General features: G+C 42.4%; 1 protein-coding gene across 4 annotated transcripts; it reads left to right on the top strand.

The window, feature by feature from the left end:
* Positions 1-1,949: 1,949 nt before the first annotated feature.
* SMARCA1 (SNF2 related chromatin remodeling ATPase 1) lies at positions 1,950-78,087 on the top strand. 4 transcript variants are annotated; one of them, XR_012160976.1, is made up of 25 exons: positions 2,733-2,946; positions 12,488-12,574; positions 17,525-17,691; positions 18,427-18,527; positions 18,642-18,742; positions 20,159-20,338; positions 25,658-25,813; positions 26,099-26,230; positions 30,270-30,338; positions 37,450-37,559; positions 38,541-38,767; positions 40,079-40,200; positions 44,635-44,787; positions 46,741-46,873; positions 47,435-47,583; positions 48,429-48,548; positions 54,915-55,025; positions 55,178-55,291; positions 60,012-60,134; positions 63,492-63,624; positions 65,422-65,540; positions 65,901-66,113; positions 67,545-67,674; positions 75,302-75,384; positions 76,480-76,537. XR_012160976.1 is itself a non-coding variant. In XM_073361261.1 (24 exons), exons 2-24 carry the CDS (start codon positions 12,572-12,574, stop codon positions 77,457-77,459), a joined length of 2,919 nt encoding a protein of 972 aa, XP_073217362.1. In that variant the 5' UTR covers positions 1,950-2,071; positions 12,488-12,571; the 3' UTR covers positions 77,460-78,087. The 4 variants fall into 4 exon arrangements, 2 of the variants coding, with proteins under 2 accessions (XP_073217362.1, XP_073217363.1); XM_073361261.1 differs by lacking the exons at positions 2,733-2,946; positions 67,545-67,674; positions 75,302-75,384 and adding exons at positions 1,950-2,071; positions 77,388-78,087 and having other exon boundaries at positions 76,480-76,590; XR_012160975.1 differs by lacking the exon at positions 75,302-75,384.
* Positions 78,088-144,179: the final 66,092 nt, after the last annotated feature.

Raw genomic sequence — 144,179 nt, forward strand, 5'->3', positions numbered from 1 at the left:
CTGTTAGAAGGTATCTGAAATGGTAAAATTTCAATAATAGGACAAAAGTGTTCTATAAATATTTCTGTTCTTTTTGGGGAAAAAGCCAGAAGATGTATTTATATCTGATGAAGTAACTTCCATTACAAGAGTCACTCAGGGGGATGTTAAACATCAGCTATTAAAGGGAGATATTTTAAAATTAGCAGGAAAGGATAACTTGTATTCAAGAATTTTAAAAGAGCTCTCTGGACCATTAATGCTTATTATCAGTAAGTCTTAGAACACTGTGGAAGTTCCAGAGGACTGGAAGAAAATTAATGTTGTGTGACTATTTAAAAAAGAAAAGGAGGACTTGTGGCACCTTAGAGACTAACCAATTTATTTGAGCATAAGCTTTCGTGAGCTACAGCACACTTCATCGGATGAAGCTGTAGCTCACGAAAGCTTATGCTTATGCTCAAATTGGTTAGTCTCTAAGGTGCCACAAGTACTCCTTTTCTTTATGCCTTATCAAGAGAGACTCAGGATTTGTTTATCAAAGGGAAGGGATGACTTGATCACAGTCCAGAAATACCTACATGGGGAAATTTGGTAATAGACGGCTCTTCAGTATTGCTGTTAAAGGTGTAACAAGATATACTCTATTTCAGACAAGAATCAATTTAGGTAAGTCCAATGGCTTATGTTACACAGTTGGTGATCACAATGGTCCTATCTGGCCCTTTAATTTACAAATAAGGCCAAAATTATCAAAAGTGTCTACTAATTTGGGGGGCCCAACTTCAGACATGTATGGCACAATTTTTTAGAATACTTAGCATTTTTATTGCATTTTCTATATTAAAAATACAGCTCCAATCAATTTCAGTTGTGGCTGTAAGCACTCAGCACTTCCACATATCTGGCTCCAGGTGTCTTCCACTGGGCACCCAGAAAGTGAGCACAGGTAACTGCTGACCAACTGTGAACATTCTGGTTTAGGTAACTTCCCCAGCATCACATACTCTGTGGCAGAGACAAGATGAGAATGCAGGGTCTCATCCAACTGCCTCAACCATAATACCATCCTTTTTCCTTCCAGAAACCCTTGTGTTATTCACTACAACCTTCCAGCTTCTGTAACAGGTAAGGTAGGAGTCTTACAGATAACAGGTTTCAGTGGTAGCCATTTAGTCTGTATCAGCAAAAAAAAAAAAAAAAAGTCCTTGTGGCACCTTAGAGACTGACACATTTATGCTCAAATAAATTTGTTAGTCTCTAAGGTGCCACAAGGACTCTTTTTTTTTTTTTAAACAGATAGCCTCTTTCACTATAGAGCCGCAGTTAATTCCTTGAGCACTATTTATTCTGTGCGCTTAAGAAGGCTGGGATCCTATGGAAAAATAGGTTTCAGAGTAACAGCCGTGTTAGTCTGTATTCGCAAAAAGAAAAGGAGTACTTGTGGCACCTTAGAGACTAACCCATTTATTTGAGCATAAGCTAAGTGAGCTGTAGCTCACGAAAGGTTATGCTCAAATAAATTGGTTAGTCTCTAAGGTGCCACAAGTACTCCTTTTCTTTATGGAAAAATAATATGTGATCATTTAATAACGAAAGGCTGTATCCTAATGCATATCCAAAAGAGCTGTATTAAGGTTGCATAGGCAACCTTAAATCTAGCAGTTCCTAACTTCTCAGTGCTTAACTTTGCAGCCTTAACATTCCTTTAGTGTAGGTTTTTTAATGTTATTTCCAAAATAAATGATATACTGAAATTCTAGGGTGTGGAACAAACACTCAACGTGGGTTAGCAACAGGGTTCAGTTCTTCAGATCTCTCCCACTTGAGCTAACGGAGTAACGGGGAACAGATCAGGCCCTACAAGGGGAGGAGAGATCCACTTTGCCAGATCTATGCTAATTAGGGTGACCAGAGGAAACGGACAAAAGAGCGGGACGCCAGGGGGAAGCAAAGAAAGGAAAAGCGGCCAAAGCCGCAGCATGGGGGCAAAGCGCGTCCTGACCGTGCATCGCCCGGGAGGCGGGACAAAGAACTGAAAAGCGGGACAGTCCTGATTTGACCGAGACGCCTGGTCACCCTCACGCGCCTGGCAAGTGAAGGGAGAGACAGAGGCGCCCCGCTTCTCTTTCAGGTTCGGCAGGGCAACGTGCTCGGAGGGCTACAGGCCCTTCGGCCCCGACGCCGGCCCCGCCCCGCTTCCCGCAGCAGGCGGCTCCGCGGGCGCGCTGCCAGGCGGGAGCCGGCTCGGGTCACGCGGCGGGGACGGGCGGCCCGCACGCCACGCCCAGCTGAGGTGAGAGGGGAGGGCGCATGCGCGGGGCGAGGTCGCGGCGGAGCGTTACCGCTGGCCCCACACTGGGTGACTCACCAGGAGGCGGCCCACCCCAGACCGCCCCCCCGCGCCCGGTCTGAAAGGCCGCCCCGGCTCGAGCGTGTCGTCAAAGCTGGGGCGAAGTTGTTCTTTGGCTGGGACCCAACAGCTCCCCCCCGCCCGCTCCTTTCCAGAAAGGCCAGGGCGGGCGAGCGGGACCTGCTCCTCCCGCTGCCCAGGCCCGGGCTCGGTTCTGCCCCGTTCTCCGCCGGCTTTTGCCCCTCGTGCTCCTCCCGCCTTCGCTGTATTTCGACCCTTCTGCTCCCGTTCGCTCCCCGCCGCAGGTGAGGGCAGCGGGTTGAGAGAGCGTCACGATGCCCGCTGAGCGCGGCCGCGCATGCGCAGTAGGAGCCGATTAGCCGGATTCCCTTTCCCGGGCTCTGCGCCGCTCTCGCGGAGCCGCTACCTCGGAAATCTCGCGAGCTCGGCTGGGAGCGGGAGAAGGGGGCGGGGCCGTGCGGTGTTTTGGGGGTGGCGGGCCCCCCCCCACCCCGAGCCGGTTCCGACGCAAGATGGACCCCGGCCCCGCCAGCTCGGACGGCGAGGAGCCCTCCACCTCCGCTGCCTCCTCGCGGGAGCCGGGCGCCGAGGAGGTACCGCCGGGGGCGCGGGCGTCAGAGTCCTCGGGGAGGGGGCGCCGGAGCCGGAGCCCTGCTCCGCTGCCAGCCCCACCCCATGCCGGTACCCGGCCCGGCTGCTACAGCCCCCTGTCCCGCCCGGCTACAGTCCCCAGCCCTGTCTGCGCCCGGCCCCTCTCTCCCCCCACCCGCCCGGCGACAGACCCCTTGGGCCCCCTCTGCCCACCCCAGCCTCCCTGTAACCCGAGTCCATCTCCAGATCTAGCTGCCTTCCCCCGCCCGTGCCCGGCGCCGGCCGTGCCCAAGCCCATCCGCATCCCTCAGCCCCATCCAGAGATCCCCTACCCGTCTGCACACCTCCTTCCCGGTACTGCCTGTCCCCAGCCCATCTACACACCTGCCTGTCCATACCCCAGCCCATTTACATCCCTCAGCCCCATCCAGAGGTCCCCCACCCGTCTGCACTCCTCCTTCCCTGTACTGCCTGTCCCAGCCCCTCTACACACCAGCCTGTCCGTACCCCCCTGTGCCTCCAGCCCTGGCCATGCCTCAGCCCATCTGCATCCCTCAGCCCCATCCAGAGATCCCCCACTCGTCTGCACTCCTCCTTCCCGGTACTGCCTGTCCCAGCCCCTCTACACACCAGCCTGTCCGTACCCCCCTGTGCCTCCAGCCCTGGCCGTGCTCCAGCCCATCTGCATCCCTCAGCCCCATCCAGAGATCCCCCATCCGTCTGCACTCCTCCTTCCCTGTACTGCCTGTCCCAGCCCCTCTACACACCAGCCTGTCCGTACCCCCCTGTGCCTCCAGCCCTGGCCATGCCCCAGCCCATCTGCATCCCTCAGCCCCATCCAGAGATCCCCTACCCGTCTGCACACCTCCTTCCCGGTACTGCCTGTCCCCAGCCCATCTACACACCTGCCTGTCCATACCCCAGCCCATTTACATCCCTCAGCCCCATCCAGAGGTCCCCCACCCGTCTGCACTCCTCCTTCCCAGTACTGCCTGTCCCAGCCCATCTACACACCGGCCTGTCCGTACCCCCAGCCCTGGCCGTGCTCCAGCCCATCTGCATCCCTCAGCCCCATCCAGAGATCCCCCACCCATCTGCACTCCTCCTTCCCGGTACTGCCTGTCCCAGCCCATCTACACACCAGCCTGTCCGTACCCCCCTGTGCCTCCAGCCCTGGCCATGCCCCAGCCCATCTGCATCCCTCAGCCCCATCCAGAGATCCCCCACCCGTCTGCACTCCTCCTTCCCGGTACTGCCTGTCCCAGCCCATCTACACACCAGCCTGTCCGTACCCCCCTGTGCCTCCAGCCCTGGCCGTGCTCCAGCCCATCTGCATCCCTCAGCCCCATCCAGAGATCCCCCACCTGTCTGCACTCCTCCTTCCCAGTACTGTCTGTCTCCAGCTCATCTACACACCGGCCTGTCCGTACCCTCAGCCCTGTCCGTACCCCAGCCCATCTGCATCCCTCAGCCCCATCCAGAGATCCCCCACCTGTCTGCACTCCTCCTTCCCAGTACTGCCTGTCCCAGCCCATCTACACACCAGCCTGTCCATACCCCCCTGTGCCCCCAGCCCCGCCCCAGCCCATCTGCATCCCTCAGCCCCATCCAAATATACCCCACCCGTCTGCACTCCTTCTCCCCGGTATTGCCTGTCTCCAGCCCATCTACCACCTGGCAGCCCCATCTACACACCAATCTGTCCGTTCCCCCCCACCCTCTCTGCCAGCAGCCCTGGCTGTGCCCCCAGCGTGTCTCCATCCTCAGCTCCATCCAGATATCCCCACCACCCATCTACCCACCTCCCCAATACTGCCAGCCCTATCGACTCCCTGTTCACAGCCCATCTATAACCTGGCAGCTGCATCTACACCCCAGCCTGTCTATACTCCACTGTACTACCAGCCCTGGTTGTACCCCTAGTCTATCTGCACCCACTGTACCTTCAGCCCTATCCATAACCCACGCCCTACAGCCCACCCATACTTCCAGCCTATTTGCTCACTCTGCCACCCACCTCTGTACCCTCCTACCCAACCCATCTGTTACCCCTGCACACAGCCCGTCAGTCCCTTCTGTCTCCCCCTGTGCACAGTCCGTCCATGCACCCTTACAGCCCCTCTCTGTCAGCCTTCCCCTTGGGTACTACCAGTCCCTGGGGTACTACCCTCCCTGCTTTAAAGCCAGGCGAAGAGCTGCAGTTGGGGAGGGGGCCTGTTTGGCATAACCAAAAGCTGGACATTTGGAGAGTGGGTGGGTTGTGGTTGGGAGAGTGAACTGCACCTTTGGGTTTAATTGGAGGTGCTCAATGATAGTGATACACCAAGGTGTGAGGGAGAAAGGACCTAGCTGGCCCCACCTGGTGGGGAGCAGGTTACCTGTATGCAGAGCCATTTAGCTAAGCTTGTGTAAGCAATTGGTGCTAGGGATGAGGGGAGATTTGAGCTGTTGGGATACGCTTCCCACTCCCCTTCAAAAGTGTATGATACTTCAATCCACTCTCGCTAACTGCTTAATGTATCTGGCTAGGCATAGGGGGTGGATTGCCAATGGCTAAATGCTGTTTGGAGGGGTGATAATAACAATATCTGACTGGTGGGAGTTTGTTTGCTGGTGTCATGGTACTTTCAGGTTTTTCAGTTATTTCTTCCACTCAGAGCTGCTCTCTTCTGCATGTGCAGTTTAAATTGTTTCCATGATCCAAAGCAAGATGCTCCAGAGAGCATGTGTGGCTGTCTCTCTCCTCTTCCCTTCAGTTTTCTGAAGAGATACTAAGCCAGGACTCTTGAGAGATCGTTAGGAATGTCAAAAGTGACATCTTCAGGTGTCACTGGAAAACAAGGTTTAGTCATAAGTAGGAATCCCTTCAAAAGTCTTTTAGGATTACCCCTGAAGGGCCAAATCTCTGTTCCACTGAATGGTAGCTGTTTTGATTTCATTGTGACCAGAATTTAGATCCAAATGATGAAATTTCACCTCTGGATATATTGGGTGAAAGAATTAGGCTGATGGAGAGAAGTGAAAAAACATGATGTTGTAGTATTTAGTTGTTTGTGAACTGTGCAATGTGTAGTAACATTAAGACTAAGGAACAGTAAAGGAGTTAGAAATGTGAGCAAGAATTACCTACAGGGTACAATTTGTGCTATAAGGTTTTCCATCTGTCAACTGGCAAAAAAAACCTGACATAATGTCTAGACAGAACAGGATAAGTTGACATATGCCAGTAAGTGGATTAAATATTGTATTAGCATTGTATATATGTCAGAAGGTCACACGTTTCTAACAAAAGGAAAGCTGGTTGCTGCTATTTAATAGTACTAGTTCAGCTGAAATCATGAATAGCTGAGAAATTCAAAGCTACATCTCATAGATTTCACTTTAGCAACGTGCCCCCCAGGGTCGAATTGCAATTCAGATGCACAAGCGGTATTATACAATGCACAGGTACATGTTAGTGTCTGGAAATCCCAGGTAATCCTAGATAATGATAAACTGTGTTTTTGTAGTTTGTCATTATGCTGTTTACACCTTGTGTTACTTTAATGCTTTGTTGTAAACAGCCAGTTAAATGCTTGTATTAATTTGATACAATTTTCATTAGTTACTTGGAATAGATTTTTTTTTTCTTTACCTAGATGGATGCTCTTTACATACGTACATACAAAAGCTCAACATAGGAAAGACTAAGTAAAAAACAAAAAAAGCAGCAGTGCTTCTTACTCCCACCCATTGCGTGGCCAGACATGTGAGTGATTCAGTTTAGGATGCACCGTTGCACTTTCCCATTAGCTGGAATGCCTTCCCATAGCCTAAAGTTAGCATCTTCGCTTAATTAGTGAGCAGAGATTGTCAGAGAAAATGTTTTGGATCCCTGGGGTTACTCAAGCTATACTGTTAAAATTATTATATACTTTGATAGTCCTTCATGTTATGGGATGCTTAAACTATACAGGCTTTGACTATATTCTCTAAGGCAGTGTTTCTTAACCTGTTTACCATTGTAGCCTGCATATGCAGCTCTCTGTGTATTATGTGGGCCGCATGCACACAATATATATACTACTTGAATGGTCCCTGAGGATGGCACATGGGCCGCAGCTGTGTGCTGATTGGTTGAGAACCACTGCTCTAAGGCTAGTCTACAAGACAAAGTTTACTGCTATGCTATACAGCAAACCCTCTGTGTAGAAGGTGCTTGTATTGGGATTCTTTTTCTGCTGTAGCTTATACCAGTTCCCTGAATGAACAGCACTTGTTTGCTGATATAATTGTGTCTACATTAGGACTTCTGCTGGTATAGAACTGTTTGTGGGTTTTTTTTTAAATAAATCAAAGCTGTAATCTACATTACTGTCGCAACAAAAGTTTCTGTGAAGACCTGTAAGAATACATTCTATACTTAAGAATATAAGCTTATGTGTTTAAGTGACTGATTAGGGTATGTGCTTTTGCTTGGTGGTATAAGAGGAAGTATTTTTACTTGTATTCCAGTAAAATAGCAAAATATAAACTTGTATAACTCTTAATGTTACCCAGAGGTAAGTACAAACGTGATTCTCACCTCCACTCTCCATTGGCCTCCACAAACAAGGAGCAACGTCCTTATGAGAGGTACAGCACTCTCTGTCCCCTTTTAAGCTTCCAGGGAGGGAAAGGGTGTTGGAATGTTAGCAGGTACTTGTCCCATGAGTCTGCTTGGGTTCTCTATCTTCCATATCCGCTTCTAGAAGGCATAATGTGCTGTGCACTTGTTTCCCAAATTACACTCCTTATATGTTCTCCCCATTATTTCTTGTCTGTCACATTTGCAACAATTTGCTCTTGTTTTGAAGCCTACTTTCGCTGTTGCTCATAAGGATCCAAAGGGACAATGAAATGAGTTTGGCAAATTTCACTCTCCTAGTGGAAAAGTTATGAGAAGCAGCAGAGGCAGGTACTGGAGCCATCTGTCTTCAGATTTGGGAAGGCAATATTGCGTTAGTTTTCATTTGTGCGGTTCTCTTTTATAGCCATAAAGGCTACAAGCTATTTCGAACAAAGATCTTGAGTTCTTCAGAATTCTTCCCTTTCCAGGAGAAGTGTCCTACTCACTGCAGGTAGATAGACAAGTCACTTGTATTTCCCATTTCATGTGTTCCTAGAAGAATTGCAGGAAGCATCTGACATTTGATGCTGTCATTTTCACTTTTGTCTGTTAGAAGGAGTACTCGTCTTCTGTAACAAGAAGATTGTGTCCAATATTAGTGTTGACAGTGGTCTTCTCACCAAAGTAGAGTTGAGTAATGTTGTATTTACACTTTGTGTTTTAATAATAATAATTTCTATTTTAATTTCCTTTTCCTTAAGTGAGCTGTTACGATGTTCAACTGAGTTATCTACTGAGTTATCTTTTTCTTTCTGAGGCCCCCCCACAACATGCTATAAAAACTCCATGGGCCACCTGTGCCACAAAAACTGGTTTTCTGCATATAAAAGCCAGGGCCCACGTTTGGGGGAAGCAAGCACAGCAGTTGCTTGAGGCCCCATGCCACATGGGCTCCTGCAAAGCCACATTGCTCAGGCTGCACCTTCACCCCTGCATGGCGGGGCTCAGGGCCCTGGGCTTCCACCCCTTGTGGTGGGGCTTGGGCTTTCTACCCTGGGCCCCAGCGAATCCAGTGCTGGCCCTGCTTGGCGGCCCTCCTGAAAACATTAGGTCTTTTATGGTAGATAAGTATTTAAGGCTACTTCTCTGTAACACGTTTATCTGGGCCCTGCAGCGCAGAAGTCAAGTGTTAGTAGTTTATGAAGCAGCATTTAAACTCTTCCTTAGCCACACTCTACACATACTTATGGCATTCTGCATTCATGGGATTTTTTGTAAATTTAGTAAAACAATAATATACCCTCCTAAGTACTGTAGCTGAGATACTGAACTCAAGTATAATGAAGCAAGACAGAGCAGTCAGTCCTACGTTCATGCCCAAACTGAAAAAGACATCCTCTAGCATAAATATTATGATTCTCGGATTTGTGTCCCTAAAAACAGGTGGGCATGTTTAGCTGGCTAAGCTTTTTCAAGAGCTGAATAAATTACCAAGCTACCTCAAAAGCAAGTGAAAATGGCTCATTGAGTTCAATGTTTCATCTCTCAGATTTCAGTATTAAATTGGTTCCATTTACAAGTTTTAGGTTTTTTTAAAATGTTGGCATAGTTTTGTCTAGTTTTAGTACCTGAACCTATAAGAATGGCTATACAAGATCTGACCAGTGGTCCATCTAGCCCAGTAACCTGTCTTCCGACAGTGGCCAATGACAGGTGCTTCAGAGAAAATGAACCATCCCCTGTTGTCCACTCCCAGCTTCTGGCAAACGGAGGCTAGGGACACTAAGAGCATGGGGTTGCATCCCTGCCCATCCTGGCTAATAGCAATGGACCTATCCTCCATGAACTTATCTAGTTCTTTTTTGAGCCCTGTTACAGTTTTGGCCTTCATAACATCTCCTGGCAAAGAGTTCCACAGATTGACTGTGTGTTGTGTGAAGAAGTAGTTCCTTTTGTTTGTTTTAAAGCTGCTACCTGTTAATTTAATTGGGTGACTCCTAGTTCCTGTGTTATGTGAAGGAGTAAATAACATTTCCTTATTCACTTTCTCCACACCAGTCATGACTTTTATAGACCTCTATCATATATCCCCCTCAGTCATCACTTTTCCAAGCTGAAAAGTCCCAGTCTTTTAAATCTCTCTTCATACAGAAGCTGTTCTATACTCCGAATCATTTTTGTTGCCCTTCTCTGTACCTTTCCCAATTCCAGTACATCATCTTTTGAGATAAGGCAACCAGATATGCATTCAGTATTCAAGATGTGGGTTTACCATGGATTTATATAGAGCAGGGGTGGGCAAACTTTGTGGCCTGAGGGCCACATCTGGGTATGGAAATTGTATGGTGGGCCATGAATGCTCATGAAATTGTGGGTTAGGGTGTGGGAGGGGGCTCCGTGCTGGTAAGGGGGGGAGGCGGAGGAGGGCTCTGGCTGAGGGTGCAGGCTCTGGGGTGGGGTTGGGGATGAGGGGTTTGGGGTGCAGGAGGGTGCTCTGGGATAGGATCGAGGGGTTTGGAGGGTGAGAGTGGGATCAGGGCTGGGGCAGGGGGTTGGGATGTGGGAGGAGGTCAGGGGTGCAGGCTTTAGGTGGTGCTTACCTCAAGCAGCTTCTGGAAGCAGTGGCATGTCCCCCCTCTAGCTCCTACGTGGAGGTGTGGCCAGGCGGTTCTGCATGCTACCCCATCTGCCACCACTGCAGCTCCCATTGGCCGCGGTTCCCAGCCAATGGGAGCTGTGGGGTCAGGGCCTGGGGCGGGGGCAGCGTGCTAAGCCCCCCTCACACCCCGGCTGCCCCTATGCCTAGGAGCCGGAGCCAAGGGGAGACGTGCCACTCTTCTGGGAGCTGCACGGAAAGCCCTCGACCCTGCTCCCAGTCTGGAGCGCCGGGGGGGCAAGCCTATGGTCCTGCTCCCCCACGGGAGCTTGAGAGCTGGATTAAAAGGCCTGGTGGGCCGGAAGTGGCCCGTGGGCCGTAGTTTGCCCACCCCGATATAGAGGCATTATGATATTGTCTGTCTATTACCGATCCCTTTCCTAATGGTTTCTAACATTCTGTTAGCTTTTTTGACTGCTGCTGCACATTGAGTGGATGTTTTTCAGAGAATTGTTCACAATGAGTCCAAGATCTTTCTTGAGTGGAACAGCTAATTTAGAGCCCATCATATTGTTTGTATAGTTGGGATTATGTTTTCAAATATTCGTTACTCTGCATTTATCAACATTGAATTTCATTTGCCATTTTGTTGCCTAGTCACCCCGGTTTTGTGAGATCCCTTTGTAACTCTTTGCAGACAGCTTTGGACTTAACTATAGTGATTAGTTTTGTATCCTCTAGAAATTTTGCCCCCTCACTGTTTATCCCTTTTTCCAGATCATTTAAGAATAAGTTGAACAGCACTGGTCCCAGTACAGTTTCTTGGAGGACATCATTGTTTACCTTTTTCCTTTCTGAAAACTGACCATTTAGTCCTATCCTTTGTTTCCTATGTTTTAACCAGTTACCAATCCATGAAAGGACCTTTCCTCTTACCCCTTGACAGCTTACTTTGCTTAAGAGCCTTTGGTAAGGGACCTTGTCTAAGGCTTTCTGAAAGTCCAAGCCACTGAATCACGCTTGTCCACGTGTTTTTGACCCCCCTCAAAAGCTCTAATAGATTGGTGAGGCATGATTTCCTTTTACAAAAGCTGTGTTGACTCTTCCCCAACAAATCGTGTTCATCCATGCATCTGATAATTCTGTCCTTTAGTATTTTTTCAACCAATTTGTCAGGTACTGAAGTTAGGCTTACTGGTCTGTAATTGCCGGGATCACCTTGGCAGCCTTTTTAAAAAAAAACAATAAACCTTCAGATATATTGTTTTAACATTTATATTGCAATAGTGCTTTAAGGCCAATCAGGTCAGGACTCCATTGTGCTAAGAGCTGTACAACATATGGGAAATGGGATCACTGTGTGTGGAGGACATATAGCATCAAGTATGAATATCTTAGATAACTTTTGTAAAAGCCTTTTTAAAGCAATTATTTGAAATGATGCACGCCCTTTCAAAAGCACCTTTTCTAATTTTAAGATATCAAAAAGGCTAGTACTTAAACTTTTTTTTGCAGGTGAGCCTTATGTTTCAGGAGCAAAAGACATATTTTTAAAACAATTACATTCAATTGGAAAAAACCTTCCAGATAAGAATTCTTGTATCTTTCTGAATAATAGGTTGAAAGTCCATACTAGTTTCTAAACCTGCAGTCTTTACTCAGGCAAAACTCTCATTGAAGTTAGTAGAGGTTTTGTGTATGTAAAGATTGTCCAGTATTTTTGTGAATATCTACAAATTGTGTAAAGCATGAAAATGAGCTGTTGCGATCACCATGTCTTAAACAATTTGCCCTGAATTACAGACTTTTTTCCCTTATATGGCTGAGTGTGTCCCCTGGAGGGGGATCTATGAAATTTAATCTGTTTCTTGATGTGTGTGGTGGAGAGAAGTTAAGCCTTTATCTCAGACCTTGCATTGTTCTTTTGGGTGGGTAGGGGAGGAGATCAGGATCCAGCTGCCAAAAATGTAAATAGTTAGGAATTTTATATTTAGGAACAGGCTGACAATTTTGTAAGCCATGGCCTTTCCTATGGGTAAACAAACCTCCCACTCCCAGGATGAACTGAGGGATGATTTGTGAGGCGATACATAGGAAGTGATAAGGCTAATCTGAGGTTTTTATTTGGTCATGTTTGCCCTTCATTGGCTATTTCTTCATGGATTTCAGCTCCGATTAGGGTGAGATGGTACCTTTTCTTTCAGTGCTTATTTTCCATTTTGTTTGGTATGTGGGTGATCTGATTTTTTTTTTTAACAAAGAATTCTGATACTGTTTTTGAAGTTTGCATGCTTTTTTCAATTTGGCTTCAGTAGCTCACTGTATTGATATTAATAAATATTTAAAATTTGAATTTCAGAAAAATGATCCTCCATTTCAACTCAAACTTCCTCCCAAGGCATCTAGACCTGAAAAAGAAATTGATCCAGAATATGAAGAGAAGATGGTAAGTGTGGTTTCATAGCACAACAGATGGCTAACTTTTTGTTTTACTGAGCTAGGTAGAGACAATGGGAGGAAACAAGAAATTGCAGACAGGATGTCAGTGGGAGGGAAGGAAAATGGAATCAGAATAACAATATTAATTAAATACAATTCTTGATCTGGAAGTACATCTCTATGTGCAGGGGAATTTTCAAAGCTGAGAGATAGTGAATCATGAAACTGACTTGTTTGCCGAGGGTTGAGGTATACACTTTGAAAGCCTAAGTGGATGGGGTTTAACTTTCCACAAATCTATCCAAGATATTGCCCTCTCTGTATACTTTGTTTACCCCTATGTACGTGGACATGTATTCAGCCCTTAGGGTTTTTTGAAAGAAAGCTGGGATACATGAGATTGCAGCCAGTGTGTGTTGTGACCTAGGGAGACACATGGGCATAGTCACCCACAAGGATATGAACATCCAGAATCTAACAAGGGCAGGTGGAGGATGGACAGGACAAATGAAATGCTTGGCACACTTTTAAACTAGGTCCAGAATCTAAAATGCACATGACAAAGGGGAATTAGGTTTGGGGGAGAGAGAAAAGATATTAGTAGCATATATAATTTTTTTTTTTTGGTGTGGCCTGAGTCCATGCAAGAATTTTGTACAGATTTCAGAATGCAAAGGAAATAACTTCATAGCTCTGCATTCTTTATACACAAATTGAGAGTTTTCACTTCTTAAATGGGAGAAAAACAAGAAGCTGGTGTTTGTACACTACGTCTCTGAAAACACCACAGAATCCTAAATCTGGGCACCCTCCACAACATAACACTGCAAACTGTGATCCATCAGGTCAGGCTTAAGGAACAGAGAATGCTGGACAGGAAAGTAGAGCTAATCAGGACATTAAGGGAGAAACCCATAGCAGAACACACAAGGCCCACTCTTGAATGTCACTCACAGGGTCAGATTTTGGTGGATGCCAGTGACCAATGGCCTGCTACATTTTCATTAATGCTCTTCTAGAGAGTGGTGGAATTTGACGGAAATGCCAGATTAGATAGGAACAGGGACAGAGATCCGCTGCCAGAGAGGCTTAAGGAAATGATTGCTTGGCTGAGTGAATACTTCATTTTAAGTGCTAAGCACAGGTCAATGGTTAGAAAGAAAGTCAATGCGCTATGGTAATACAAATAACTGATCCCAAAAAGTAGCACCTGTGTTTTGCAAGGATATGTATTTTGGATCCAGTCTTCCGTAAATAGTACCCTTCTGCTGCTTGGAAGCAGAGAGGGTATATGCATCAAATAGCCTGTATTTTCAGCAGTCAGGCAATAAAGCAGTGTGATATTATTTTCCAGGGTTCACCCCTTAATATCCTCTAACCTGTAAAATTGTTGGCTATAAATCAGGTATGGCTGGCTTTGTTCCCAGTCAGCATCATCATCTGTCAGTCTGATTTAGACCTCCTGATCTTGGATTGCTTTATTTCCCTCTATTCTGTCGGTGGTGTTATCTGAGTTCGTTGGCGGTTCATTTGGCCCCTCAGACAAGGGTACTCCACTGGAGGTTGTAGTATGGTGCAGCTTACTTCCCTCTGCCTGTCTGACCAGCTCTTCTGGTTAGTGTTAGGCTGAACATGCATAGCCATGGCCCTGTCTCATTTCCTGTTGTGTCGCCCCCCACCCCCCTTTTGGGGCACCATGTTACAGCTCCCCCAAAGACAATAGGGAGGAAGCAGTCTCAGATCCCTGAACCCAGGCAGGCATTCTGATCAGCTTTTATGTAGGCTGCACGAGCTGGAGAGGAGTATCCTTGTGTCGTCCTCCCCTGTGTAGGAGGCAGGCAGAATCTAGCCCTTAGTAATATATTTTTCTCATCTCTACTTAGGCAACGTTTTCAGGTATGTTAGAAGTTTATACCTCTATTTACTCACAGGACAGGCATGGGCAACAATAATACAAGTTTATCCACATCATCCTCACAGACTCCCCCAACCCTGTTCTGGAGAGACCACCTCTAGAGGTTGAGATGGTAATATAATCTCTGTACAGTTTTTAGCTTGCTCCGGTTGCCAAGTATGTAGTTTCCCAGCCCAGTTGGGCTTTTTCTAACTGACAGTTTCAGGTTATTTTTGCAGCTGTGGGTTGCGGTATTTTGGGCTATTTTGCTGCCCTGCTGCTGCTGGCCACGCCTGCTGTCAGTGTCTCACTTGCACTGTGAGTGCTGTCAGTGTCTCACTTGCACTGTCTCATTGGCAGCATGCACAGAAGATGCTGTTGCCCTTAGTCCCTCAGCCCCGCTGCCCTGCTCCACTCTTCTGCCATCTGCTCTGCAGTTGTGTTGTGCTGCCCTGTTCTCTGAGACTGTCAACAAGGAGGCCAAGAGTTGTTACAGTTATAAAGGCAGCTGATCCCTTTTGTTACCAGCTGTCATAAATATAAAGGGAAGGGTAACCATCTTTCTGTATACAGAACTATAAAGTCCTCCTGACCAGAGGCAAAACCCTTTCACCTGTAAAGGGTTAAAAAGCTAAGATAACCTCGCTGGCACCTGACCAAAATGACCAATGAGGAGAGAAGTTGCTTTCAAAGCTGGAGGGGGGCGGGAACAAAGGGTTTGGCTGTCTGTATGATGCGTTTTGCTGGGAACAGATCAGGAATGCTCTTCAGAACTCCTGTAAAAAGTTAGTAAGCAATCTAGCTAGAAATGTGTTAGATTTCCTCTTGTTTAAATGGCTGATAAATAAGCTGTGCTGAATGGAATGTATATTCCTGTTTTTGTCTCTTTTTGTAAGTTAAGGTTTTGCCTAGAGGGATTCTCTGTTTTGAATCTGATTACCCTGTAAGGTATTTATCATCCTGATTTTACAGAGGTGATTCTCTTACCTTTTTCTTTAATTAAAATTCTTCTTTTAAGAACCTGATTGCTTTTTCATTGTTCTTAAGATCCAAGGGTTTGGGTCTGTGTTCACCTATGCAAATTGGTGAGGATTTTTATCAAGCTTTCCCCAGGAAAGGGGGTGTAGGGCTTGGGGGGATATTTTGGAGGGCAGACGTTTCCAAGTGGGTGCTTCCCCTGTTCTTTGTGTAACATTTTGGTGGTGGCAGCTTTTAACCTAAGCTGGTAAGAATAAGCTTAGGGGGTCTTTCATGCAGGTCCCCACATCTGTACCCTAGAGTTCAGAGTGGGGAAGGAACCGTGACACCAGCTCATTTTTCCAAAGCCACCAAGGGTATGTCCACGCAGCCAACAGTAGCAAGCCTCCCTGCCTGGATCCATTGGGTTAGTGGGGCTCTTGCTATTGGTCTAAAAACAGCTGGAGATGAGGGTGAACCACTTTGACTGCACGTTGAAGTTGTGGCTTGGGCCCTGAAGCCTAGGCAGGGTTTCGGTCTTGAAGGCTGAGCTTCACCCCAAGCCACGACTTCACTAACTGCACGGCTATTTTTAGAGCGCTCTTGTGAGCCCAACAAACCCAAGTCTGTTGACCCTTGCTGGGAGGCTTGTTGCCCCAGGCTGTGTAGGCATATCCCAAATGTCCAAGCTAATATCACTGCTGACCTGTGCTGGATTTGAAGCAGCAAATACTCTGTATCCCATTTCTCATCCATTGAGTTATCCAGCCTCCCACAAATGTGACATTTCATTGAACTGGGGAGAGGAGAATGGAAGCATACATTTGGGGTCAGTACATTTATATGCCTTTTGTGTGTCATGTACTGTTTATGGAACATACCTCTTTAGAAAGAAATCATAAAGTGAGTGAGAGAAACTGTAGGAACAAACATCTAAAAACCTGAATTTGATTATTTTATTTGTTGGGAACGAATACTTGTGGATAACTATAAAGTGGCGTTCTAGCTACTTGCACATTGTTCATGCAGTGCAGAATAATATTGTATGTGTTTTTATATATAACCTCTTTTAAAAAAAAAAATAAATGGAGTAAACCATATGTATATGAAAACTGCTAAAATTGTGTAGGCCGGCAATAATGAAGACCTTTATACAAAAACAATTCAGTAGCTATAAATTCAAGGGGGAATAATAACTGACTATAGTGGTATCTGTATTGAGTTTTTTAGAAAGACTTGTTCTTATGTGATTGTTAAACTGTGCTTGCCATCAAGATTTGAAGAGTTTGTGTGAAACTTATATTGCCCTCCTGTGGCAAAAAGGATGTATCAGCATCTTTTCAGCTTCATTTGTGAATATTGCTATCTTGCCACCGATAGACTGCTGCTGTTTGCATCTAACAGCTACCCAGCTCTTCTTTAGAGGAATCTTCTGTAGTTTACATATTGCTTAAGAAAGTTATGATACTAATTTATGTTTTTACTTTAGTATTTGAAACAAACACATATTGAGAGGTTAAAGGATTTCACAACGAAACTGTTTTAAGTTACATAATGCATAAGATTTTGTAAACACTGTTTAAGAACTGACAGGAAAATAGCATGGTGTTAGTTGCTGTCTTCTTTAAAAACTGTTATAGCTGTTATTTATAGTCTATTAAATACAGTGTAGCAGGTGTGACTCATGGACTTAAGAAACATTTGGAGCCTGAGCCTGCTCCAACTGAAGTCCAACAGAAAAATTAATTCACTTCAGTGGGAGCAGGATTGTGTATTAGTTGCTTTAGTTTTTGAAACAGCAACATATTACTAGTCAATGCAAACACTTCTCAGGTGGAATCTTGACCACAATAACTTAAATGAGGAGTTTTGCCATTGACTTGAGGGGGAGCCAGGATTTCATCCCTGGGTGTAAATAAAAAAAAAAAGTAATTTTTTGTCACTCATGTATGTAACATTTGTATGGAGTTCTCCTGCAAAGTTCACTTGCTCAGATTGCTCTGCAAGATCAGTACTGAGGTATGTAAGTTGCTTGTTTTAACAAAAATAAAATTATTGTTGGTGGGGAAAAGATGCACATTTCTTCTTTTTTGTTTTGTAACTTAGAAAACAGATCGGGCAAAAAGATTTGAATTTCTCCTGAAGCAGACGGAACTTTTTGCACATTTTATTCAGCCTGCAGCACAGAAATCTCCAACATCACCATTGAAAGTCAAATTGGGACGACCACGGATAAAGAAAGATGAAAAACAGAGTTTACTTTCAGCTGGGGAGTATGTTTTCGTATCTCTATTCTTATGTCAAAGTTCAAAGTTATTTTTTTCAAACAAATTATATATTTTTATTATCTATCTTTTAAATTGCAGTTGAAAAATTATGGCTTAAGTATGCCAGAACTCCTTGAAAAAGTAAAGTTGTAGTACTAAACAGGTGAAAGTGTGTGTGTGAGAGAGAGACTTTTCCCCCTGATTTGGGTGTTTTTTTATATGAGGCACTTAAATATTATTTTTGAAAGTTGCTTTTTTTAAAATTGGAATAATTTTTAGAAGTCATCCAAGCAAATATTTATGGAATTGAACATTCAACTGAAACTTTTCACTTATCCTTCCGAATGGTATACTGATCAATGGTCTATTGAATGGTATACCGATCAAGTGGCAGATTGTGTGGCCATAGTCCGTGTGTACCTTATGCCCCTCTGCCCCACTCCCTGCACAGCCACCTGCAGAATTTTTGCTTCCTTCTTGCACAGTACAACCATGGCTGAGGAGGAAAGGGCTGGATTTTAGCCTAAATAATTCAGAGCTGGAATGGATATCTGGGAATAATTACTTAATGATAAACTGGTTCTGTGGAAGAGCAGGTGATAGAATATAGATTTGCTGGATCAACAGTGATTTCTATCCTAATTTACTGTTTTCTCAAAAATGTAGTCAGGGTATATTCCATTAGCTCTGTTGAAAAGCTTTAGAATCCAAACTCACGTACAAACTTTCTTCCTTCTTCAGTTATCGTCACAGACGCACGGAGCAAGAGGAAGATGAAGAGCTGCTATCTGAGAGTCGAAAAACATCTAATGTGTGTGTTCGATTTGAGGAGTCACCCTCATGTGAGTATCCATGTTGGAAGTTTTCTGTTTGTTTTGATTGATTTAAGTAAGATCTCATAAGTAGATCACAATAAAATTAAAAAATTTCTAGTTAGAGGAATCTTACATTTGCAGATGTGAAAGGAGGAACGCTAAGAGATTACCAGGTTAGAGGGTTGAACTGGATGATCTCCTTGTATGAGAATGGCGTTAATGGAATTCTGGCAGATGAAATGGTAAGCAGCAAGATTTTGGAATTTATGTAGAGTAATCATTCTGTTTTGATCTTTTTTGTGTACATATGTGACCTTCATCAGCCCAAGGACTTTCTTCATGGGTTTAAATTGCATGCTCTGTGCACAATTTCCTCTAACAGGAAGAAATACATAGAATAATAAACTTATTGAAGCAGGATATCGCTTTGTACCCTTTTGACTAGTTATTGCACACATAGTTATATGCTCATGCCTATTTTGGAGCATAACACATGCATAGTTGTCACTGGTTCTTATTCTATATACAGTTAATATGTCTTAAAAAATGAAAATGTGAATTATTCTCTCATGCTTTCCAGAAAGAAAATGCCATACAGAATTTGTTAGCTAACTTAGGATTCTGCTGTTGCTGCTAAATAAATAAATAAATCTTTTTTTCCCCTCTGCATTTGACATTTCTGATGCTCTATAATTGTTGTGCTTGATATATTTTATTTTGTGAAATGGAATTAACTTTTTTATACTATATCTTTAAAAAAACAAGTCCTCATTGAAGTTGTCAATTTCTAGGAAAACGTTTAATACCGCAAAAGTCTATGTATTATATAGGGCCAAATCCAGCTCACTTTAATCACATGAATGTCTCTATTAACTGAGTTTCTCCTGTGATTAGGGCAAACAGGATCTGGGCCATAATATGCCTGTTTTGGTTCTTGCTTCATTTTGGATATTGACTACAGAGGCAAACATTTTTCCTGGATAGGTCCTCTTGGAGTTTGCCATCTATCCCAGTGATCTGCTTTCCCATTAACAAGTGCATAAGTTCCTAAAGTTAGCATTACACATGTGGATAGAAGAAAGAATAGATTTCTCTGGTGCTGATCTGACTCCCATTAAAGTCTTTCTATTGACTTAAATGGCAATTGTATTGGGCTGTAGGAGAGAGGATATGTTATGTTCTAGCTTCAGCAAAAGGGTCATTTTTTACTCTTTCCATCCTTTATGTGGTTAATGTACCCTTTTTGTGTAAGTAAAAAGATCATAATAGATGCAGTTTCATTAACGGTGAAATAAGTTTTTTGTGTAATTCAAACAAGAGATGCATAATATTATAGGGACTTTAATTTTTTATTAAACTTTGCTCTGAGCCATCTTGTAATTTAACATTGAAGTCCCTATAATTCATTTATATACAGTGGAACTCTTATAGTAAAACTATTTTGTTCTGTGCACAAAATGGCTGTATTCAGAATTGTAATTTGGATATTGTAATACATTGAAGCAACATGGGTTTTAATTCATCTCAAGAATAGACTTGCACTGTATGCATTTCACTGTAAGCAGTTTCAGCAGCAGCATTAAATAGCTGGAAAATAGTTTTGATGTCCTTAATGTTATGATGACACTTCATTTTAATTTTTTTCTTTGCTAATGTAGGGTCTTGGTAAAACTTTGCAAACAATAGCATTGCTAGGCTATCTGAAGCATTACCGAAACATTCCTGGACCACACATGGTCCTGGTTCCAAAATCAACTTTACACAATTGGATGAATGAATTTAAACGCTGGGTTCCATCTTTACGTGCGGTTTGTCTTATTGGAGACAAGGATGCCAGAGTAAGTGAACAACTGAAACGTATTATGCTTCGCATGTCAGAAAGTGGTGTTCCAGGAAATACAATTGTTTGAAGTAGTTTCTTTGGCTTGTGAAAAAATACTGTAGCTTTTAACCATCTAATTGTGGGGAGGTGTTTAGACGCTATGCCAATAGGTGTTATAGGAAATGCTAAAGTAGAATAACAGACAGGGATTTAACTGTAAAGAAATTGATGAACAATGTATCCCACTTGCCAAACTCCTTCCTCTGTTGATTTCACCTTTTTCTGGTGACTACTGAACTTCTGTACTCCCTTTTTCCCTTCAGCTGATTATATTCTTTACTTCTCAGCCTTGTTGTCACCTTCCCTTTGTCTCCTTTCTCTAGTGGTTGCTCTCCCCACCTTTTCTGGGCTTCCATTATTCCTTGGTCCTAATTGTAATGGGATGATGACAAGAGGAAAACTTTGGCTAATAAAGATGGAAAGATGTCTTATTTCTGTTTGACTGGTACCCAACACATGGTGATGGGCACAGTAGAAACATTTAGATTGTAGAATCTCTGAAGGGAACTGGTGGAAGAGCCATTATTTGTGTAATTTAAAACTATACTGGACAGAGTGAATTGGGTGAATTATAACAGCAGCAGCTCTGCTGTAGTTAAGATTAAGAGTTTGCTTACCGTTTAAAAGACAAGTGCTCTAAAATCCATGTGCTGACTTAGTTTGTCTTGAAATTCACTGTGCTTCATGGGGCGTGGCTTAGTTAATGCTCCAAATTTGGGGACATTTGAGCAAGGGGTTCCCAAGATAGAATCACTCTTAAAAACTACTATTTTTAAAAATTGTCTGGTTCTTCTAATTTGTGCACAGACAGATACCTGGGGCTCAAGCTATGGGTTTCCAGGCAGTCTGTCACCACAGTGACTACAGGTATGTCTGCACTTCATTGTAACCCTGTGCTGGAGCCGGGCTGAAGCCTAACTCCCCTTGTGTCTACACTGCAATTGCACTAACCCAGGGCTTTGACCCAGGATCCCAGGAACCCGAAGGGCTAGAGGTCTGGGCTTGAGTTAAGCAGGGACCCAGGGTTTGACCCTCTGTTGCTTTGTATATAGGCACAGCCCTGCTTGGTTCAGGTCCTGAGTCATCTGGAAGTATCTCACAATTCCATGTGACCACTTTTAGTCCTCTCTGTCCGAACAATCTTCAGTCCACTTTGTTGAAAAGGGAAGTCTGTTTCCCCCCGACCCCCCTTGGCAAACTGCAGCAGCTCGGGTCAGCCCATTCTCTTTTGAGCTCTGATCTGCGAGCACACTCTCAGAGAGCCTCCTGGGTTTGTAATGGAGAGCGAACCAAGAAATATCATGAAATCATAAAAAAGATAATATTGTCTGTTTGGTCACTCTCTTGAATTTTGAACTCCCTCTGTCCATCCTCAGGATGTGGGCAAGTGACAGTTGGTGTTGCCCACTCGCCCACATGTACTGGAAAAGGGCAATATTTTAAAGTGCTCTAAAATCTACACACAGACTCTGATTTTACTTTAGAAGTATTTTCAAAGAAACTAACATTAGTTAACCAGAGTGAAAATGAAAGATGGGGAAGTAATTGGGATAATGTAATCATTCTGAGCGAGATCCAAGAAAAACAAGTTGCTTGCAGTGTTGTAGCTGTACTGGTCCCAGGGTATGAGACACACAAGGTGGGTGAGATAATAGCTTTTAATGGATCAGTTTCTGCTGGTGGAAAAGCTCTGTGCATCTCGAAACTTCTTTTCCATCAACAGAGGTGGGTCTATTAAAAGCTATTACCTCACCCACCTTGTCTCTCAGAGTAAAGTAAGTCCTGGGTCACTTGTTCCAGAGACATCCTGATACACAGCCCCCTAACGAGCTGTTCATAATACTTCCGTAGTCTTGTAAGTTTTTTTTTCGTTCAGAGCCTGAGGAATATGGGGAGTTGAAGCTGTGGAGGTGCTGTTGAAGTGGTGCAGGGGATGTGGAGTTTGGCAGTCTACAGAGTGGAGGCTTTACATCATTGCCGACCCTTGGTCCTTCGGGTTGTGCTCTGGCACAGCTACTGAGGATCCAGGACATCACCAGACAATGACCCTTCACAACCATTGTGCTTATGTCAGAGCTTTGATAAAGAATCGGATTTCTAAAAAAGGAGATTTTGTGTGTGTGGTTTTTTTTAAGGTCCCTCGATAAATAGAGGATTGTCCTCAAAAAAGGACCCTTGATCTCTGAAAGCTCAGAAGCAGTGACAAAGTAGATCCATAACTGGGGAACTTAAGCACTTTCTCCTATAGTGACATACTTAAGGGGAAGGGAAGTGGAGCCACCTGGTCCCTCCCCCACAGTTCCTCCTCTATGGCTCCCCTTTCCTCCACTGCATCCCGACTGGCAAATTAACCCAGAAATCATCATTTTCTTTATGCTGCGTCCAGCAGTGGAGAAGGGGCATCAGCTTCACCCTTCCCCCGATGCCATTGTCTGTGGAGAAAAAGGAGAGGCCAGAGCTGTGCAGAAAAGAGAAGAGTTTATATCTGGGTATGGGGTATCTCCCAACCCTTCACACATTCATATCACCTATTTCTGTCCCCCACTTCAAAATGTGACCCACAGTGATTAGACTGGAATGGGGAGCTGAGAATAAGCATGTTGAGTGCATGGCATGTGATCAGTACTGAGGTGGAATGGGGGGCTGAGAACAGGCATGCTTGAACATGCTCCAAGCACACACTGCTAAGACCAGAGTCAGGGCTTGGGAGCTGAGAACAGGCAAACTTGGTGCAGGGCAGAGGCCCACAAGTGCTGAAACTGTGGGAAAGGGGATGAGAATACCCACTCGTGAATTGGAGCAATTCATACCTCTAAAACTATTGTTGCAGGTTGTATTCACTTCTATGAGAAGTTCTTATTCGGCTGAGAATGTTTCACTGACTGGAAGGACTGTTTCATATATGTCTCTGCCTCCTGTGCTGCAAATGCATGTGGACAGCCCCTTCCCCATACATTAGGCCCAGATTTGGGGTAGGGACTCTGCATCTTCACCTTTGGGCTCCTTCCTGCCTCCATCTGCTGCAGGCACTCTTCACAGCCTCACTATCATGCCACCTCCCCATCACCCCTCCAAGCTTGCCAGGGACCTAGAATGATGATTAGGTGTGGGGGGTCTTGGAATAGGGGTGCTCAGATCAGCAGGAGGTGTGGGGATGGTCAGAGTAATGGATACGATGGAGGAGATGGAGCAGCATCCGAGTAGTGCTAGGAGAATCTGAGAAGTTGGGGGGACGTGGAGAGTCGTAGTACAGCGTGTGTGATGGTTGGGGGAGTGTTGTAGCAGCACAAGGTAGAGCGGGGTGGGAAGGAGGGGGTCTGAGTTGATCAGTGATGGGGGGGGGGGGCGGCTGCATCTGTGCCCTCCCGTAGCTATCCCTCCTTTCAAAAAAAAAGTCCCATGGATTCATGCTAGTGTCCCTGCACTGTACCTGCATCCTTTCCCTAGCTCTTTAACCAGCAGATCCCATGTGGAAATCTGACTCTGAGGGGAAGAGGGCTGAGAGGGAAGAACTGAGCTATGCTGGAGAGGTAGAAAGATTAGATGATGCAGGGGCAGTGAAGGAGCTATCATGCAGCCAGTGCATTCTGTGGCAGGATTAATGGTGGCCAAGGAGCTGAAGACCGTGGGGGGCGGGAGGGGGGAGAATTATGGGTGGGCAGGGGCTGCTGAGAAATTAAATGTTCCAAAGTTTCACTAGTGCAGTGTTAAGGCTGCCCAGTGGTGCCTGGTGCCCCTCCAGAATACGGAGTGTGACTGAACTTAATTCTCTGAAAGCCTGGAAATACAAAGATAAGGTACATGCCTTCCCTGCAGTGCAACCTCTTTGTGCAGTGCCCCAACATGCCACTAACACACATGCTAGCACTCCTACCTTTACAAATGTCATGGAAAACCTTGGGCATAGAGCACATGAGCACTGCAGGACTAAGTTTGCTATGCTTGACATTAGACAGAAGCTGCCTGTACTCCAGTACTGAGCCTACCCCACACAAACTACTCCATGCTTGTACAATATTACTACCATTTTGCTCTTGTCCTGCAGATTGCTTTTGAGACGGTATATTCATTTTGCCTTGCCTTCACTTAACTCTGGCTAAGCCCTGGCTAAGCCCTGGAGTACGCTACCAGACTGCTGGCAGTCCCCATGACAAGAAGACCCTGTGTACCTCTGCAGATATAACCTCCAAAATTCAATGGGGCATGCTTGGTGTCTTAAGGTACACATGCGCCTCTTGTCATGAACCAGTCACAGCTTTGCATACTAGCTCCAACCAATCGCTCCACCACTAAATGCAGCTACAGCGAATGCAGGTGGAGTGTGTGCAGACAGTGTCGTAATTCAGATCTCTAGAACATAACACAAACACAGCACATGTTTAGCCCTTCCTAATGTCTGTGTATTACAGATTTTAAGGATACAGGGGACCATTAGGTCTTCTAGTCTGACCTTATTAACACAGGCCATAGAATTTCATCCAGCTCTTTCTGTATTGAGTCTAATAACTTGTTTGATTAAAGCAGATCTTCCAGAAAGGCATCCAGTCTTAATCTGAAGATTGTGAGAGAGAGAATCTCCATTTCCCTTGGCAATTTGTTAATCTTTGCACCTCTATAATGGAACCGTGGCTATTGCCAGCCCTCAAGTGTGTGTATGGGGGCAGGGGGTACAGTTAAAGCTGCAGGTAGCTAAAGTTGCATTGCAGGATGTCATGTATCTTAACGGTGTGTCCTGGTTTACATTTGTGTTGCTTTACCTCTTTTTATTTCCTGGTCTTCAGGGGTTTAAGTTTAGCATCCACATTCTAGAAATGCACAAGACATTACTGGGCAACCTTAGCTCTACATTAACCCAATATTTGGGCATTTAATATACAACATGGTTGAAAACACTCCTTCACGTGTCTCTGAAGGGGATGTCTTAGTTAACTATTTCACTGCTGATCACTTAACAGGAAATATTTATTTTAAAAATACATAGTTATGCTTAAGAATAAACACCCACTGAGGTGAATGGGGACGATTTATGCCTTTCGTCTTAACTCCAGCTGCTGATCAGTTTATGCCCTGAAACATAGATTGGAAGCCTTTGTTGTTTGACTTGAATTAGTGTAACTCTAGGTATTCTTTTTCATATGTGGTTAATCTTTTATTTTTTTTACTCGTTAACCTTTTGTTTCAATAATATTGGCAGACATAAGGGGCAGAGAGCTCCAGATAAGTTATGCTCGCTGTTGTTACTTAATATCTATTAATTAATATTATTTTACATTAGGCTGCTTTTATCCGTGATGTTATGATGCCTGGAGAGTGGGATGTTTGCGTTACCTCATATGAAATGGTAATTAAGGAGAAATCTGTTTTCAAAAAGTTTAACTGGAGATACTTGGTGATAGATGAAGCCCACAGAATAAAGAATGAAAAATCTAAGGTAAACTTCAATTTCAGTATTTTCGTAACCTTTGCTTGAGCATTTTGTAGCAAAATATTTTTAGATTTTAAATGTTAGATTATATTCTAGTCCTATTCAAATCCTTCCTGAAGGTCGTTTTTTGAAAATAATAGTTTGATCTTCTGGGGCTTGAATTTCAGAGGTACTGAGCACATGGCGCTCTCAAAGACTTCAGTTGAAGTGATGGGTGCTCAGGATTTTTGAAAATCTGTCCCTTATGTGTTTAAGCCACAGATAACAAATGCTGTTTGTTATTTTTCCTAGCTCTCTGAGATTGTACGTGAGTTCAAGACAACAAATAGGTTGCTGCTGACAGGAACTCCTTTACAGAACAACCTCCATGAACTGTGGGCATTACTCAACTTTCTTTTACCTGATGTCTTCAATTCTGCAGATGTAAGCTGGGGCCTGATATATATTTTCGCTAGCATAATTCTGATGATATATCCTGCAGAGAGGATGAATTACCCAGTGGTTAGAGTGGCCTTGGACTTGAGATATGCAGATTCAATCCCTTCATTTTATCACAGGCTTCCTGTGTAACCATGGGCAAATCTTAGGGCTTGTCTACACTACCTGCTGGATCGGCGGGCAGCGATCGATCCAGTGGGGGGTCAATTTATCACGTCTAGTATAGATGCAATAAATTGATCACTGAGCGCTCTCCTGTCGAGTCTGGTACTCCACCAGCATGAGAAGCGCAAGTGGAGTTGACGGGAGAGTGTCTGCTGTCAACTTACCGCAGTGAAATCACTGTGGTAAGTAGATTTAAGTACATGGACTTCAGCTATGCTATTCACATAGCTGAAGTTGCGTATCTTAGATCAACCCTGCGCAGTAGTGTAGAGAAGCCCTCAGTCTTTTTGTGCCTCAGTTCCCTAATTCCCAGTGGTGTTGAGAAGATAAATACATTAAAGGTTACGAGGTGCTCAGACACTATGGTAGTGGGTGCCATATAAATATGAGATAAATATTTTTAAAAATCATGGATACAGTGTGTCTCTACTACCTATCATTTTAATTCTGGGTAGAGCCAGTTGAAATTCTTCCTTGCAGAAAGGTTTCATATGGTAAAATACAGTTCTCTCTTTATTCTTAGAGCGAACAGACTGAATTTTTCATGCCAGTTTAATACTGTCAAAATCCACATTTTGGTAGTTTATTTGCAAACTGAGGGCCCAGTTCTGCAAATGCTCAGCTTTTGGCTAGACTAGGATTTAAAGGTGTGATGTTGGTTAACACATGTGAACCAGCACATTTTAAAACTGTCTTGTCTACACTAGACTTTTAAGACATTTCAGGTAGCATGTGTTAGCTAACACCTTTAAATCCTAGTCTGGACAAGGCTTTAGGGCCTGTTTTCCTAAGATTTTGCTTCTTGTGCTACACTTACACCATGCAAAGTGGGTGTAAAATGCTGCTAAATTAAAGTGGATAAACTTAAACTGATTTAATCCTTACTTATATCACTGTTACTTATAAATGTGAGTTAAACCAAGTTGTGAGTCTATGCTGAACATATAATTTGCACAGTAAACTTTATGCTTTTTCACTTAGAATTTACACGTTTTCCTTTCACTACCTCTTCCCTTTGCTTTTTTTCTGTCACTCTACTCATCTTGTTGCTTTGATTCAGTTACTTCCATTCTTCTTGCTTCATGTCTCTATCTGATCTCACTTTTTATGGTCCAATTTCCTTGTCTCTTCCCCTGCTTTTCATTATGCAACCTGACTTGATGCACTATGATAGGCACTCAGATGTTACAGTGGTAGGCCTGGTATAAAATCCAGGAGGGAAAAGAGTAGGCACTTCTGTTAAAAAGAGGTTCTATGTTTTACCAGTGAAGTTATTCAATTGGCTTTAAAGTTTATGGATGCTGTTAAACTTGCCGAGAGCAATGGCCTGTGTCTTCTCTCACTGGTGTAACTCCATTGACTTCATTTTTACATGACAGCGAGAGAATGTCAACAATAATGTAATGAGATTTAACACCCTTGTAGGGGAAAAATGCTAAAGGGAACACCCCCCTCCCTCGCCCCTCCCCGTAGAACTTCAAAAAGGGGAAGCTGGTTAAACAGAAATTTAAAAGACCGTCACAAGGGCGATATGTCTGCAAACTGTGAGGAGACTATTTAAGAACACTATAATAAAGGCTCAAATTTAAACATATACCCCAAATAAAAACCAGTAAGAGGACCCAAAAAATGCCATCATGGCTAAACAGCAGAGTAAAACAGGTGATGAGCGGCAAAAATGCATTTTTAAAAATTGGAAGTCAAATCCTAATGCGGAAAATAGAAAGGAGCATAAACTCTGGAAAGCAAGTGTAAAAGTAGAATCATAGAATATCAGGGTTGGAAGGGACCTCAGGAGGTCATCTAGTCCAACCCCCTGCTCAAAAGCAGGACCCATCCCAATTAATTAGGCAGGCCAAAACAGAATTGGAAGAGCAACTAGCAAAAGACACAAACTAACAGCAAATTTCGTTTTAAGTACATTATCAGCAGGAAGCTTGCCAAACAGTCAGTGGGGCCACTGGACGATTGAGATGTTAAAGGAGCACTCAAGAAAGACAAGGCTGTTACGGAGAAGCTAAATGAATTCTTGCATCAGTCTTTGCTGCGAAGGATGTGAGGGAGATCCCCACACCTGTGCCATTCTTTTAAGGTTACAAATCTGAGGAACTGTCCCAGATTCAGGTGTCAATAGAGGCAGTCTTGAAACAAATTGATAAATGTAACAGTGATATGTCACCAGTACTGGATGATATCCACCCAAAAGTTCTGAAGGAACTCAAATATGAAATTGCAGAACTACTAACTGTGTTATTTAATCTACTACTTAAATCTGCCTCTGTAACATATAACTGGAGGGTAGCTAGTGTTATGCCAATTTAAAAAAAGTCTCCAGAGGTGATCCTGACAATTACAGGCCAGTAAGCCTAACTTCAGTACCTGACAAACTGGTTGAAACAATACTAAAGAACTGAATTTTCGGACACGTAGATGAACATGATATATTGGGGAAGAGTCAACACAGCTTTTGTAAAGGAAAATCATACCTTATCAATGTATTAGAATTCTTTGAAGTAGTCAACAAGCATGTAGACAAAGACGATCCAGTGAATGTAGTTTACTTGGACTTCCAGAAAGCCTTTGACAAGGTCCCTCACCAAAAGATCTTAATTGAAGTAAGTAGACATGGAATAAGAGGGAAAGTTCTGTCATAGATTTGTAATTGGTTAAAAGGTGGGGGGGCAAGGGATAGGACTAAACGGTCAGCTTTCACAAGGGAAAGAGGTAAATAGCAAGGTCTCCCAGGGATCTGTAGTAGGACCAGTGCTGTTCAATATATTCATAAAATGATCTGGAAAAAGGGGTGAACTGTGATGTGGCCAAACTTGTGGATGATATAAAATTACTCGGGATAGTTAAGTCCAAAGCTGACTAAGAAGAGTTACAAAGGGATATTACAAAACTGGGTGACTGGTCAAGAAAATGGCAGACGATATTCAATATTGATAAATGCAAAGTAATGCACATTGGAAAACCATATTCCCGACTATATGTACAAAATGATGAAGCCCAATTAGCTGTTACCACTCAAGACAGATCTTGGAGTCTTCATGGATACTTCCCTGAAAATATCTGTTCAATGTATAGCCGCAGTCAAAAAAGCTAACAATGTTAGGAACCTTTGAGAAAGGGATAGATAATAAAACAGAAAATATAATACCACTATATAAATTCATGGTATGTCCACACCTTGAATACTGCATGCAGTTCTAATGGACTTATCTCATAAAAGGTGCAGAGAAGGGCAACAAAAGTTATTAGGGGCATGGAACAGCTTCCATGTAAGGAGATTTGCTTGAAAAGAGACTGGGGGGAGGGTATAGTAGAGGTCTATAAAATCATGAATGACATGGAGAAAATGAATAGGGAAGTGTGTTGTTTGGCCCTTCATGTAACTCAAGAACCAGGTGTCACCCAATGACATTAATAGGCAGCAGGTTTAAAGTGAACATAAGGAAGTACTACTTCACACAACACATAGTCAATCTGTGGAACTTGTGGCCATGGGATGTTGTGAAAGCCAAAAACCTAACTGGGTTACAAAAAGAATTGGATAAGTTCATGGATGATAGGTCCATCAATGACTATTAACTAAGCTGGTCAGGGACGCGACCCCAGACTCTGGGTATCCCAAAACCTTCAAGTGCTAGGAGCTAGGACTAGACGACTGGAGATGGATTGCTGAAATTGTCCTTATTCTGCTCAGTCTCAAGCATCTTGCCACTGTCAGAGAGAGGATACTGGTCTATATGGACTATTGGTCTGACCGAGTATGGCTGTTCTTATGTTCGCATGTGTGTCTGTTATTGAAAGTAAAGATGAAACTGTACATGCTAACAATAATTTGTTTTTCCTGCAGGACTTTGACTCATGGTTTGATACTAAAAATTGTCTTGGTGATCAAAAACTTGTAGAAAGACTTCATGCAGTAAGTAATAGCAGCGATGGTAATATATTATTGCTACAAAATAACTTTAAAACAAAAGTCTAATTCTTGTCTCTTATTTCTCCTCAAATTATGATAAAATGCATTGTGGTAAATGTATATAAATATTTGTATTCTCATTAATTTTAGAATTAGCATATATTTATATTGTTTTTACAGTAGTATCTGCCATAATTTCTATGTCAAATATCTATCAGCATTTCTGTTAGTTTTTCCAAATTTTTATCTTTTATAACATTACTGTTTGCAATAGAAACATCACAGCTTATTAATCCATAAATAAACTAAGAATTGCAAGGAGTTTTGAAACTATTAATCATGTTGAATTACTGACGTGCTGCATTGACACTAGGGTGAAATCAAGACAGAATTTCAGTTTTATCTGTGAATATTGTGGTTCGTTTAGAATCAAGATTTTAATAATTTTCTTTAGTGTATTAATAGAGGATATTAAAAAAAAAAAAAAAAGGAAGAGTTCACAACCGGGACTTTGGAGCGGAGCCCGGAGCTGGAGTGCGGAGCACAGCTCCAAAGCCCTGTTCACAACACTTCTATTGTTGAAATTCTATCGTAAGAAATCTTGCTGTTCAGCTCTAATACAGTTACAATGGTATTTTTATTTGATTAGATCTGAGTAACTAGATGTTTAAAAACCCATGGCTCAGATAATTGAAAGAAGGGTCATCCGCTCAAAGGTCTTATGCTTCTTCACTGGCTCAGGGCCTTGGTGCCCCTCCCTCTTCTCCCCACTCTGATGTTGGAGCTGAGTTACCAAAGACTCACCCTGATTGCAGTTGACACAAATGTCTGTAGGGGAGGCTCTGGAGGAGGGGGAAATAATATAACCTGAGGGCTCTCTTGGGAGCCAAAATGAGGAGGACCGTGTTCATCTTCCCTCAACTCTGTCCTTGTCCTCATCCTACCCGCTCTTCTCCCTGACCTGTCCAGTTCCCACTCTGTCTCTAAATGTAGACCTTGAATCCAGAGAGAGGCAGCATCTGCAGTGTTGATCTGAGGGGATGATCTGAACTGATACGTTAGGAAGCATAAGTTCCAGTGTAATGCCTGGGCTGTAGTAACTTATGTATTTCTGATTTAGAATAGTGTATTTTTGGATGTGCCTATTTAGTTGAAAAGAGAAGCCCCTCGTTACATTTTATTCACTCCTTAGATACATAATTCTGAATAAAGTAGAGCCTCACCAGTGAGCACTAGTGAAGGGAACCAGCAGAATAAATTAGTCACATCAGCATGTCTGTGAATGTTGGAGTGATCATTGTGGGGCAGTCCACCCTTGGCCCTGTCCCTCTCGTTGACTAAGCCATGAGAAAAGGCTACTTAAATTGCTGCTATTCTTTCTCCTGCCTGTGGCTACATGGATGGATGTGGGGCCAGATTCCGTCTGTGGCTGTGGGAGTAAAGAGGAACTATCTCACTGAGGCCATATCTACACTACGAAAGTACTCAGATTTTATGGAAGTCGATTTTTGGGAACAGATTTTATGAAGTCGAGTGCATGCGTCCATACGAAGCACATTAATTCGGCGGTGTGCATCCACAGTACCGTGGCAAGCGTCAACATTTTGAGCGGTGCACTGTAGGTAGCTATCCCACAGTTCCCGCAGTCCCCACTGCCCATTGGAATTCTAGGCTGAGCTCCCAGTGTCTGATGGGGCCAAAAATTTGTCACGGGTGGTTATGGGTAAATGTCGTCAGTCAACCCTCCCTCCCTCCATGAAAGCAACAGCAGACAATCATTTTGCGCCCTTTTCCCTGGACTGCCCAAGCAGACGCCATAGCACAGCAAGCATGGAGCCCGTTCAGCTCACTGCAGCAGTTATGACCATTGTAAACCCCTCACGCATTATCGTGCAGTTTATGCAGAACGAGCACTTGAAAAACCAGGCAAGGAGGCGACAGAAGCGCGGTGATGAGGACACGAACACAGATTTCTCTAAAACTGCAGTCCCCAGCAATTTGGAGATCATGGTGTTACTGGGGCAGGCTCATGCCGTGGGATGCCGATTGTGGGCCTGGGAAACAAGCACAGAGTGGTGGGACCACATAGTGTTGCAGGTTTGGGATGATTCCCAGTGGCTCCGAAACTTTCGCATGCGTAAAGGCACTTTTTTGGAACTTTGACTTGCTTTTCCCTGCCCTGAAGCGCAAGAATACCAGGATGAGAGCAGCCCTCACAGTTCACAAGCGAGCGGCAATAGCCCTGTGGAAGCTTGCAACGCCAGACAGCTACCGGTCAGTCGGTAATCAATTTGGAATGGACAAATCTACTGTGGGGGTTGCTGTGATGCAAGTAGCCAACGCAATCATTGAGCTGCTGCTAGCAAAGGTAGTGACTCTGGGAAATGTGCCGGTCATACTAGATGGCTTTGCTGCAATGGGATTCCCTAACTGTGGTGGGGCTATAGACAGAACGCATATCCCTATCTTGGGACCGGACCACCAGGGCAGCCAGTACATAAATTGCAAGGGGTACTTTTCAATGGTGCTGCAAGCACTGGTGGATCACAAGGAACGTTTCACCAACATCAACGTGGGATGGCCGGGAAAGGTTCATGACGCTCGTGTCTTCAGGAACTCTGGTCTGTTTAAATGGCTGCAGGAAGGGATTTACTTCCCAGACCAGAAAATAACTGTTGGGGAAGTTGAAAATGCCTATAGTTTTCCTTGGGGACCCAGCCTACCCCTTAATGCCCTGGCTCGTGAAGCTGTACACAGGCTCTGTGGACAGTAGTAAGGGGCTGTTCAACTACAGGCTGAGCAAGTGCAGAATGGTGGTAGAGTGTGCATTTGGACGTTTAAAGGGTCGCTGGCACAGTTTACTGAGTCGCTCAGACCTCAGTGAAACCAATATTCCCATTGTTATTGCTGCTTGCTCTGTGCTCCACAATCTCTGTGAGAATAAAGGGGAGACGTTTATGGCGGGGTGGGAGGTTGATGCAAATCGCCTGGCCACTGATTACACGCAGCCAGACACCACGGCAGTTAGAAGAGCACAGCAGGAAGTGCTGCACATCAGAGAAGCTTTGAAAACCTGTTTCATGACTGGCCAGGGTACTGTGTGACAGTTCTGTTTGTTTCTCCTTGATGAAAACCTGCCCCCTTGGTTGCCTCTAAATTCCCTGTAAGCCACCTGTCCTCCCCCCTTAGATCACAGCTTGCTTGCAAAGGAAATAAAGTCACTATCTTTTAAAAAAGTGTATTCTTTATTAATTGATTATAAAAATAGGGAGATAACTCACAAGGTAGCCCAGGTGGGGTGTGGGAGGAGGGTAGGAGGGAAGGAAAAGGCCACTTCAAAACTTCTTGAATGACAGCCTTCTGTTGCTTGGGCTGTCCACTAGGGTGGAGTGGTTGGTGCCCAGAGCCTCCCTCCCTGCGTTCTTGGGCGTCTGATGAGGACGCTATGGAACTTGGGGAGGAGGGAGGGCAGTTAAACAGGGGCTGCAGCGGCAGTCTGTGATCCTGCTGCTGTTCATGAACCTCCACCAGACGCTGGAGCATGTCCATTTGATCCCACAATAGCCCCAGCGTTGCCTCATGCCTCCTCTGATCTTCCTGCCGCCACCTCTCCTCCTGTTCATCGGCCACTTTCCTGTACTCTGCCATTGTGTCCCTCCACGCATTCTGCTGAGCTCTGTCAGTGCTGGGCAACTGCATGAGCTCAGAGAACATTTCATTGCGCGTGCGGTTTTTTTGCTGCCTTATCTGAGATAGCCTTTGGGATGGAGGCTTGAAACATTTGCAGCTGCTGGAGGAAAAAAAGGGAGTGAAGTATTTAAAAAGATATGTTTTACAGAACAATGGCTATACTCCTTCATGGTGAACAGCACTATTCACATTACATAGCACGTGTGATTTTGTTACAAGGTCGCATTTTGCATCTTACATTAAATGCCTGTGGCTTTGGTGTTAGAGATCACACACGCAGTGCCGGGCAACAGAATTCGGCTTGCAGGCAGCCATGATAAGCCATAGTCTTTCGGCTTCTGCAACCTTCATAACAGGAGTGCCCTCCTCTCCCATACTAAGCAAAGCACGTTGAGTTGGCCATTCAGTGCTGCGGGTTTCCTGTTAACGTGCAGCAGCAGAAACCAAAGTAACCCCCCCAATTCTCTGGGATGATCGCTTTACCCCTCCCCGCTATCCCCGCTAGCCAAACACAAACAGCTCAGTGCCATTCCCCCCCCGCCCCGTGGTTAACTGCGGGGAGGATTTCTTTTCAGCCACAGGCAAACAGCCCAGTAGGAATGGCCACCTCTGAATCTCTCCTTAATTAAATTCCCCTATTTCAATCAGGTTACCATGAACGATATCACTCTCCTGAAGAGAACAGAGAGAGATAAAGAATGGGTGTTGCTTGAGTGCCAGCAAACACCAGCACCGTACGCTGCCAGGCTTTGTCATGCAATGATACCAGATTACTTGCTACTAGCATGGTGTGGTAAAGTGTCCTACCATGGAGGACGGAATAAGGCTGCTCTTCCCAGAAACCTTCTGCAAAGGCTTTTAGAGTACCTCCAGAAGAGCTTCATGGAGATGTCCCTAGAGGATTTCTGCTCCATTCCCATGTCTAGTTGGCAGCCGGTATCAAGTGGAGTGCCCCAAGGGTCGGTCCTGGGGCCGATTTTGTTCAATATCTTCATAAACGATCTGGAGGATGGTGTGGATTGCACCCTCAGCGAGTTTGCAGATGACACTAAACTGGGAGGAGAGGTAGATCCGCTGGAGGGTAGGGATAGGATACAGAGGGACTTAGACAAATTGGAGGATTGGGCCAAAAGAAATCTGATGAGGTTCAACAAGGACAAGTGCAGAGTCCTGCACTTAGGACGGAAGAATCCCATGCACCGCTACAGACTAGGGACTGAATGGCTCGGCAGCAGTTCTGCAGAAAAGGACCTAGGGGTTACAGTGGACGAGAAGTTGCATATGAGTCAACAGTGTGCCCTTGTTGCCAAGAAGGCCAATGGCATTTTGGGATGTATAAGTAGGGGCATTGCCAGCAGATCGAGGGACGTGATCGTTCCCCTCTATTTGACACTGGTGAGGCCTCATCTGGAGTACTGTGTCCAGTTTTGGGCCCCACACTACAAGAAGGATGTGGAAAAATTGGAAAGAGTCCAGCGGAGGGCAACAAAAATGATTAGGGGACTGGAACACATGAGTTATGAGGAGAGGCTGAGGGAACTGGGATTATTTAGTCTGCGGAAGAGAAGAATGAGGGGGGATTTTGATAGCTGCTTTCACCTACCTGAAAGGGGGTTCCAAAGAGGATGGCTCTTGACTGTTCTCAGTGGTAGCAGATGACAGAACAAGGAGTAATGGTCTCAAGTTTGCAGTGGGGGAGGTTTAGGTTGGATATTAGGAAAAACTTTTTCACTAGGAGGGTGGTGAAACACTGGAATGCGTTACCTAGGGAGGTGGTGGAATCTCCTTCCTTAGAAGTTTTTAAGGTCAGGCTTGACAAAGCCCTGGCTGGGATGATTTAGTTGGGGATTGGCCCTGCTTTGAGCAGGGGGTTGGACTAGATGATTTCCTGAGGTCCCTTCCAACCCTGATATTCTATGACACGTTAAGACTTTTCCAGTATCTGTACTGGCCACGAATGCATCCCAAGTCCTCAGGGCTACTTAATAATTAAAAAACGCTTGCTTTTATAACATGTATTATATTTAAAAAGGTACACTCACCAGAGGTCCCTTTTCCGGCTTCGTTGGGTTGCGAGGGTATTTCAGTCAGGGTGATAAAAACATCCTGGCTGTCGGGGAGAAAGGTGTGCTGTGTGCTTTCCTCAAGCTTGTCCTCCTCCTCATCTTTCCTGTCCACAAAATCTTCAGGCATGGTGGAGAGTACCCCATCATCGGAGTCCACAGACAGGGGTGGGGTAGTGGTGGCGGCCCCCCATAGGATTGCATGCAGCTCAGCGTAGAAGCAGCATGTCTGGGGCTCTGTCCCGGAGCGTCCGTTTGATTCTTTGGTTTTCTGGTACGCTTTTCTGGGCTCCTTAAGTTTCACGTGGCACTGTGTTGCGCCCCTGCTGTAGTCTCTGTACCTCATGGCCTTGGAGATTTTTTTTGAAATGTTTTGGCATTTCGTCTTTTGGAATGTAGTTCTGATAGCACGGATTCCTCTCCCCATACAGCGATCAGATCCAATACCTCCCGTTCGGTCCATGCTGGAGCTCTTTTTGATTCTGGGACTGCATGGTCACCTGTGCTGATGAGCTCGCCTGGCCAAACAGGAAATGAGATTCAAAAGTTCCTGGGGCTTTTCCTGTACACCTGGCCAGTGCATCCGAGTTCAGAGTGCTGTCCAGAGCGGTCACGTGCACTGTGGGATAGCTCCTGGAGGCCAATACCTTCGAATTGCATCCACATTAACCCTAATTTGAAAAGGCGATGTCGATTTCAGCGCGAATCCCCTCGTTGGGGAGGGGTACCGAAATGGGTTTTAAGAGTCTTTTATGTTGAAAAAAATGGCTTCGTTGTGTGGACGGGTGCAGGGTTAATTTGATTTAACGCTGCTCAATCAGACATAAACTCGTAGTGTAGACCAGGCCTAACAACTTGATCCAGAGAGGCCTATAGAAATGACTTTGATGTAGCTCTCTCTTCTGCTCAACAGCATTTCTTAAGACAGTTAGCACCTGTGCTTCTATACTTTGTGTGGTGATTAAGTTATCTCTGAAGATATAGGAGGGGTGGTTCCCACTTTGCTGCTCTGTGGAGAGATAGGACAGTCATCTGCCCTACATCAGCTGGCCTAAATGTCATAGGGAGCATGTAGGTGGCAGTTTTCTGAATAAGTACCTCTGGGAAAATCTACAGCACCCTTTCTAAAGTCCTTCCCACTCCCTGCATGAACTTAGCTAGCTGTTGGAACCCAGTGGACAGCTTAATTTTTTTACTCAGATGGAGGCTGCATCAGAGCCGGTCTGATGGGGTCACTGTGGGAGCAATATGAGTTGCTCAGAATTTGAGCTGAGCAAATGCTGCAGGATCAAGCCAATTAATCTCCCATTTGAAGCAGTCTTGTATTTATAAATAGTTTGCACAGACATCTTATTTTGTAGGTTTTGAAGCCTTTTTTGTTACGTCGTATAAAAGCTGAAGTAGAAAAGAGCTTGCCTCCGAAAAAGGAAGTAAAGATTTACCTTGGGCTCAGTAAAATGCAGAGAGAATGGTGAGTTATTTACGTTAATGTAAAATTGCTCTAAATTATAACTAATAATAGAGTACTTTATATCAGATTCAGTATATTTTTCTTTTATTTTTTATAGCCATGTCTCTACCACAGGTATGGTCAGCATATAAAGGGACTTGGTTAATTAGAAAAGCACATTTCCACCAGAAATATTTGTATCTGCTAGTTAAAAAAAACCCCACAATATTACTGAAACTAAAAGGAACTAGAGAAAAAAAATTTTTTTTCTCTGTTTTTGTCAAGGCTTTTTTAAAAAAAAAAAAAACTTGTGCATTTAATAAAGTGTGTCTAGTCAGTTTCACTCTTTTGTTGATGCAGGGTGGGCTTATCTTAATTATGTGCTAACATGCTGACTTGATTCTCCTGCCCTTCTTTTAGGGGGCAGCTTACATTAATGTTTTTCCCCAGTACCTGCCAAAAGTGTATTTACAGTAACAGGAGTAGAACTAGATCTAAAATAGAAACATGATGCAATTGTGCAGAGGTGTGAAATGGAGAAAGGGTTTTGGTTATTTTTGTTTTTTTTTTTTTAAAAAGAACTTTTTCATCCATTTCTTTTTATGTAGCTTTCAAACATAGTGATGGGAAAACAGGAATTTCTCAAGATCAGACCCAGTTGTCCATCTAATCCAAAAGCTGACAGACAGTGGCCTTAACTGGATGCCTCAGAAGAAATGCAAGAAACCTCATGGCTAATAATTATGGAATAACCTGTTTGTATGGGGAACTTTTTTTAGTCAGATGTTGACTTACATACTGGAGCATAAGAATTTATGTCCCTTCTAATTTTTGTCAAATCCTACATAATGTAACAGTGGATGTTGTCATTATCCAGCTTAAAAAAAACCAACCAAACAAAAAAGCGTAGCAACCCCAGGACGTTTTAGAGATTTACTTGTGTTTTAAATGTGCACAAACTAGAGGCTGTAAACTTCTTATTTATTGCCTGTAAAACTTCAGGTATACAAGGATCCTGATGAAAGATATTGACATTCTAAATTCCGCTGGGAAAATGGATAAGATGCGGCTGTTGAATATTTTGATGCAGTTGCGAAAGTGCTGCAACCATCCATACCTATTTGATGGTGCTGAACCTGGACCTCCTTATACTACTGACATGCATCTTGTCAATAACAGTGGTAAAATGGTAGCTCTGGATAAACTGCTGGCAAAACTCAAAGAACAGGGTGAGTGGAAGCTATAGGACAATAGCTGTATGAATAGTATTAATAACAAATAAAATGGCTCAGTTTAAAAATCATTCCCACTTACAAAGTCGTATTTGTTACAAACTAAAAGGGTTTTGTGGACTTTCTAAGTGGCAGGCAAGGCATAGAGGAAGGGAGAACTTCACAGTTAGGAAATGATGAAGAGGGGTAAGATGGGAGGGAAAGAAATGAAAATAGTTAAGAAAATTAAGAGTGGAATAGGAAGCCATGAAGAGCCGGGCAGTTTGGGAGATGAGAAGGGGATATGTCGGGAGAGACCAGACTTTCTGACCACCTGTCAGGTTAATGTTTGATATGGCTTGTAGGCCAATAGGCTTCCATGGGAGTTGACAAGAATTGGAGAGCCAGGTCCTGTTCAGAGTGCTGGTTTTTGTGGTTGCATAGACTGGCTGGAGTCATAGTAGGCTTGAATAAACTTTTGTATATTAGATTTTGTTCAAGCTCCAAACATAATGGGTCTCTTCCACCACTGCTTTTACATATATTGACAATGGAATTTTGTGTGCTGTTGTGCTGTATGTTTTTGCTGCCTGATATTTTTCTGATTAAAAAACATCACTTAACTGATGGAATGTCGGTACAATATGTGGGGCAGAGAATGCAGAATTTAATGGATTTTAAGTTTTTGGTAGAAGCCCTATTTAAAAAAACCCAAACAAACCGTAAATTCACCACAGTGCATACATGGGAGGGGGACTAGTAATCTCCATCTTTTTTTGAAAAATGGTTCTTGTATGGAGGATCTAGTGTTTCTGTTACAGTCTTTAAGAATAAAGAAAAGGAGTACTTGTGGCACCTTAGAGACTAACCAATTTATTTGAGCATGAGCTTTCATGAGCTACAGCTCACTTCATTGAGCTGTAGCTCATGAAAGCTCATGCTCAAATAAATTGGTTAGTCTCTAAGGTGCCACAAGTACTCCTTTTCTTTTTGCGAATACAGACTAACACGGCTGTTACTCTGAAACCAGTCTTTAAGAATGTTCTTTCATTTCTTCAGTTGCTATCTGGATACTGTTGTATAAATGTAAAAATGACCCTTATTGAAAAAATTGCATAATAGGAGTTTAAAATCAATTATTGAACAATAAACTTACCAAAAAAAAAAATAGAACCGTTTGAATAAACTGATCATCAGTTAGGGAGGAATATTATGTAAACCTGGTACTGTATTTCACATTAATTCTTTCTGTGCACTTAACCTATTCCTGTTTGGTTCTGTGATAAGATTTATATTAAAATTACTTTGTTTTCTGTACCAATCTGTCAGGCTCCAGAGTTCTCATTTTTAGCCAGATGACCCGCTTACTGGATATTTTGGAGGATTATTGCATGTGGCGTGGTTATGAGTACTGCCGACTAGATGGACAGACGCCTCATGAAGAAAGAGAGGTGAGATGTGTTAGCAAGGACTGCTTCATTATTTAAGCTAGTTATTTAGAGTTGGGCAAACCCTGTCATTGGATACCTGCATGCAATTTGAAAGTAAAGTCTCTAGATTTGCCTAAGGACAAACGTAAGGTCTGCTACAGTACTATTAACTCTTTTTTTTTTTTTTTTTGGAAAATCTGAGGAAATATTAATATACTCTGAATATGTTTAACTTTTAGAAAAATAGAAAAGTGGGCTGAAAATGAATAGGTAACCTGATGTACATACTTACAATAATTGGTTGGGAATGTAGGAATTGGTAAGGGAATCGTCAAAAAGAAAAGGAGTACTTGTGGCACCTTAGAGACTAACCAATTTATTTGAGCATGAGCTTTCGTGAGCTACAGCTCACTTCATCGGATGCATACCGTGGAAACTGCAGCAGACATTATATACACACAGAGATCATGAAACAATACCTCCTCCCACCCCACTCTCCTGCTGGTAATAGCTTATCTAAAGTGATCATCAAGTTGGGCCATTTCTAGCACAAATCCAGGTTTTCTCACCCTCCACCGCCCCACACATAAACTCACTCTCCTGCTGGTAATAGCCCATCCAAAGTGACAACTCTCTTCACAATGTGCATGATAATCAAGGTGGGCCATTTCCTGCATAAATCCAGGTTCTCTCATCCCCTCACCCCCCTCCAAAAACCACACACACAAACTCACTCTCCTGCTGGTAATAGCTCATCCAAAGTGACCACTCTCCTTACAATGTGTATGATAATCAAGGTGGGCCATTTCCAGCACAAATCCAGGTTTTCTCACCCCCCCACCCCCATATACACACAAACTCACTCTCCTGCTGGCAATAGCTCATCCAAACTGACCACTCTCCAAGTTTAAATCCAAGTTAAACCAGAACGTCTGGGGGGGGGGGGGTAGGAAAAAACAAGGGGAAATAGGCTACCTTGCATAATGACTTAGCCACTCCCAGTCTCTATTTAAGCCTAAATTAATAGTATCCAATTTGCAAATGAATTCCAATTCAGCAGTTTCTCGCTGGAGTCTGGATTTGAAGTTTTTTTGTTGTAAGATAGCGACCTTTACTTCTGTGATTGCGTGACCAGAGAGATTGAAGTGTTCTCCGACTGGTTTATGAATGTTCTAATTCTTGACATCTGATTTGTGTCCATTTATTCTTTTACGTAGAGACTGTCCAGTTTGACCAATGTACATGGCAGAGGGGCATTGCTGGCACATGATGGCATATATCACATTGGTGGATGTGCAGGTGAACGAGCATCTGATAGTGTGGCTGATGTTATTAGGCCCTGTGATGGTGTCCCCTGAATAGATATGTGGGCACAGTTGGCAACGGGCTTTGTTGCAAGGATAAGTTCCTGGGTTAGTGGTTCTGTTGTGTGGTATGTGGTTGTTGGTGAGTATTTGCTTCAGGTTGCGGGGCTGTCTGTTGGCAAGGACTGGCCTGTCTCCCAAGATTTGTGAGAGTGTTGGGTCATCCTTTAGGATAGGTTGTAGAACCTTAATAATGCGTTGGAGGGGTTTTAGTTGGGCTGAAGGTGACGGCTAGTGGCGTTCTGTTATTTTCTTTGTTAGGCCTGTCCTGTAGTAGGTGACTTCTGGGAACTCTTCTGGCTCTATCAATCTGTTTCTTCACTTCCGCAGGTGGGTATTGTAGTTGTAAGAAAGCTTGACAGAGATCTTGTAGGTGTTTGTCTCTGTCTGAGGGGTTGGAGCAAATGCGGTTGTATCGCAGAGCTTGGCTGTAGACGATGGATCGTGTGGTGTGGTCAGGGTGAAAGCTGGAGGCATGTAGGTAGGAATAGCGGTCAGTAGGTTTCCGGTATAGGGTCGTGTTTATGTGACCATTGTTTATTAGCACTGTAGTGTCCAGGAAGTGGATCTCTTGTGTGGACTGGACCAGGCTGAGGTTGATGGTGGGATGGAAATTGTTGAAATCATGGTGGAATTCCTCAAGGGCTTCTTTTTCATGGGTCCAGATGATGAAGATGTCATCAATATAGCGCAAGTAGAGTAGGGGCTTTAGGGGATGAGAGCTGAGGAAGCGTTGTTCTAAATCAGCCATAAAAATGTTGGCATACTGTGGGGCCATGCGGGTACCCGTAGCAGTGCCGCTGATCTGAAGGTATACATTGTTCCCAAATGTAAGATAGTTATGGGTAAGGACAAAGTCACAAAGTTCAGCCACCAGGTTAGCCGTAACATTATCGGGGATAGTGTTCTTGACGGCTTGTAGTCCATCTTTGTGTGGAATGTTGGTGTAGAGGGCTTCTACATCCATAGTGGCCAGGATGGTGTTATCAGGAAGATCGCTGATGGATTGAAGTTTCCTCAGGAAGTCAGTGGTGTCTCAAAGGTAGCTGGGAGTGCTGGTAGCGTAGGGCCTGAGGAGGGAGTCTACATAGCCAGACAATCCTGCTGTCAGTGTGCCAATGCCTGAGATGATGGGGCGCCCAGGATTTCCAGGTTTATGGATCTTGGGTAGTAGATAGAATATCCCAGGTCGGGGTTCCAGGGGTGTGTCTCCAGACTCCAGCGAGAAACTGCTGAATTGGAATTCATTTGCAAATTGGATACTATTAATTTAGGCTTAAATAGAGACTGGGAGTGGCTAAGTCATTATGCAAGGTAGCCTATTTCCCCTTGTTTTTTCCTACCCCCCCCCCCAGACGTTCTGGTTTAACTTGGATTTAAACTTGGAGAGTGGTCAGTTTGGATGAGCTATTGCCAGCAGGAGAGTGAGTTTGTGTGTGTGTGTGTGTGTCCCGGGAAAAAAAAAGGGGGGGGTTGGGGGGGGTGAGAGAGCCTGGATTTGTGCTGGAAATGGCCCACCTTGATTACCATGCACATTGTAGGGAGAGTGGTCATTTTGGATGAGCTATTACCAACAGGAGAGTGAGTTTGTGTGTGTGGTTTTTGGAGGGGGGTGAGGGGGTGAGAGAACCTGGATTTATGCAGGAAATGGCCCACCTTGATTATCATAAAAAGAAAAGGAGTACTTGTGGCACCTTAGAGACTAACCAATTTATTTGAGCATGAGCTTTCGTGAGCTACAGCTCACTTCATCAGATGTTTACCGTGGAAACTGCAGCAGACTTTATATACACACAGAAATCATGAAACAATACCTCCTCCCACCCCACTGTCCTGCTGGTAATAGCTTATCTAAAGTGATCAACAGGTGGGCCATTTCCAGCACAAATCCAGGTTTTCTCACCCTCCACCCCCCCACACAAATTCACTCTCCTGCTGGTGCTAGCCCATCCAAAGTGACAACTCTTTACATAATCAAGTCGGGCTATTTCCTGCATAGATCAAGGTGGGGGGGATGTGAGAAAACCTTGATCTATGCAGGAAATAGCCCGACTTGATTATGTAAAGAGTTGTCACTTTGGATGGGCTAGCACCAGCAGGAGAGTGAATTTGTGTGGGGGGGTGGAGGGTGAGAAAACCTGGATTTGTGCTGGAAATGTCCCACCTGTTGATCACTTTAGATAAGCTATTACCAGCAGGACAGTGGGGTGGGAGGAGGTATTGTTTCATGATTTCTGTGTGTATATAAAGTCTGCTGCAGTTTCCACGGTAAACATCTGATTAAGTGAGCTGTAGCTCACGAAAGCTCATGCTCAAATAAATTGGTTAGTCTCTAAGGTGCCACAAGTACTCCTTTTCTTTTTGCGAATACAGACTAACACGGCTGTTCCTCTGAAACCTTGATTATCATGCACATTGTGAAGAGAGTTGTCACTTTGGATGGGCTATTACCAGCAGGAGAGTGAGTTTATGTGTGGGGCGGTGGAGGGTGAGAAAACCTGGATTTGTGCTGGAAATGGCCCAACTTGATGATCACTTTAGATAAGCTATTACCAGCAGGAGAGTGGGGTGGGAGGAGGTATTGTTTCATGATCTCTGTGTGTATATAATGTCTGCTGCAGTTTCCACGGTATGCATCCGATGAAGTGAGCTGTAGCTCACGAAAGCTCATGCTCAAATAAATTGGTTAGTCTCTAAGGTGCCACAAGTACTCCTTTTCTTTTTGCGAATACAGACTAACACGGCTGTTACTCTGAAACCTGTCATAAAGGGAATCTTATAATTTTACAGTATGCAGTAGGCTATTGTGGCTGTGCAGAGCCCTGCTGACTTTTCAGGCTCCATCTGTGTGTAGTGGTGTGCTTGTCTATTGTAAATTGCAAGGTCAGGGCCACAGTGTAGGACTTGTGGGGCTTTACTTTTTTATGATGATGAAACATTTCATTATATTGACTGAGAAATTATTTGGCTTGGCTATGCAAACCTGGCCTTTTAAAGTTGTTGGTATAGTATATAGACACCAAAGAAAGTCACTAATAAAATCATTTATTTGAGGATTCTGCTATCTTAATGAGTTTCTATTTTCTTTTAGGAAGCAATAGACACCTTTAATGCTCCCAACAGTAGCAAATTCATTTTTATGCTCAGTACCAGGGCAGGAGGTCTGGGGATTAATCTGGCAACTGCTGATGTGGTTATTCTCTATGATTCAGACTGGAATCCACAAGTGGATCTGCAGGCTATGGTGAGTAATCTTTTAATGCATCCCAAGGTCCCTGTCCCCGTTCCCCCGCCCAGTTATCCATATAAAATAATACATATGATAGAACTCAAAGGCTTATGAAGGAATATAGTGGTAGTACTTTTCCAGCGTTACAGATTTGTTAAAGTGGATTAAAGGGGGGGTTGGGGGGGAAGAAAAGCAAGTTCCATGTTGAGTCATGCCATTTTCAAGTATCTGTTAACAAAAGGGAGGGGGAACCCTTAAATCCTCATTCTGGTTCGAAAGTGTAGTTTTGGAAAAATAATCTTCTCCTGTAAAAATGGCTATTTGCAGAGTTTTCCGCTTTAGTATTTATAGATAATTCCAAAAAGTGTGCAGTTTGATGAAAATGTTGTTGAAACCTGAATTATGGAAGAAATGGCAAATTCCTTGCCCCCCAAAAATACCCATCTAAGAAAAAATACTGAAATTGTATCTCGTAAATTACTTTCCTCACCATAGTACAGCAGTATTATTTTGCCACACAAACACTGACAATAGTCATTCCAGTAAATGCAAAATTCGATGACTGTAAAAACACTTCTCCATAAAGGATGAAAGGCATATACAATTTTAGGGGCAGATTGTCTTTGAGCCACATCAGAAGAGGCTTAGCCAGAATTCTGACTTGTGTTCCAGGAAAATCACGTGCTGGACCAACATCTCCGCCACCTTTTTACAGGGTGCAGTGAAGCATTTACCTCTGTTCTAGGACAGCACGGCCTCTTTTTGCCCTTCCTGGGAACGTAGTACTATAGGTGCACTAGGCTAGGGTAGTTCCGCTATTACCCAGTTGGGTTGTGCCCCACCCCTGTATAGGGACACAAAGATATCCAGGAATAATCTTATCAGTGGAAAAAAGATCAAGCCTGATCTTAAAAAAAAGTTATCCTCTTTTGGGTGATATATTACAACCAAGGCCTCTAGTTTGTTTCACATGGAAGTTAAAGATCAAATAGCGCTGTCTATATGATTTTGTTTTGGTGTTCTTAATGAAAATATCTTTTTCACCATGTTGTTGTGAAGCATGTTGACTACTACATTGTGCTGCAGATGTAGGCTAAATTTCTGTGGTGCAACGTGTGCATCGTTTGTGAGGTATTCTGAGATTTTTTTTTTTAGGAAGAAGGCTGCTATATTAGTATTATGCAGGACAGCATAAGAGCTGGAGATGGAGGCATTAAAAGGAATCAAATGTAAAATATTACAGTGGAACAAAGAATTATTATGTTAGTCTATCGTAGGTATTTGTAAGTTCTCTAATCACTCTACTATTTAACCACAAGAAGAAAAACCATGTCTAAATCTCTCTGGCGTTGGGAGTTGGGATTTGCCATTTTTCTATTGTATTGTATGATGCTCTAATTTATTATTTATTACAACCCTTTTCTGCATTTGGGGAAAAAATAAAAAAATATTGAACAGCTCCCAGTATCAGGGATTTAGTGTAACACAATCCAGAATTCTTGTACCAATGACTTATGGACCATTAGAAAGCAGATTTTTTTAAAATCGAACAGAAGAACAAATTCCTTCATATTTGTTTTCTTGTCGTATTTGTTTGTGGTGTGTAAATTTTCTCTATTGAATCACCACAATATTTGCTAGATTAGATACAATACAATACTCAGTTACGCTGATTGAAATCAGAATTACTCTGGATTTACGTTCATTTGCTCTAGATTTACACTGGTGTATCTGAGATCAGTCAGAATCTTTCCCAGTATGTAGAAATATTACAGTAATAGTGCTTTTAAAAAAAAATCAGTTGTGTAAACATAATACTTATTCAATAGTAAGTAGGAAGCCAAGAAAATAATCTAGAATAATTTGAAGTTAGACAGTTTCTTCTGGTGCTTGTGCTAAGATATTTCAGCCAAATTGCTGCTATGTTCCTGTTACCTAAGAGGTTTTTTATTTTATTTTTTTGTTTAGGATCGTGCGCACCGTATTGGTCAAAAGAAGCCAGTTCGTGTATTCCGACTTATCACTGACAATACTGTTGAAGACAGGATTGTAGAAAGAGCTGAGATAAAACTGAGACTGGACTCTATAGTTATTCAGCAAGGTATCAAATACTGTATACACATCTGAGGACAGAATTTGGTTCTTTCACTTTGCACAGAGTTCACCATACAAAATGCAAGGCATTGAAGAATCAGGCCCGATGTCTGTAATAGTGGAATATTAATTGAACGTAAAATAGCAAGCATTCATTTAAAGTCCTGATTCTTCACTTCTTACTCAGATGGAGCTTTCTTTGACATTAATGGGAGTTTTGCCTGAGTAAAGAGTGCAGGACAGAGCACCTACTCCTAAGAAACTGAATTAGTAAAAGCAAAGTAGCTATTGAATGGTGCTTCTCTGAATATGCATGCTATAAAAAAAGATGTGTTCCATGACAGTTACAGTCAGTAGGTACTGTATTTATTTACATTTCTGTAATATATTGAACTGTAAAATTGCATTGCAATTTCAGTTGAAGCTCAGTGTGCGACTCCCCTGTCCTTCCTGTGTTGCTAAATGGGAAGCTGATCCTCACTAGATGGAAAGGGTGTTTCAGGTTGGGCTTGGCATGGGAAGGGTTAACCTTTTTGGTTTAAAGCATTCAATGTATTTCTGATGCTAGGAAGACTCATAGATCAGCAGTCTAACAAACTAGCAAAAGATGAAATGCTGCAGATGATCCGGCATGGAGCCACACATGTTTTTGCTTCCAAGGACAGTGAACTGACAGAGGAAGATATTTCCACTATTTTGGAAAGAGGTGAAAAGAAGGTGAGAGCATAGTTTCATTTGGAATTTGAAACATAATTGTAAGAGAAAAGTGTTAGGAATCACCAAACCTGTTCAAAATTGTAAATTTTGTTTTGTTGCTCATCCACAAAAAAAAAAAAAAATCTGATAAAATTTGAATTTATTGAACTAGCAGCTATCTGCCGCTTCTCCTATATAATAGGAAACATCTTGGAAGGGAAAAAGCGATAGGTCTGTTTAGTTGTGCTCTCATTTCCTGCTTCTCAGTAAGTTACCTAAATATGTTACAATCTAATATTTCATAAGTTTTTATTTTTAAGGTCTCCCAAAAGCAGCAGTTATTTTTTTCAAGTCCAAATAAATTAATGTTAGTTTTAGCGCTGTTGTTTCATTAAATAAGCTTTTAGAAGTGAGTATTGTTAAACTTTTGGTCAGAAATCTTATGACAGTTTTTTAATAGATGTAAGAGCTTTTTGAAACTATATATGGCAGTAGGTAGCTTAGTGGGCTAATGAACAACCTTTTCAGCTCAGAAGAGTTGTACATAAATTTTGTTGAAATTATTTGGTACCAGCATAAAGTATAGGAGATGTTGGGGCACATCATAACAGCATACTAAACTTAGCTTAATAGGAAGTCTCAGTGCACGAGAGCAAAGGACTGGAATAAAATGTGTGCTTCAGATCCTAATGAAGGAGATGGTTACTTCTACTCATGAAAGATGAGTACTAATATGCATGAAAGTAAAAAAGAAGGGAGAAAACTTAACTGAGTGATGCTGATTTTTTTTTTAGAAACTTAACACAGAATTTAGAGTATCTCAGATGTGTTGATAAAGGTAACTTTATCTCTGTGCCTTATTTTAGACAGCTGAAATGAATGAACGTTTGCAAAAAATGGGAGAGAGCTCTTTAAGGAACTTCACTATGGACACAGAGATGAGTTTATACAACTTTGAAGGTGAAGATTATAGAGAAAAACAAAAGGTGACTTTGTGTTCTTGTACATGTAGCAATGTGTTTACTTTAATTACAATTGTGATGAGTGAATCAGATTTTCACAAGCATAAAAACATTTCATTGGGAGTCCCATAGCTGTAAATAAGAGGCTAGGAATTCACTTAAAAATTTTTACTTTGCTCTTCTAAAATTTTGCTTTATCTATGGTACTATTAAAAGTAAAAAAAATTGATCAGTTTCATCTATCAAAAAACTTACTCTTTACAAACATCCATTGCAGAAGATGAAAGCTGCTATTGCCCAAATCTTGTAGATCTGACTAAGGCACAACTTCTATTATGCCTCATTCCTCTTGGAAGTCTTTGGAGTTACATTGGTTTTATTCCTGTGTAACTGAGATAAAAATTACACCCATTGACTTCAAAAGAACATGGGCCAGATTCTCCCGGGCATTAGGGTGGTTTTGCACCACTCCAGTGGTGTATAGGTTTCCGGCAACTGTTTAGCAGGCTACAAGAGGATCACCCCAGGATAAGGGTATTGTCCAGTGGTGTGTGCAGCTGCCACTTCCCTCCTTGTGGCTGGTGACCAAATTTTCCCTGCACCTCCACAAATCCCATCTGTTGTTAACAGCCTCTTAGGCATCCGGTGCAGGTTGGGTATGAGACTGAGGTGGCTTTGTGCCACCTTTGTGCCCCCTTACCGAATTTTGTTGAGTGCTCCTTAGCAGGAACCAAAAATAAGGGCCCTTGACTTATTTAAATTATGCTCCAAAGGAAATATATTTTTATAGCAAGGCAGTTTCTTCCCATGGTTGAATAATGTCATATATTTATTCTCACCTTTAAGCTTCCTTGCTTACCTTCAAATCCAAACAGTGGGGGTGGGGGAAACCATTTTGGAAATCTTTTCAGCATTATATTTTACTCCTGATAGTATCTTCTATTCTGAATTGGAACAAGGCAGCTCAACCAGTACCAATTGTGGTATTGATCTTGTAGAACCTGTTTGTATGATTACGGTTAATTCACCATTGTCAAAAACATTTGTTGCCAAAACTGGTGATTACTGAAGAGCTTGGCCATGATAGATATTTGGAGATATACACTAACAAATTCTTGAATGCAGCCTGAGGCTCTGGTACTGCAAAGATGTCGGTATAGGTAGAATCTTGCTTTCTCACAGAGCTTCATTGACGTTGGTGGAGCTTTGTAAAAGTGCAGGAGTCTGTCCAGGCAGATGTCATTGAAGGTTCAGAGCCTAAAATGGTAATTAATATTTCAGATCTCTTTGAAGCCGTGTTGACAACTTTTTGAAAATATGGTAGAAAAATGCACCTTGCTAATATAAGGTTCTGTCGTGCTCTCAGTTGCATATGCACTGGGGATAAATAACAATGTCTGCTGGAAAGTCCCTTAAAACTCACAGGGAGAGGAGCAAAGCCAGCACAACATTGTCACCTCTCTTCTCTATGTCCTGTGGTATATCAGACAATAGTGGGTGGAGTTGAGCTGTAGCCTTAGTATATGGCATTATCTGCTGGATATCTGTGGTGTTTCTGGCAAATTTCCATTCAATAGCTACTACTGCTTAGAATATAGCATGTGCATGAGTAATGCTGCCAGAGGTAAGAGTAGGCCCAGAAGTAAAGCATAGGTACAGCCCTCCATGTAGATTTTTTTTAGCATGTCTTGGCAGAGGTAGTGGTGGAATGAAGGGCCACATCCCTTGTCTTCTCCACATGGCTACTTACCTATTCTTCCCCACCTCCATATCCCTGTGAAATCCTCTTTGTATGTTTGTTTAAAATGCTTTCATCAGAATTTGTCTCTTAGGGTATGTCTACACTACGAAATTAGGTCGAATTTATAGAAGTCAGTTTTTTTGAAATCGGTTTTATATATTCGAGTGTGTGTGTCCCCACAGAAAATGCTCTAAGTGCATTAAGTGCATTAACTCGGCGGAGCGCTTCCACAGTACCGAGGCAAGCGTCGACTTCTGGAGCGTTGCACTGTGGGTAGCTATCCCACAGTTCCCGCAGTCTCCGCTGCCCATTGGAATTCTGGGTTGATATCCCAATGCCTGATGGGGCTAAAACATTGTCGCGGGTGGTTCTGGGTACATATCGTCAGGACCCCGTTCCCACCCTCCCTCCCCCCGTGAAAGCAAGGGCAGACAATCATTTCGCGCCTTTTTTGTCTGCTGCCAGCCAAAGATGTAAAGGATAGATGGAGTGGGTCAGAACAAGAAATAGACCAGATTTGTTTTGTACTCATTTTCCTCCTCCCCTGTCTAGATCACACTGCAGTCAGTCACAGAGAAGGCGCAGCGAGGTTAATCTAGCCATGTATCAATCAGAGGCCAGGCTAACCTCCTTGTTCCAATAACAACGATAACTTTGGTGCACCATTTCTTATTGGAACCCTCCGTGCAGTCCTGCCTGAAATACTCCTTGATGTACAGGCACACCCTTTGTTGATTTTAGCTCCCTGAAGCCAACCCTGTAAGCCGTGTCGTCAGTCGCCCCTCCCTCCGTCAGAGCAACGGCAGACAATCGTTCCGCGCCTTCTTTCTGTGCGGACGCCATACCAAGGCAAGCATGGAGGCCGCTGAGCTCATTTTGGCAATTAGGAGCACATCAACCTCCACACGCATTATCCAGCAGTATATGCAGCACCAGAACATGGCAATGCGATACCGGGCGAGGAGGCGACGTCAGCGCGGTCCCGTGAGTGATCAGGACATGGACACAGATTTCTCTGAAAGCATGGGCCCTGCCAATGCATGCATCATGGTGCTAATGGGGCAGGTTCATGCTGTGGAACGCCGATTCTGGGCTCGGGAAACAAGCCCAGACTGGTGGGACCGCATAGTGTTGCAGGTCTGGGACGATTCCCAGTGGCTGCGAAACTTTCGCATGCGTAAGGGCACTTTCATGGAACTTTGTGACTTGCTTTCCCCTGCCCTGAGGCGCATGAATACCAGGATGAGAGCAGCCCTCACAGTTGAGAAGCGAGTGGCGATAGCCCTGTGGAAGCTTGCAACGCCAGACAGCTACCGGTCAGTTGGGAATCAATTTGGAGTGGGCAAATCTACTGTGGGGGCTGCTGTGATGCAAGTAGCTCACGCAATCAAAGATCTGCTGATATCAAGGGTAGTGACCCTGGGAAATGTGCAGGTCATAGTGGATGGCTTTGCTGCAATGGGATTCCCTAACTGTGGTGGGGCTATAGACGGAACCCATATCCCTATCTTGGCACCGGAGCACCAAGCCGGCGAGTACATAAACCGCAAGGGGTACTTTTCGATAGTGCTGCAAGCTCTGGTGGATCACAAGGGACGTTTCACCAACATCAACGTGGGATGGCCGGGAAAGGTGCATGACGCTCGCATCTTCAGGAACTCTGGTCTGTTTCAAAAGCTGCAGGAAGGGACTTTCTTCCCAGACCAGAAAATAACTGTTGGGGATGTTGAAATGCCTATATGTATCCTTGGGGACCCAGCCTACCCCTTAATGCCATGGCTCATGAAGCCGTACACAGGCAGCCTGGACAGTGGTCAGGAGCTGTTCAACTACAGGCTGAGCAAGTGCAGAATGGTGGTAGAATGTGCATTTGGACGTTTAAAGGCGCGCTGGCGCAGTTTACTGACTCGCTTAGACCTCAGCGAAACCAATATTCCCACTGTTATTACTGCTTGCTGTGTGCTCCACAATATCTGTGAGAGTAAGGGGGAGACGTTTATGGCGGGGTGGGAGATTGAGGCAAATCGCCTGGCTGCTGGTTACGCGCAGCCAGACACCAGGGCGGTTAGAAGAGCTCAGGAGGGCGCGGTACGCATCAGAGAAGCTTTGAAAACCAGTTTCATGACTGGCCAGGCTACAGTGTGAAAGTTCTGTTTGTTTCTCCTTGATGAAACCCCCCGCCCCTTGGTTCACTCTACTTCCCTGTAAGCTAACCACCCTCCCCTCCTCCCTTCAATCACCGCTTGCAGAGGCAATAAAGTCATTGCTGCTTCACAGTCATGCATTCGTTATTCATTCATCACACAAATAGGGAGATGACTACCAAGGTATCCCAGGAGGGGTGGTGGAGGAGGGAAGGAAAATGCCACACAGCACTTTAAGCACAGCACTTTAAAAGTTTACAACTTTAAAATTTATTGAATGACAGCCTTCTTTTTTTTGGGCAATCCTCTGTTGTGGAGTGGCTGGTTGGCCGGAGGCCCCCCCACCGCGTTCTTGGGCGTCTGGGTGTGGAGGCTATGGAACTTGGGGAGGAGGGCGGTTGGTTACAGAGGGGCAGCAGTGGCAGTCTGTGCTCCAGCTGCCTTTGCTGCAGCTCAACCATACACTGGAGCATTCTGGTTTGGTCCTGCAGCAGCCTCAGCATTGAATCCTGCCTCCTCTCATCACGCTGCCGCCACATTTGAGCTTCAGCCCTGTCTTCAGCCCGCCACTTACTCTCTTCAGCCCTCCACCTCTCCTCCCAGTCATTTTGTGCTTTCCTGCACTCTGACATTATTTGCCTCCACGCATTCGTCTGTGCTCTGTCAGTGTGGGAGGACAGCATGAGCTCGGAGAACATTTCATCTCGAGTGCGTTTTTTTTTCTTTCTAAGCTTCACTAGCCTCTGGGAAGGAGAAGATCCTGTGATCATTGAAACACATCCAGCTGGTGGAGAAAAAAAAAGGGACAGCGGTATTTAAAAAGACACATTTTATAAAACAGTCGCTACACTCTTTCAGGGTAAACCTTGCTGTTAACATTACATACATAGCACATGTGCTTTCGTTACAAGGTCGCATTTTGCCTCCTCCCACCGCGTGACTACCCCCTCAACCTTCCCCCCTCCCTGTGGCTAACAGCGGGGAACATTTCTGTTCAGCCACAGGCAAACAGCCCAGCAGGAATGGGCTATACTGAGTGTCCCTGAAGAAAAGCACCCTATTTCAACCAGGTGACCATGAATTATATCTCACTCTCCTGAGGATAACACAGAGAGAGAAAGAACGGATTTTGGTTGAATGCCAGCAAACATACACTGCAATTCTTTGTTCTACAGTGATTCCCGAGTATGTGTTACTGGCCTGGAGTGATAAAGTGTCCTACCATGAAGGACGAAATAAGGCTGCCCTCCCCAGAAACCTTTTGCAAAGGCTTTAGGACTACATCTAGGAGAACCGCAAATGCCAGGGCAAAGTAATCCTTTCACATGCTTGCTTTTAAACCATGTATAGCATTTTAAAAGGTACACTCACCAGAGGTCCCTTCTCCGCCTGCTGGGTCCAGGAGGCAGCCTTGGGTGGGTTCGGGGGGTACTGGCTCCAGGTCTAGGGTGAGAAACAGTTCCTGGCTGTCGGGAAAACCGGTTTCTCCGCTTGCTTGCTGTGAGCTATCTACAACCTCCTCCTCCTCCTCATCTTCTTCATCCCCAAAACCTGCTTCCGTATTGCCTCCATCTCCATTGAAGGAGTCAAACAACACGGCTGGGGTAGTGGTGGCTGAACCCCCTAAAATGGCATGCAGCTCATCATAGAAGCGGCATGTTTGGGGCTCTGACCCAGAGCGGCTGTTCGCCTCTCTGGTTTTCTGGTAGGCTTGCCTCAGCTCCTTCAGTTTCACGCGGCACTGCTTCGGGTCCCTGTTACGGCCTCTGTCCTTCATGCCCTGGGAGATTTTCACAAAGGTTTTGGCATTTCGAAAACTGGAACGGAGTTCTGATAGCACCGATTCCTCTCCCCAAACAGCGATCAGATCCTGTACCTCCCGTTCGGTCCATGCTGGAGCTCTTTTGCGATTCTGGGACTCCATCATGGTCACCTGTGCTGATGAGCTCTGCATGGTCACCTGCAGCTTGCCACGCTGGCCAAACAGGAAATGAGATTCAAAAGTTCGCGGTTCTTTTCCTGTCTACCTGGCCAGTGCATCTGAGTTGAGAGTGCTGTCCAGAGCGGTCAGAATGGAGCACTCTGGGATAGCTCCCGGAGGCCAATACCATCGAATTGTGTCCACAGTACCCCAAATTCGAGCTGGGAACGTCGATTTAAGCGCTAATCCACTTGTCAGGGGTGGAGTAAGGAAATCGATTTTAAGAGCCCTTTAAGTCGAAATAAAGGGCTTCACTGTGTGGACGGGTGCAGGTTTAAATCGATTTAACGTTGCTAAATTCGACCTAAAGTCCTAGTGTAGACCAGGGCTTAGTGATGAACCTTGTAGTAGCATGAATTCTGTTGAACCATAAGCTTTAACTAATGCTCACAATAGAAATACTTTTCATCTATCGGTGGACACTATCTTAATTAGTTCAACCCAAACTGACTAATTGCTTTTTTGTGATTTCAGAAAGATATTTGGAGTTATTTAAACTGTTTCATTTGTTTGTTTGTGTGTAGCTGAGTATGATGGAATGGATAGAGCCTCCAAAACGAGAGCGCAAAGCAAACTATGCAGTGGATGCATATTTTAGAGAAGCCCTGCGTGTTAGTGAACCAAAAGTTCCCAAGGTAAAAGAATATCGATTTTTAATCTGTACCACTCTTTTCAACTTGTAGTAAAATCAATGTGTTTTACAGTGTAAAACGTTGCTACTGTATGGACAATGGAAACTGAAAGTAATAGAAAATTGTGTAACGGTAATATATATGTATTTTTAAAGGCTCCACGACCCCCCAAACAGCCAAACATTCAAGATTTCCAGTTTTTTCCACCACGATTGTTTGAGCTTCTGGAAAAAGAAATTCTTTATTATCGCAAGACTATAGGCTATAAGGTAATAATGACTTTTCTTTTATTTCAAATGAATTAAATATATTAGCATCAGTGTATCCAGATTTGTTGTAATAGTGAGAATTGCTAAATTTTTAAGGAAAATGAAAGTACTAAAGTCATGTTAATAGGTAATTTAGAGGCTTTCTAGCAATCTTGTATTTGTGTTGACTTACTGTAGGTTTGATTACTCAGTATTTTCTTGGATCTCTTGTGATGTGGAGTTAACAAGATCCAGGAAACGTAACCAAGAGAACAGTCTCATGTTTTACAACAACAACAACAACAAAAAACCCATCCCACTTCATTAATACTAAGAAAAGACTAAAACAGACACCAACAATGTTGATTCCCCTAATTGAGCCCTAACAGCTGGATTCATGTCTAATGCAGGACTTTCACCTCCCCTATTCAGCTGCTGAATTCTCTTCTCTCTTACACTTGCACTAACTAGTTTATACTGATGTGACTCCGTTGACTTCAGTGGAGTTACTCTTTTATTTACACAGGTATAACTTAGTGCAGAAATCAGGCCAGTTGTGACAAAATGAGACACACAGGAAAGAGATTTGTCCAGAAAAAGATAGTCGGAACATGAAATTATGAAGTGATCTAAAAAATGTAATGCAGGAGAAATCAGAAGATGGGATTACATAGCAACAAATATGATGTTGACATGACAAAGGCAAAATGATGTAGTATTGCCAAAACTTGGTTTTAATGTTTGAAGGGAGAGGGGAAGCTACTTAGGAGCAAAAAGTATGGAGGAAAATGTAGGACTAGTGTTCAATAAGGAGTGAGCACAATTAGAAGAGGAAAAGGTAATTTCCCAATGCATGTGCTTAACACTTTCAGCAAAAAGAATGAAAGAAGCATGAGGCTGGTGATATACGTATAAACTAGAACTAAAATATCAACTAGAGGCAGGTAAAAGAACACATAGGTAACTTAAATATATTTAAATCAGTAGCACTAGATTAAATTCATCTGAGTTCCTAAAGGAAGGAGGTGATACCACAGCCATTGGCAATCATTTTTGAGCACTCATGGAGAACAGGTGAAAGGCAAATGTAGTAACAGTTATTAAAGAAAAATGATGCTCCAGCAAAATACAAAGACTTAAAGGAGTTGTGTATATTAACCTTAACACTGGTAACGTACTAAAATTTGCCCTAACATTCCACTTACGAGGTAAAGAGGGCCTATAATATTGTATCTCCCTGAGTATATGATTTAAAAAAGGGGATACGATGCGAGTCTCCTCTAGAGTTTAAATAAAATTAAAAATACATTAGGTGGCATAGATTGTAAACTCTTTTTAGGGCAGCGACCATGTCATCTCGTTGTTGTGAAGTACCTACCACAGTTACACACAGTGTAAAATAAATAGCAATAATTAAAGTATTTTTATTTACTACTGACAGAGAGCAGTTTGCGGAGTTCTTAGCTAAAATGAGCCTAGCAATTTTAACAAATTAGAAACTTCCTAACCATGTGCTCATTATATAGTCAGCTTCAATTGCATTATAGGTAAATATCAGTGTATCTCTTCAGTTTACTAAGCCTGATTGATGTCTCTCAAGATTAGTGGACCTCACAGTTTGAGAGACACTAACCACCTGGAGCACAATGGTATAACTATAGTGTTGGTTGCTTGAATGGGAGGGAAACGCATTGTCAGCTTTCTCTATTTAATAATAGACCTTACTGGAACAGGTCAGCGAAGATAGGTTGAGTCCTTTATCCTGTGTTCAGATTTAGCAGCCTATGTTGGACTCTTTAGAGTAAGGTGAGAAAACTACCAGCATGCACTTCAATTTGCCATTTTTGCAATACTGTAATATGCCACAGCAAGAAATGTCTTGCTGACTTCAGCTGGTTATTGTCTTACCATATGCCCAGAAGTATGAGGATGATACAGTTTGTAATTTTGTCATAGCTTGTGCAACTGTTTCTGTTATATGTAAGTGCAATCACATTTTGATTCTTACAATGCTATAGTTGAATAATGTCCTATAGAAGTGGCTTTTACATATTTATGAATTTTGTGTAATTAAAAAAATATTTGCCTTTGTCCATTCAACTTGATTGCCTTTAATTTCATAGTTCTACTTTGAATTATAGGAGAGGTCAGAAAGGAGTGGCCCATTTGCTTAATATGCCGTTCTTAATTTAAGACATCTTTATCATATCTCCTCTTAAGTTTTCTTTCAATTTCTTATTCCTTTGTTCTTTTGATATAATAAACTCTGATGTGGGAATTCAGTGGGCAGAATTATTAATTTCCTTATGGGCTTTTCTGTGATGCTCAGTACTACAGTGTTTGAGTGCTTCACGGATATTCAAGCATTTACCTCTGTGACACCTTGCCTCGCATCACATAGGAACTCTGTGGTAAAAGCAGGGATAGAATCCAGTTCTCCAGGGCAGCATTCAATTTCCTTAGCCATGAGACCGTCCTTTCTCTCCCTGTGATATTCTCTCTCTGCCACTACACACCCTCCATCTTCTACAACCAAACTTGTCGCAGCCCAGAGCTGCAATTGTAGGGAAAGCCCTGCTTAGCCATGAGCTGGGGCATGCCCAGGGTAAATGGAATCTTTGGGAAATTCAGCTACTAAAATCTACAAATGAGCATGTGCAAATTGCAGTTTTTCAAAGCCTTATAATTTTGGCCAGGTTTTCATGGGGACAGCAAAAAAGCACATCCTTGACAGAAAGCCCACCTGACAAACTTCAAGTCCCTGGTCCAGAGTATGTGGACACTAGAGCTTTTCAAAGACAAGGTTACCAGAATTTCACACAACTAAAATGTGGGTGGTTTTGGTTTTTTTTTTTTGTTAGTCTTGTTCTGAAAAACAGCAGTTTTGTTTGAAGTTTTCCCCAAAAAATGTAGCCCAGGGCAGCTCCCTGGCATAGAGGATTTGAACATGAATGGTTAAGTTTGGCAAAGTTCTAAGCAACAGAAAATAGGGTCTTATAATGGAAGTGTTTGGCAGGCTTAATATGAGGCAGTACTTGCCTTAGCTGACCACTTGATCGTCATTGAGGGGTGTCCTTTTGGTGACATAGAGATGGCATAATTGCTCATATGCCACAACCTTCTGCCTAGATGTTAGATCAGAGAAAAGTTCATATTCAATCACAACAAACTGTAGCAGTTATGGTTCAACTTAAAAACAACAAAAGAGAAAATTCTTAGCTAAGGCTTAAATTTAATTCTTTATTTATCCCTTTGTGTCTTGCCATCACAGAATATGTGGTATGCAAGATCACTACTGGGCACTGTTCTTTACAGTTGGAATTTAGCAGTGAGGGAAGGGCCCAGAACAAAGTTCTCTGTGCCCTAGATCTCCAGCAGTACCCTGTGCAGGAAAGACATGGGTAGAGTGGCTGCAGAGGAGATGTGAAAGATCTTCCTTGTGTCAGGAAAGAGATTTTGTGCTGGCTTCAGATGCACTGGGGCACACTGGAGTGTTGCAGTGAGAAGGGAACAAGCCCCTGAGTCCACATGTGTGGATCCAATAGGTGGGAACTTTTTAATAGGTAGGCAGGGTAGTAGATGCTGTTCCACCACATAGGCATGTTTTAAGAACTTCACCTGCATTCATGTGTAACTCCTTTTTGATGGTGATGAGTATGAAGGGAAGAAACTCTTGCTTGCATGTTCAACACTCACATTCAAATCAGATTTCAAATCTGATGTGCTTCAGAATGTAATACACAGTACAGAGGTCAAAATACAAAACTTGCTGCAGTCTGGGCAGGGACATAAAGAGATACCTGCCTTGCTCTACCTAATGCTGTAATCTTCTATCTTTAAATCAGCAAAGCTTCTTTTTGTAAATAGGGTGCCGTATACATTTATATTGCGTATACCTCTGTTCTACACAGTGGGGCAGACATGCAGCTGGTTAACGTTGTCATAGTTCCACTGACTTGAACGGAAGTGTGACAATTTACACCAGCTAAGAGCTGTGCCTTTCCTTGTTTGTAGTTCATGCCCAAGATGTGCTTGGCACAGGACCTGGCACTGTGCAAAGCAGACCTAATATTTTCCAGGATTAGGCCTTCGTGTGTGAGAGGGATGAGCGATAACATTTTTTTTAAACACTTGTCTCTTAGGCAACAATAGGGGAAAAATAACGTTTAAATTGTTCTATTCACAGTGGAAAGATAATAGTTATAAAAGTCATTGTCTGCTTTAGTTCCTAATCACTGGAGAAATATATCTTTATCATTTTTATGGGATCTAACAGCACTTATCATAGAGAGGAATTGCTTCACCCTTAAGGAACTTAATTAACTGAGATCCTTTGGTTGCTTACCAGTGAGGTTTAACATTACACTTCAATGAAACAAGAGCCTGGAAGCCAAGAAAAAGCAAATGTCGATGAATGACTTATGGTTTGATATATACACCTTGCCTGAAAGAATAATATTTTCAACCTCAACATTTCTGTAAACTGTAAATCCAGCTGAAAAAAAAAAAATGTTCCAGTAGCTATGTGGCATGTTTTAAATTTTTTTTCTACCAGTATATCAAGGTGTCAGAAACATTTCCTTTTGTAACAAATGCTCAATGGTGAGGACTGCATCAATCCTGTCAAACTTAACTTGTGTTTATAGAGTAAATTGTAAAGTGAGATTGATATGAGTATGCACAGTACCCTTAATAACACTGTTCTTTTACTCCTTGCTCATCCTTTTATTGATGATCTTAGGTCCCTAGGAATCCTGACCTCCCAAATGCAGCTCAGGTACAAAAAGAAGAACAAAAGAAGATAGATGACTCTGCACCTCATACTCCAGAAGAAAGTGAAGAAAAAGAAAAGCTGCTCACACAAGTAAAATGATAAAAGTAGCTGAAGTATTTAGTGCATAGCGTTTCATCAAAAGATGACTATTAAAATATACATGGAAGACTGCAGTGTGTTTATAAAAATGGCAGTTCACATTTTTCATTCAGTATTGTATACAGTAAAACAAAACTATTAAAAGGTTATGAAATTAAAAAAAACAACAACACATGCACAAAATGTTTAGGTGTAGTGAAAAATATCCCTCCAGTCTAAATGCAGCAATGCTTTAAACTAAAGACATTTAAATGGTGCTTTGCTTTATCCAGCCATCTTGGCAGTTGTATTTGACTAGAAATTCATCAAGTGTGGGAGAGGGAAAGGAGACTAAAGACTCGAGAAAGAAAACCAAATCCACAGAATAGAGAAGGAGAGAGAGGCTAGGAGAAACAGGGTAAAGAGTGAGAAGAAAGAGTCCAAACTGATCATCCAATTAAGCAATGTAATGACATTTTTAGCACGTTTTATATTTCTTTTAAACAAGTAATACACTTCCAAAGTGTGTGTAATGTATATCTGTAATTCCAACTTGGGTTTCTGATAGTATAAATAAAATCAGAATCCTTTAATATTGTAGCTTTACCATACATCAGCTTTTGTGTCCCTATCGGGGGCCAAATCTGCCTTACTCAGTGCCTCTTTTTCCCTTACTGAAGCAAAGGTGTCATTAAAATGTGTTTAGTTTTGCTTGATTAAATACCAGGAAAGTGCTTCAGGAATTCAATGCGCAGGTTTCTAGCTTTTAATCTGTTTGGTGTATGTATGCAGTAGTGATGCCATGAATTAATATCTGAGTTGCAGCACAACCTGCAATGTCTTTAGATACTTTCTAATTTCTGCACAGGACTAAATACCATGGGATTTTTATGTGACCTCTCTTAGAATCAGGGAGATGCCTGTGTTTTGGAAAAGATGGCCTTGGTTCTCTTCCCTAAGATTTCTTGATGTAGTCCTATATTCAGGTCAGAAGGGACCATTCTGGTGATCTAGTTGACTTTGTACATAACACAAGCTATAGGACTTCAATGAATTAATTACTGTTTAAAGCCCAGTAGCTGAGCTTGAATTAGAGCATATTTTATAGTAAAGCATCCAATCTTAATTTTAAAATGTTCAGTGATGGAGAATCCACCACAACCCTTGGAAGTTGTTCCAATGGTTAATTACCCTCACTATTAAAAAATATATAAAAAATAAAATAAAAATAAAAAAATTGCACTTTATTTCTAGTCTGCATTTGTCTAGCCATTGAATCTTGTTATACCTTTGTCTGCTAGATTGAAGAGCTGTTGATCGAATTTCTGTTTCCCCCGTTATGTATTTACTACTTACAACGTCAAATGTGTGTGGAGGGGCTGTGTTTGAGTTAGAGGCTCTAGCTGTCGTCTCCCATGGTTATTCCATTCTCAAATTTAATTTGCCTGTGATACCTTATGTATTAAATTAAGGCCATCCTGGTTGCCTGATTCACGTCAGTGCTGTTGATGAAATCAGTGGAACTGTTTGTGTGAGTAAAAGAAGCTGGATTTGGCCCATAGACAATAACTTATGTTACTCTCTTCAGTTTTTGTTTTTATTATTTTATTTATTTATTTTACAATATATTTTTTTTCATTACATTTAAGGTAGGAAGTGTAACATTCTTTTAAAAAGTATATAATAGACCAAGATTAGTTATTAATATATTTGAACCATGCTGTTATACAGATACTATGATATATACCATTTCTGAAAATACTGTACTCTGATCTTTGATCACAATCCCACAAACTGTGAGGTGTATTTTCCCCAAGTTTTTTGGGTCCTCAGGTCTCAATGGATTCTCCTATCCAACTGCCATTCTCTTAAATATCTGCAAGTGGTACCACAACTTATGTAGTGGATGCATTCCCAGTCTTGCGGGTTTCCAGTATGTTTCTACCCTACCCACTCTTACCAAAGATATTTTTTAAAAAGTCACACAGGACAGGCAAATGTTATCACATGGCAAGAATAAGACATGATCTAAAATCTCGTTCATCTTGACCAAATGTCAGTGGATAGGTTTGGCTTCTGCAGGTACCTGACACTGTCATTGGATGAGACCAATTCCCGAATATCTGAATGCTGGTCTTGATGATTTGACATATTAACAATAAATTATTGAGGAGGAGAGCTTGACTGAAAGAGTAGTAGTTTTATAATCTAGAAACCTTTCCTCTGTAGAGAAATGGACATATTGTACCAAAAGTGCTGCAGTCTAATGGACAGAGAAACAATGCTGCTTTAGTTGTTTGCAGTGTGTAGATGTGTGGTCCCAGTATATTAGAGAGACAAGGTGGGAAAGGTAATATCTTTTATTATTTATCTTTTACCTTTTTTAGAAAAGATTTGCAAGGCTACAGTTTTTTGTTTACTACTCACAACTTCATCAGGTACAGCAGGGTAAAAACTTATGCCTCTGCTGATGTAGTCATCAGTACTAGCTTCACTGATTAAAAAAGAATCCTGTATTGTGATCATAGGATTGTTTTTATACAGATCCATTAAGTTGTAGGCTGAGCCTGTTCACTTGGAGAATCCACAATTTATTTATTTATTTTTATTTTTTCTTCTGAATGGTATTTCTCTGGTTAAACAAGTGCAGTGCAGTACAAACCACCCTTCAGACTTGTGGGTTTTTTTTTTTGCTTATTCTTGGTTCTTTTTGTTGCCCCTGTCCTAAAACCAATGCATCATCTTTGATGATGATCTTGTGCACTGTATCTCATTTAGCTGTTTTTGTAGTTTTGGTTCCATTTCTACAATGCATAACTGGCTTGCTGTTTGGAAACTCTCAATAACACTGTCATTTGATTGCATCGTGTCAGAACAGAGATCTTTTCTTGGTACAGTTCTGCTTCCATCCAGATGTATCTTATTTATAGTTTGTAAGTATTCTAAATAAGTGCTATTGCATTTGGGGTTTGGTTGGTTAGGTGACTTTCAAGGGCACCAGGACTGGTGCTCCCCAAACTCCAGTCATTTTATTTGTTGCTCGTGCCTGTTGAAGTATGAGCTAAATCCATTAGGATGTGGATTGAGCTTGTTTCTTTGGAGAAATACCATTTTCAGGTAAGAAAAAAATTTGTTCTTACTGATGCATGAGGGGTTATGCACAAAAACTCACTAGAGATCTTTGACTGAGTAATAAACTCTGGATAATAGAAGTTTATGGAAATCCTGAAAGACCATTAACCACTGTAATTATGTGGCACTGTACTGAAGCATTAACAATTGGAGAAAATGGTACATTCTAAGAGAAAAGTTCTAGCAAAATATTTCCACCTGTACCTGATAGTGACGTCTTTATCTCTCTGCTTGCAGGGTTTTACCAACTGGAACAAAAGAGACTTTAATCAGTTTATTAAAGCTAATGAGAAATATGGACGTGATGATATAGATAATATTGCCCGTGAGGTGGAAGGAAAGTCACCAGAGGAAGTCATAGAGTATTCAGGTTTGTTTAAATTCAAGTATATCTTTTCACAATCATATCTATATAACCATTCTGTTTTGTCATATGACTTTTGGAATTACAAGGTTCGGAGCTTGGAAGAATGTGAAAGGTTAAAAGAATGTGTTCCCTCTTAGAAAACGTGAAGTCCTGGGGCAGATTATGCTGTGAAAGCACCTTTATGTATTCTTATTCTGCACTAGCTGATTTTTAGATCATGACTTGCTTCATCTAAATTTGACAGTGTCATTGTACAAGGGGCTGACTTGTTTATTTTTCAGTGTGGGACTCCCGTTTTCTTGGCAGTGATTACAGAGCTGACATTGCCTACTGTTGGTATATGCACATAATAGACAGCCGAATACAAAGGCTGTAAACAAAGGCTGTTCTGTTGAAGCAAATTAAATTGTGCCCATTTACTTCAAGGTTGAATTTGGCCCACAGGACATTTTCAACACTGATGTAAGCAAAGTAGGTGCGCATGTCAGAACTGGATGAAACAAACCAAAAAGAACAGATTATTTAATATTACTCAACCCATACAATACACACGAATAAAACCAAACGATCATGCAAATATTTAAAGAGCAAAAACACCCGTATTATGAAACCTCAAAATAATGTGAGAGCCAGATCCATCCCTCGTGTAATTCTTTTGAAGTCACTGGGTTACACCAGGGATGAATTTAACACACACAGTTTCACATCTCAGTCCAGTCCAATACTAATACAGATGGATGTGATTTCTCTTTTATTCTATTCTGGGATTTTTGCTGGTTTTACATCCTGATCCTGCGAAGAAACATGCTTTATTTTGTGTAAAGTTAAGCACATGCACAATTCTTTGCAGGATTGGGGCCGTAACTTGGAGTAGCTTTCTGGACTTGTATATAGTAGCCATTAATAACAATAAATATTTGTGGTATTAACATCAGAACGTGAGTGAATATGCAGTAGAAATAAGTAAACTGAGCGCTTTGAGGAAAATGCCGGTCAACAGCTCTGTGAAATTTTTCCTCAAAATGTCAATATCACATAAATTGATGTACGAAACCAGGCCCTCAGCTTGTGGCGAAGTACACAATAGTTTTTGACTTTATTTCCTTGAGCTTCCCTCCATTCGATTTCACCAGGCAACCTCTCCTAACATCTTACATTTGAGTGTTCTTCCTGTAGTCAAAGAAGGCTGGACTCAAGTCTCTCCAGAACTTCTTTAAATTTTTTGGGGTTGGCGAATGTCACTTAGTTCAGTGCTACTCAAAGTGGTGGTCCGTGGACCATCGGCTGCCGGTCTGCGCGTACATTGGGAAAAAAAAATTGCTGGTCCCCCACATCAGATAGCGTGAGAAGCACTGACTTAGAGGATTCCAAGAATGAGTTCGTATGAGCCTGCTGACCTAAGACAGAGGACAAGTGAAAGACCAAAAATTGGTTCCTTCACATGGCGGACTGTTGCACTGACACTAGACTTGTCTCCACTATTATTGATGTAATATGTACTCCCTTACATATACAAAGTTGTGCAGGATTTTATCCATACAGACCTCATTAAAGTAAATAAACTGAAGTCAGTATAATTTGAGTTATTTGTAGCTCACCTCTAAAGATACTGATAAACATGAATGTGTCTGAATTTGTTTTTCACATAGCCTAGTGAAATAGTGTTTGATAAATCTTCAAATATCAAGGAACAGAAAATCTGCATTCTTTAATATTACACTGTTTTGCTACAGAATTCTTCATCCAAACAAGGACATAATGACAAGATTATTTTACAGATTGAATATTTTGTTCCTTTAGCCGTTTTTTGGGAACGTTGCAATGAACTGCAGGACATTGAGAGGATTATGGCTCAGATTGAACGAGGAGAGGCAAGAATCCAACGAAGGATCAGTATCAAGAAAGCTCTGGATGCCAAAGTAACAGTTGCAAAATTTTGTTCTTTTAATTAGTCTTACCATTAATTTTCTCGTACTAAGTGCTGCCTACCGTTAACATTGGATGAAGTGTCTTTCAATTCCCTTTAGAAAGAAAACACTTGGGTAGCGTTGGTATTTTCCACACCAAAGTTGGCTAGTTTTCAGTGGGAGAGGAAGTGATCCCTGTGTATAGTTTGAATAGTGGTTAAAATTTATAAATGCTTTTGGTTGAAAAGCAGAATGAAAATATAAAATATTGTTTGTCATAAACAACTCATACTGCTTGTAACAATTAAGTGGTAAAGCCTTAATTTAGTGTTGTACATCCACCAATAAGTCTTATTTTTGTTTTGCATTCAGATTGCAAGGTATAAAGCCCCTTTTCATCAGCTGCGTATTCAGTATGGAACAAACAAAGGCAAAAACTACACAGAAGAAGAAGATAGATTCTTGATATGCATGTTACACAAGATGGGCTTTGACAAAGAAAATGTCTATGAAGAACTAAGGCAGTGTGTGCGCAATGCTCCCCAGTTCAGATTTGACTGGTTTATCAAATCTAGAACTGCTATGGTATGTACAAGCATCAATTACATGAAGCTTAGATTTTGTAGATAATGTTTTATGTTTCTTTAAGCAGAATTATGTGGAATTTGGATCTGTACCAGAACACTGGAGTGTAGGAAACAATTAGGTATGAGAATGGTCATTTTGGTCTATGTTCTCATCACCAGTTCCTAGCATAAGATGTGGTGGCCTTTTTCTCAGCACAGCTAAACAGTGCTTTACAATGAAATTGAAACAAACAGATTACAAAACCTGGCAAGTCTGAGTCTCATGTCAGCCAAAGAGCTTAATGCAAAGATAGACTGCCCTTACAAATCTGTTGTTTGCTCACTCCACACTAAAAATAAATAATCCAAACTGTGTGTCTGTAACTGGTCTTAAATTGAATCACTTTTCAGATTTAGCTGACAGGCTATCAAAAGATGAAGATGATTTGATTACACATAAAATAACATTTTATTTTTTTTGTTAATAATACTTTATCTCTTGTATTTGTATTTCAGGACTATAATGAGAAGTCTAGTAGCTGAGTGTTTCTACAAAAAAACAGTTATTGTGGCAGGTGACTTAGTGTATGTTATAGTAGGTAAAACGTAAAATTAAAGAAGAATTCTCCTGTATAATGTAGTCATTTTTAAAAAGTCATGACACTTTACCTAGCTCATATTACAGTAGACTAGTTTGTGAACAGTTGGATCATAAATAAAACACAGTACCAATTTGACTAAGATATCGGTCAAATTAATACCCTGCATTTCAGCTGCATTCTTTCTTCAGTCTGGATAATATAGCCATTCTAACTGAATTTAATTGGTTTGTTTATTTATTTATAAAATACCCATCCAAGACTTTGAACATGGCCCCCCAAAAATGAGCAGCACGTTTCAGTAGGAAAAAGGCCATAAATGCCTCCTGTCTACTCCCACAGCTGCTTATAACAGCAAAGATGGTCTGGTTGACATATCAACTAGCAGCACATTTCCTATCCATGTATTCCCCATCCCCTCAACCATCCCCCTTGCCCCTTGATTACCTTCCAAATCTGCCCTTATTAACTAGTAGAAGATACCATTTTTACTAACTTAAATTTCCTTTTCAGGTAGTGTTGGATTTTAAAACTATAAACATACAGGGTCACATCTATGGTATCTAATTTATTCAGCTAAGTTATTTCTAAGTGCTTGTTAATTTCCTGTGAGTAAATTTTATGAGGGTAAAGCATGAGGCCAGAACTTCACAGGTTTTATTATTATAGTTGTTGTTCTTCTCCTCAAGGGGATAGGAGTAAGTGGCCACACAAGGGGGTGGAAATGTGGTGAGTGGTATCTGTTAGAAATTGAGGGACCCAAAATGTAGTGAATATTTTGGTTTAAGTAGTCTTTTTCAAACTCAAAATTATTTATTAAACTGATTATTCTACTATTATAATACTTACAGGCTATAAAGGAGTAGTAACAATACATTGTGAACACAGATGAAAATCAGAGATAATGTTTGGGCTGCAAGCCCCCTTCCAGTTACAGACAATTCATAATTTCTAATATTTTTAAACTAAACCTTTTAAGAGGTAATTATTATTTCTAATGTTTATTACTTTCATTTTTCTTAATCTCTCAAAACTCTGTCAGACTCATGATGATATGCTTAGGCTTTCATTAGTGATGTAGTTTCTGTTTGCATATGAAAATCCTGATTTTTGTTGAAGTGTTGTTGTTGTTTGTTTTTATTTTGCATTTTATAGCCAAACTTGTGTAAAATAGGGTAGGCAAGGCAGTTTAATTCTGAAAAGGACTTGTTTATATATCAGTCCAAGAAAAACTTCACTGTATCTTACCAGCCACTAGATGTCTCTTGAATTCCATATAAATAGCCTAATTTTCCTCCATCTTCTCTTTCCTATTCATTTCCTTCAGAAAACAAATATAAATTCTGCTGCATTTCTTTATTCCCAAAGCAGATGGCCTACCCAGGTTAAGATCACAAACAGAGTGAGAGCTTCTGTAAAACAATAGTTTTTCTTAACTGCACAAAGACTTATTTAAGTGTACAGGATTAGTAATTATTATCTTCCTCTTTATTTTATTTGTGTTCGTGCTTCAGGAATGGACAATACTATGACCTACTGAATCATAGTTATTCTCACCAAGCCATAATTTGTGCCTGTTCTCTGAATCTCTTTTTCTGCATTTCTCCAGAGGAAGAGCTCTCTGCCAGTCCAAGACCTTTGGACTGACAGAGTGCCTGTTTTCTGTAAATATTGGCGATAGTCCAGACTTATCCACACACTTTCTGGCTTGACTATGTCCTTTTACTCTCATGATAGATTCTCTATCTTCAGTGGTGCAAACGGTGATGGTTCAGTGCTCCTCCTTTCTCTGTTGCAATCCTAGTTTTTGTAGCTATGACAAGAACGAACAAAATTCTTTCCGCTTTCCAACCTGGACAAGAAGTATCAAACGACCTTGAAAGAAATGAGCAACGGGCAGTAGATCCTTTCCATCAAGACTTGACTCCCTGTAATAAAAATATATGGATTATTCCATATTAGAGTGCTTGAGGTTGAAGACAAAATTCATGATGGATATTCTATTTTCTAGTAGAAGCATCTAATATCCCAGCAGAAGCTTATTTGCATGGACCAATCAGATTCTCCCATCAGCAATTTCTAAGGCCACAGCTACACTACAAACTTTTGTCAATGCAAGTTACATTGGCGTAAAGCTGTTGCAGTTAGTATAACTCTTTTGCACCTGCATACTTGACGCCTTGTGTTGGCACTGCCTATACTCACCAGGAGTGCTATATTGATGTGCAGTGCACCGTGAGTAAGTATCCCAGTATTCAACGCACCATCCTCCAGCACACTGTTTTTTGCGAAGTTTTGGCAACATATGGTGGGGGAGAAATGAGTCACACGGGGGTAACTGGGAGCAAGAGGTTAACTTCCACGAGTGCAACTGTGTCCATCCCATAATGTCATCTATATCCCATAATTTTCATGCCTTTTAAAAAAAAATTCCGAATGGCCTTCTTCGCTGTCAGAAACATGGAGCCTGCACAGCTTGGCACTATTGTCATAAGCATTGCAAACACAGGATGCACGATCCCCAGTATTTGAAAAGGCATAAGAAGAAGTGAATCAGTGGGGAACATGAGGATTTCTTGGAGGACAGATTACTGTGGGACACAGTGAGAGTCAGTTCAAGGTTGGTTGGTGGAATTCACTGAGCAGCTGCAGATGGAGTGCTGCTCCTGGGCATGAGAAAGGAGCGCTGACTGGTGGAATCGGATTGTGATGTAGGCTTGGGATGATGAGCAGTGTCTGCAGAACTTTCAGATGCGGAAGGCTACATTCCTGGATCTATCTGTCTGAGCTCACCACATCCGTCCAGTGCAGCGACACCAAGATGAGAGCTGCACTGACAGTGGAGAAGCCAGTGACGATTGCACAGTGGAAACTTGCAACACCAGATTGCCACCGGTCAGTGGGAAATCAGTTTGGAGTTGGATATTCCATTGCTGGAACCATTGCCATGCAAGTGTGTCTCCTGCTGTGCAGGACTGTGACTCAGCAATGTGCAGGACATAGTGGATGGATTTGCTGTAGTGGGGATCCTGAATTGTGGTGGAGCAATAGATGGCATACATATCCCTATTTTGGCATCAGACAACCTTGTCACGTAGTGCATCAACAGAAAGGGCTACTTTTCTATGGTTATGCAGGCGTTGGAACACTGGGGACGCTTCACCGACATCGGTGTTGGCTGGTCAGGGACACTCTCATCTTTAAGAACAGAGAAATGTTCAGTAAGCTACAAGCAGAGACTTTCTTTCATGACTGATGAATTAATATTGGTGATGTTGAAGTGAACCTGGGGGACCCTTTGCTCCCCTGGCTCATGAAGCTGTACACCAGACATCTAAACAGCACCAAGGAAAGATTCAGCTACCCTCTCACCAGAGGCAGAATCACAGTTAAATGTGCTTTTTGGTAGATTGAAGGGATGCTGGTGGTGTTTACTCACAAGACTGGATCTCAGTGGGAGGAAAAAATCCCAATAGTTGTAGCTGCCTGTTAAAATATTCCAGAAGCAAAGGGGGAAAAGCTGCTGCTGGAGTGGAGATGGAGTGGCTGTCTACTGAGTTTGAAAAGCCAGACACAAGGGCTATTAGAAGCACTAACACAGAGCTATCTGTCTCAGGTAGGCTTTGAAAGAGCACTTTAACAGTGAGCCACAGTAATGTATTCTAATGGACTGTGCTCTACCTGGCCCAGCTATTTTGGGGCCTTTTAGGAATTTGTGTGGTGCTGTGTATGAATATAACACTGTCAATGCACCTATTAATTTTGTGTGTTTGCTACACACTTATGATTATTACAATGTCACTGATCCTATGAGTTGTCACGCTATATATTAAGGAGTCGGTGCTTTCAAAACTGCTAGGCATCCTGTAGCATATGTTGTGAATTCATAAAGATGAATTATCTTCCAAATAATAGAATTTTATTCAGTAACAAAATGAGTGCAAAGAAAAATCTCTGCAGTTTAAAAACTTAATAAATGAAGAGAACAGAACTTAACAAGGGGAAAACTCTTATGTACATTTTACATACACATACAGAACCTGTGGCTTTCACAGGTCAGTGTATTACTTTTGGGGGAATTCTGTGCCAAAAACTTTTAAAATTCTGCATATTTTATTTGTCAAAATAACACAATATAATCACACCAGTTTCAATTATTTTGGTAATTTTATTTCAAAATACCCTGTCAGCAAGTAGGTCTGTAACAACACATACAACAAAAAAGATTCAGGAAATGTGTTTTGACAGATTCCTTACATCTTAATACAGAAGTTTAAGTAATAATTCATTTAAACTACAGTACAGAAACTTATTCCCGCACCCCTCAGAAGCAGTGCAAAGGCTTGGGGGACTTGGGTAATGGAGGAGCTGAGGGAGAGGGAAGTAATTGCTGGGAAGGAGACTGGATGTGAACTTGGAGGGTTGTTGGGTGGGAAAGGTATGGAACGGGTTTTTTGGTATGGTTTTTTGAGTGTGTGGGGCGGGGGGGGAGGAGATGGGGTTGTTAGGGAGCCTCCCCCATGCAGATCCTGCCTGACCCCTAGCATCTCCCATTCAGTTAGGCACATCTGCCCCTGTCCCCATGTGTCCCTGCACCACCCTGTCTTCATGTGGCTTTGTGCCCCCACTCAGCCACCCTCCTGCCCCCATCCCCATGTGTTCCTGTGCCCCCACTTGGCCACCTGCCTCCAGTAGCTAAGAGGGCAGCAACTTATACCCTCCATTCTGTCCTTCCCACAGAGATGCCTCCACAGGGCCTGTTGGGTAGTCCAAAGATAGCACATAACAAACAACAGGTGGTCAGAAGATTTTTCTTCTGATTGCATGAATTCTGCTGGTTTTTTGACATATCTTTCTAGTCAGATATTTAATTTCCCCCCCTTGTAGCCTTTATAGACGAACAGTTTATATTAAGTAAATGTTTGTGTTTAAGATACCCACAAAGTAGAAGTGATTAAATGGTAACAATTTAATGTTGGCAGCTCCATAGAATGTCACTCTTCATTGTAGTATCAAAGAGGGTAGTAGTCCAAATGAAGTGATTTCCCCTTGGGATTATGAACATTGCTTTGAAGTATCCCACTTCAGTGCAGTTCTTAGCAGGAGCTTGATTCAGTGTCTGACGTTGAGGTTGTACCGTCTGTTAAAGTCAGGTTCAGGCACACAAATGTGGTAGGCAATTCCTTTGCCTGTTGTCATTCACCTGACCCTGACTTTCATAGAGAAGTTATTCAGACCTTCTGTCACTCAGACTTAGGCAGTCTTAGTGTCTAGGATTTTCAGTGCACAGGAAATGTAATGTGGAGTCTTTAATCTCTGAATAAGTCTCCCAAGTTTACTGATATTTTCTGTGCTTGTTGTATTGAAGCTTTATGACGACTGATAGATATAGAAAGGGGGGTATATTAGTAGTCACCCATCTACTAGAAACATCAGTTCAATAAATAGTACTCAGTCGAAGCATAGTGGCATGCACTGAAAGTGTCAGTCTTTTTAAGTTTCCTGTTGTCTGTACATGTTAAAAGATTATTTAGCTGCCTTTTCTAGGTAGACTGAAGAAACTGCAAAAGAGGCTGTGAAAGAAAAAGTACTAGTGGTCCAAGCCCGTTCCCAAATGCTCATCTTCATGTATTTTCTACTTGATGATGGAGTTTGTTTAATAAAAGCCATGTGAACAGGTCTGCAGGTACTCCAGTTAGTTCAGCCATATGAGAGCAGTAAAGCAATGTAGTATCCTGGCATACTTTTAAAAATAACTCAAAATACCTACATAGATACTGCATTGCAGAAGGATTCCCAGATTGGTAGATCTGTTTTGTGTACATTATTTCTAAGATGAGGATCCAGTTCTTTTCCCATTTTTCTTACTTTGTATTATTTAAAAATTGTGAATGAACTTAATGCCCTCAAAATGAGGGATTCATCATGCTGGTTTGAGGCAGGCATAGAATGGGCAGGACTGTGCATAATTATCCGTAGCTAATATTCCCACTCCCCAGATATACCATAGCATTGCAATTCTACTCCTGTGCCAGTCATGTAAAATCTAGTGGTTTAGTGATGTGAACATCCAGAGATTTGACTAATAAACTTTCACTCTTGATCTAAGTATACAGACTTGAATCCAGGTCCTCAGATTTGAAGGGTTAGTGGACTAATGTACAGTGCCCTGTAGCTCCTTTGCTTTTTCTTAATACTTTTTATCTGTATGTGGTATTGAGTATTGCCATGTTATCTATTTTATTCAGTCTAAGTTATTTAGAAAGTATTTTTGTATTATTTTAATGATAAAATGTTTTGTGATCATTTCCCGCTTTAAAATTGTCTTTTACTGGGTTTCATAATGTCATTGGTGGTGGTGCATTTTTTCATTCATATTATAGATTCAGGCTTTAGTCAGATATAAAGCCAAAAAGTCCTTTTTATAAAGACATCTTTTTAGTTCTGTAGTCTCCAAGAGTGTGAATCAATGGAGGCTATATGGATCATAGGGAAATTGACATTATCTGTAGTTGGGAATTGTATGATAGTAGTATCCTCCCACCCTCGTGTCCCTTGAGCGCTGGATTGTTTTCCTATGGTTTAGAATAGTTAGCACAATAATCTTCTGCTTCTTTTCAAGTGTATAAGCCACTGGAGGTAATTTGGCATTGCTGTAATATGAGGACTTGGAGAAAGTACTAGTTTCTGCAAGAGGTAATGAGATTCCTCTCCCCTACTCCACCATATTATTGATAAACAGATGAATAAGAAGAAAATACTCTCTGGTCACAAGCAGTAATTACTTTTGGTGCACACAGGATCCAGTCACTGCTCCTCTGTGAGGAATGAAAGCTGACCAGCAGCACTCTTCTTAGGAGAATCTTTTTGCTTCAGAAGATACCACCAAGTACAGAGAACCTTCCTCCACCAGAAATATAGGAGGGTTGTTACAAATTGCTCTGTCTGAAATGGCCATCTATTGGATACAGAATGCCTTGGAAAGTGCTGGGAGCCAGGACTCTGCCGCCGAGGCTAAAATGGGGGTTTCCCCTCCCTTTTTCATAAATCAGCAGCTTCCCACAAACTTCTGACAGTATCCACAGGAAAAAGGTAAAACCCTCAGTGTTACCACAGATATGCTCAAATGTTGTTGGCCTCTCTTCTGCCATCTGACAGTATCCCTTGTTGCTTTGCATCTGGAGTTGGCAAGCTACCTCAACAAGATCTTCAGTGAAGCAATTTCCTTTGCAGTTGCTATTTGCCTTGGCCCCCTTCTACTCGGCCTAACCACAGAAGTCGGTTCCCCTGTAGACACTGGAAGGACAAAAACCACTGTTATTCACCATGGGAAATGCCCTGTTCTTATGTTAAGAAACTTGACGGGCTTCCTTCTCCCTTTCCACGGAGTGGCTGCCTTCAGGAACTCTGTTCTGAACGTTGGGTTATCAGGCTCCCAATCAGGGAGGCAGACTTCCTGGTGATGAGATGGAAAAAAACCCAACAGTAAATATTAAAACTAAAAGCAAAGCCAAGCAAGACTCCCGACCTGGAAGACTTTTAGGCTGTGTCAAAAGATCATATATAATTTTTTAAATCTAAGTTTTGTGGGTCTATGTATTACAATAATTACTAATTGGGCTGGGAAGATCTTTGGGAGGCCTGTATTCCAGCACATGCAAAACCTCTGATTGGCCCTTACCCCACTTATTCATTGGGGACAGAATGACCTCCCTCACCCCACCTTTATTTATTTATTTTTTTTTTTTGAGTCGTCAAATCGAGACATCAGGCAAATAGATTATTGCTATCTTTAGTACAGAATTTCTCTCTCCTCTGTGAAGCTTAAGAAATGTTTTCACTTTATCTGTCGGATTCTTCCCCGTCCCCCACAAATGCAATAAATGAGAGCATCCAGCTCCTCCGAGAAAGTGTAGACAGGTATTTCTTGTCTATTTTTAGTGCCAAAGCATTCAAGAGGCTTCAGGGCAGTCTTACATCTCAAATGGCTAAACTGCTTTTAGAAGAACAAACAATTCCATTTAGAATAGTTTGAGTCTGAGTAGCAGCTATAAAAAAGGGAGCTTTTTTTTAGCATCCATAGGTCTTCTAGACACATCTCCATATACCCTCCCTCATATCTTTTTTTGTGTTTGATAGTTCTGATCAACAGCCAATCCATTTTTGCACACAGACCATCCTTTCAGTCTGGCCACAGCTCTGCGAATTTAAAGATTCTAACCAAAGTAGCAGCTACCATTCATAAGGATTCAAGGGGTTCATGATCTGTTATATTTAGATAATTGGCTAGTAAAATCCAAATCTCTGATGAAAGCCCAGATTGAGTCTCAGTGTGTGCTCTCTGGGTTTACTGTTGCAGCGTCTCATAAATCTTCACGTGAGTGCTGTAGATCTATCTGGAACTTGTCCATCTGGGAGCCCAGTTCAGTACTGGAGAAGGCTTATGTGGATTGTCTACAGAAAGCTTTAGAAAATTTGCAGTAACAATCAGAATGTTCTTTGACATACAGGAGATTAAATCAGATAAATCCTTTAGTTATTTGGCTTAATTGCTCCTTTTGCTAAATTTTGTACATTGGTCCTAGCTTAGTGAATCTTTTGGTTTCAGTGTGAAAATGGAGAGAAAAAGCAAACTTGGCTCTGCAGGAGAACCTAGCTTTCCATTCCCTGGAATGTCAGCAAATCTGTGGTGTGAGTCCTCCTCACTTCCTCAAGGAAGTTTCACTAACAGATCGCAATTTGACCTTTTAACCCAAGTATCTTTTGTATGGGGAATCCCCATGAACCAGATGCCTGCGCAGGACAAGGGGCCAAAAAAAAAAAAAAGTACTTTGATCTGTAAAATGGGGATAGTAATACTGTGCTTTGGCTATTAGACTGTAATCTCTTGCCACAACAGCCCCTTCCTTACTTCATTTAACTAGCTAGCTTCCTGTCTCTTACCATATCACCTCACTTTCAAAAACCTACAAACATAATTTCCTCATTCCTGCATCTTTCAGCTCATGTCATGTTTTTCATCAGTTTGGAACAGTCTCTCGCTTCCTATCTTGGAAGCGCCCCATCAAATCTTCCTTCATATCCCTCCTTGGAACCATTTCTGTCGTGAATCCTTCATTCCTTGCTCTTCTTACCAGAAATCTCTTTGCTGTTATAAATGAAGTCCTGTTTCTTGTCTCCTATTTACCTCCTCTGTTTTAAACTGTAAGTCCTTTAGAGCGGGGGGCACAGTATCATATATATTTATGGCATTACATAAACTTTTTAATAATAATCAATTAGTACTCATGCTCAGATATTCTACCACTGGCTTAAGTCAGTAAATTTTTTTCATTTCATAACCCCTTGTGCTAATGCTCACAGAGCATCATACTGCTGATATGGGAACACATCGCAAGAAACGGCCAAATTCATGAATGTGAGACACATAGGGAAACATTACTTCTTTGGTATCTATAGAAATACTGTTCAAATCACAGCCGTGGCTGGCACGTTTTGCTGTATCAAGATGCTTTTAAATAAAGAATAAAGGGCCAGGTTATCAAAATTGCTCACTCCCATTTAGGCACTTAAATGAAGTGGCCAGATATTCAAGAATGCTCAGGACCCTGCAACTCCCATAATTCTTGGTGGGACCTGAGCACTTTGGATAATCTGGTTCATATTGTTGGAATCAAGCACCTTTGAAAATGTCTCAGGATGTTTTGAAATCCCTAGTGACTTTCAGTGTATATAGTGATGCAGTCTCTGCTGCAGAATTTAATGTTTGATTATTACCCTTCTTAGGAATTCCAAAGACGCTGCAATACTCTCATATCATTGATAGAAAAAGAAAATATGGAAATTGAGGAAAAAGAGAGAGCTGAAAAGAAGAAAAAGGGAACAAAAGTTCCAGCGGTAAATTTATCAGCATTTACTTACCTCTTAATGGGGCATGATTCAACATTTATTGATTTGTCTAGTTGAAACGAAGTGCAAAATAAGGTAACTGTAACCTCAGGTTTCTCCAAAACAAAACTGTTAGTTTGCTGAGAAAGAGGTTATGTGGATACCATAGGTGTTCATCTGTGTCTCCCTGGAAGTGTGGGTAATAACTCCTGAAGATCAGAACTTCAAGTCTTTGATTCCCTTTAAAGGGTTTCCATATAGGTAGCATAGAGATACCTGTCTTCTGAGTGCGATGCATTCCTTGAGGAAAATATTCCCCCTCCAGACACCCCAACAAGATGTAAGTGGATAGTATTACATAAACTTTAATGTCACATTGTTATCCAGTCTCTAAAATACTAATTACTGGAGGGAGATATTTAATGAATTAAATAGTTCTTCAGATGAATTAAATAGAACAAGCAAAGCCACATACACAAACCAGGGGCCTAATCCTGCTACCCTTATTCATGATGTGTAATACTGAACCAATAAAACTCTGTGGAGTACTGCTCATCGTGAAAAAGTGTGGCCCTTTGTGCTTATTTTAACTTTAACTTTTTCGGGGGGGTTCTCTTTTGCCCTCTGTTGTGCACTATGAATATGAATGGTTGAAATATATGTTGCATAGTAAATTAGAGCCTCTATCTTCGGACTGAATAGGCATGTCATTCTAGTTTTTAATATATTCACAGTACATTTGACCATATGTGCTCATATTTTTCAACATTTGAAAAACAATAAGCTGTTTGTTTTTATTTCTTTAGTCACAGAAAAGAAAAGCAGATTCAGCAACAGAGAGTTCTGGGAAGAAGGATGCTAAGAAAGTGAAGTCGTAAAGTGGAGAAACTGAATGCTAAATATAAAACTGCCACTTTTTCTTTCTATCTACAAATGTTAATTGCCAGCTTCTGTGTGTTCATGGTACTCTCAGAAAAATCTCATGGTTTAATTTTTGCAAATTTTGTATATTACACAATGCCTTTCTTCACTTAAATAATGTGTAGCTTTATATTTTATGCATTCCAGTACGTTAGTCCTGTGGTTTTCAATCTGTGGTCTGCGGCCCCTTGGGGTCTCCAGACTAAGGGGTCCTTTAAAGGTTGTCATTACCATAGAACAGTGGTTTTCAACCTGTGGTCCACGGACCTCGGGGGGGTACGCAGACTATGTCTAAGATTTCCAAAGGGGTCCACACCTCCATTCGAAATTTTTTAGGGATCCTCAAATGAAAAAAGGTTGAAAATCACTGCTTTAGTGTATCGTATTTTGTGAATTACATGTCTTCAGCAAAATTCACTCAGTCCTTGTTCTTTGAAGCTCGTGCTGAGGTTTTAGCTTTTATATGTTTTATATGCTGCTGCTTTAAAAGAAAACTTAGATTCTATAGCTGTATTGTTGTTTCATACTTTAAATTTATATGGCTGTGGGAAAATAAATTGAATTAAAGTGATTTGAGGAGAAGTATACTCTTACCCTTCTTGTTTTGTGTTGTGTATCCGCTTTACCTGCTCTGTAGTATGTGGACATTAGCATAATAACAGATACTTGTTTCTAGAGTATTAGGATAGGATCAAGAGCTGGAAAAATGATAAAAACTAGCATCTATGCTTGCTGTCAACATTACATTTAAATTGTCTGAAATATTTAGGAGGGAAGACATCGCAGAAAAATATGTGGAAAAAATATTTTTCTGTGTGCTCGGGCCCTGATTCAGCAAGGTACTTAAGAGCACGCATAACTTTAAGCATGTTAGTAATCCCACAGATTCCTGTGGGACTACAAGCATGCTTATGTGCTTTGCTGGATCAGGGTCTATTGCAGTAATTCTTTTCTACTCAGCTGTACTGGTTACTACATTACAGACTTGTTCAGGAATGAAGTAATTCAGCTGCATGTTGGTGGGCTGGTTCACTGTCCAGCTGCAGAATCAAGCTGAAAAACCCTGTTTATGATATAAAACAGTTGCTTGCACCCTCTATCCTAGTTACACATCAGGCACTAGGAAACAATAGTGGTTAAGCTCCTTTTCAGCGTTACCATTTGGATGAATGGGCAAGAGTCCTGAACACACTTTCTGTGGGGTATATGCCTGGCCTTTTTCAAGATGGCTCACAGTCTCTGGTGATATTGGATTCCTTTGCCATTCCTAGATTAGCAGAGAGCAATGGAAGTTAGGCACCTAAAGATCTTTGAGGATCTGGGCCTACTGCCTTTCTTTAATTTCCCAAAGGCTGTCACTGTTTGGTTTCTAATATGGATCACGCTGTAGTGAGGCCTGCCTTTATAACTAAGTCTAGATTAAGGCAATGTACTTTACTCGGCTCTACTGTAGAAGAGGACTACTGAGGGTATGTCTACACTATGAAATTAGGTCGAATTTATAGAAGTCGGTTTTTTAGAAATCTGTTTTATATATTTGAGTGTGTGTGTCCCCACAGAAAATGCTCTAAGTGCATTAAGTGCATGAACTCGGCGGAGTGCTTCCACAGTACCGAGGCAAGCGTCGACTTCCGGAGTGTTGCACTGTGGGTAGCTATCCCACAGTTCCCGCAGTCTCCGGAAATGAGATTCAAAAGTTCGCGGTTCTTTTCCTGTCTACCTGGCCTGTGCATCTGAGTTGAGAGTGCTGTCCAGAGCGGTCACAATAGAGCACTCTGGGATAGCTCCCGGAGGCCAATACCATCGAATCGTGTCCACAGAACCCCAAATTCGACCCGGCAAGGCCGATTTAAGCGCTAATCCACTTGTCAGGAGTAGAGTAAGGAAATTGATTTTAAGAGCCCTTTAAGTCGAAAAAAAGGGCTTCATCATGTGGACGGGTGCAGGTTTACATCGATTTAACGCTGCTAAATTCGACCTAAAGTCCTAGTGTAGACCAGGGCTAAGTACTCGCTAGTGTAGAATGCAGCAGCTTCTCTCTTCAGTGGGTGGAGCTGAAAGACTTCTGCTCTGGGCTCTGCACTGCCTGTTTTTGGTTATGGGACAAATTCAGGGTTTGTAAAGTTCTGATATACAGGACACAGTTATGTGAAGATATTGATTCTCCACCCATATGCCTTTGTGGGAGTTACCATCAACTGGGTTGCCCTTGCTGTCAGTTCATCTCTCCAAGGCTGATGACAAGGCCTTGTCAGCAAAGGCACAGCACCTCTCTCCACCACAACCTGAGTTTGAGATGATTCAGGATAAAATGTGTTTTGGTTAATCTTTTGGAAGTTTATTGGTTTGATTCATGTTTGGGAGCAGGACATGAGTCAATTACTGAGTCTTGTATGTTGTAAGATTTGCATTTTTTAAATCTATTTATTGATGTTAAAATGCCCAGATCATCACCTCTCTATTATGATGAGAAGTTAATAACAAAGACAGCTTTGCGATGGTTGTCAATCTATATTTCTAATGTAACCCAAATGGGCCCCAAAAGAGGAGTGCTCTAAGATGAGGAGAACAGCTTTTCAAATAACCTTTTTATGCTAGAGCAGGGGTGGGCAAACTTTTTGGCCTGAGGGCCACATCGCGGGTGCAAAACTGCATGGAGGGCCAGATAGGGAAGGCTGTGCCTCCCCAAACAGCCTAGTCCCTGCCCCCAATCAACCCCCTCCCACTTCCTGCCCCCTGACTGCCCCCCTCAGAACCCTCAACCCATCCAACCCCCCCTGCTCCTTGTCCCCTGACAGCCCCCTCCTGGGACCCCCCTGCCCCTAACCACGCTCCCCCCGGACCCCGCTCCCTGTCCCCTGACTGCCCCAACCCCTGTCCACACCCTTGCCCCCTGACAGGCCCCCTGGGACTCCCACGCCTATCTAGCCTCCCCATCTCCTGACTGCTCCCGCCCCCCAGAACCTCTGTCCCATCCAACCGCTCCCTGTCCCCTGACTGCCCCCCGGGACCCCTACCTCTTATCCAGTGCCCCCGCTCCCCGCCCCCTTACCATGCCGTTCAGAGTGTCAGGACTGGCCTGGGGGGAAAAGTAGGAAGCTGAATGGCACAAGATCGTGCAGTTGTTCTGGAGATGATCTTCCTGATCAGACAGCACAGTTTCTCTGAAGAATGATAGTTGCTCCAAGGAAGGACCTTTGTTATCTATTGTATTTTGTAGTTCCTGGTTAGACTAAATGTGCTGTTGAACCACAGTCCTTGAGAACACTTGTGTATTATAAACTAGTTCCTCAGCAAATTGAGTCTCCCCATCCATCATGTCCTACAGTGATAACTAAAGAAAATTGCTAACAGCTGCTGGTCAGGATTAAAGTAAAATGGATCCTTTTTTTCTTCTTCTTTTGTTGTAGTTGTAGAGATGTACACAATATGCACCTAGTAATATCTAAATGATGTGCTGCAAGGACTCTAATGTAGATGGACTGAATTAAAGGAATCTTCCTACTTTTAACTAGTATTTTCTTAGAAAAAAAATACTGAATGTGAATAGCTTGTATTACATCTAGCTCTAACGAGGCGCATTAGAAAATTCTGAGCCCTAAGATAAGATTAAATAAGTGGTGTAATAGAGAAATGATGCAGTGCCATATGAGGAGTTTCAGGAATGACTTCAGGTCTCCCACTCAGCAGGCATCTGGAGTGTGTGTGTGTTCCTTTGGGAAAGGAATATAAATGCTGCAATTGTTTAGCACCTTCTAGAGCTCAGGTTATGCATGTGACATGGAGAGTGGAGCACAGGAAAAGGTCCAGCACTTATATCTGGAAGGAAAAAGAACAGACCTAATGTTTTAAACTGAGTATACTGAATCCTTGAATTTGTTTTGATTTTGGTCTTAGGTTAGGGATTTCAACAACAAAAATGTCACCCAACCAATAAATACATCATGTGAAAATTCAAGCTTTTGTACTACTACAAAACAAAGAGAAAATATAGTAATCCTTCTGTACTGATAATTATTTTATAGTATTGTGAATTCCTGCTATCCCAATTTGCATTAGTATATGTACCTATCAGCTAGGAAGTTTCTCTTGTGATGAATTAGCATTGCTTGTCTGATTTGGTGTTAATGCTACATAGAGGGACAAATAAGAATCCAGTTCTCTTTGAAATGTGGAGTGAGTGGGTACAGTATAAGCAAATTAATCAGAACCCCTTCAGTGCCATGATGGAAGTAACCTTTGGGCAACATGCTGTGGCAATTTTTCATTTCCCGCAGTGCTTTGTCAAGATGGTCAGTGTCTATTGTACAAAGGCTCTTTCTGCAGATATCTGCTGCTTGTCCAAGTGCAATGAAAAGTTTAAGTAAATTCAGTGATCACTAAATAATCCTAAAGCTATAGAAAAGACATGGACCTTACATGCTGATGAGGCATCTGAAATTTTGCAGCCTGCAGTGGATTCTGCAGAATGCAAAATCACAGATACATATTGGTACAGACATTGGTCCTGGTTTTCCACAGACTATGGGCTTGCTCCTGCTAGGAGCTGAGCACTCTGGTCCCCATCCAGGAAAACACTGAAGCATGTGAATAGTCACAATGACATTAATGAATTTACTCATGCTTAAAGGTAAGCATGTACATAAGTGTTTTGCCAGATTGGGGCCAGAGTGTTCAGTGTTTTGCAGAGTCAAACTCTAAAGAAGGGACCCATTCCTGATGAAAGACAGAAGGGTTGTCTCCATGGTGTGGTAATGCTCACCAGAAGGGTGTAAATTTTAGAGCGCTGTAAAGTGTTACTCTCTAATTGTCCCTTTTGGACCCTGCTGACATGTTAAAAGGTACCTAGTGCAAGTTGGATGTAGTCCAGTTCTATGTTAACATGCAGCTAGGACCTTTAGAGTGCGCCAGGGTCTACATGGGGCAGTCAGAGCGCAGAACTTAGGAGTGCTCTACAGTTGACACCCTTGTGGTGTGCACTGCTGCACTATATAGATAAGCCCTTATGCTGAACTCAGTTTATACGTTCTGATGTGCACCATATTCTTTCAGTACACGTGTAATGTCCAGACTTCCATATTAGAATTAATAGGAGGAGTATGCTGCAATATTGACACAAATATATCTCTATGTACAGAGTAGTTCCAATTCAGGTTTGTCTCCTAAAATGTTTATGGTATCTTATATTGTTTGTTTATATGAAATCCGAAGTTCCATTATATACACCATGTTTAGCCTCCAGTAATACCTTTTCAGGAGAAAGCAAATCGTACTCATTCAAGGACTGATCCCAAAGCTCATTGAATCAAAGGAAGGACTCAGGTTTTAGAAGATGACACAGTACATGGTGCCTTTTTGGATTTACAAATATATTTTTATTTTTGCTACTTCCAGCTATTGGAAATGTTTCCCCTACATAAATTGTAAATACCCTTATTTATTTTGAATCAGTGGATATTTTAATTCATTAAAGTAATCCTAAGAATATCACACTATTTTTTTATGTAGGGGCTGGCCTTTCAGTCTTTACAGCAATGGGAGTTTTGCCTAAAGTTTAGGCCTTAAATCCTCACAGCCAAAGTTGTCAACTGTCGAGTTCACATATCAAGATGAGGCAAAATATGACACACACGGATGGCCATCAGATTTCATGCAGCGTTTGCAATTTCCAAGGGTATTTCCATGTCTTTAATAAATTATCAGTCTATGGTTTTAAATAATCATAGCATTTAGTCTCTCTTGCTGAAGCACTGACTCTAACATAATTTGGGGTCTTCGAAGAAGTTTAATCTAGTAAATTTTTAATTCGGTCTCAGTCAAAGTGAGGGACTGGTTATAAAGTATTCTCATTTTATAGTAAAATCGTCAACATAGTAAATGATAGTATTGGTAAACCATATGCTTTCTGTATATATTTGTCTGTATTTCAATAGGTAGTTCCACTAGGCACTGTGTATAAAATTTGACAATTTAGCTGGTATTACCCTATATTCTTTTGTTAAATTAGGAGAATACTTAGTGACTGGGGCTACTGATTAGCACCTTTCACAAGGCCAAAGTGGGGTATTTAAGTTTAGGCACCTAAATCCATATTTTGATAAACAGGTGACCAGATTTTCAGAGGTGTTGAACACTTAGAGCCCCCTTAGCTTCCATGCAAGTGAAGAATAGTTATCAAAATGCATCTGTGAAAACAGACCAGGTTTTCAAGTGCTAAAATTGGCTTTATGCTCCCAGGTTTGAAAATTTATGTCCCTCGGGCATGATCTAGTGCACGGGTGGGCAAACTACGGGCCGTGGGCCATATACATCCCTACATACCTCAGCTCCTGCAGGGGAGCGAGGTCGGGGGTTTGCTGCACTCCAGCCAGGAAGCTGGGTTAGAGGCTTGACCTGTTCTGCGCAGCTCCCAGGAAGCAGCCGTAGTACGTGAGGTGTGGCCAGGCGGCTCTGCATGCTGCCCTGTCTGCAGGCACCACCCCTGCAGCTCCCATTGGCCATGGTTCCTGGCCAATGGGAGTGGCAGGGGTGGCGCCTGCGGATGGGGCAGCTTGCAGAGCCGCCTGGCCATGCCTCAGAACCAGAGGGGGGACATGCTTCCGGGAGCTGCTTGCAGTAAGTGCCACCCAGAGCCTGCACCCCGATCACCTGCCACCCTGATCACCTGCCACAGCCCTGATCCCCCTCCGAACGTCTCAATCTCAGCCCAGAGCCCCCTCTTGTATCCTAAGCCCCTTTCCCACCCTTTGAACTCCTCGGTCCCAGCCTGGAGCCTCCTCCTGTACCCTCACCCCCACCCCCCTGCACGCCAACCCGGAGCCCCCTACCGCACCCTGAACTCCTCATTTCTGGCCCCACCCCAGAGCCTGTACCCCCAGCCGGAGCCTGCACCCCTACCCCCAATTTCATGAGCATTCATGGCCCACCATACAATTTCCATATTCTGATGTGGCCCTCAAGCCACAAAAGTTTGCGCACCCTTATCTATCCTATTAAAGTCTATGGGAATTTCTCCATTTACTTTAATAGGCTGTAGAGCAGACCCTAAATGCCAACTTTTCTTTTGTTTTTAAATACTAAGTACAAAAGGAGCAGGAGGCCTATCTGAAATAATGGGTTGGTCTCAGTGCAGGTCCTGTTCATTACACAGAAGCCAGCACAAGTGGTACCTTTTTTGGCATTTTGAGCAGAAAGGCAAAAGGTTGAAACTGTGAAACAATTACTGACCCCCAGGCCGGGGCTGCGGCACACGTGGGGAAACTTGCTGTGTGACTGTCTATGCTCTAGTTGGTCTGTGGATTGAGGAGCTCACTCTGTGTATTTTTAAAGAGCACTAAATTCAACTGAAATTTAAAGTAATTTACTTTGCTTCAGATAAGTGCAGCTACTGTTGAAGACACCGAGAGATGCGCCCATTCATATCTTAAGGCATAATCTAGCCCTTAAACTTCCAGACCAGGGTGGTTTGTTTAGACAATTAAATACATTTTTGCTTTTTTGGGTAAACTGCTATAGTTTCTCTTTTACCAGTGCAGGCCTGAGGGTGTGGCTGGTTTTCAAGACATTGCTGCATTTGGGCATAGGGAATATGTTCAACACCCACATCACATCACAACAATGCTAAAATAATCTGTGTATTTGCCTAGATTCCTCTGTCTAGGCAACTATATAGCACAATGCAGATTTCTCCTCAAAATCTGCAAGTCGCTTTCACTAAGGAATGCTAACTTCCAGTGTCTACTTACCAGAGCTCATACAAAACCCTAAAATAGATTGATGTGACATAAGGAGTGATTGTACCAAAAATCTAAATCGCATTTCATTTGTTACGAAGATCTGGGCATAGTTTCAATTTCAAGTTATTAGCTGATGCGGCGCCTCTCTAAAATGCTCCAAACTTCTCCACAGCCAGCCTCTAGTGATTTCTCTCACTCTATATTCATGTCAGCTCAATTGACGCTTGACGGTAGGATTCTGTGTCTACAGCTGTCATAAATATACAGGGAAGGCTAACCACCTTTAAATCCCTCCTGGCTGGAGGAAAAACCCTTTCACCTGTAAAGGGTTAAGAAGCTAAAGATAACCTTGCTGGCACCTGACCAAAATGACCAATGAGGAGACAAGATACTTTCAAAGCTGGAGCGGGGGGAAAACAAAGGGTTCTCTCTGTCTCTGTGTGTCTTTTTCTGGGACCTGACCAGGAATGCAGGTCAGAACTCCTGTAAAAAATCAGTGAGCAATCTAGTTAGATATGCATTAGATTCTGTTCTGTTTTTAAATGGCTGATGAAATAAGTTGTGCTGAATGGAATGTATATTCCTGTTTTTGTGTCTTTTTGTAACTTAAGGTTTTGCCTAGAGGGATTCTCTGTTTTGAATCTGATTACCCTGTAAGGTATTTATCATCCTGATTTTACAGAGGTCATTCTTTTACTTTTTCTTCAATTAAAATTTTTCTTTTAAGATCCTGATTGCTTTTTCATTGTTCTTAAGATCCAAGGGTTTGGGTCTGTGTTCACCTATGCAAATTGGTGAGGATTTTTATCAAGCCTTCCCCAGGAAAGGGGGTGTAGGGCTTGGGGGGATTTTGGGGGGAAAGACGTTTCCAAGCGGGCTCTTTCCCTGTTACATATTTGTTAGACGCTTGGTGGTGGCAGCAATAAAGTCCAGGGGCAAAAGGTAAAATAGTTTGTACCTTGGGGAAGTTTTAACCTAAACTGGTAAAAATAAGCTTAGGGGTTTTTTCATGCAGGTCCCCACAGCTGTACCCTAGAGTTCAGAGTGGGGAAGGAACCTTGACAACAGCAGAGGCTGATACAAACATCACCGGAACATGTTGGCCCCTATAGAATTTTGGGTTTTTAAGACTTATTTTTGTAATTATGTCCTCTGAATCCTGCAAAAGTGTGAATAAATAAAAAGGTTACCCTTTCAAAACAAAATATTTCAGCAACCCTTTGCAGCCCATATAAACAGCTATCACTGAAATAGTTTTACCTGTAAAAAGAAAAGGCGTACTTATGGCACCTTAGAGACTAACACATTTATTAGAGCATAAGCTTTCGTGAGCTACAGCTCACCTCATCGTATGCATCCGATGAAGTGAGCTGTAGCTCACGAAAGCTTATGCTCTAATAAATTTGTTAATCTCTAAGGTGCCACAAGTACTCCTTTTCTTTTTACGGATACAGACTAACGGCTGCTACTCTGAAACCTGTCATTATGAAAGTTTTACCTGTGTTTCCCTTACAAAGCGATTTTACTGGGCTCTTAAATTCGCCTTACTATGGTTCACATTGCAGAAATGCACATCTAGTAGAGGTACAAGAAATTCTGGTGTTAAAAAACCCCATTGAACTTGGTCAGACTATAGTTTATTTTCATATTCAGAGGTTTTTTAGTTTTTGTGATATTTGCTGATAATTAAGTGCTTTTTTTGCACTAAGACTTATTGATGCATTATTCCACAGGTCTGCAGATTTTCTCTCGAAAACAAAAGGGAAATCAATTTCAGCAAATACAGTTGTTGCCTTTTTATTAGGTTAAGGTACTCAATGTAAATTAGTGTTCTGAATTTATGTCCTGAATCAATAAGGTGTAATTATTGATTTGGGTTGCACAAGGCAAAAAATGAAAAAAATTAGTCTTTCCTGACTCTGGTTTTTTTTAATAGCATAAAAACGTATCACAAAGCCTATTCAGGGCAAGTTATTTGCTCATAAACCTGAAAGGTAGAAATATAAACACAAGGCCAAAGTTAGCTTATTTACCTCTGGTACAATAATAAGATTTTCTTAGAAAGCAAGATTTCCTAGATTGCTCATTGGCATGCCTGTAAGTTTAGAAACTCTCCTAGAAAAATAATTTAGGGGGCCTAGAAGGCTGAAAGGTTCGTTATATGGACACAGGACCAGATTCTACATTGTCTTGCACGACAACTGGGTGAAAAATGGGAACATTTTAGTGAAAAAGTCCCCTTTTTTCACTGCAAAATGTTGTGACTAGCTCCACGTTGCACTGCAGCTAGGCATTTACACTAGTGTAAAGTGGCCTCAAGCCTGGGCCATGCTCTGGCCATGCCAATGATTCAAACCTAGTGATTTGGTCCTGTTGTTTGCACAGGTGTGTAATAGCATTCTGATTTAGTAGCATTTGGTATCCACTGTGCTCAGGTGGAAATGGAGGGCAGTGGGGAATCAGAGCCAGATTCAATAATGTGTTGCAGTTGCTTTGCACCCCTGTGGTTACCTAAAGCAAATGTAAAGCCCAGCTCACTCTGCCAGAGGAGCCAGGTCTATGGCTGCTTCGCATCACCGGAGCAGCACAACATAGCTACAGCGTACCAGTTAGTCTGGCTTTCTAGCTCTAAGACAGCAACATGAAGATAATGGACCTGGTTCTTATGCCTGTTTTATGCTAGAGTAGCTCTCAGCAGAGTCACTCATTTAGACCAGTGTAAGAGGCATAACAAAGAGAAGGTTCCAGAGCAGCGTAAAGGCGACTTAGGCCAGGTCTGCATGACCACTTACTTCAGTATAATGTATGTTGCTCAGGAGCGTGAAGAAAGCCACCCCCTTGAGCGATGTAAGTTACACCAACCTAAGCGCCAGTGTGGACAGTGCTATGTCAGCAGGAGAGCCTCTCCCACTGACATAGCTACTGCCTCTCACGGAGGTGGATTTATTATGCCAAAGGAAAAGTTGAGGAATTACAGTATTTTTACCCCTTTCATTGGCCTGTCTCAGTGCTCTTAAAAATAAAATAAGGAGACTAATTGATTGAAGATGTATTGCCCTTGATCAAATAGAGAGAGAGCCCAGCTGGCAGGAAACCTATCAAAACGAAAGACAAAGCACAAGAGTCAGTTTTGTCAGATGGGGACCGTGTTCTTGCTGGAGATCAGAGGATTCCACATCAATCACAGCAGCAGTCTGTGCAGGTTATAAATAGCAGGTCCTACACAAAGGGCTGCTCGCTGTGTCTGTTTGTAACTGAATCTCTGATCTAGATAGATAGCTCTCATGATGTGTGTCAGAGATTCAGTGGTATCGAAGGGAAAAGTGTATGTGAACCAGCCAATGGAGTATGAAAATATTCAGGTCAATGGGAATTCCTAAACATGGCTCAGTGTGAAGGTGACCACATTTTCAACATAGAAAAACTGGGACAGTTTATGGTGACACCTCTTAGGGTCACACAATAGTCATACAAAAGAGAAGGGTGTTGGTGTTGTTGCTGCCAGGTTCTGATTCTGTGGCAACATGGGCACATTTCTCAGTGACAGAACTCCTCCAGGAACTTAAACTTGTTGGCAGTACTGTCATGAAACATGGCACTAGTATTGGGGTTAGCTTTCACTTTGTGCAAAAGAACAGCTTTGATAGTGTCTGAACCCATTCAGCTTTGGGATTGTAAGCTCTTTGGGGCAGAGACTGTGTGCTGCTCTGTTTGCACAGTGCCTCCCAGCATAGGGCCCCAATCTTGGCTGGTTCCTAGGCATTATTGTAATCATGCTTAATTTTTTTCTTTGTTGCAATCACTTTTCATACCGAACTGGTAAACAGAAAACAGTGCATTTGAATCAGTGCAGCAATCCATTTCAAACAAAAAAAAATATTAAGTTATAAAAGGCAAACATGATGATTGATAAAAATGAAAACCTGTGATGTCAGGTGTCTCAAATGAAGTTCCTGGAATAATAGGACATAACAGAAAAATCCAGGACTGTCCCATTACTCTTGGTACATATGATCATGCTACTGCCTTGGAGCTGTATAATATACACTTCTGTATCTTGATTCTATGTTGGCTGGTTCATGTGCAGCTTTTTCTTGCACCCTCACTGTATTGCAGCACCATGCAAGGAAGCTCATTCCTCTGCCTGCTTCATAATGAAAGCTGGAGATAGTTTTATGTTGCAGGCGATTGTATCGAAATAAAATCAGAGCTGCGTTTCTGGATTTTAAGAGTCTTCAGCGCTCTTCATGCTGTGGAAGAGGCAGATGTGCAAGTTGCAGACATAATAATAAATGCTAAGGGGGAGAGTCCAGGAGGCTCAGAATAAGTTAAGGCCTGGATCCTGTGCCTCAGCTAAGGAGTGATTGGTGCAACTCAGGAGGGGTGTGTGCAAAAGTGGAGTTTAACCTCTTTTCCGTGTACCAGTCCAGGAGCTGTCTATGGGCGGGTCCAGTTCCCAGTGAAACTTAGAGAAGTCTTCAGGCTCCTGTAAATTGTTCCAGCTGCCAATGATCACAAGAGATTATACGGACAACTGGAGATGTGCGGGATGCCCCAGCCATATCCTGGCCATGTGCCCTGCACAGGAGATGGCATAGGTTCCACTATTGTAGCTGTTTAACATTCTGGAGCCCCTTATCGGACCTGGCTAAGTAAGTTTGCACTTCTGGAGCAGCACATAGCAGACTTGACATACCAGAGAGCTGGGCCCAATATCTTCAATGGTCAACTGCTACAGGTTCATTATCAAATCTAGTGGCATATGAGGTTAAGACAATTATAACCGAGATGGAGCCAAGTAAAACCCCAGCTCCTAACACATCTCTACTTTGAGAAAATTTGGAATTGGATACAAACCTGGAGCATCGTCATACCATGAGATTTTAAGCAGAACTTCTCAGTGAAGTCAGTAGTGTATTTTGATTAAAATCTGATGGCATGATATAGCATGTGAATCCAGACTTTGCAGCTGGACCCATTTCTGATGGCCTGAACCAAAACCTTGGAGTCAACCCCCCGGGAAAGTGCAGATCCCAAGTGTGAGCCTGATTTCCTGCTCTGTTGTGTTAGCTTTATGCCTGAGTTCAGTGGAGTGCCACTGTAGTAAAACTGGTATAATTGAAGTGGAGAATTAGGCCCTTTGTGTCTTGGGCCCACCTCTAAATGATACAATTGTCAGGCTTGACTTCAAATAAAAACTTTACATGCTAATCCATCATCTTAGCGCCAGGGCCCATGTGCACCTGAGTTGAATAAAACCACATGGAAGCAGGCAAGAACATAGGGCTGCAAGATTGGCACTGTATCCTCGGTGATGCACAGGAAATGGGTTTTGTTGCAACTGGCTGTGGGTGTAGTTACGGAAAATCTCACAGCCCTGGCAAAGGTGAGGAACTATATGAATGAAATCCATGGCGCTGCACCTAGTGATGGCATGGCAGGATTTGGCCCTCAGTTTTTACTTATGCTCTGATTCTGCAAGCTGCTTTTACCACCCTCATGCCCATATGGGGCCCAATGGCAGCATGTTCCAGTGTACAGGACGCTGCACTGGCAATCAGGGAGCTGGGTTATATTCCCAGCTCTGCAACTGAGCTGCTGGATGACCTTGATAAATTACTTCCTCTGTTTGTTCCTCTGTTTTCTCTTCAACTCCCTTGCCTGTTTGTTTACAGTTTCCTTGGGGCAGAGACTAAGTCTCACTATGTGTTTGTACTGTGCCTTGTACAATGGGACCCATATCTAATTGGGGGCCTCTAGGCTGTACTGGAATATTAATAATATAATAATCTTATCTGCAGGCAGACCTGGCACTGAACAATTTGCAGGATTGGGATCTGAGATACTAATCCCAAGGGGGGTAATTAACAGTTTTTCCTGTTGAATAGATGACGTGTCAGTAGAATTATTAGTGAATTAGAACCAAATGAAGAATTAGTGAATGTCACAAAAAGACACAAATGAATCCTCATTCCATGTGGAAAAAAAGCCCTTTGTTGGATTTTATAGCTTTTCAAAGGGAAGGAAATATTGTTTCACTAATTTGCTTAACAAAATCACTCCATAAACAACTCATCATTTTAGATTACTTCTGTTAGAGAGCACTGTATTTAAATGCTGAGAACTGACACTCGAAAATGTAACAAGGTTGCAAATAATGGAAAAAATTGCAGATGTATTTTATACCTTTCTTCCAAAAATCATAAGGTCTCATAAATACAGTCTCTAAAAATGTCTGTGGAAGAGTTAACATAACTGTACAAGCAATAAGCCTGATCTTTCAGTGTAATTTATTTTAGAGTTGCTCAATCCTTTTTTATTAAAACTAGCACATCTGAAGCAGAATTAAATCCTATTATACCAGCTCTGTGATCATATCAATTTTTCTTTGCCATCGGTGCACTTTATCAAAAGTTACTTTATTCCGTATAGGCTAACACAATCAGGGTAGTAGATCACCTTTTGTAGTCTGGTAAAGAAGCATGTGGCTGCTGTCCTAGGCAGTGGTGGAAGTTTCTATAAGTTGTGGCTGGTTTTGAACCTAAAATACCCATGTGAGACAGGAACTTTGTGCAATTTGGGAAGAAAAAAAGACTTATGCCCCATTCCTGTAACTGCATCCACATTGATGCAGGGGTTTATTTATCTGTATGCAGCATCTGGTTTTGCTGTGATGTTAGCAAAATTGTCCTACAAACCAAGGACTAGATCCTGTGTGGTGCTGACTGCCTCCTACAGGGGGCCAAGCCTGCTCTGTTCCTAGGAGATGCAAAGGCTCAATCTTAAAATGAAAAACCCCTCTCATTTCCACCTGGCAGATAGGGACACCAAAGTATCAGAGTCTATGCACGTGGATCTGAGATACACGAGTAGATCTATTGGCCTAACTATGCTCTGGTTATTTGTACCAGTATAGCTACACTACAATAGTGCAAACTCTAATGTAAATACTCTGCACTGGTGTAAGGGGAATTCTTACTGCTGCACCCAGGGCTGCTTTATGCTGCTGCTGTAGAATCTAGCCCATATACATTCATCCCCATCTAAACTGGCAGCACTGTCTCTGTGTCCACTCCAACTAGACCACTTGCACCAGGAAGAGTACTTTTAAGCACAGCCTTCCATCTTAATAATATAGTAAAAATAATAACTTTTCCCTCTCCCATCCCAGGTGTATTCTCTAACTGTAGTTTAACCATTCCCCTGCCCATCTTCTCAGTGTCTTCCAGCTCAGACATTGTTTTGGCGGCAAGCACTGGTTTGCTCTGGATGCGAATTGCTAAATACTAGTGGCTGTGTTGCTCTGGTGTAATTTTTACAGGGTAGAGTTTATTGTTTCTATTTAATGACCTGCTTACTGCTGCAGTATATCAGTCTCTGTAGTTTAACTGGGCATATTTTCACACATATCTGACAAGTTTACAGAGTATAAGAACGGACATATTTTGTGTGTATAGGTTAATGCTCCCAAATAAAATCCCACAAATTGCTATGGGTCCATAGTGCAGAACAGAATCAGTTCCCCAACGGGTTACTTCTGTGTGTCTATTTTATAAAACACTGGGGCAGAATCCACCACACACAGTTTGTTTACAAGTCATCAAAACACATAGGGCTAGATCCAGCCCCACCTTTCCCCTCAGCTATGGCTGCTTTACTCTGTTCTGATGACAGGTTTCAGAGTAACAGCCATGTTAGTCTGTATTCGCAAAAAGAAAAGGAGTACTTGTGGCACCTTAGAGACTAACTAATTTATTTGAGCATAAGCTTTTGTGAGCTACAGCTCACTTCATCGGATGCAAATGAATTCCAATTCAGCAGTCTCTCGCTGGAGTCTGGATTTGAAGTTTTTCTGTTGTAATATCACAACTTTCATGTCTGTAATCACGTGACCAGAGAGATTGAAGTGTTCTCCGACTGCTTTATGAATGTTATAATTCTTGACATCTGATTTGTGTCCATTTATTCTTTTACGTAGAGACTGTCCAGTTTGACCAATGTAAATGGCAGAGGGGCATTGCTGGCACATGATGGCATATATCACATTGGTAGATGTGCAGGTGAACGAGTTTCTGATAGTGTGGCTGATGTTATTGGGCCCTGTGATGGTGTCCCCTGAATAGATAAGTGGACAGAGTTGGCAACGGGCTTTGTTGCAAGGATAGGTTCCTGGGTTAGTGGTTCTCTTGTGTGGTATGTGGTTGCTGGTGAGTATTCGCTTCAAACATCTGCTGTATTTTCCATAGTATGCATCCGATGAAGTGAGCTGTAGCTCACGAAAGCTTATACTCAAATAAATTGGTTAGTCTCTAAGGTGCCACATGTACTCCTTTTCTTTCTGTTCTGATGCAAAGTTGGCTCTCCACCCCCCTTTCCCAGTCCTTCTACATAGTGAAAAGGGGTGTTGCTAGGGTCTAGGGCATAGGGCACCCTAGCTGCTTGAATGCCCCCTTACAGCAGGGAAAAATTAGAGTAGCCTTGAACTGCTCTTACTTAGTTCTCAGGACCAGACTGGCATCTGGTGGCCCAAGAATTAGGGAGCCACAAAGATGGATTTTAGTTACCTTAGTGATATCAATCTCTCCTTTTCTGTCCCCTCCTAGCTGCACTTGGTTTCATATAACTGTGCCTGAGAATTTGGTTCCGGTGTTTTTATCTGCTTTGGGCTGTTGCTGAACCTCGCTGGGACCCAGACAAAGAGCAACTATTTTCCCCTAGGGTCACTAGGACAACTGTGAATTCTGTCCTCAAAAATGGTTTCCAGCTCAAATTGGGAAACCTCAGACAATAAATATACTAAATATTGAAGTAAATGGGATTACTTATGTGAGTAAATGTGACTCAATATGTGAAATGGGATGCAGAATCAGATGTTAATGCAGCATTATTGTTAGTTGCAGGAATATGTTAAGCAAAAACGTAAGGGTTTTTTTGTTTGTTTTTGTTTTCTGGTTTCTACCTGTAGCTGACCCTTTCAGGTAGCATTTGTCTTTTCTAGCTCATGTGGAAAGTGACCAGACTAGTCTGCAGTCTACAATACATATTTCTTTAAAACAACACAGTTATTTATAGATATGTGTTATAGTAATTTGAGATGGAAAAGACTGGTTGGCAGTGAATCAGGCTTTGTTTCTGGCAGGTGTTCTTGGGTGGTAGGTGCCTACTTGAACATTCATTTTAAAGGGATTTAATGCTGGTGAGAAATGCTGAGTTGACAAACTCTGAAGCCTGAAATCATCTGTTTAACCACGGATCAGGTACAATACTGCCAGCAGAAGGGGAAGTTTCCCCACCTGCCAACATGCCTCAATGCTATCCTGAAAAGAATCTCTCTAAAATGGAGAAGACTCATCACTCACATTACTTATTCAGTCCTTGGCCTAACAGCTAAGAGGCTCAATAAGGTTGCCTGTTGCAATGTAGACGCAACAGAAACTCATATTACACAGACCATTGAACAGCCATTAGGTGTTAACAGTTTTCAGTTACTACCAACCTGGGCTGGATTTGAACCAGTGACCTAGAGGTGAAATGCACTATACAATATTTCATTACCACTTCCCTTGAGCTCTGTCTCCAGAACATTTACTTTCTTCCTGAAGAGTACTTTCTTTCAACAAAGAGCAAATTAATCTTCCACCGAGACTAATGTTCTGTTTCATAAGCAAACACAATCTTCAAAAGTAGAAGGAATGTTTGAGAATGTTTTTTTTGCACCCATCATTTCAAATGATAGTAAGAATAATTCTTTGCACTCACACAGTTACGTTTTTCATATGCAAAGATCCAAACATGTACTGTCAGCCTAGGTAACTTTAAGTTAAATGAAGGGAAACAAAAAAAGAAATAACAAATATAATGTCTGAGAGATAGAAAGCAGGGATTCTCTCTGACTTTATAGGACCTGGAATTCCCTCAAAGACCTGCCCCCTTGTAAACAAGCAGGCTGACTTTACAGTCTCAAGACACTATACAAACACATTAACTCATGAATCTAGTAAACCTCATCAGTAATCCTTACCGTTGTAAAGTCTGCTCATCTCTGGTTCACAGTTCAGTATTCAGTCCAGGAAGAGTTCAGAAAAACAGAGACAATGGGCTGATTCGAGTAGTGTCTGCAAAACAGCAGAAGACTGATATTCAGCATTAAGAGTCAGATTCTCAGCTGGTGTAAATTGCCAAAGCTCCTTTAAAGTCAATGGAGCCACATCAATTTATTATATCAGATACACATCTGGTTCTACGCTGGTAAGGTCCTAAAAATGATAGAATCATAGGGCTGGAAGAGAACTTGAGAAGTCATCTCCTCAGAGGGTGTATGTCCAACCTGTTCTTAAACATTTTCCAGTGACGGGGATTCCACAACCTCCCTTGGAAGCCTATTCCTGTGCTTAACTATCCTTACACTTAGAAAGTTTTTTCCTAATATCTAACCTAAATCTCTCTTGCTGCAGATTAAGCCAATTACTTCTTGTTCTACCTCCAATGGACATGGAGAACAATTGATCATTGTCCTTTTTGTAACAGCCTTTAACACATTTGATGGCTGTGATTAGCTCCCCCTCCGTCTTTTCTCAAGGCTAAACATCCAAAGTTTTTTTTTTAATCTTTCTTCTTAGGCCAAGTTTTTAAACCTTTTTATCATTTTAAACGGCAAAGAGTCCTATGGCACCTGATAGACTAACAGACGTATTGGAGCATAAGCTTTTGTGGGTGAATGCCCGCTTCGTCGGATGCATGCAGTGGGTATTCACCCATGAAAGCTTATGCGCCAATACGTCTGTTAGTCTATAAGGTGCCACAGGACTCTTTGCCGCTTTTACAGATCCAGACGAGCATGGCTATCCCGCTGATACTTTATCATTTTAGAGTTGCTCCAGTTTGTCCACAGCTTTTGTAAAGTGTGGCACCCAGAATTGGACACAGAACTCCAACTGAGGTCTCACCAGTGCTGAGGAGAGAGGGACAAATACCTCCCGTATGTAATCAAGGGCACTGCTGTTACACCCCAAAATACTAGCCTTTTTCACAACTGTATCACATTGTTGACTCATATCAATTCGTGATCCATTATAACTCCCAATTTCAGCACTATTATCACTTTGCCAGGGATTCCCCATTTTGTAGATGTGCATTTGATTTTTTTTCTTCCTAAGTTTAGTAATTTGCACTTGTCTTTATTGAATTATGATCTATCTGGTCATCCTATTCAGTAGAGTGTTCTTGGCTGCAGAACCTGCTCTCATGAACAGAGCCCTAGTTTACTGATCTTGAGATCCAATATCTTTTAAATCAAATATTTGTTTGACTGTGGATCATTGCGAAGAAGGGTTATCTTATGGTGTTTTGGGGCAGTATGGGAACTGGGAGCGGCTTGTACCTCTGTGCTATTTTGTCACATGCCCAGAGTCCACGATGGTGGGTGCATTAAAATAATAAAATAAATACCTATGTCAATGTGCAGGAAGGAGATAGTGGAGGGAATTATCTGCATGCACTGGAATCTGTTTATCATTGGTGGACACTGTTGAACTTTTCTTAATCAATGTCAAATCCACCCTCACAATGGATTTGGGCATAATTAGGTTGGGTGAAGACCAAAGGCTGTTAGGTGAAATGATAGATTGAAGCACAGCCTTCAATTCAAAAGGCAGAAGATTCCCTCAAAGGTATTTGGAGATGGGGTCATGACCTCATGCATCGATTAAATGGCTATAAACATTAGCACTGCCTGGGCTTTTTGCTTGGTTTGTTCTTTAACTGGGCACAGATACTGTTACCATGATTCTATTCACATTCTGTTCCATGAGAACATTTTTCTACTAGCCTGTTTGCTGCTGCTGTTTTGGGAGAGTTCTGTACTGAAACAACCTTCCTGTTTCATTGTTATATATTTTGTGTGTTTCCTTCTTGTACAGTTTAAGATTGGCGTTGTTTTTGGATCTGCTGCTGGCTTTCGAATGCTTGCATAGCTGCACCCCAACCGTTCTTAACTCTTTTGCATCTGGCTCAGAACTACTTTATAACTTTTGTATCTCTCTCTCCACAGCTGAGCGGAATCTCTAGCTATTTTCCTTCTATGCTATGGAACAAGCTTTCCTGGAATGCCACGGCCTTTCACCTTCTTGGTCCTTTACGCTGTGCAAAGTGAATGCTAAGTGGGTGTAATATACTTCTGTAACCCCCTGGTACATGTGTGTGACAGGTCTCCTCTATCCCCGATCCACAGAGGAGTCTGTTATAGCCTAGCTACTGACTCTTTAGCTTAAGCTGTAGCAGTTTATAGGTTTAGTTAAGAAGGTCCCCAGTTCAGTCCCGGGTGTGCCAGCCAAGACTGTGGCTGTCATGCTGACTTGGCTGTAGAACGACCACTTTGCTGTGGTGGAATTGGCTACCACGAGGTGCCAGGCAACAGAGCATCAGGCCCAATTTCTTTCCCTTAAACATTTTTTCCAAGTGAATTTAATGCTGGTAAAATGTTTAAAACTAGTGAGTGATGTCCTTAATGTATCCTCTGTAATTTAGGCAGTACAATCTTCCCATATACTGCCCCAGTGGCTTTCAACCTTTTTTCATTTGTGGACCCCTCAAATGGAGTGGCCGGACCCCTTTGGAAATCTTCAGGGATCCGCAGGGATCCACAGACCCAGGTTGAAAACCACCGTATACCCCATCTGATAGGCTCACTGCGGAGAATTACTCTCTGCAGGCAGCACAGTGGTGAACTTCTAGTGCCTCATTCCGATCTTGCTTCCATCAGGAGTGTAATCAGGAATAACTCCACTGAAGTCAAAGTAGGTACCCAATTGTAAAACGGATGTAACTGAAATAAGACTTAACACAGTTTGGCATGATGGTTTGAAGGGGAGAGAACAACTGATAACAGCCCAGAGGAAGGGCACTGGCTGTGCTGAAAGTGAGTGGGACAGAGAAAGACAAAGGGGAAGGGTTCAGAGGGTATCAGGAAAATGCAGTTGAAAAACAAGGTGAATGTAATTATCATTAATCTTCAGTCTAGTCGAGCACCTGATCCCACCTGTACCGGGCATGTGCTCCATAGTGTGTGGAATAGTCTACACTCATTGAAGAACATTCTGGGGTAGATCCTTAGCTCAGGTAACTGTCAGCAGGCTGCGAAATATATTGAAACCTACCGTCTGAGTGACCTCCTGCTAGGGCCTTTGGGGAATGGAACAATGGACAGTCAGAGAGCAATATTACAATGTGGAAAAGTAGCAAACACAAGTGGGAAATGACCACTGAAGTGAGAGAGCACAGCCCAAGAGCATACCTCAGCACTTCAGACAATGTGGTCCCTGTCAAGAGATGGCAGTGGATAGTTCCCCCATCTTTGCTGAGATATTTCTACACCTAATAGAAGCTCACCAATTGATTTCAGACTGATCAGCATCACTGCTTTGCAGGCGGCATAAATTTAACATGGCCTTTTATTCCTTTTTACATCCACCTTTGCAATGAAGACCTCTTTAGGAGAGCAAATGCCATGGTGACAGCACAGCTCAAAGCCAGGAGGAGGAGTGTCAACATGGATAATCTGCCCAGGATTTAGAAAGCTAGAGACTTGAGAAAGATCTTTCAGTTTATTTACCAGACCCAGAACTATTATCTTTGAAATCATGATCAAGACTCCAGATCCTCAGTGGCTGTAAAGCAGTGTAGCTCCACTCAAGCCAGTGAAAATCGGCCAATTTATGCCCGCTGGAGATCTGAGCCATGTAGATTTCCAATTAAATTTCCATTTTCCTGTATTTTTTAGTAAAAATACATAGGGCCTTCGGAGAGCGGAAAAATGGCAGCAATAGCTCCAGCTCACCTCAACAAATCCCCGCCCCCCCTTCTTTTCGGATCTTTAATAGAAGGTTTTAATTCTGTGTTTGCCCTGGTACTAAGCAAGCTGAGGTCTCTCTGAAACCCCAAACCTTGTTTAAAGCTGATTAATGGTGGACAGTGACAAGTTAATGGTGTTAACATGACCCTTTGGGGCACATTTATTTGATCAAAATTAATACAACTCCTTGGGCACAGCCAAGAATCTGGGACACAACTTTTATGATAGATTTCTTGCGAAATCATTTGCCCTCTGAGGGAAAGAGAAAGCAGCACAGCATGCTGCCTTCACTCACAGGCATGCTCAGGGTTTTGTAGGCCAAGCTGAAAAGAAGTTAAATGGGAAAAAACAACAAAATTTAAGCACAATTATGTTTTTGAGGCACAGAAAATGTTCTAACGCCTATCCGTACCTAAGCAAATAACAAGGAGCACTCTATGGTCTTGTCTATACATGAAAATTAATCCAGAATAAGTTAGGGTATGAATTTAAAGTGGATTAATTATTCCTGATTAACTCCAGGTATGGATGCTCTTATTCCAGAATAAGAGTGCCTTATTCTGAATTAGGTTAATTCAAGTGGATTAAGATAATTTGGAATAAGGCATTTTCATTTTGGAATAAGAGCATCCACACATGGAGTTAATCAGGACTAACTATTCTGGAATAACTCCCCATGCAAACAAGCCCTACACAGTGATGACTCCCACCCTCTCATTTTAGTCACACAACTAGACCTGCATTTGTTACACAATTTGAAGTTTTTAAGGTCAGGCTTGACAAAGCCCTGGCTGGGATGATTTAGTTGGGGATTGGTCCTGCTTTGAGCAGGGGGTTGGACTAGATAACCTCCTGAGGTCCCTTCCAACCCTGATATTCTATGATTTATTACTTCTGTGGGGGGATAGAGAGTTAAAGGGCTAAAAGCATGGATTCTAGGAAATGAAAACAAATGCTATTTACAATAAGAAGGTATAAATTAACTAAGAGAGAAGGAAATAAAGTATATTGAAAGCAGATTATTATAGAGAACTGTGGATGCTTGGATTGCTTTACCAACTAGTCAATTAGAGTCAATTATTGTCCTTAGACTCCTGGCACCATTTTTAGTATGCATGCAGCGTGTCCAATTTAGTTTGCACTGTTCCTGGGTTTAAGTTTTTCTCTCTGTCTGAAATGTTCTAGCTAGAGCCATCATAAAAGTGCCAGGCATTAAGTATATCACAATTGCAATTCTTTTGACTGGAACCTGATTTGATTCAGTTGAAAATGACTTTAGAGTATTGGATTTACGGTTCATTTAACAAGTGCTGTAGATGTCAATACATTAGTGTAAATCTGATGCAGGTTGTAATTTGGTTTCTAATGAGGTTCCCAAGCAGTATCCTACTATGAAAAATGGGACATTCTTCAGTGGAGCACAAAGTACACCTGTCTGATCACAGATGTTATCAGAGGTCTTATCACTTAACTTCCTGGGAGGAGAGCAGTGCTATGTCTTCCACTGGGCTTTAAAAATGCCTCTACCTGACAAAAAGGTAGAAGCACAGATTGAGAGGTATAAAAGTTTGCAGTTTAGGAGTTTTATTTTAATTACAGATTTAAATTACAGCATATCCTCTGAGGTCCTGATTGGGCTGTTGTTCTGGACACAGAACAGCAGCTGAATTCAATAGAACTGCAGCATCAGGTGTCATTAAAGCAACAGCTCTGCAGCCTTTTTATGCATGTTGCAAGATTTTCACTCTATTTGAACATCCTCACTACTTGGTTCTCAAAGTGTTTCATTTCACACACCACCAGGACAGGCTCCACAGAACACTGTCATTCATGGACTAGTCTTCGAGAAGCAGTATGCTAGAGAGAAGCTGGGAAAGAAAAGACTGCAAAATCTTGCAGTTATCACCAAAATATGTGCTCTGCCTTTGTATTCTCTAAACCAGGGGACCATCCTGGAGGAATGAATATGGAAGGTGAGAGCTGTGGGGATAATCCATTGGGTGAAAGGCACTGTAATTGAGTGGCTAACACACTGATCTTGGTTCTATACACCAGCTATGTGTGAACTTAAGTGAGGGGCTTTATTGTCCAATGGATAAAAGCTGAGAGGGAAAACTGCAGCATAGAGCAATAAACTTCTTGGGTCAGGGACCGTCTCTTACTATATGTTTTGTACAGACGGGCCCTTAGACACTGCTATAATAATAAGTAGCTGCATTTGCCAAGGTTTCATTTGGATATATGCTTAACTTTAAAGCTTATGAATGGTGCCAGTGATTGAATGGGATTACTCATGTACCTCAAGTTAAGCACATACATAAGGGTTGGAAGGATCAGTTTCAAATAAGGACCTTAGTTTTTTCTCATATAAACATTCCTAGAGATGTCACTGAGTAGAATTACTCATGTGGAAGTGTTTACAGGGCCAGGCCTTTCAACCGAGAGCTGGCTGAAATTTTTCTAAATTCTGACTATTTGACGATCTTCTTTTGGTCAAAATTTTGAGGGGGGAGAGGGATGAATTTTTCACAGAAATGGTGATGAAAAATTCCCCCATTTTTAGAAATGAAGTATTATCCAATGGTTAGGAAGCTAGCCTGGGAGTTGGGTAGTCTGGGTTCCATTCCCTGTTCTGCCACAGATTTCTTGCATGACCTTGGGCAAGTCACTTAGCCTCTGTGCCTATCTATAAAATGGGGATGATGGGACATCCCTACCTCTCAGAGGTGTTTTGGGGATAAAAACATTAAAGATTGTTAGGCAATCAGATACTGGGGGATGGGGGCCATATAAGTACTGTAGATAGCCAGCTTTAACCATTAACGTTTGGTCCTTGAAAAATAAGGCTTATTTCTCATGGTGTCCAACTTTATTGAAAGGTGGTTTGAGGAGACCACTGACCCAAAACCTCTGTTTACAGAGTTTTGTTCTCTATCTTCACCACAGATAAAGAAGAAGACAGGACCCACTAGTTTCTCTTTCTTTTCCTTAAAAAATTCCATACCAATAAGCATTTCCCAGGAGAAATTAAAAATGTATTTATTGCTGATATGGTGGGATGGGATGGCATGTACGTATACAATGCAGCCCTCCCTTCTCTCAATGAGGACCTTCCCTAGCGATTGCTTGGTCTGCACTAATTGTACCACTACATGGTTCCTCTCTTATGGGGACATTTTTTCAGTATGCCTTTATGGGTACTGGGCCTTTAAGTTTGTGTAACTTTAGCGCCCTCGTGGCCAAGATGGAGTCTGCTCTGGCTAAGGGAAGGTGCGCTCAGGAACACAGCAAGGAAAGTACCTTCCACCCCAGGGGCACCTGTTCCAAACCCTGCACTGTGACCTTACACCCCTGCTGGATGAGTACAATGAATATAAGGAAGGGAAATATTTATTTACAGAGGGATGAAAGGAGAAAAACAAGAGGGAGGGAAAGATGGGGGTGCGGTAAAACAGGGTTGCATTAAACACAAGGCTCCACAGGCCGAGTGCACCACATCCTGAAAGGGCAGACACTGAGCAACGTGTCTGCACACAGAGTTTAGGGGTCCTGGACAAAGTTCTAGTCCAGTGATGAGTCTTGGGTGCTCCTGGTCATCTTTGGCAGGGGTAAATTTTCCCCGGCAAACCTCTCCGGTGCCCTCTTCTGCCACTCTCTACCAAGCCAAACAGAGCGACAACCTCCCTGCTTAACCAGCTAACAACCTCCCTCCTTATTCCCAATGCAAAATCACCAGCCCCAGTATTCACGGCTCCAAACCCATACAGGTCTGAGCAGCGGTGCTACGGGGTCCAGCTCCGGTTTGTCCTTTTCAGGTGATTCCTCACTGGCACCGTGCTCCTCCTGTCTCCTGTTCTGGGTGTCCCCAATCGGCCGCTCTGTCCCTCCCAGGCTTCTGGCAGGTTCTTGGCTGCTTCACTCTGTGAGGGCCTGCTTCCTGCAACCCTTCTGTCTGGAGCTCCAGACACCCCCGCCCCCCCCCCAACAGCACTTCCTCCTTTTGGAACAATCCACACTTGCCCCCTCAGGAAAAAGACTTAAAGGGGGCCATGCTTTCTAAACCCCAATGGGATTACATTTGGAAGACCAAAGCAGCTGCAGCCCTGAAGTGGCCATTTTGCAAGTGGTTGCTGCTACCAGCATCTCTTTCTTCCCAGCCAGTGAGTATTCTTACTCCTGTTATGTTTACCCTTCCATATGGGTTCAGTGTCAGATCACTGTTATGATCTGGTGTAGCTGTTAGTACGCAAATTATTTCAGAAGGTACAGAAATCATTGGCAGAGTAGAAAAATAGTGATTAGTAATTAATAGGTTGCAGGTCATGGATACATTCTTAGCTTGAAAAACAATTCAACAGAAGAGTCTTCTGCGGTTAATAATGAGAAGTAATGGCTCATGATTATATGTAGCAAAGATAAAGTTATACCAAATGTCATACTCAAGGAAGTAACATGCAGGTGTCTAGAACTCAGATAAGAGAATGTCCTGATCACGGTGGTCATCTGTATCTGTATGCCTTCCTGCTACAACACAACGGTCAAGTTTTAAAAACTCTTCTGGCATCATGATTATCCATCTAGCTATCACACTTTCTGTGGGGACTTCCATGTGGCCTTCAGAGGTGATGGAAAATGGGAGGGTGGAGAACTTTGTGAAAATTTTAATTCCCCCCCATTTTTTGATTGAAATTTAGAATTTTGATGACCATTTTGATCAGAATTCCCAAAATTTCAACTAGCCTTCTATGTGGGTGAAAAGCAGGAAGAAATAATCACAGAAATAGTCTTACCATTTTTCCTTTTTTTTTTTTTTTTGGTGGTCAAAATGCAAGATATCACCAAAAATGTGTGTTGCCAATTTGAAGAATGTTGACCAGTCCCATTGGCTTTCAGATATTCTCACTTTCTGCTTCCCAGAGCCTGGGTCAGGGCACTTTTAGGATTTCTAGTGGATATTTTTTCTCCAGGTAACTGCAGTTTATTGCTTTCTGGATTGTTTAAATGTTTTGGGGCGATGAGGAGACAAAGTTTCAAGAGCTGACTGTTCTATAACAAAACCTAAACTGCAGAAATTTCTCATTTACAATAAAAGCTTGTAGCTAACTGGGAACTGTAGTTCCTGTATTAGGCTGATTTCAGCGGGACCCCAGATCGAGCAAGGTACTGATCAACATAAGTAAAGGTATCAGAATGTGGCCCCATAGAATATATACACATGGCTAAGGATTTTCAGGATCAGGCCCTCAGTTGCTTCACTCTTCTGCCTGCTCCTCTAACACTGCCATCTAGAACAGCCTTCTACTTCCTCCCAATTAATTTCAAATCTCAACTGAAAATATAATTGCTCTCCCTTCTCTTAATTTCCTCCTTTGCTGTTATGTAACTATGTTAAGGCTCTGTGTTGCAGCCTGTACCTATTGGGTTCTGGGAAGTGGGCAGGCGGAAGCCCGCCCACTGCTATAGGACCCCCCCCAGCCCCCCCCAGCCTAAGGGGAGGATCCACAGGACCTGGAAACCAAATGATTCTGGGGGACAACTAATGAAATAACAGGGACAGGAGTGTGGTCAAAGGGTTAAAAGAAGGGAGCCTTCTAAAAAAAGGGGACACCGAGCAGAGAACCCCAGACAGTGCCCACTGCTCCTCAAAGGCATCAAGGGAGCCAGTGGATGCTGCCCAGAGGAACTCTGCCCAGATACGTGAACGGACAGAGGATCAGAAACAGGCCCAACAGTCACAGGAGTCTCCATCTGCCAACCTCCTCTCCCTGGTTTTATAGATGGCCGTTTTAGCCAGGCCAGGAGGAGGTTGACTAGGAGGCCCCGTGACTTTGTGGGGCCATGGATACGGAGCGCATAGAGAAGGAGGTGAGGGGAAAAGTGCAGCCAAAAACTTAACAGAATATTCGTGAGGAGCTGGAATAGGGGCTGCAACCTGGTGCACTCTAAGTAAACATGTGCCAGAGTCTCCCTCACACCGCAGAAGGAGCAGGTATCCGGGACAGGGGTAAACCGTGCCAAGTACATACCCATGCTCATGGCCCCATGAAGGAGCTGCCAGCTGATATCCCCGGCGGGCCTCGGGACCAGGGTGGCGTATAGGCTAGCCCACCGGGGCTCCGCACCCTCTAGAGATGGCAGGAGGTCCTGCTCTATTCCACAGCCACTGTGCAAGATGCCCTTCGTGCACTTGATAAAATAAAGATGAACTTTCCTGTCCATTCCAGCAGCAGGAATGTCATATCATCACATGTACTCTCACCCACTGCTGTTGTTTTTCTGATCTGATTGATTGTTGACCTCAAATGGTGGTAAATGGGAAGCATTGTGCTTGTGCTGTAACCAGATATTAACTTGAGTGGTTTTGCTTAAGTCAGCCACTGCACTGGTCAGGGACTTCTTGAAAAATGTATCTCCACAATCTGTCATGGTGAAAAACTAAATGGAATTCACTTACTGTCTGAAGATGGCTACAGATCTCAGGGACTGAGATGATGGGCATGCCTCAGAAGTTACAGTTGTGTGATCTCCAGAAATGTCTGCTTGTTGCTGCCAGTACAGGCAGTGGGATGAAGGACAAAAAAAATCTCTCTCCATAATAGCTGCAGATTAATTTTATGAATGGGGCACACTTGTCTGCAGAGTGCACACCACAAACCCTGCATCAATGGCGGTTTTATGAATGCTCTGCCATTTCATAGATGCTGTCTCTCTTCTCCATTGTAACATAAGGCCAGAAGATTCAAAGGGAGGTGGCAGATAATGGCTGAGCCACAATTCTTGCAATAAATTAGTGGTGTTTGACCTTCATTTTAAGTTGACCTTCAAGTGCACTGGCTAGATGAAAAAGTTGGATGACGTATTTTAAGCAATTATTCAGACTGGGCTGTAGAACATAGAAAAGTGAAAAGCTACTTTGACTTTGAGAACGTATGAAATATTAAGCTTAAAATATCAGCACTGCTTATCATACTTTGCTACCATGAAAGACTGTGTGTGTTTATAGATCTCCCAAGCCCACGGAATCTCAATCTGTGTATATTCTGGTGTCACAGTTGAACAGTTGTGTTATCTATAGCCACCTCCAAAGGAATCAATTTAGAGGCAGCAGCATTTGCTGCAAAAGCACTGGGAAATCAATATGATCATTGGGAGTGGCTGTGCCAATTTCTATGCAGATTTCTGTGCCTGGACCTAATGCCATTAACTGGTGCTAATGAGTGATATTTAATGTGAGAAAGTGATTCTCTTCAGCTAAATAAGAGACTCCGTTTGCCCCTGCAATCTGTTTTAGCTGATGAGACAGTTCAAGATGGAAAGACAGTATTAGCTGATGGACGAATACTGCTCCTTATCGCAAGGTGCTTGGACTAAGGGTACATCTACAGCGCCAGGGAAGGTGTGATGGTCGTGCTGGTAGGCATCCCCATGCTAGCTGTAATCTAGCTAGCGTGGGTAACAATAGCAGTGAAGACATAGTGACGCAGGCATCAGCGTGGGCTAGCTGCCACAGTGCAAGCCTGCTGGGGATGAACTTGGGTGACTACCCCCTGCTGAATTCTGGGCCACTGCTATTGTTACCCACATGAGCTAGACAAAAGCTTGCATGGGTCTACCCTGCTCGCGCGCCCTCCGATCACACCCGGACTTTGCCGTGTAGTGTCAACAGACACCATGGAGCAGATTCTGATCTGATTACACTGATATGAATCCAGGTCATTTCACCTCCTGTTACTATAGTGGACTAGAATCTGGCCCTTGCTGGGCAGGGTTTTCACTAATATGTTTTGCAGACTCTTGAAATGAGCTAGTGCTCCCACTTCCCATGATTGTTTGTTGCCTTTCTCTCCAAGTGTGGCTTAAACGTCAGTGTACTTACAAATTGTTTGTCATAAACCTTCAGAAATAACAGGGCACTCTAGAACGATGGCTTAATTGCCTTTTGTAGGGCAGCTTGATGCAATTAAAGGAAGACACTGCAAATTTGCGTATCTTCTTTTCCCAAGGAGCAGAATCCCTAAGAACTTTGCATGCAGCTTGTGAGCATTAGCTTTATTATCTTATTGTATTTTCATGTTTAATGAATGCAGCAGTAGTTTGCAATAAATATAATTTTAAAAAAATCCTCCCTGTTTGATCTTCAGAATATTGTAGATAGATTTTCCACATAATAAATTCATTTGGCACATCTCTGGACTTTTCAGTTCTGCCTGGGATGGCAAGTACTGAAACACTTCAGTAAAAGGGGTTTTGGATATATTTATGGCTTGATTGTCAATCTGTCCCAGCTCCTGTGGCAACACAGTGCCCCCCATAGCATCCTATCGGGGTATTGGATTAGTACCAGCTCAAGAGGGAAGAGTGTCGCCTACACTAATCTGCAAGGTGACTTTCTGCAGCACTTTGGAGCTTCCTCCTTGGAGGTTGCAGAGCCACACACTGATAACCTGGCCTAATCCTAGATAGCTGGAGAGATCTGACAGGGAATCCGTACCACCACTGCCAACCCCAAATGTGCAAAAATCACAAGGCAAGCACAAAAAAGAGAGGTTTTTTTTCAAAAAAAAGAATAAAACCCCAAACACATTGAGTTCTTCCTATTTGCCTTCTTGTTTTTGAGTCTTTTGGGTTCACATTTTCAAACTTTTCTGTGCAACCATGAGTGAGATTTGGTTTTGTAAAATGAAAGTGTATAGGCTAATTTAATCACATGATTCCAGGAGCTGGGACTTCAAGAAAAATCACAAATATATTGAGCCTGGTAATAAAATTGTGAGTTAGCATCATTGGCTTCCCTGCTTATTATCCTTTCCATAAACCAGAATGGACAGCAATACTTTGTTAAGCAAGTGTATGTTAAAAGTTATTTTTTTTTTCTTGTAAAGCTCACGTTTCTGTGTTTCATTAGGAATTCTGCTTTGTTGTTCTGTGAAACAAGTTTCTGTTTACAGGTACATCTACTTTCTATTCTATAGTTTAGAGAAAGTCATAAGAAAAATCTTAAAACTTACTTAATGAAGTCTTTTAAATGCTCATCTTGCACTTTTGAGTGAAGTGCAATTTATATTTCATAAAAATAGAAGCTGAACAGCAAGCTGTAAGTAATTATCATATAATTAAATGTCTACTATGAAAGAAATGAAAACTCAGGCTACTTGCTGGCTTCCGTGACTGGGTTATGCAATCACAAATTAAATTACATTTCCTTGCTTCATGAATGCTCAGGAGGCCATTACCCCAGTTTGAAGAGAGACCTCTGAGAGTGTCAGTAACATTGGATTGGAGATGAGGTTGATCACACTAGGGAACTCTACGTTCCAAGGAACAGACCATGTGAAAATCTGTCAGGCCTTCAGTTCAGCAAATGCAAACAGCCCTACCTGTATCTTTATTTGAAGTGCTTATGAAATGAACATGGTCCTGTGTTAATGGTGAAGAAATCGTCTAAGAAACAGAGGGAAATAAGTTGCACAAACAGATGAATAGGTCCTAATCCTATAACATGCTTTGCATAGATAATAGATCATGTACATATACAGAACATCATAGACTATAGTGGGAGTCTGTCATGGCATGATAGGTGGAATCAAGCTTTCTTAAACAGACAGGCATTTATTAAAAGCCAAACAAATACAACTACAGACCAGAACAGGTTTCTACAAAGCTTTAGTCCCAGCATTGTCTCTTTTATTTACCAGGGTCCATGCCCAGCCTAGAGCTCTGTATAGCACACAGAGACAGCTAGTGGCTCAGTAACATATTATATTATTATACGCATTAAAGGAGGAGTCTGACTGCATGGTTTGCTGGAGCAGGAATAGGGGGCACGAATAGTTTTCAGTTGTTCTCCAGGGGCCCAACTTTCTTTTTGTTGTTAGTCTTTAGCTGTTACAGTAGCAAAGAAGCCCTTCAGAGCATGACCTGAGTTTGCAGAGTGCCTGAAACACTAGCTTTGAAGCATGAAATACTTCATTCATTTGACTAGGAATTAACTCAGGTGCTGTTGATTTGAATGTTAACATGGTTAACTATTTCACTGCTATCAAAGCAAAAGGGAGGACAGCACAATGAATATCTGCACAATGTACTTTGGTTACTCACTTTGTTGCCACTTAGGGCTGGAGGGGGCATGACTGATTTAGTTTTTTCTGAGGGGGGAGGGAAAGAAGCACTCCATTATTAGAAGCTGGGAAACACTGGCTCAAGCAGAACTCTCCTAGCTTAAGAAAATGAAGCAGTAGTAGCCTTCACTGACTTATAACAAAAAATAATTTCCTTTTGTGATGAATGAAACATTTTTCTTCCACTCGCTGTATTAAGGGCTGTTCCTTCTCTAATTGGCTGAGAGAATTCGCTAAAGAGTGAACACTTCTGCAGTATTAATGCATTTTTTACCTTGATAAACTTTGTATGTAAAATGTACTCCTTCACAACTCACTGTTAAGCATGAGCTTTGCACCATGTTGAATTTAGATGAGTTCCCTATCTAGTTACTGGATGGAATGTCAGACTTAGGCAAGAGTCAGTGATGTAAGCCCTACTATTGTCACTGTTAAAGGGGATTCTCTTACAGATCAAGCATTAGGGGACTGCGCTTCTGGAACTAAACAGCCAAAGTTTTATCTACACCTATATCATTGTGACTCCTGGATGCCTCCAGCGTGCAGTATAGTGACAGCTATAAATCCTAACTGGCTGTGGTATATAGGATAATGATGACAGTATAGTAGTTTCCTTTTATGTTATGTCAAGGGGACATATAACTGAAGTTGTCTTTGCGCTCTCTCTCTTTTTTTCAAGTTAGCTATTTAACCTTGACTTCTGGCTGTATTTTTTTCTATCTCATTACATTTCTCCATTATACATTATTTGGTTTGGTTACAGTCACTAGACTTTAACTGCTCTGACATATTAATTTTAAGGGCATAAATGACTTCATTAAAATAATGTCCTCCAAATAAATGCACTTGGCACTGCTATTGAAAGTGGACAAAGACACACACATGAAACATCAGATCCTTTACACTAATAATATATTGTGGAAACGGCATACTAAAGTAAAAGCTTCTTAGCTTTCAGAAGTGAAATGTGTACCCTAGATGTTTTGAAGGCTAGTGTTACCTGGAAAGCAGCTCAGTGATTTGCACAAGCATCAGTGACTCCATTTGCAATTTGGTTTTGGTAAAAACCTCATTTTATTTACCTTAGGATCTTTTTTAACTTGTGTGATTTTTAGAATCTCTAATTAGTGCATGTTGTTTGCATGCAATAAATATGTTCCTGTCACAAATCTGAAACAAGAAGGATGTTGCCTTGCAGATTTTGATGTTAAAAATGACAAGGATAGAGGAGGTAGATGTGGTTAGAACAGGTGATTTGAAAGTTACAGCGGCTGCGTTCTGTTCTCAGTTCTGCCCCCGACTCAGTCACTACATGATCTTGAGCAAGTCATGTTAAACTCTTTCAGTTACTCAGTGGGCATAATCCCTAGCTGGATTCTTGGCATTGTGAGGTGTGTGTGTGGGGGGGCAAAGGTGGTCAGTGCAAGGCAAAGCTGCTGTAACTTGCACTGGTTTGGCTGGTTCCCTAGGCATTGTTCTATCTCTAGGGGTACTTACTTAGTGTCCCTTGTCACAATACTATCTGAGCACCTCACACTCACTAATGGATTTAGCCTCACAAAACCCTTTGAGATAGGGAAGCACTATACCCATATTACAGATAGAAAACTGAGGCAGAGGGAAGATCTAATGAGTTGTTCACAGTCATACAGGGAGTCTGTGCCTGAGCTGGGACTTGAATCCACAACTTTTGAGTCCCAGTTCAGTGTCCTGTCCACTAGACCATTTTCCCTTCTCTTCCATCAGCTGAGGAGTGGTGGAGCATGTTATCTTCTGGCTCCGACGCCTTTATTTTTACTTCCAGCTAACCCACATCAGAGAATGGGGTCTGGGAAAAAGCTGTATCACCAGCACAAAGAAACCTGAACAGGTCTTAAAGATCAGATGAGCTGGTCCAGATTTACACCAGTGTAACTCAAAGAATTTAATGGAATATTTGTTTACTCTTCTCGATGGGTTTACTAACATCTCTTAGAAGGTCTCTGAGTGTCTTCTTTAATCAGCTAATTGATATTGGTAAAGTGTTTTGAGATCCTCAGATGGAAGGTGCAACAAAATACTGTTGGTGCAATGTATCCAAGAGTGTGTCTGCACTAGGGCGAAAGGTGTGTTTTTACAGTGTGATTGCTAACACATTATAAAATCCTTGTGTAGACAGGGCAAGCTGTAGTTTGACCTCAGTGTATCTGATTGAGGTGAACCCAGGATACAACCACAACTTGCCTGGTCTATACTAGGATTTTACAAACTATTGGCTAGCACGACATTTTTTTCCTAATACAGAAAAGGCCTAAATAGCATATACAGAAGCAGAGACACATAACTAGAGGTATACATGTCATCAGATGAGAATCATTTCCTAAAAAAATAAAGTTTAAAATTGAAGCAAACCCAAATAGAAAAGTAATTTCCTGAGCTTGTAAAAGTGTAAAGGAAAGTGCCTGAACATTACCTGAAGCGGGGACTGTGAATGTGGGAGGTAGACAGTGTTAATAAAAGGACACACACTTCAGTGTGGTGCTGTGAATATACCGGATTAGTAGACAGTCCTAGAATCATATGCTGGAAACAAGTTTCAATTAAATGAACATACTCCATATAACTATTGAATCCTAGCTGGATAAATGGATTTTAGAGGAATATATATGTTTTGTTTTTACCACGAAGTCACTTGATAAGGTGGTAATAAAACTGTCAGAGTTTCCACTTTGACTGAAGCTGAGCTGTAATAGGGGATTAATTTCAATTTCTGAATCTATTTTGGGGATGAGGAGAGAGATCTGTGCCTTTTCCAGCTCAGGAATTAGACTTCTGTTGAGTGGGTTTTATGTTCTTGACCCTACGTCTCTGCCCTTGAAAAGCAGCGGTACTTAAAATCCACTGTAATGCAATAAGTCTGAGCTTCAGTTTAGTGTCTGCTGTACTTGATAGCCATTATAATGCAGTGCTGATGGTGGTCCCTGTTAAAGAAATGAACATATGTGATGTAAACACTGACCTTTTGGGGGGAGTTATAAAATTTTACCCGGGTGAAGTGGAGGTTATTTTTCATTTATCCCAGCTTTTTGATTGAAAATCTTTTGATTTTCAGCTGTGGTCCAGAGTAGCTGGTGTCTTTTCCTTTCTCCCTACTCATCCACACAAGTTGCCTTTATAATAAGCTCTTTCAGTAAAGATCCTCTGAGTTTCTTTCCAGAGACAGCTTTTATTTCTTGCAGAAATAATTGCAAACTCTTACTATAAACACCACCATCTACTAGTACAGATCCGCTTTAACAAGCGGGCATGATTGGTTGCTGTCCACCCCTAGTAGCTGGGATGACTGATATGAGCTACATCTAATCTGTGTGAAGAAGTAAGCAGTACTGCTGGGATAGACCAGCTAGCGCAGGATGGATGTCTCTGTGAGTGAGTGTGAGTAAAAACTGCAACTGAGGCAACTGTGATGAATTCATAAGAACGGCCATACTGGGTCAGACCAAATGTCCATCTAGCCTGGTAGCCTGTCTTCTGACAGTGGCCAATGCCCGCTGCCCCAGAGGGAATGAACAGAACAGGTAATCATTAAGTGATCAATCTCCTGTTGCTCACTCCCAGCTTCTGGTAAACAGAGGCAAGGGACACCATCGCTGCCCATCCTGGCTAATAGCCATTGATAGACCTATCCTCCATGAATTTATCTAAAAAATTTATCTTTTTCAAACTCTGTTATAGTCTTGGCCTTCACAACATCCTCTGGCAAGGAGTTCCACAAGTTGACTGTGCGTTGTGTGAAAAAATACTTCCTTTTGTTTGTTTTAAACCTGCTGCTTATTAATTTCATTTGGTGGCCCCTAGTTCTTGTGTTATGAGAAGGAGTAAATAACACTTTCTTATTTAGTTTCTCCACACCACTCATGATTTTATAGACCTCTATCATATCCCCCACCTTAGTCATCTCTTTTCCAAGCTGAAAAATCCCAATCTTATTAATCTCTCCTCATATGGCAGCCATTCCATACCCCTAATAATTTTTGTTGCCCTATTCTGAACTTTTTCCAAGTCCAGTAGATCTTTTTTGAGAAGGGATGACCCCACCTGCACGCAGTATTCAAGATGTGGGCGTACCATGGATTTATATAGAGGCAATATATTTTCTGTCTTATTATCTATCCCTTTCTTAATGATTCCCAATATTCTGTTTGCTTTTTTGACTGCTGCTAGACATTGAGTGGATGTTTTCAGAGAACTATCCACAATGACTCCAAGATCTCTTTCTTGAGTTGTAACAGCTAATTTAGACCCTATCATTTTATATGTATAGTTGGGATTATGTTTTCCAATGTGCATTACTTTGCATTTATCAACATTGAATTTCATCTGCCATTTTGTTGCCCAGTCACCCAGTTTTGAGAGATCCTTTTGTAGCTCTCTGCAGTCTGCCCCTCTTTCTTGTTCTTTCTGCATTCAAGTCCCTCCTGAAGACTCATGCCTTGTCTGCACTGTACAGGGTTTGCTGGTAGAGCTATATTGGCAAACCCTCTTAGTGTAGACCCAGGGGTCTCCAAACTTTATGAGATGAGGGCCATATTAGAATTTTTTTAAGGGGCTTTGCGGGCCGAAGTGACTGTGAAAAAATTAAATATATGCAAAATCGTTAAAAAAAGATATTATTTTAGGATTAGTGAGAAGTATGGTACTGATGTTTTTCTGACAAAATTGCATTTAGCTGTGGTTCAAAGTTAGTGTTCTCTATCATCAGAATTGATTGTACATGTTCATCAGACATGGTCGATCTGCAATTGGATTTCACATATTTCATCACTGAAAATGTTTTTTCACACACATAAGTAGTGCCAAACACTGACATTAATCCACGGACAAAGTTTTTTACATGAGCATATTGATTACTTGGCAGGCATTTATAGAACTCTACCAGATTTCCTTCCTTATATTTCAGAGTAACAGCCGTGTTTGTCTGTATTCGCAAAAAGAAAAGGAGTACTTGTGGCACCTTAGAGACTAACCAATTTATTTGAGCATAAGCTTTCGTGAGCTACAGCTCACGGTGAGCTGTAGCTCATGAAAGCTTGTGCTCAAATAAATTGGTTAGTCTCTAAGGTGCCACAAGTACTCCTTTCCTTATATTTGTCCTTCAACAAGTCATTGGATTGCAGGTCAATCACTTCCATTTGAAGTTCAGGTGGCAGTTTTTGGAGATCGAAATCAAATGGGTTTTGGAAGATCCGTATTTCTCCTGCATTCACATCAAGGTCAGAGAAACGCTCTTGGAACTGTAGTTTCAGATCAGAAATGATTTCTTGTGCAAACCTATTTGGGAATTGTGATTCAGTTTCTTGGTTGAACTTTTCACAACATGTAAAATGAGCAAAGCAGTCCCTCATCAGTTGCGACTCAAAAATAACTAGTTTTTGCCTGAATGCTTTCACCTGGGTGTACATGTCACAGATAAGCCCATTTTCCCCTTGTAGTCTGATTGAAGTCATTCATGTGCTTGGTCAAGTCTACTAAAAAAGCTAATTTCCAAAGCCATTCACTGTTTGTGAGTAAAGGTAGAAGTCAAGTTTTTTTATTTAAGAACATTTCAATTTCAGTTCTAAGCTCGAAAAATTGCGACAAAACCTTTCCACAGCTAAGCCATTGAACTGAAGTGTGGTAGGGCAAATCTGATTCTATTTCCACCAGAAATGCTTGGAACTGACGATGGTTAAGTACATGCGAGCGAATGAAATTCACTGTTGAAACTACGGGTTCCATAACACACGACAAATCCAAATATTTCCCGCATGATGCTTACTGATGAAGAATGCAATGAAGAATCATAGGCTTGGGACAGCCCACACTTTCACAAGCTTTGTAGATTTGTCCAACCAACCCTTTTTTTTTTTTTTTTTGAACCGCACATGTTTCTACCTCCATCGGTTGTAACGCACTTCAGTTGTTTCCATTGCAGGTCGTACTGAGAAAGTGACTTTTCAACTTCTTTGAAAATCTCTTCACCTGTGGTTGTTCGATGCATACTATGCACAGAAGCTAGTTCCTCCGGAACTTCAAAATTACTGCCAACCACGCGAATAAACAACAGCAGCTGTGAAGTATCGGAAACATCGGTTGACTCATCAAGTGCGAGGGAAAACCACTCTTCAGGTCTGTGTGGCTCAAAAGCTTGTCACTTTCACCAACCGAAGTTGGTCCAATAGAAGATATCACCTCCCCCACCTTTTCTCTCAAAGACCCCATTCATTCATTTCATTCAGCTGGAAAATTATATTACTGCCAATGTCCTCGATTCTATGAGCAACTGTGTTCGCCAAAAAACTAATTGTCTTACATAAATCTACTTTTCCTGGGCATATTTCTTCAGCTGCTTGAATCATACATATTTTAACTAGCTCGCTATCAGTAAATGGTTTTCCTCGTTTTGCTAATAGGTGTGCCACTCGGAAGCTGGCTCTTGTTGCAGCTTCATTCTCGGTTTTCTTCTTCTTAAATATAAACTGTTGTGACGATAAGCCACGTTTCATGGATTCTAATTTATCTGAACGTAGCTTTCCCGTAAATTGAGAGTAGTTCGACAAGTGCTTGGTTTCATAATGTCTACGAATGTTGTATTCTTTTAGCACTGTGATAGTTTTGTTACATATTAAATACAATGCTTTACTACCTGATCGATAATGAAATAGTCCACACTCCATTGTTCCAGGGTCCCGCCGCCCGATGCGATATTGGTTGCGGGGCTGGACAAATCAAAGCTGTGGGCCGTAGTTTGGAGACCCCTGGTGTAGATGCTTCTTATCCTGGCAACAGATTGCTTTTATTGGTATGTGGTAGTGTTCTGGGCTAGAATATGTCGTTTGGCAGTATATTTAGCAAAGTCACTACTTTTTCCAAATTAATAAGCATTCCCTGATGCAGAATGGAATATCTTGTAAAACATATAATATAATCTCCAAAATAATATGGTGCTAGAGATTGTTTAGCAAAAAATATTTTTTTCATAACCCTTGCTCTTTAAGTAAAGAATCTGTGTTCAGTCTAAAGATATTAGCAAAGACTGAAATCTTTAAAGACTCTAGATCGATGGTATGTTGATCTGTAGGTTGTGTACCCTTAGATGAGCTTGCTGCAGTAGGCGTGTGGAGCAAAGGTCTGCTAGAAGGTTTGTGATTGCCCTGGAATTTCTGTCTGGTGATGAGTGTATTTCTATTAGGGTGAGGACTGGAATGGAGCTGGCTGGCCTCATGTTGTATAGAAGGGAAGTTGTAATGATTATTTGACTGAATAGGCAGGCTAAGTTCCGATAGTCCTGTGTAATGTAGAAACGCCAGTACAGTGAGCTACATGTTTAATCTGCAGAAGAGAAGAGTGAGGGGGGATTTGATAGCAGCCTTCAACTACCTGAAAGGGGGTTCCAAAGAGGATGGAGCTCGGCTGTTCTCAGTGGTGGCAGATGATGGAACAAGGAGCAATGGTCTCAAGTTGCAGTGGGGGAGGTCTAGGTTGGGTATTGGGAAACACTATTTCACTAGGGGTATGTCTACACTACAGAATAAGGTCGAATTTATAGAAGTCGGTTTTTTAGAAATTGGTTTTATATATTCGAGTGTGTGTGTCCCCACAGGAAATGCTCTAAGTGTATTAAGTGCATTAACTCGGCGGAGTGCTTCCACAGTACTGAGGCTAGAGTCGACTTCCGGAGTGTTGTACTGTGGGTAGCTATCCCACAGTTCCCGCAGTCTCCGCTGCCCATTGGAATTCTGGGTTGAGATCCCAATGCCTGATGGGGCTAAAACATTGTCGCGGGTGGTTCTGGGTACATATCGTCAGGCCCCCGTTCCCTCCCTCCCTCCGTGAAAGCAAGGGCAGACAATCGTTTCACGCCTTTTTTCCTGAGTTACCTGTGCAGACGCCATACCACGGCAAGCATGGAGCCCGCTCAGGTAATAGTCACTGTATGTCTCCTGGGTGCTGGAAGATGCGGTACTGCATTGCTACAGAGTAGCAGCAACCCCTTGCCTTGTGGCAGCAGACGGTACAGTACGACTGGTAGCCGTCATCGTCGTGTCCGAGCTGCTCCTGGCCATGTCGGCCACGAGCGCCTGGGCAGACATAGGCGCAGGGACTAAATTTGGAGTGACTTGACCAGGTCATTCTCTTTAGTCCTGCAGTCAGTCCTATTGAACCGTCTTATGGTGAGCCGGCAGGTGATACGGATTGCTAGCAGTCCTATTGCACCATCTTCTGCCGAGCAGCCATGAGATGTGGATGGCATGCAGTCCTTTTGCACCGTCTGCTGCCAGCCAAAGATGTAAAAGATAGATGGAGTGGATCAAAACAAGAAATAGACCAGATTTGTTTTGTACTCATTTGCTTCCCCCCTTCCCCTGTCTAGGGGATTCATTCCTCTAGGTCACACTGCAGTCACTCACAGAGAAGGTGCAGCAAGGTAAATCTAGCCATGTATCAATCAGAGGCCAGACTAACCTCCTTGTTCCAATAAGAACAATAAATTAGGTGCACCATTTCTTATTGGAACCCTCCATGAAGTCCTGTCTGAAATACTCCTTGATGTAAAGCCACCCCCTTTGTTGATTTTAGCTCCCTGAAGCCAACCCTGTAAGCCATGTTGTCAGTCGCCCCTCCCTCCGTCAGAGCAACGGCAGACAATCGTTCCGCGCCTTTTTTCTGTGCAGACGCCATACCAAGGCAAGCATGGAGGCTGCTCAGCTCACTTTGGCAATTAGGAGCACATTAAACACCACACGCATTATCCAGCAATATATGCAGCACCAGAACCTGGCAAAGCGATACCGGGCGAGGAGGCGACATCAGCGCGGTCACGTGAGTGATCAGGACATGGACACAGATTTCTCTGAAAGCATGGGCCCTGCCAGTGCATGCATCATGGTGATAATGGGGCAGGTTCATGCTGTGGAACGCCGATTCTGGGCTCGGGAAACAAGCCCAGACTGGTGGGACCGCATAGTGTTGCAGGTCTGGGACGATTCCCAGTGGCTGCGAAACTTTCGCATGCGTAAGGGCACTTTCATGGAACTTTGTGACTTGCTTTCCCCTGCCCTGAGGCGCATGAATACCAAGATGAGAGCAGCCCTCACAGTTGAGAAGCGAGTGGCGATAGCCCTGTGGAAGCTTGCAACACCAGACAGCTACCAGTCAGTTGGGAATCAATTTGGAGTGGGCAAATCTACTGTGGGGGCTGCTGTGATGCAAGTAGCCCACGCAATCAAAGATCTGCTGATATCAAGGGTAGTGACCCTGGGAAATGTGTAGGTCATAGTGGATGGCTTTGCGGCAATGGGATTCCCTAGCTGTGGTGGGGCCATAGATGGAACCCATATCCCTATCTTGGCACCGGAGCACCAAGCCGCCGAGTACATAAACCGCAAGGGGTACTTTTCAATAGTGCTGCAAGCTCTGGTGGATCACAAGGGACGTTTCACCAACATCAATGTGGGATGTCCGGGAAAGGTACATGACGCTTGCATCTTCAGGAACTCTGGTCTGTTTCAAAAGCTGCAGGAAGGGACTTTATTCCCAGACCAGAAAATAACTGTTGGGGATGTTGAAATGCCTATATGTATCCTTGGGGACCCAGCCTACCCCTTAATGCCATGGCTCATGAAGCCGTACACAGGCAGCCTGGACAGTAGTCAGGAGCTGTTCAACTACAGGCTGAGCAAGTGCAGAATGGTGGTAGAATGTGCATTTGGACGTTTAAAGGCGCGCTGGCGCAGTTTACTGACTCGCTTAGACCTCAGGGAAACCAATATTCCCACTTATTACTGCTTGCTGTGTCTTCCACAATATCTGTGAGAGTAAGGGGGAGACGTTTATGGCGGGGTAGGAGGTTGAGGCAAATCGCCTGGCTGCTGATTACGCGCAGCCAGACACCAGGGCGGTTAGAAGAGCTCAGGAGGGCGCGGTACGCATCAGAGAAGCTTTGAAAACCAGTTTCATGACTGGCCAGGCTACAGTGTGAAAGTTCTGTTTGTTTCTCCTTGATGAAACCCCCCGCCCCTTGGTTCACTCTACTTCCCTGTAAGCTAACCAACCTCCCCTCCTCCCTTCAATCACCGCTTGCAGAGGCAATAAAGTCATTGTTGCTTCACATTCATGCATTCTTTATTCATTCATCACACAAGTAGGGGGATGACTACCAAGATAGCCCAGGAGGGGTGGTGGAGGAGGGAAGGACAATGCCACACAGCACTTTAAAAGTTTACAATTTTAAAATTTATTGAATGCCAGCCTTTTTTTTGGGCAATCCTCTGTGGTGGAGTGGCTGGTTGGCCGGACGCCCCCCCACTGCGTTCTTGGGCGTCTGGGTGACGAGGCTATGGAACTTGGGGTGGAGGGCGGTTGGTTACACAGGGGCTGTAGTGGCAGTCTGTGCTCCAGCTGCCTTTGCTGCAGCTCAACCATACACTGGAGCATACTGGCTTGATCCTCCAGCAGCCTCAGCATTGAATCCTGCCTCCTCTCATCACGCTGCCGCCACATTTGAGCTTCAGCCCGCCACTTACTCTCTTCAGCCCGCCACCTCTCTTCCCGGTCTTTTTGTGCTTTCCTGCACTCTGACATTGTCTGCCTCCACGCATTCGTCTGTGCTCTGTCAGTGCGGGAGGACAGCATCAGCTCAGAGAACATTTCATCTCGAGTGCGTTTTTTTTTCTTTCTAATCTTCACTAGCCTCTGGGAAGGAGAAGATCCTGTGATCATTGAAACACATGCAGCTGGTGGAGAAAAAAAAAAGGGACAGCGGTATTTAAAAAGACACATTTTATAAAACAGTGGCTACACTCTTTCAGGGTAAACCTTGCTGTTAACATTACATACATAGCACATGTGCTTTCGTTACAAGGTCACATTTTGCCTCCCCCCACCGCGTGGCTACCCCCTCAACCCTCTCCTCTCCCCGTGGCTAACAGCGGGGAACATTTCTGTTTAGCCACAGCCAAACAGCCCAGCAGGAACAGGCTCCTCTGAGTGTCCCCTGAAGAAAAGCACTCTATTTCAACCAGGTGACCATGAGGTGACCACTCTCCTGAGGATAACACAGAGAGATAAAGAACGGATGTTGTTTGAACGCCAGCAAACATACACTGCAATGCTTTGTTCTACAATGATTCCCGAGTACGTGTTACTGGCCTGGAGTGGTAAAGTGTCCTACCATGAAGGACGCAATAAGGCTGCCCTCCCCAGAAACTTTTTGCAAAGGCTTTGGGAGTACATCCAGGAGAGCCGCGAATACCAGGGCAAAGTAATCCTTTCACATGCTTGCTTTTAAACCATGTATAGTATTTTAAAAGGTACACTCACCAGAGGTCCCTTCTCTGCCTGCCGGGTCCAGGAAGCAGCCTTGGGTGGGTTCCGGGGGTACTGGCTCCAGGTCCAGGGTGAGAAACAGTTCCTGGCTGTCAGGAAAACCGATTTCTCCGCTTGCTTGCTGTGAGCTATCTATAACCTCCTCCTCTTCCTCATCATCTTCTTCATCCCCAAAACCTGCTTCCGTGTTGCCTCCATCTCCATTGAAGGAGTCAAACAACATGGCTGGGGTAGTGGTGGCTGAACCCCCTAAAATGGCATGCAGCTCATCATAGAAGCGGCATGTTTGGGGCTCTGACCCAGAGCGGCCGTTCGCCTCTCTGGTTTTCTGGTAGGCTTGCCTCAGCTCCTTAAGTTTCACGCGGTGCTGCTTCGGGTCCCTGTTATGGCCTCTGTCCTTCATGCCCTGGGAGATTTTGAAAAAGGTTTTGGCATTTCGAAAACTGGAACGGAGTTCTGATAGCACGGATTCCTCTCCCCAAACAGCAATCAGATCCCGTACCTCCCGTTCGGTCCATGCTGGAGCTCTTTTGCGATTCTGGGACTCCATCATGGTCACCTCTGCTGATGAGCTCTGCATGGTCTCCTGCAGCTTGCCATGCTGGCCAAACAGGAAATGAGATTCAAAAGTTCGCGGTTCTTTTCCTGTCTACCTGGCCAGTGCATCTGAGTTGAGAGTGCTGTCCAAAGCGGTCACAATGGAGCACTCTGGGATAGCTCCCGGAGGCCAATACCGTCGAATTGTGTCCAAAGGAAACCCCAAATTCGAGCTGGCAAGGCCGATTTAAGCGCTAATCCACTTGTCAGGGGTAGAGTAAGGAAATCGATTTTAAGAGCCCTTTAAGTCGAATTAAAGGGCTTCATTGTGTGGACGGGTGCAGGTTTACATCGATTTAACACTGCTAAATTCAACCTAAAGTCCTAGTGTAGACCAGGGCTAGGAGGTGGTGAAGCACTGGAATGGGTTACACCTAGGGAGGTGGTGGAATCTCCATCCTTGGCAGTTTTTAAGGCCCGGCTTGACAAAGCCCTGGCTGGGATGATTTAGTTGGTGTTGGTCCTGCTTTGAGCAGGGGATGGACTAGATGACCTCCTGAAGTCTCTTCCAGCCCTAATCTTCTATGATTCTATGATAATCTAAAGGCTGACAGTCAACTCTGATGGACTGTTACAGTGCAGAGGGCAGAATGCAGTTTGTGCAGAAGCAGGAAAGCAGTTTCTCCTCACAGGTTAAATCATTCCAGTATTGTTGCCTTATTTCAGTCCCAGCAAAGGGACATTATTAGATATGAGTACAAGCTGAACTTTAGATCTGCATTTTCCAAAAGTCTGGAGGGATCTGGCCCATGAAGGATGGTCCAGTTAAGGGCACTGTGCTGGGTTTCTGGAGATCTAAGTTCAGTTCTCCACTTTGGCACAGATTTCCTGAGTGACTTCAGGCAAGTCACTTCCTGCTCCATGCCTCAGTTCTCCATCTGTGAAATGGTGATAATAGCACTTCCCTATCTCACAGGGATGTTCTGAGGATAAATCCATTCAAGATTATGTCACGCTCTAACATTACAATAACAGGGGCCATATAAGTACCTTAGATCAGTGGCTCTCAACTTTTCTGGACCACTGTACCCCTTTCAGGAGTCTGATTTGTCTTACATCCCCCCAAGTTTCACCTCACTTAAAAACTGCTTGCTTACAAAATCAGACATAAAAATACGGAAGTGTCACAGCATACTATTACTGAAAAATTGCTTATGTTCTCATTTTTACCATATAGTTATAAAATAAATCAATTGGAATATAAATATTATATTTACATTTCAGTGTATAGTATATAGAGCAGTATAAACAAGTTGTCTGTATGAAATTTTATTTTGTACTTACTTTGCTAGTGCATTTTATGTAGCCCGTTGTAAAACTAGACAAAAGTCTAGATGAGTTGCTGTACCCCCCGGAAGACCTCTTCATACCCGCAGGGTACACGAACCACTGGTTGAGAAACACTGCCGTAGAGAAACACACCATCTTTCAGACGAGAATCTGAAGCATGTGTCTTCTCGGGACCAAAACCAGAACTAGCTATACTGCACTGAATCCCTTGTTCACAGGACCAGGATCAGGTCCAGAACTTGTACGGGGAAAAAAAAACAAAAGTGAAGGTGGAGGAGGGCAACCTGGAGAGTAGAAATGGGGTATCAAAAGCAACAGGAATACAGAAAGGCAACTGGGAGAGGAATTGTCTAGAGTGGTGCAAGGGGTTATAATGATGACTAATGGGATAAAACTTAAGGAAGTGAGGAAGCGGCTGAATATCAGGAAAGAACTATTAATGGTGAGATCAACTAGACTCCTCAAAGGAAGTGATAGCAGTCCTATTGCTTGATTTAGTTTCTGCTAAGGAGAGGTCCACAACTGAAGACTTGCTGCTTTGGCAACTTTTGAGGGACAGGATTGGACAGCAGGGAACGCTGCTGGTTGAGTGTGTGGAGGGCTAGACCTGGACTAGGAGGGATTGAGGAGTATTGCAGAACTGTTGGTGGTTGGGGGGTGGGGAGGGAGGGGGTGAGACAGCCCTGTGCCCAACTCATAGCAGCGTTAGTCCCAGTTAGCCCTTCTCTTACATGAACACACATTTTCTCACAAACAATAATAATAATAATGCAGTTTAACGGATTATTTGGGGGAAAATTTGTTTTTTGTTTTAAAAAGCTGTGTCTTCTAGCAGGACCTTGTACATTGCAGCAAAGAGGGTGAAATTCAGTCCTGTGCAGAGAAATGGCACAAGGCAGTGCTTGGATAACAGAGGAGAGGACTTAGGGTATGTGTAGGCTGCAGTAAAAGACCCAGGCCAGGCCCAGGTCAGCAGACTCAGGCTCACGAGGCTCTGGTGGTGGGGCTATAAAATTACAGTGGGGCTGTACCATAGAGGCCATGATGAAGGTTGTGACCATTAGAGCTGGTTGGAAATGTCTTGATTACACAATTTTTTGATGAAAAATGTCATTTTTGTTTGAATTGAAATATTTAGAACCCATCTTGATTTGGACAGTTTCATTTTGAACAAGCCTCCAGGTGCAGCATTGCAATAACGTAACACCCCAGTTTGATATTTTCAGAATGGAACAATTCCATGTCTTTCTTTCAAAATGACTTTCTAAATGAAATTCATTGTTTTGTATAAAACACGTGAAAGTTTAAAAAAAAAGTAGAAATTGGAATGAAACATCTCGATTTTAATGAAATGTTTCAGTTGATTCAAAATGAAACTTTTTCAGAATTTAATTCTGTGAGAAATGTCAAATGTTTTTGTTCTGTTTTGGAATGGATATTTTTTTTCCCCTAAATCGCACAATTTCCTGCACAGTGGAAAATCTGGTTCCTCCTACCCAGCTTTAGTGATGAGAGTTGAAACCAAGGACCTTGGGAGTTAGAAGCATGAGTTTCTACAGCTTGAGCTAAAGGCCCTGGCTCTGTACAGAAGGGAACCAGCAACACTCACTGTATTAGGCACTCAAATACTAGGGTGGTAGTATCCTAAGGATTTTATACGACCACCCATCACCCTAGTATCTGAGTGCCCGAACAGTGAATTACATATAGGCCTTGTGTTTGCCGCCTGCATGGAAGTGAAATTTCACTCAGACTGAATTTTAAGGAAAAGCTACATACTGAAATCAATGGAATTACCCCAGCCTAAAACTGGAGTAGCAAAGTGAGGGAATGTGACCAGGACTTTTTAAAAAAATACTGCAGCATGCAAACACTATTGGTTCTGCAAGGCACTGCCATAAATTTATTGTTTAACACCAGGAAAATTATTTTTCTCCACAGTAAGAATTTCTGTAAATACACCAGACTAATGAGGGTACAGTATTGTCAGATGTATTTGGAAAGCAGCTTTTTTCATTCCTGATGACTGGATCATTTATATTTTTGTTTTCTGTTTTTATGATCTCTATTAATGTTTTTGCTAAAAACCTGCAAGCCACTGAAGATGAATGAATATTTATAATCTTCCCCCTATTTCTTTATTGCTGATCTTAATGGTAAATTATTAATTCAGATTGAAATACAGATAAACCTGTAATTGGTACCATTTAAATCTGCTTTTTTCCCCAAAACTTGTGGACAAGATAGACAAGATGACTGCATTCCAAGCTGCAAAGACAAGCTATTTAAAGTTGTTTACCTCCACACTTCAGCAGAATGCTCCCGTACATGATAAATGAGGTAAATAAAGGTGCCTTTTCAAGTCCAAATAACTCCACCAGAAATGTAACAATTCTGAGTAATTTAAAATAATCTAACAAATGGAACAATGCCTCAGTGGCTTAATAAGAAATTTGGGAACACTGCACCGCATATGAACAAAACCATTTGAAACATAATTCAAGCTTATTTCCACATTTTGGTAAGTTCATGTTTTCTGTTTGACTTTAGGATGGAATGAAACTTCAAACACAGAATTAATAAAAAAAAATCTCATTCAGAGTTTCTTATTCGCTACCTGGTCACTAGATATTATTATTTCTCTCTCTCATGTGATAACCCAACCTTTCCATTTGGGGTCACAAAGGGTTTAATTAATGAAACTCCTCATCAGTCAGAGATAGAAGTAGGAAATTAGGCCCTAGTTTGTCATGTCCTTGAAGAATGATGACTTTTAAAGTTAGCATGCAAGTCCCTGCCTACTCCAGAATTAGAAAAAAACCTCCGTATTTCTGAGCACAGAGAGCTATCGCTAGCCAAGAAAATGTCATTGAGTTTTGTTTGTATTTTTAAAAGTCATTATCTTTAATGGTGATTCCATTTGAAGAAGACTTAATTAATCCACCCCCTGCTAGTGTAATCTGGGTTTGTTTCTGCTGAAAATATATTTGGGAAACGTCCTTAGCGTTCCTTTCTGAAGAGAGGCATCTGGTCCCTTTTAAATGACTAGACTGCTTATTTCAGCATGATGGTAATCTCAGACTTCTGCCTAGAGTATGTGCTGACAAAGAGCACCAAACAGATCTTTAATAAAAACTTTGAATTTCCCTCCAAAGCAGAGTTTAGCTGCAGGTTTCAAATGTTTATCGAGAGAGAATTCACTCCCACCCTAATCCCAAACTTTCATCCATTTTCTAATAATTTTTTGCCTTGTATTGCAGATGCTAACACATTTCATGAGTAAATGCAAATAAAAAAGTAGCTAAGGAAAAATGCACCATTATTAGGGTCAGGGGATTTTAAAAAGAAGGTTAAAACAAACACGAGCACTCTCCCTGAGAGTGCGTCTCGAATCCAGCCATTACTTTTAATCTATTGATACTAAAATCTCCTTGGGCCTCATTATGTCTTAATTGTAAAAGGAGCTCAGTATTACTGGTGCATTTTACACAGACTTCTGCAGAAAGCATTCATGCACCCAGCAATCTTGGAGAGATTGTCTTTTACAGGTTTAGAGATTGCAGTCCAACTCACTAGCACCTGCTGTAGGGCTAGCTCCCAAGGAATGTTTACCAGTAGCTGGAGGTGATATTCTCAGCTATGGGAATGAATTTAGATAAACTTAGATTTTAAATCAGTTCTGGGCCTTTAAAGAAACAGCGGTGTTTTGTGAACACCAGCCTTGTTATCATGGCATAAGCACAGATGGTAAGTTTAAAAAAAACCCCAACTACAACCAGGAAGTATGTTAAAATAAATGACAAATCATTATTCTCTCATTTGATGCCTATAGTAATTGTCTGCTAATGGGGATGGAAGGATGCTATATAGGGGCTGGATGTTCCTCTCTATTACTTGGAAGGGGGAGAAAAAGAATGATGATACTAGTTTGGAAGAGGTGCTCAGATCTCATGATGATTACCTGCCAGCAAAACAGGCATCAAATTGCACATTACTTAATTACTTAAAGGGGCAGGTATCGCAAAAGTATGCGCTGAGATCCACTGACGTGGTTAAGATTCTCCGTGTATCCTCGGGGAAGCACCATTCTGAGTGGAGCTGGTCAGGAATTTTTTGACAAAACATTTTTCCTTTGGAAAACGCCCATTTGTTGAAACCAAAACTCTTTGCAGAAAAGGGTCAGATTCAACACATTTCTCCTTTTGGAGAAAATTTCGAAATTGTCCTGTTTTGACAATTTTAAGTGAAATGAAAAAGTTCCATTTGTCCGTTCAAAATGACTTTTCATGTTCTAATTTAATTAATAATAACAGGTAAAAATTAAAATGAAAAAGTCCAAATCAACATATTTTGAAATTATTGAACTGGAAAGTTTTCAGGTGACCCAATCTGAAGTGTTTTCTGACTTTTTTGGTTTGTGAACATTTCTGAGATCTAGACATTCCTCCCCCCGTCCTCCCAATTCAGGGCTGGAAAAATTTGTTGAACTCTTTAAAAGTTCGAGCTAGATGGGTAAAATGTTTCCTGCCCAGCTCTAGTTATGAAGCCATGCTCATGCCCATGGGCACAGCCGCTAATTCCTTTGCACTGTCATTCAAGAGGATTCTTTAAACTTAATGTTCTCCCTTCTACTAGTTTGGTGCAGGAGGGATTTTCCCCCCAGGTGCAGTAATATACCAGTGCGCAAACCGGTATCCTTGACTAGAAGGGATCAGAATTGCTTTAATGCTAATACTGCTAGACATGATGGAGGTCCTCCTTAGTTCCAATGGCAGAAGCCTGTGCTTTTTGGAGATGGAAGATCTGAGTTTGGTCTCTGCTGCTGCTCTGAATTCTGGAATAGTCACAGTGTGCAGCAACGCTGAAATTCTGTGTGGCCATTCATCTCACAAATGGCACCGGCACAGACGTGCTTTTTGTGCAAACCCCTTCATCAGTGTATAATCATAATCCGAAGAATCCATGTGTTTGTGATGTCCTGCAACCACCTCATAAATTATCTATAGTCCCTTAGCAGGACAATTATACAACAAAATAAAAAGGACACCTGTAAAAATGACACTGCTGGGTCCAATTGTTTCTCTCTTGGTGACTTCCAGATAACATTTCCTGTTTTTGTGCAAAGGAGTATGGGCCAGATTATCACCTCACATTCGTTTTACGGCACTGGCATTCCGAAGGCTTGAATGGGGCTATTCCTGATTGACAGCCGTGTAAGTGAGAACGGAATTACACCTGCCACTTCTAGCTGCTTGCCTTGCAAACTCCCCCTGGGATGTGAACGTCAAGCTGCACATCCTTTACTTAATCAAAAAGATTCTGTAATCTAATCTTGGATCACAGTTTGGACGTTTATGTGGTGAGAGGGGTGGAACCAAATTCAGATCAGTCTCTGGGGTTAACTGGAATAAAAGCTTGTTTTCACCTGTAAAGTCAGCAGATAGGGCTCCTAACACACACAGGGAACAGGTCAGTTTAAAAAGGTGACATTTTTACATAGCTACTTGTTCGGAGCCTAATTGCACTTTAATGTGCATTTAGAATAGACTTTTGCTGAAATATGCTTGTTCATCTGAGTCTCTTATATCATCAGTGTGTTTTTCCACTTCGCTCTCTCTCTAGGATGTTCCACGTGACTTGAGAAAAGTTAAAATGATGGAATTTACTCTAGACTGTAAACAATTTTTTTGCCTCTATTAGTTTGTTTGGAAAGTTGCAAACCTCGAGTAATCAAAATAATCATTGGTGTCAGAACTGTTATGAATCATTAAACCTTGCACAACAACAGGAGCTACTGATAGTTCCTCATTCTGAAAATGAGCACGTTTTATGTTGTTGCTGCGGTAATTACTTACAAATATCTAATACTTAATTACTTCCAAGGTGTCAGTCTTCATAATAGTTTATTGGAAAATTCTAACTGATGGAGCAGATGCTTCCACACTATGTCTATTTGTGCCTGAAACTGACATTCTGGTCTAAATATTATTCCACTTTGATCAATGTTATTCCTTCGTGTATGTCTGGTTACAGCTGTGACAGAGAGGGTTTATCCAGCTGTGGTGGGAATTACTATCCTCTCTCACTACTTCCAAGTTCAGACGGTTGGAGCAAGAGAAATGTTTGCAACTATCTTATGTTGGAGACAAAAATTATATGGGCCAGATACTGGTCCCTGCTCTGGCTTATTTGCCTTGCTCCAGCTGCGTCAAGCAACTAGTCAGCTGGATTAAATGCCTATTGGGAAATTAGGGTTGTCAGGCATCCAGTTTTCGATCGGAACACCTGGTCGAAAAGGGACGCTGGCGGCTCCACTCAGCACTGCCACTAAAAGTCCGGTTGGCGGCACAGCAGAACTGCCGGAAGCGGCCAGCATGTCCAGCTCCTAGACGCAGGGGCAGCCACAGGGGCTGCCACGGCCCCGAGCACCAGCTCTGCAGCTCCCATTGGCTGGGGAACCATGACCAATGGAAACTGTGGGGGCGGCGCCTGTGGGCACAGGCAGCGCCCAGAGCCCCTTGGCTCCGCTGCCTAGGAGCCGGATATGCTGGCCACTTTTGGGAGCCACCTGAGGTAATCGCTGACCAGCAAGAACCCACACCCTGAACCCCCTTCCACACCCCAACCCCCTGCTCCAGGTTGGACCCCCTCTAGCACCTTAATTCCCTCCCAGAGCCCTCACCCCAACCCCCTGCCCCAGCCTTGAGCCCCCTCCTGCACTCCAAACCCCTCGGCCCCAGCCTGGAGCTCCCTCCTGTACCTGAAACCCCTCATCCCTGGCCCTACCCTAGAGCCTGCAACCTCAGCTGAAGCCCGCACCCCCTCCCGCACCCCAAACCTCTTCCCCAGCCCAGTGAAAGTGAGTGAGGGTGGGGGAGAACGAGTGATAGAGGGAGGAGGGCTGGAGTGAGGGGGGCAGGGCCTCAGAGAAGGGTGAGGCAGAGGAAGGGCCTCAGAGCAGGGGACAGGGCAAGGGTGTTCAGTTTTGTGCGATTAGAAAGTTAGCAACTCTATGGGGAACTTCTTTTGGCCCCTGTCAGCTGACTTTGACTCGCAGCACTCAGGATGCGGGGCTATAAAATTGCAGTGTAGACATTAGACTTGGGCTGGAGACTGGGCTCTGAGACCCGTGCAAAGTGGGAGGGTCCCAGAGCCTGGGCTTCAGCCCCACCCTGAATGTCTACACTGCAATTTTATAGCCCTTTTTCATCTCCTGGTCTGTCTTTCAACCACCCCTGAACTTTGGGGGAAGTTCGGATTGGATCCAGACTTTGCAGCCTGGGCTGATCTTTCTCCTTCTTTCTCTCTTTGAGGTAATGAAAGTCTTAGGAGAACCAGGCAATTTTACTTCAGTGAAGTTGCAGATGCAGAGAAATAAATATAAAACAATCTAATGAGAATGTTGGTACTTCTTGGCAGGATGCTGCTAAATGTGAGAGTAAATAATAGGTGCCTTGAGCCGTAAGGTTTGCATTTTGAAAACCTGTCGTTTTCATTTAACACTATGGATCATTAAACGGCTTATCTGTATAGTCTTATTAAATCTGTATAGCTGTTACACTGTATAATGCATGTGTTGTAGTTAGCAGATATTACTTTAACAAAGTAATCTTCTAAAAAATGCATTGCAAGCCTTGCTATAGCAGATACTTTGCAAGGACAAACACTGCATGAGCTATGGCTAATGATTCTCTGACAAAGAAAGTAGTCTGACTTTGATAAAGTTGGACTGAGTTATGCTGGGCCATGTTATTACAAGAAATAATGCACCAAAACAGCATTGAAGAATTTTAGTGGAAGTGGTTTATGGTTGATTTTGTAGTTAAGGCTCAAACTTTATAGGTGCCTTGGGTAGCTGACGTAGGTTTAGATCCTGCAACATGCTGAGCACTCCAGCCCTGATTGAGCACAGGAGTTTAAATGTGTGCTTAGCTGAAAGTATGTGAGTAGTCCCATTGGCTCAGCGAGGCTATTCAAAAGTAAGTTAAGCATAGATATATACTGAGGTCAGAAGGGACCATTATGATCATCTAGTCCGACCTCCTGCACAAGGCAGGCCACAGAATCTCACCCACCCACTCCTACGAAAAACCTCTCACCTATGTCTGAGCTATTGAAGTCCTCAAATCGTGGTTTAAAGACTTCAAGGTGCAGAGAATCCCCCAGCAAGTGACCCGTGCCCCACGCTACAGAGGAAGGCGAAAAACCTCCAGGGCCTCTTCCAATCTGCCCTGGAGGAAAATTCCTTCCCAACCCCAAATATGGTGATCAGCTAAACCCTGAGCACATGGGCAAGATTCACCAGCCAGATACCCAAGAAAGAATTCTCTGTAGTAACTCAGATCCCACCCCAGCTAGCATCCCATCACAGGCCATTGGACCTATTTACCATGAATATTTTTAAAGATCAATTAATTGCCAAAATCATGTTATCCCATCATACCCTCTCCTCCATAAACTTCTTTTATTGGAGCCTTTCCCCCATAATACGATATTAATGAGAGATCTGAGCAATAATCCAATATACCATACTCTTTCATTATGGATCACAGGATATGAATATTGATAGTTAACTGATTTGAGTCTGCTGTGTGTAAGTGTTTGCAGGATCTGGCCCTTAGATGCTCATTTTAGGCCAAAGTAATTTTTTCCAGGGAAATTCCACATTCCTACTGAGCAAAATAATTCCATGCGACCTTAATTAGACAAGTATCAGCAGGGTAGCCTTGTTAGTCTGGATCTGTAAAAGCGGCAAAGAGTCCTCTGGCACCTTGTAGGCTAACAGACGTATTGGAGCATAAGCTTTCGTGGGTGAATGCCCACTTCATCAGATGCATAGACAAATATCATTGGAGACCATGCTTATGTATGAATACAGATTGAACATAATCCTTTCACCAAATCCATTAAACTATACCCTTACCTTCAAAACGCTGGTCTTGTTATATTGTAAACTATCAAACTTGATACCACAGAACAATTATAGCAGACCCCCTATTTACTTGAGGACAGAGGAATTCATAAAATTGAAAAAGTCATAAAACTGAACATCTGAAAATGACAGTTGATCCAGTGCATGAGTTGCAGTATGATGCACCAATGCAACGAATGCATTGGAATGTGAAAGGATGTTGACTCATTCTTCATCGAAGCCACCTCATTATCCTCCTTCAAATTCCTCTTAAAACTCTTTGCTGCTCTGATGCCTACAAAAATCTCAACAGTGGTTAGCCACCTGATGTGCTATGACCACAGCTTTTCATACTGACCAGTAAATGTCATCTCACTGTTCCCTTGTGCCCTAGTGTCTATAATCTTATGCTTAGGTCAGTGGTTCTCAACTGTGGTCCACCGCTTGTTCAGGGAAAGCCCCTGGTGCGCCGGGCCGGTTTGTTTACCTGCCGTGTCCGCAGGTTCGGCTGATCGCAGCTCCCACTGGCCGCAGTTCGCCGCTCCAGGCCAATGGGGGCCGCTGGAAGCGGCGGCCAGCACATCCCTCGGCCCACTCTGCTTTCTGCAGCTCCCATTGGCCTGGAGTGGCGAACCGCGGCCAGTGGGAGTCACAATCGGCTGAACCTGCGGACGCGGCAGGTAAACAAACCAGCCCTTCCCTGAACAAGCGGTGGACCACAGTTGAGAACCATGGGCTTAGATTGTAAACTCTTGGAGATAGGTGCCACACAAAAGAACAAAAAGATGGTCCCTATCACAATGGGAGCCTGGGTTTGGTGCTATCAATGCAAATTATACATAATAGTGATTAATGTTGACTTCAGTGAATGTTTGAGTGGGCCTTTAAATAGTAACCTTAACTCTGTCCCTAGATTTGCGTTATCTCAGGTTACTGACCATTAAGAATTTTTCTGTTCAGTGGTCTGTATGTGTGAATTAGTTTAAAGTTAGTGTCAGAATTGCTTATGCAACCTAAGCTTAGAACTTCCTTTGGATTTATTGTTAAATGGGTGGACTATGAATGTTTTTTAGAGCTGGTTGGGTAATGGGAATATTTTTCGCAGAAACATTCTCTTTTTGTTTGTCAAAATTTTTTGAAATTTGAATCTTTTTGACCAGCTCTTTTGTTTTTTTTTTGTTTGTTTTTAAATGTGTAAATCTCTTGAATGTGCAATTTAGCACCTTTCTCTGTAATTTAAAGTGGTGTGGCTTTTTTTTTCTTTTTTTTTTACATACAAGTTTGCTTTATTTTATTTTTGTATTTTGAAGGAATTTAACATGGCAGAGGAGTTTAAGGGTTAGTTTTTGCCTTTTAAAAACTAAGTACAACTATATTGTGATGGTTCATTGGCTTGTATCTTATCTCTGAAAAGGGCAGCTGCTTAAAGCAGGATGGTGTTTTCTGCTGAAGTTCCAATATATTCTCTGTTATCCTGAGTAATGAATCTTCTTTGGAAATGCAAATGTTTTTTCTTATTTCTGCCCTCAAAAATTGAGACCGAGCTTGTTTAAAAGGTAACAAAATGATTAAAATTGGATGGGAAGTTTGCAATTATATGTGATAAACAGTGTATTATGTTTTGGATTATCTCAAAGGAAAGTTTCCACTGACAAAGGCAGTGAAAGCGCATTGCTTTTAGTATTGTTTTTTGAGTTTTTTTTCTTTGCTTTTTTAGGCCTCAAGTGCCTCTTCAAATATAAATCCAAATGACAGGACTCCAGGAATTTGAAAGGTATTAGAGAGACATGGATATATGCAGTTAATGAAATATACACACTTACAATACATCAGGAGAGGAAGAACACTGAGGAAAAACTCAGCAATTTCAGTATTTAATATAGGCTTGGGTTAAAGTATTATTTTTTTTTTTTGCAAATGCAGCATATGTTAATCTATTGCTGAGCATTCGTCTAGCAGATTCAATTTCCACTAGTAATTTTTCATTTATTGGTTTCTCTTTCTCGTCAACACAGCTGTGTATTCTGATCTGTGCTGCTGGTATCAAGTTCAGTGCAGCACATGGAGAACCCAAGTGATTTATTATAAAGAGTTATGGACTAGATTATAGGGCCTGCCAGACGGTCTGCAGAATAAATACTGATTATGATTTCAATCTGTCTTTTGAAAATTTGTACTGATACCTCATTACCAGTAACTACCATTAAAAGAAGCCCAATTGATGGATAGGGGGTTCAGTTTAATCACATAGTAATTAGTGGTTTGCCAGAAGTATCTCACTTTGGTCAAGCACCACATATGAGTAGGTATGTTAGTTTTGTCTTGCATGTAGGTGTAGGCTAAATATTCAACCTCTCTCTGTTGATGATTATATGACACTGGTAACAATCCATCTGGCACTCTGCTCCAGCCAAGAACACCACGTCTTCATTTTAGAATTGCTGAGGCTATTCTTTTTTCTTTAAATCAAGAAGCTTTTAATTAGGCAGGCCTGATGGTAAACAAATAACGATTTTATTTATAATGTGACACCCAGTCTGTGGCGTTGAGAAATGGCAGCTTGTTTTCAGGCAATCCTTCTCGTAAGCTTGTTAAAAAGACAATGTGTTCCCTCAGTGTCTCCAGCTGTGCCTGCAAGGGCTGGGGGGGATAAATTGGTTAGTCTCTAAAGTGCCACAAGTACTCCTTTTCTTTTTGCGAATGCAGACTGTCATAAATGTAAAGGGAAGGGTAAACCCCTTTAAAATCCCTCCTGGCCAGGGGAAAGCTCCTCTCACCTGTAAAGGGTTAAGAAGCTAAAGGTAACCTTGCTGGCACCTGACCAAAATGACCAATGAGGAGACAAGATACTTTCAAAAGCTGGGAGGAGGGAGAGAAACAAAGGGTCTGTGTCTGTCTATATGCTGCTCTTGCCAGGGACAGAACAGGAATGGAGTCTTAGAACTTTTAGTAAGTAATCTAGCTAGGTATGTGTTAGATTATGATTTCTTTAAATGGCTGAGAAAAGAATTGTGCTGAATAGAATAACTATTTCTGTCTGTGTATCTTTTTTGTAACTTAAGGTTTTGCCTAGAGGGGTTCTCTATGTTTTTGAATCTAATTACCCTGTAAGATATCTACCATCCTGATTTTACAGGGGGGATTTCTTTATTTCTATTTACTTCTATTTTTTATTAAAAGTCTTCCTGTAAAAAACTGAATGCTTTTTCATTGTTCTCAGATCCAAGGGTTTGGGTCTGTGGTCACCTATGCAAATTGGTGAGGCTTTTTATCCAACATTTCCCAGGAAAGGGGGGGTGCAAGTGTTGGGAGGATTGTTCATTGTTCTTAAGATCCAAGGGTCTGGGTCTGTAGTCACCTAGGCAAATTGGTGAGGCTTTTTACCAAACCTTGTCCAGGAAGTGGGGTGCAAGGTTTTGGGAAGTATTTTGGGGGGAAGGACGCGTCCAAACAGCTCTTCCCCAGTAACCAGTATTAGTTTGGTGGTGGTAGCGGCTAGTCCAAGGACAACGGGTGTAATATTTTGTACCTTGGGGAAGTTTTGACCTAAGCTGGTAAAGATAAGCTTAGGAGGTTTTTCATGCAGGTCCCCACATCTGTACCCTAGAGTTCAGAGTGGGGGAGGAACCTTGACACAGACTAACATGGCTGCTACTCTGAAACCAGCAAAAGGAGGACACTCAGGCCTAAGAATAGTAAACTACGCTTACTGAAGGAAGGAAGAACTTGCGCTCCAATCCGCGCGGGGAGCCCCTAGGACGTGCGGAGGGGCTGCAGGGGACTCTGGCCGTTCGGGACAGCTGACCAGGCAGGACTGTGCTGGGGAGGAGTCCTCTGCGGCGCTATATTCTCCGCGCTTATCTCGGGGTTACATGGGGTCAACAGCTGGCTACATTCTTATATGTACAATTTATGCTTATTACATAAACTGACTTGTTTACAGTCAAAAATATGCTGAGCTATGCTACAATATCTTTTGGCAGGGTCTGTCAGACAAAGCTAATTGAAACTGCCTGCATCCTCCGCTTACATCCAGTCACATACTCAGTCCACCACTTAGCTCCTCGCCAATCTTCCGCAACCTTGCCCCTACACCAGCCCTTTCTTTGCTGTGAGGCAGGTGGCTATAAATCAATATACAGTGCTACCCTTCTTGACTTGAATGACTAGCCAAAAATTCAGGCTCTTTTTTAGGTGGTTCCAGTTAGGAGGAGAAACTGATGATGGTATCTTTGATCCTGTTTATTTACAAAGAGTGAATGAAGTTCTGATGATTCTTCTGAGCACACGAGGGATCAAGCAGTAGGAAACAGTATCCTTCCTCCCAGCCCACACCCTCTTTTAACCAGCACCCAATCCAAAACCTCCCTCTGGGTTTTCCCAGTGCCACACACTGGGCTTGTCCTGGCTGTGTCTGGAGTATTCTTTCTCTGTGTATTTCTGCCTGCTTATCTTGCCTCCACAAACCCTTACCCAAAATAATACCCAGTGAAGCCCTCGGTCACATGATCATAATTCCTAGGTTTACTTGCCTCTGTCTCTGTTGTAGATAGTAGCTGCTACGAAGGAGCTTAAATGTTTCTTATGGCTCTCTTAAATGAAGGTTGGCTGTCACATCTACCAGTTTCATTAAGGTTTAACCTAACCTACAACAATATTTGAGGTACTACATATGACTTTCAAGTGGCTACTGTATGTAAATTATCTAAATTAGTTGCTCTGCACTCCTACACATCTGACTATGAAGGGCTCAAAGGAGTCTGTTCCAAAGCCGGTTGGAAATCACTTGACATCTATCCATTGACTCCAACAGACTTTGGCTCAGGCCCATATTGAACAACAGTATGTATGAGGCTAGAATACAAACGCTGCTGATGGTCTGAAGGAAATGATACTCTGTTGGTAGGTTTTGGCTATCTCCCTCCAGAGTATATGGGCCTGATTTTGATCTCATTGACACAGGATTTTTCCCAGTGTAATTCCATGGACTTAGATGGGTCAGACTCCTGATTTAGGTTGGTGTAACTAAGAGCAAAATCAGGCCCAACATAATGAAAAAAGAAACCTCTCCACGTTCTATTCTTGTATGGTTTCAGAGTAGCAGCCGTGTTAGTCTGTATTTGCAAAAAGAAAAGGAGTACTTGTGGCACCTTAGAGACTAACAAATTTATTTGAGCATAAGCTTTTGTGAGCTACAGCTCACTTCATCGGATGCATTCATTCTTGTATGTTCTCTTCCCGTCAGCTCCTCAATACCTCTTTAGGAGCTACAAAGAGCAGTTTTCAGCTGAGGCAAGCCTAGCTCTTCTCCATCCTGCTCAGCCACAAGGAGGCTGCTGCTTGACTTGATGGAGAGCTGATGAAGGTTTGAATCTTGCCTGCACAGACTGAAAGTGGAGAGTCTGCTACTCAGTCCGCACTAGTGTCCAGACCAGCCGGTGTCAGACACAACAGACTGAACAATGGAATGCTATTGATAATGTTCCTATTTATCACACTGAAAACACTTCCAGAAGTAGTAATGATTATTTCCTTCGTGTTACTGTTTGTCACTTCTGTAGCATCTTAAGTACGCTAGAAATAGTCTCTGGGTGTAACTGGGATGAATGTATATTCACAGCAAGTGGTAACCATATCTTTTGCCTGTTCTGTGCTAGCATGTACGTTTTAACCTCTTAAGTATACTAGGAGGCTACCTACCTATGTGGCTTAGTAGTGTTTATTTGGACATCAGGCCAGATCTTCAGCTGATGTAAATTGGCATAGGTCCATTGACTTCAGTGGAGCTATGCTGATTTACACCAGATGAGGATCTAACCCCGGGGTTTTTAATTGTTGCACATGTTGCCGTACAACGGGGAACAGTGGTAAAGGAGTGCTGGGCACCCATCAGGTGCACTACAGGCGTGAAGAGTGCAGTGAAATGCAGCATAGTACCATGCAGAGGACAGGGAAGTTTTGTGGCCTGTGTCACATAGGTCAGACAAGAGTCCCTTCTGGCCTGTGAATCTATGAAATGCAATGTGGTGAGTGTAGGGCCAGATGAAGGCAATCAGGAGCCCTGGGCACCCCATGCTCTGCCCCTGCAGTCCCACCCCCACTTCCACCCCAGAGAAGCAAGGGCAGCAACAAGGGGACACTTTGTGCTTCCAGTGATGGCAGCTGGAGCCCCCTCCCCTTAGAAGTTGCAGGGTCAGAAGCAGGGGTTCTCTCTCCTCCCAGGGAGAGAGGGGTGGCAGCACCGGGGATGTATGCATTGGGGTGAGTGGACCAGGCACGCTGCACTCTCATCCTCCAATCACACACTCTGCTGGGGAATGCTGGGTCTTGAAGCTATTACCCCACTAAGGGTATGTCTGCTGTAGATGTACCCTCAGATGCATACTGCAGGTCACACCTCAGCACTGTTGTTCAGGTTGCTTGAAGACTCAGGCAAACATCAACGCACCCGTTAACCTTGAAAATTTGAACCAAGTGTTTCTTTGCGTCCATGTGGCCTAAACGCATTTTACTAATCAAGGGTGAGATTCTGACACAATCACATGACGGAAGGGGCTGGGGTCCGATGTTTGGACCTATTGTGCTGATGCCTTTGTCTGGTTCTGGTTGAGTCATCTTTAGAATTTAGAAAGCCCCTAAGAACATGTGTGTGGTTTCTGCTGTGGTGGTGCGTGTTCCAGCTGAAGACTGATCGGGATTTCTGTGCAAGCAGAATAGCATTAACAGAGAATGGAATTGACTGGGCACAGACTTTTAGTCAACCTTTCAACTTATGATTTTAAGCCACTTAGCTACTCAGTGAGCAAAATTTTCAGGCCTCAGATGTTTTATTTTGCCTCTTACTCCCCCTGGCAGTCTTACCTGAATTAATATATAGCAGACTAGTTACTGGTTATTGTCCCATTTAAAAATAGCCCGAGGGTAGGTGTGCAGCAAATGTAAAGCATCAGTTTGGAGAACTAGGACTGATGCACACGGTTGTAATTCTCACTTACAGAGAAGGTCTGATTTGAACAGCATAAAATGTTTTTCAAATGCAGCCTTGCTGAATGGAGAATTATCAAGCTCATTAAACAACCTGTTATTGCAATGATAATTATGGGATTAACACACTCTGCTTGAAGGTCTGTAATTTGTTTTGTAATGTAAGCAAGATGATGAGTTTGCCACATCTAAAACTAGTGGACAGTAAACCCCAGAAAGAATCCTTTCCTGGTCTTAAGACAACACATGGGTAGTGAGTGATGCGGCATTGGTAGGGGAAGGGAAGGGGCCTGGTTCTGAGGATTGTCATTATATGGAGCCTTTCATCTGTAGTTTCCTGATGTGAATCCATGACAGAGTCCTTGTTGCCATCTGGATGCTGCTTTGGATCCTGTGTAAAATGCACTGGTAGTTTCAGTTCAGTTTTCAGTGGGCAATCACCAAGCAGGCTTTTTGCACATTCTTGAATTTTGCTTGCAGTATGATTCCACCAGTGAGTTGAATTTTTTCCTTCGCTCTTCTAAAGAGATCTTCTCCAACACTTTTTTGTTTTAAACTCCTTGCTAACTCTCCTTTCCTTTCTTAGGCAATGTCTGAGTCAACTCTGTGCTTTTTCCAATTCACATCCCTGTATTCCAAGATACCATTCTTATTTTCTGGACTCTCGTCTTGGGTGGTTTCTGTCCAGAATAATGCAGTAGCCCTTGCAGTAGCATTCAGACGAGGGTGCTACGCTTTGCTTCCAGGGAACGCCCTAGTTCTTATAGGTTGTATAAAGGACTCATTTCGTGGATTCCTTTGGCAAAGTTTTCTGGCCAGCTGACAGCCGGATGGCAACCCTCCTCCTTTTTCAACCAGGCTTGCGACTGGCTATGACAGTGGAATGATATTACATTTGCTCTTGAGATAAAAGTGGTGCCCAGATGCTGCTTGTATCGGTGAACGCCTATAAATGTCAATGGGTGGTTTTGGAGTAGGATGATATGTGTGTATATATATATTATCTTTTGGAGTTCAGATATGCATCATTGTAGGAATATGTGTGCGTGTGTTTGTACTCATATAAAAAGCTAAAAACAGTCTTACAGTGATGCACGTAGCTTTCCATATATGCATATGCACACATTCATACGGTGATGTGTATCTGAGCTCCAAAGATCACTTACTCTGGAGAAAACAGTCGTAGCTGTCGAGTTTGATCAGAATATCAAAGATATTCTAGGGTCTGTCAAATGTCACACCACCATTTTCTTCTGAAACTTTTGACATGAACAGCTACGGAAGAAATGGATCTGACATAATAATGATGACAAGATCCAAAGGTGCTTTCCTCAGCACTCTTTGTTCATTCTTCTTGATGAGATTTGGTGGGACAGATGCTCTGAAGTTGTTCTGTTAGCTGTTAGGGTTATTCATGAGGTTTTGGAGACTAGATGATTCCTGACCCCACTCTGCACTCTCTCACTCTCTTTCACCACCCACACACACTGGTTCACTCTTATCAAATGGTGAGACAGAACTTCAACAGCTGTTTGCCAGAGGGCACAGGAAAAGTATGTGGCAAACTAAATGTATGCTCTAATTTGTTAAGAAACAAATGCATTGCTAATTGAAACAAAGCAAGGCTCTGCAATCTGAATTTACTTATCTAACTAATATTAGAACAGTTGAGAGCAGAGTACAGTGAAACAGGTGAAAATTCATATGATCTCTCCTAAGCTAAGCAGCCTAATAGGCAGGTTCACTTTTGGAAGATGATTGCATTGCAGGACAACAATCCTAGCAGAAAGGACTCATGAATGAAGTTTGGTGGGACAGCAAGTCTGTGGAGGCCCTTTTTATCTGCCTTGCTACTAATTGCCATATTGCACCTCACATCAGATTTTTAGGATCAAAGCTGGTTCCTAAAGAGATGAAGCTCCAGGTGACATGTTGGACCCCAACAGAGAGCAATCTGTACTGTAATGTATTACAGCAAACACTCCTGTGGGACCACTGTCCAGCTACAACTGCTTACTCCATCTAAGTTTCCACAGGAATATGTATGGTCTTGGCTTGAGTAAAAAAATACCATAATCAGACATTATGTGCAGGAGAAAGATTTAATTTATATATTGAATAGAAAGAGACTATTCAGAAAGGGACTGGTCTGGAATTTCTCTCTGTACACAGTTTTCTGATAACCTCATTAGGCCCAGCCTCTTGCAAACCCATTACCAACCTTCCTGATCAGACAAAGTCATTGCTGCACCTTGCTCTTAATCCACTCTCCAATGGCGTTTGGTTTGACTGCATCCTGCACTTACATTCCATCATTATTACTCAAACCTGAAAACACTAACAATGACTAATGCATCCATTGGCTCGGAGTAGTGTTTTCACCCCCCTTCTTTCTTGTATAGAAGGCAAGACTAGAAATTTAATACCTTCCTGACACAGTGTAGTGCCTCGTGTCCTGAGAGATGTGTCTCAGCGTGAAGCCACTCTGTATTAAAATGAACATTGAAATGAAAGTGTTCCCTCCCCTGCTCCTCTTGTCCATTATGGAGCACAAATCTACAGAAATTAGCAAGGGGCAGGAAATTACAGTTGGTAACAAAATAAATCAAATAAAATAAATTTTCCTCTGATTTCTTCTGACATTGCTTTAGTTATGTGTTCATTATTTTTGATATCCTTATATCTTGTTGAAATGCTGCCAAATGAAAAGGGGTTGGCACTCCCACCATCATCAACTTTTATCTTAGTTGTGTTGTAACTTTGGTATTTCACCATTTTATTATTCCCTTTGTGCTTGGAGATAAGAGTTTCTGCATTATTATTTAGCGGAAATGGCAATTTCAGAGTTCATTCAGCAAACAGAATACAAAACTAAAGCATATGCTTTTGCTCTGCACATCTGGTGGATTTCTTACCTCTATGATTTAAAAGTCTGGGCCTTGTCTTGGATCCCCTTTCATCTGTCTTTATTTTGCTCTAGTCATTTCTCTCTCTAATATTTATTACATTGTTCTGTTGTTTGTGCCACCCATTTGCATTTGAACCATTATTATGTTACTTTCAATCTGATTAGAGAGAACTGTTGGGTACACATTTTAAAGACCTACCCAATTTGAGACATTTCCGCTGATTTAAGTGGGAGCTGGAGTGAGCCCATATTCCATGATGTTGTGGGCAAACTTCTCCAGTCTTCATCAAGTTAAAATCCTCATTGACATGAGTGGGAGTTGGACAGGCCTGTCAGAGCAGGGTAGTCCACACACACACAGGGGAACTAAAACCCATTTTGTGGTGTGTTGTTGTTGTGAATAAATGTGTAGGTCTTCTTTAAGGGCCAAACTCACATACCACTGGGCTTTCTTCTGCCAAATCAAAGGTGCAGTATAAGAGATGGCCGACTTCAGCCAGATCCGAATCAAGAGTCTAAAAGTGTTGGGTGTACTTCAGCCCACTTCCAGAAAGGAAAAAGAAAAGGAAAACTCTTTGCTTCACCTTTCAAACCCTTCTTCCTATAGCTCATAACTAGAGCCAAATGCAAATCAGAATTTCCTTCCTCTGGGAAATTCCTATATTTCAACATTTGTTTTCATCCCAAATTGGAATGAAAAATTATAATATTTAATATGCCACAGAATTAAACATTCAAAAAATTTTAATTTGGGAACTGTGAAACAAAACATTACACTATTCCTGAATGGAAGTATTTGGTTTGTTGCACTGACCCAAAATATATAATAAAACTGCATTTCCCTGAGGTGCCGCAGCAGCACATGTAGTTGTAGTTGGTACCTGATGCTCCCATTCTCCCCTGCTGGCCAATCTCCCTGGCTGGACTATAGCTCCCATGATGCACCAAGCACAGGAGTTAAAGAGGAGATCATGTTGCATCATGGAAGATGTAGTCCAGCCAGGGAGCCCAGCTCACAGGAGAAAATGGAAGCATCAGGCACTCAAGCTACAGCTCCTTTGAGACAATATGGCAGCATAGAGAGATGCCATTTAAGGTTGAACTGACTTGAAAAAAAATGCTTCAGGGTCAGTTTAACATACTGAAATGCTTCAATTTGGGTCAAATCAACCTGAAATGAAATATTTGATTTTTTTAGTTTTAGCAACAGGAAATGGAAAAGTGTCATCAAAATCAAAATTCTCTCATGAAAATTTCAGTTGTACAGAAATGGAATGTATTGTTCAGCAATTTTCCATAAAAATGATTTTTCATCAGTTCTAACTATGATTCTCGCTGCAACCTCAGACCGTGACTCTCCACAGCACATCCTTCTTAAAAAATGCTGGGGAATTAATTTTATTCCCCAGCATCTCACCCAGGTTTGCTACCCTGCAAATATCTCCACTCAGAGAAGGCAACTTTGAACCTTCCTGTAGCCCCATGGAGAGGGTTAATCTCATCCCACCAACCTTTAGACAATGCACTGTTGTCACATTGAGTTTTGATTGAATAAGAGCTGCAGGATTTGGCCCTGTAAGAAAAGCCAAGAAATAGGGGCAGGGATGAATTTATGGATAAATAATACTGCTGTTTCATGTGGCAAATACAGAGAAAGCTAGAGAAAGAATTACAGTAGGACCTGAGAGTTACGAAGTGAGTGGTCAGCCACATACCTCATTTGGAACTGAAAGTACACAATCAGCCAGCAGATGCAAAAATAAATAAATAAATAAAACCAAAATATTGTACTGTACAGTATATGTTAAATGTATGTTAAATTGGTGGGGGTGGGGAGGGATAGCTTAGTGGTTTGAGCATGGGCCTGCTAAACCCAGGGTTGTGAGTTCAATCCTTGAGGGGGCCAGTTAGGGATCTGGGGCAAAAATTGGGAATTGGTTCTGCTTTGAGCAGGGGTTGGACTAGATGACCTCCTGAGGTCCCTTCCAACCCTTATATTCTATGATTCTATTAAATGTAAACTACGCAAAAAAAAAAAAAAAGGGAAAGATTAAAAAAAGATTTGACAAGGTAAGGAAACTGTTTCTGTGCTTGTTTCATTTAAATGAAGATGGTTGAAAACAGCGTTTTTCTTCTGCATGGTAAAGTTTCAAAGCTGTATTAAGTCAATGTTCAGTTCAGTTGTAAAGTTTTGACAGAACAACCATAACGTTTTGTTCAGTTACAAACTCGTCAGATTTATGAACAACCTCCATTGCCAAGGTGTTCATAACTCAGGTTCTGCTACGTCTACAGAACATTGTTATGTACCATTCCTGTTTTGCTACATCTACACTATGAGCTGGGGCGTGAGTCTTCTTTGTGTAGGCTTATTCGCACTAGCTCTCGTCAAGTGAGGGCAAATGTATGCATCTATGGTAGTATCTAAAGCCTGTTGCCGCTACATGTGCTACCCCAGCTACGCTGCTATTTATACTCGAGCTAGCTTGAAGAGAGCTAGCGCAGATGTGTGAATATGGGCAGAAGAATCACACCCTTAGCTCATATTGTAGTGGTAGCCTTTGGGGTATCTCATGTACGTCATATGAGTACCACCGTGGTACAAAAGCCCATGTTTTGGCATACCATGCATTACTAGACCTGATTCATTTAGCTGCCTGCAGCTCTGAATCCTGACTGGGTGGGGTAGCCATCTGAAATAGCTCATGTTCCAGAGGGGGAACGAGAGTCCCTCTCACCTCCACCCACTAAGAAGGAAAAGGGGTTGATGGACGATAACAAGAACTCTTTCCTATATCCTCAACCTCCCTTTGTCTGTGTTGCTTGTGTTATATAACCCCCTGGTGAGTGTGTGTGACAGGTCCCTTCTATGTCCAACCCACAGAGGAGATGAGTCTGTTACTGCCTAAACCAGGGAGTCTAGGCTCTTTAGCTTATA

The sequence above is a fragment of the Lepidochelys kempii genome, chromosome 9 (assembly GCF_965140265.1).
Source record: "Lepidochelys kempii isolate rLepKem1 chromosome 9, rLepKem1.hap2, whole genome shotgun sequence".
In the NCBI taxonomy this organism is placed as follows: domain Eukaryota; kingdom Metazoa; phylum Chordata; order Testudines; family Cheloniidae; genus Lepidochelys; species Lepidochelys kempii.

What these genes read in the sequence shown, in the direction of transcription:
- SMARCA1 (XM_073361262.1), top strand. Translation starts at nt 2,866, where the DNA reads ATGGACCCCGGCCCCGCCAGCTCGGACGGCGAGGAGCCCTCCACCTCC. An exon ending in CAGAATATGAAGAGAAGATG is followed by an intron (nt 12,575 to 17,524) that starts GTAAGTGTGGTT and finishes TTTGTAACTTAG; the next exon opens with AAAACAGATCGGGCAAAAAG. An exon ending in ATGTCTTCAATTCTGCAGAT is followed by an intron (nt 26,231 to 30,269) that starts GTAAGCTGGGGC and finishes TTTTTCCTGCAG; the next exon opens with GACTTTGACTCATGGTTTGA.